This window comes from Delphinapterus leucas, unplaced genomic scaffold, assembly GCF_059928025.1.
Source record: "Delphinapterus leucas isolate spDelLeu-1000000601 "Yukka" unplaced genomic scaffold, BTC_Dleu_Yukka2 spDelLeu_asBTCV2_sq25, whole genome shotgun sequence".
Lineage (NCBI taxonomy): Eukaryota > Metazoa > Chordata > Mammalia > Artiodactyla > Monodontidae > Delphinapterus > Delphinapterus leucas.
This window is the reverse complement of record NW_028322234.1, coordinates 8,813,157-8,957,335: the sequence shown is the minus strand read 5'-3', so window position 1 is coordinate 8,957,335 and position 144,179 is coordinate 8,813,157. Positions and strand designations below refer to the sequence as shown.

At 44.2% G+C, this 144,179-nt stretch overlaps 4 protein-coding genes and 1 pseudogene across 4 annotated transcripts; 3 read left to right on the top strand and 2 right to left on the bottom strand.

Annotated features, from left to right (window-relative positions):
- Positions 1-19,227: 19,227 nt before the first annotated feature.
- LOC111166734 (uncharacterized) lies at positions 19,228-23,107 on the top strand. The gene is given in 5 exon segments (XM_022558755.2): positions 19,228-20,418; positions 20,420-20,612; positions 20,817-20,877; positions 21,275-22,933; positions 22,935-23,107. Coding segments are annotated over 5 exon segments (2,028 nt in total). The 5' UTR covers positions 19,228-20,376; the 3' UTR covers positions 23,008-23,107.
- A 17,155-nt stretch (positions 23,108-40,262) lies between these two features.
- LOC149744070 (ral guanine nucleotide dissociation stimulator-like 1) lies at positions 40,263-44,279 on the bottom strand. The gene is made up of 5 exons (XM_089905885.1): positions 43,887-44,279; positions 43,758-43,764; positions 43,580-43,682; positions 43,021-43,087; positions 40,263-41,109 (listed from the first exon to the last, which is right to left on the bottom strand). The coding sequence occupies exons 1-5, from the start codon at positions 44,277-44,279 to the stop codon at positions 40,849-40,851; spliced, it is 831 nt and encodes a 276-aa protein (XP_089762011.1). The 3' UTR covers positions 40,263-40,848.
- An 11,984-nt stretch (positions 44,280-56,263) lies between these two features.
- LOC149744069 (protein LRATD2-like) lies at positions 56,264-57,344 on the top strand (annotated as a pseudogene).
- A 1,017-nt stretch (positions 57,345-58,361) lies between these two features.
- Positions 58,362-60,593, top strand: MBD3L1 (methyl-CpG binding domain protein 3 like 1). Its single transcript, XM_089905029.1, is given in 6 exon segments — positions 58,362-59,720; positions 59,722-59,754; positions 59,756-60,067; positions 60,069-60,122; positions 60,124-60,229; positions 60,231-60,593. Coding segments are annotated over 6 exon segments (615 nt in total). The 5' UTR covers positions 58,362-59,664; the 3' UTR covers positions 60,285-60,593.
- A 1,207-nt stretch (positions 60,594-61,800) lies between these two features.
- MUC16 (mucin 16, cell surface associated) lies at positions 61,801-119,012 on the bottom strand. Its single transcript, XM_089905884.1, is given in 19 exon segments — positions 61,801-62,371; positions 63,734-63,813; positions 64,016-64,057; positions 65,802-65,968; positions 70,258-70,325; positions 71,242-71,402; positions 72,934-73,017; positions 73,020-73,078; positions 73,903-74,103; positions 75,263-75,302; positions 77,423-77,729; positions 79,316-79,367; positions 81,020-81,087; positions 81,181-81,461; positions 82,409-83,153; positions 83,156-84,156; positions 93,499-93,536; positions 93,856-115,732; positions 116,810-119,012. Coding segments are annotated over 19 exon segments (25,755 nt in total). The 5' UTR covers positions 117,192-119,012; the 3' UTR covers positions 61,801-62,269.
- Between the last annotated feature and the right edge of the window lie 25,167 nt (positions 119,013-144,179).

The following is a 144,179-nucleotide window of genomic DNA, read 5'->3' as shown; positions in this document are numbered from 1 at the left end:
AGAGGGAAACTATACCCTGTGCAAGAGATGAGCACATTGGATAATTGCTCTGAAAGAACAATTATTTAAAAAAAGAAAGAAAGAAAGAAAACATGGGGGAAAGGCAGCCATTTAGATGGTGGGCTGAATCCACACTCCTAATACCAGAGGACTTCCCAGGACGCTTTAGTACCTCTGCTGCTGCTGCCTCTGTGGTAACAAAGATCCCCACCATCAGGTTTATGGGGGACAACAACCATGGTCTCACTGTGGCACAGCAAAGCTTAAGCAATCCTTAAGCTTTATACTAAACAAAATTCAACTGATAAATTTAAAATATCTTATTGGCTTTATTCAGTGATTCATGCATCAGTCAGCATCTCATCTAGCAGAAAGGAACTTCGAAGAGCTGCACAAAATGGAAGGCTCAGGTAGGCAGAAGGGAGTGGGGACAAAGAACTTTAATACTATGGAAAAGTGGATTGGTCTGGCAAGGTATCAGTACTATTCCTTTAGGGGATAGTAGCGGTCTGTGTGGCAGATTACTTAACTAGTGCTGAACGAATAATTCCTGATTGATGGTTTAAGATTCCATTTTGGGGACAGCTGAAACTATAATTAACTTGGTTTGGTGACATGCTGCTTAGTATAAGTGATCTCATTTTGAGTGTGTTATCTTGTTTTTAACATTTACAAGGTAACAGTTGTCATGGGGGATGGCACTTTTTTGTGGCTCTCTAGATGAAAAAATTTACAAATATCAGGGTAGAGAGCATACCACCTCCCCGGTAGTATATCCAGTGACCAAAAAATCCCTGGAAAGATAGGAGGAAGAGAACAAAGGAAAAAGAATACGGAAACAAATGTCTACACTTTGACCCAATTGGAAATTCAAAATATCCTAAAAGAATTTACACAACAAAAAGGTTGAAAGGAAAGACAAATAAAAAAAATTTTTTTTAAGAAAAAAGATATGAAAGGACACTATTCTGCTTTTGGGCCTCTACATCACAGGTTCTGAATTAATTTTACCTTTTGCTGTAATGCACTCATTCACAAACCTTCATGCAAATAATCAATACTAGGGCTCAAGTGTGGGATACCTGGGAATCCCTCAAAATTTAAGCAGGGTATCCTGGATAATTTTAGGGGAGTTAACTAAATATCATAGAGAGGACAAATGGATATGTTTCACCTTGACCATGAGGACTAAATTCCTCTTGGTCGTAGCACCCATTGTCTTAAGATATCCCACACTGAGCAGAGGAAGGTCTGAACCATTGAGTTATAAATGAAATTTTAATTTAGTCTTTGACACTTTCAAATTATATAGGGAAAATGGAACACCACAGGCCTTACCTCCCAGTTAAATTATTTAGTCTGTCCCACAATAAATTAAACCTTATATTGGGCCTTGAAGGATTGAAAACCATTGTGTAACACCTTTTAATGAAGAAGTGATTATTCCTTCTGCTTCTCCTTTTAACAGCCTCATTTAACCTGTTCTTTTTTATTTTTAGCTTGTGGGATCTTAGTTCCCTGACCAGGGATCAAACCTGGGCCCTGGCAGGGGAAAGCGCTGAGTTCTAACCACTGGACTTCCAGGGAATTCCCTTAACCTGTTCTTAAATCTGGAAAGAATGAATGACACTTCACACTGGATTACTGTAACTGTGAGGCTGTGGTTACACAAAAAACCCCTACTCCCTGTCCCCAGGATTATGGAAAGTACTGGCTCTACCCATTCAGCAATGTAAATATCCTGCTCTCCCAGATTTGGCTAAGTCTGTTCTGTTCTCTATTTCAACAGCCTCTCAGCTGCAGTTGCCTTCACTTCTGAAAGGATATGATACACCTTCACCTGGTGCAGTTGCCTTCACCTCTGAAAGGATATGATACACCTTTACCTATCTACCCTCAGGGAACCTCAACACCACTGTGAACACACACAGTCTCTGCAGGCAGGATCTGAACTGTAGCCACCTTGCTCCAGAAGCACAGGTGTGACATTACACCAATGACATCCTTTTCTGAGGACATCAGAACATAAAAATACTGACAAAGGGCTTCCCTGGTGGCGCAGTGGTTGGGAGTCCGCCTGCCGATGCAGGGGACGCGGGTTCGTGCCCCGGTACGGGAGGATCCCACGTGCCACAGAGCGGCTGCGCCCGTGGGCCATGGCCGCTGGGCCTGCGCGTCCGGAGCCTGGGCTCCGCGGCGGGGGAGGCCGCGGCAGTGAGAGGCCCGCGTACCGCCAAAAAAAAAAAAATTATTTGGTAACCTGGGGCCCGCTCTCCCTGACACAGTGAAGAAATAACTGTTGTCCCTCTCTGTATCCACAACCTTGTCTAGATTCTTCTGGTGTTCTGGAGGCATGTTATTCCTTGTTTATTAATTTTACTTGAGCCCATTTATACTATTACTTGTACATCGGCCCACCTTGAATATTCCCCCTACAAAAAAAAAACAAAAAGGCTCTGGACTCAGGTCGAACTGCCAGATGACAGGCACTTCCCTTAGTGCCATCAGACACTGATTCACAGTAGAGGCTTCAGTGACCTCGTCTCCTGCCCCTGGAATTGCCATCAGTAACTGCCCTAGGCTCCACGCTATATGCCATTCGAGCTGCAGTTATCCCTTCTGACAGAGCTGTGCTAAACACAGATAGCCCTGAGCATGTGACCCTTCACCCAGATTCCCATTATGATTTGGGACCTGTGAACAGCACCCCAGGAGCTCAGCTCAGCTCAGCTATGGAGACCCCCTTCAGGCAAGATACAGCTAAACCTGGGCCCCCTGTCGTAACCTACCTGCAGGAGCGGTGGCCTCCCCTCTCCTTGGTCCCTTGCCAGGTGCTGAAGAAGGTCACCCCCTCCCCAGACCCCTAGGCTCCCCGTGAGCTCCTTAGGATTCCCTGAGTGAAAAGCGATGGGAGTTTCAGACATTAGAGACAACATCTCCACATTCATACATGATCCAGCTCAGGCAGAGTTGCTGCTTTTCATCCCTTATTTGGGACATCCTGATGAAGGATGGGACTCAAGGGTCCACAACTGACCAAAAATCAGGCTGTCGTCTGAGCCCTGATCAGCAACTGGCTTGGACAGCGTGCGTTTACAGACCCCTGGATGATTGTCTAAGAGTTTGTGGTAAAAGAATTCTGGGAATCTCTTGCCTAAGAGGCACAGTATAAATCAAGGTAACACTTGTCTGTATATATACTAAGGCCTCGCCAGGACACTCTTATCCACGTCAGAGTCCCAGGCAATACTGATATTAACCAAGGCATTCATTTCACTTCTCAGAATATCCAGGGCTGGGCTGTGGAACACAGCATTCAATGTAGTTTTAACCTCTCTTCCAAGTCTCAGGGTCCAGGCCTCCTAAGAGCATCATAATGACTCATTGAAATAAATTCAAATCAGTTGAATGAAAGATGGCCCTTTTCAGTTATCAGTCATCTGAGATGAATGTTAATGTATCTGTCTTTATCTTTTTTTTTCCTAACAGACTTTTATTTACAGCAGTTTTTGGTTTACAGAAAACTTGATCAGAAAGTAAAGAGTTCCCACATAACCCCTGTGCCTCCACGTAGTTTGTCCTATTTTTAATATTTTGTATTACTGTGGTGTATTCGTTACATTCGATGAACCAATATTGATGCATTAAAATCTACATGTAAGATTGCTTTGATTCTGTGTTATACAATCTCTGGGCTTTGACATTGTGAAATGACATGTGTCTATCATTTCTGTATCATGTACTTTCACTGCTCTAAAAATCTCTTGTGCTCCACCTCTTTATTCCTCCCTCCCACCCCAAAATCACTGGCAACCAAAGATCTTTCACTTTCTCATTGTTTTGGCCTTTCCAGAACTATACAATCACTTAGCAGTCTTATTTTAAGGTTTCTCCATATCTTTTTGGCCTGATACCTCATATCCTTTTTTAAAAATAATCTTTATTTTATTTTTAATACTAAGTTTATATCTTATCACTTTCATGAGGTTGTTTTTTGTTGTTGTTGTTGCTGCACCGCGTGGCATGTGGGATCCCGGACCAGGGATCAAACCCGCACCCCTTTCAGTGGAAGCACAGAGTCTTAACCACTGGAGCACCAGCGAAGTTCCACCTCATATCCTTTAATAATATTAAATATTAATATCTTAATATTAAAAATATTTAATAATATTTCATCGAATGGATGTTCCCATGGTTATTTTTTCTGTTATTTATTGGAGGATATCTTGGTTACCTGTACGTCTTGGCAATCATGAATAAAGCTCTTATAAAAATTTGTATGTAGGTTTTTTTATGAACGAAAGTTTCAACTCATTTGGGGAAATAGGAAGGAACCTGCTTGCTAGGAGGAACCTGGTAAGAATAGGTTTAGTTTCAAGAAACTGCCAAAGTAGGCATATCATTTCACATTACCACCAGCAGTGAGTGAGGGTTCATGTTGCTGCACATCTTCTCCATCATTTGGTGTTTGTTCTTGATGTTTTGATTTGAGCCATAATAGTGTCTAGTAGTATCTCATTCTTCTTTTATTTACAACTCCTGTTGACATATGATGTTGAGCATCTTTTCTTATGCTTATTTACCATTCATATATCTTCTTTGGTGAGGTATGTGTTCAGATATTTTGTCCATTTTTAATTGTTTGATATATTGATTTATAAGAGTTCTTATAAATGGACATGTTGAATACCAGTCCTTTACAAGAGAAGTGTTTTACAAAGATTTTCTCCCAGACTTCAGCTTGTGTTTTTAATCTCTTAACACTGCATTTCACAGAACAAGTTTTCATTTTAGTGAAGTCAAACTTAACTATTTTTTTCTTTCATTGATCTTGCTTTTGGTGTTGTTTCTAAAAATGTATCACCAAAGCCAAGATCACCTAGGTTTTCTCCTGTGTTATCTTCTAGGAGTTTTGTAGTTTTGCATTTTACATAAGATCTATAATCCATTTTCAGTTAATTCCTATGGAAGGTTTATGATTTGTGTCTAGGTACATTGATTGATTGATTACGTGGTAGGGATTTTTTGATGTTGTTTTTGTTTTTGGCAGGTGGCTATCTAGTTTCCCTGGCACTATGTGTTGAAAAGACTGTTTTTTTCCATTATATTGCTTTTGACTCTTCGTCAAAGATCAATTGACTATATTTGTTTGGAATGATAGGAAAGCACTGACTTTTGTATATTAACCATTTATGATCTATAGGAAGGCGTTGACTTTTGTATAACCATTTATCCTTCAACCTTAATCTACTCTCTTATTTTAGTTCAAGAGGTTTTCTTTGTTATTGTTGATTCTTTGAGTTTTTCTCCATAATCATGCCATATGTGACAAAAGGCAGTTTTATTTCCTACTTCCCATTCTGTATACCTTTTATTTCCTTTCCTTGTATTTTCTTTCATTGGATTAGCTTAGACTTCTGGTACAGTGTTGACTAGGACTGGTGAGAGAGGGGCCGTCCATTGCCTTCTTGATCTTACCAGGAAAGCATCTGGTTTCTCACCATAAGTATCATGTTAACCACAGATTTCTTGTAGATGGTCTTTCTCAGGAAGAGGAACTTCCCTTCTATTTGTTGTTCGCCGTCATGTATTTTGTCAAATGCTTTTACAGTTTTATTTTCTCCCTTTTTGTTCCTGATACTAATAATTTTTTTCCCTCTTTTTTTCCTCAGCTTGTGTACACGTATCTTAATTTTATTAATATTCTCAAAGAGCCAGCTTTTGGTTTTGTTGGGTTTTCTCCATTGGCTTCCCATAATTTCATTGATTTCTTCTCCAACTTTTATTATTTATCTTCTCGTGCTTAATTTTCATTTAATTTGCTCATCTTTTTCTAGTTGTGTAAGATTGAGGTTTAGATCACTTATTATACAGATCTCTTTTTTCAAGTGTATGCCTTCAATGCTATAAATTTCCTTTAAGCACTTTTTGCTAGATCCCACAATTTTAATCAATTGTACTTTCATTTTTGTTTAATTCAAAATAATTTTTAATTGCTCTTGAGTCTCCTTTGATCCATGAGTTATTTAGAAGTGTGTTGTTTAATCTCCAAGTATTTGAGGAGTTCCCAATATCTTTCTGTTATTGATTTCTAGACTAATGCCTTTGTGGTCTGAAAGCATATTTTATATGATTTCTCTTCTTTCAGATTTGTTAAGGTGTGTTTTATGTTATACAGTGTGTTTTATCTTCATGAATTTTCCATATGCACTTGAGAAGAATATATATTCTGCTGTTGCTTGATGGAGTTATTTCACAGTTTTCAATTAAATCCAATTGCTGCTGGTTCTCATAATTATTAATGGAGGAGTGTTGAAGTCTCCAGTAATAATAGTGGAGTCATCTATTTCTCCTTGCAGTTCTATCCATTTTTCCCTGGTGTATTTTGCCACTTTATTGTGTGCATAAGCACAAGGATTGCTGTGTCTCCTTAGAGACTTGACCCCTTTATCATTATGTAATGCCCCATTTTATCCCTGTGCTTTATCTGAAATTAGATATTTCAACTATTTAAAAAATTTTTTTTCATGTTTTGTCCATACCGCGCAGCATGTGGGATCTTAATTCCCCAACCGGGGATTGAACCTGCTCCCCCTACATTGGAATCATGGAGTCTTAACCACTGGATCAGAGTCTTAACCACTGGACTGCCAAGGAAGTCCCCTCAACTATTTCTTTTGTTAACATGATACATCTTTACATATCTTAGTCTTACTCCATCTGTCTTTAATGTTAATGTCAGTTTGTTACAGACAATACATAATTGGGTGTTGTTTTTTTATCCATTCTGACAGTATCTGTCTTTCGATTGTTGTATTTAGACCATTGACTTTTAAAGTGATTATTGATACAGTTGCATTAATATCTACAATAATTTTTGTGGTTTCCAGTTGTTGCCCTTGTTCTTTTTTTTTCCCTTTTGTCTTCTGCCTTTTTTCTGTCTTCTCTGGCTTTGAGCATTTTACTTGATTCTATTTTTTCTTCTCCTAGCATATCAATTATACTTTACTTACTTTATTACTGGTGGCTCTTGAATTGTAGTGTACATTTAGAGTTAACCCAAGTCGACCTTCAAGTATCACTAAACCACTTCACTGGTTGTATAAATTCCTCATATTCCCAATTCCTCTCTTCCTGTCCCTTTCAACATTGCTGTCATTCATTTTGCTTATCCATAAGCTATAATTACCAAATAAATTGTTTCTGGTATTATTTTCAATAATTGTTATCTATCAGATTAATTAAGAACTTTTTAAAGTGATATTTTCCCTTCATTTATTTTTTTCTCAAAAGCTCTCCCTTTATCACTTTCCTTCCTTTTGAAGAATTTCCTTTAACATCTCTTGCAAAGCAGGTGTACTGGTGACAAATTCCCTAATATGTTTGTCTCAAAGTCTTTATAAATTCTTTTTTTAAATAAATTTATTTATTTTAGGCTGCGTTGGGTCTTCGTTGCTGCGCGCAGGCTTTCTCTAGTTGCAGTGAGCGGGCGCCACTCCTCGTTGCGGCGCATGGGCTTCTCATTGTGGTGGCTTCTCTTGTTGCAGAGCACGGGCTCCAGGCGCACGGGCCTCAGTAGTTGTGGCTCGCGGCCTCCATAGCACAGGCTCAGCAGTTGTGGCTCACGGGCTCAGTTGCTCCACGGCATGTGGGATCCTCTCGGACCAGGTCTCGAACCTTCATCCCTTGTTTTGGTAGGTGGACCCCTGCTTTGGCAGGCGGATTACCAACCACTGCGCCACTAGGGAAGCCTTGTCTCAAAGTCTTTATTTCCCCTTTACCTTTGAAGGATAATTTTGCTCAACAATGAATTCTAGTTAGATCCTTTTTTTCTATCAACACTTGAAATATTTTATTCACAAATGGTGCAGCCACTTGATCAACAGTCAGGCAGTTTCTCAAAAATCAAATCTATAATTATCATATGACCCCCCAGTTCCTTTCCCAGCTATATGCCTATGGAAAATGAAAACATGTGGTCAAACAAAATTTGTACATGAAATTTATAGCAATGTTACTCATAGTAGCCAAAAAGTGGAAATAATCTGAATGTCTATTAACAGATGAAAGGGTAAACAAAATATTTTATCCATCTAGTGGAATATTATTTGGCCATAAAAATTAATGAAATGTTGATCAATGCTACAGCATGGGTGTACCTTGAAAAAGCTATGTCGAATGAATGAAGTCAATCACAGAAACCATATATTACATAATTCCATTCATTTGAGAGCCCTGAATAAGGAAATCTGTAGAGACAGATAGTAGATTAAGGTTTCCTAAGGCTGGATATTGGAGGAGGAAGATGGGATATTGGGAGTGAAAAAGTGAAGAGGAATTTCTTTTTGAGATGATGAATATCTTCAAAGATCAACTGTGGGAATGATTGTATATATCTGGGAATATACTGAAAACCTTTTGAATTGTTCTCTTTAATGTGATGCATTGTATGGTATCTACATTGTCTCAATAAAGGTGTTCATATAAATTAAATACATTAAGAGTTATGCAATTCAATCTTGTAGGCATATAAGAGTTTCCAGATTGATTAACACATCCATCACCCCACATGGTTACTTTTTGTGTGGGTGGTGAGATTACTTAATCCACTGTCTTGGCTGATTTCAAGTATACAATGTAGGATACCGTATATTTTTCTTGTTTTGTTTGTTTGTTTGTTTTGCGGTACGCAGGCCTCTCACTGTAGTGGCCTCTCCCGTCGCGGAGCACAGGCTCCGGACGCGCAGGCCCAGCGGCCATGGCTCACGGGCCCAGCCACTCCGCGGCATGTGGGATCCTCCCAGACCAGGGCACGAACCCGTGTCCCCCGCATTGGCAGGCGGACTCCCAACCACTGCGCCACCAGGGAAGCCCCGGGATACCGTATATTAAATCATCACATTGTAATCTTTAAATACAGGCAGTTTTATTAGTCATACCTCAGTAAAGCTGGTGGGAGCGGGGCGCGGATTTCCAGATACTTCCCTGTTTAGATAAAGACTTACTATTTTTCTTCTATCAGTGAAAATCGGAATCAGTTGCCTTAGGGACATTGTAGTCAGTTACATTTTGACGTTCTCGAGAAACACTGGCAAAATCTGATCTAAAATAAATTTCCTTCCAATGTAAAATGTGAATTTAATGAAACCTGTGTTGACAAAAAAATTAATTAGTCGATCTAAGAAAGAAATGGAAAATTTTATTCGAGCCAAATTGAGGATTATAACCTGGAAATATACCCTCAGAAAGCTCCAAGAACTATTCTGCCCACTAGATGTTGAAGCACAGTTATATAAGATTTTGAGGCAGAGGGCTGCACATTAAATGATGTATTACTGACAGTTTACACAATCCAGGGCTACAAGTACAAAGCAAGTATGAATAGTGGGTCATGGGTATGCGTGGCCCCTTACAAGATTAAGCAAGAAGGCTATCTCCTAAGGAGTTATCTTCTTTATACTGGGAGAATGTTGCTCTTTATGGTTGAGCAGGTATTTCTGCCGGTGGGGAGGTTTGGTTGATGCATAATGCAGATACACAATGCACAGAAGAGGGGAAGGAGGAGGCCAAAGGGCAGAGAAAATTTTTTATGTTTAAATTTTCCTTGACTTGCTTTAGAATATGAATTTTTATTTCATGACGTAATAGTTTAATGAGTACATCTCACACCCTGTGGTTAGACTGAGTCCTTGTGCCCAGGCTGGGGCTGTTGGGTTCAAACTTCCCACAGATCCAAGTGTCCTGGGTTTCTTTCACTTAAGTGCCAAATAAGTGGGTGTGGGAAAGGGATGGGTGGAAGGCTCAATGCTTGAAAGGATCAAAGATCAAATGCAGCCGGGTTCTTTATTATCAGTGGTGAGATCAAATGCAGCCGGGTTCTTTATTATCAGTGGTGAGGTCACATTTAGTGTCTTGTGTTTCTGAACAAGGGTTGCAGTTCCCTGAGTGGCCTGACAGCCCTATGCCAAGCCCTTGATCCCTAGAGACAGAAGACCCTCTTGTTCCAGTGTGGCCTGGCCCACCCTCATGCTGTGTGCTTGTTTCACGAAAACTCAAGAATTCCCTGTAAATTGTGACCACATGTTCACGAAGAGCTGGGAGAAAAAAACTGTAGAGGCAGCCCCAGGCCAGGAGAAAGTTTTTCCTCCATACAAACGATCGTGGCTGGGTCAGGTTCCCACCCACTGGCAGAAGGTGGTTCGGGTGAGCAGCGCATCCTCCCTCCTGTTGTAGCTCAAGCTGAGGGGCGTGGCCCTCCGAGCTATCCAATCAGGGGCGCCGCTGGAGCAGGTGGGTGGGGGCGACGTACCGCACCGGAGTGGACGTCCCTACCGGCGCCGGCCTCGCCGGAGATCGGGTATAGCCTGTGGTTCACGGTTCCTGGTGAGCGGGCCGCGGTCTGTGTTGCGCTGTGACCTGCACTGGTCGTGGGAGCCGTAGGAAGGACTCAGGGAGACCCAGGAAACCTAGAAATGGTGAGTGTGCTGCCCCTGAGTGTGGAATCGGGGCGGAGCGTCTTGTGGGAACCGGCTGTGGCGGGGCTCGGACCTCAGTCCCCTCCCGCCCGCAGCGTGGACGCTGGGACGGCAGCCGGACGCCGGGCGTCCTGTCCCGTTATTTAGCTCAGCGCCCGACCCCAGAGCTTCGCTGGGCAGCGCTGTGCCTACGTCCCCGCGTCTCCCCAGACTGTGCGGTAACCATGGGGAGGGTCATTAGTGACAATCAGGCCTCGGTCCCTGGGGTTCGTGCGTGGGAGGAGCTGTAGTCTGCGGTGTTCCAGGTCCCTTTCTCCCAGAGGTCACCTGTTTTCTCCTGAGTTTCCCACATATTTGGGAAGCGGAGTCTCAAACCCATGCTCCCGTCCCCCCGCCGTAGCTCTTCCTAGGACTGATAATAAATCCCTAAATGTTCAGATCCCTCACCTCCTTCCCAGAGCCAACTTCCCCTCTCTAATTCACATTATAATCAGCTAACTGTTTGTCTTTCGGCTGCATGTCACACAGATCCAATATTTTATCTTTTTTCTCTAGAGCCATGGAATGCTGTTTTTAAAAGATTTACATTTGCCTGTGGCTGTTTTCGTGAGAGGAGAGCCGAGAATAACAACTTAGAACTAGGTTGCATCAAATCCTCTTGCCTCTCCCCCTAATCTGTCCTGCACACACACATCCTATGGGAAGTGCTTTGGGTGGAGGTTCTTCTTTGGAAATTTTCCTGGGTGTTTTGTCAGAACAGCCCCTCTCTGGGTTTGTCACCTCAGAAAGATTTTTTTCACTTATTTAAGTCTGAGTTTTTCAATAGAGGTAAAATGTATTTAATCAATAGAGCTTCAAAGAGAGTATAAAATAGTTCTAAACAGGCAAGAAAGAGGTGAATTTTAGAAGAAAATAATATGTTCCAGTATTACACGTTCCATTTGTATAGGATTCTTTCACTCTTTATTCCCCTGAGCATGTATAGGAAGTTCCTGAGGTCTATTCTTTACTTTTGGGTGTCTTCAAGTAAATTTCCAGGGCTTAGAATTGCAGAGTAGAAGTGTTCCAGTATGATCAGTTGTTTACAAACCAGTTTCTTTCCCTGGAAATAATAATTACCTGACACCTGAATAGATATTTGGGGTTTTCTATTTGAACTCGTCAAAGTGCCTTACAGTTTTCTTCCCTCCTTTCTATGTAGATGCTGGGTTTGAGTGACTTTTGGGATTGTTCACACACTGGCTTTGTGTCATTTAAAGTATCAACGTTGTTCCAGAGCAACTGCAGAGTGGAGCAGCGTCCTGGCCCAAGCTATGGCTCCCATTTTGTCTGCAGAGGGAAATACTTAAAGACCTGTTGGATTCTTCCTGGAGAACCTCCTTCTGCTGGTGTTCTTCCTGGTCACACCCACCACAGAGGGAGTCCTTTATACTGAGAAAAGCTACCAACCCCCTGGAACACTGGGGATGCATGTGCACACGGGGGTGGGAGGTGTGTCGTGATGGTATTTCTGAGTTTGTAGTTGTGGTTCCTTAGGTCTAGACATTTTTAGGCCTTATGCTGATGTTTTGCATTCAGAATGTAATTGGTGCACATTGAGAAAGTCTGAAGGTCAGGTGTTCTGTCTCATGGACAAAGGGTTGATGAATTTGGGAGTTCATTTGGGTCAGACCCTTAAACAGAATCAGGCTGAGAGTTTCCTCACTTGTGAGAGTAGAAGCCTGGAGGAGGGAGAGCGTCCATGCTTACAGGGGGGAGGACGTATGGAGCTCCCAGTGTTCTTTCTTGTGGCTGTTCAGGTGTCCCTACCCTCCTTCACCAGAGGCTGACACACTGTAGGGGGTTACATCTCAACCAGGAGTGTTTAGAACCCAAGTTGCGATTATGTTCAACTTTGTGAACGTGGTGGTGTTTTTGTTTTCTGAATTGCAGCGAAGCATGCTGCATATCTGTGTTGATTCTGGTTCTCATTGGCATTCGGGGTTATACTATGTAAGTTGGTTGACACATACAGTGTAAGATAAGAAAATTGTGGAACCAGGTAGAATTTTGGTTCCATTTAGGCAGGAGACCCTCAAGATGTGAGATATGGGTGTTTTTAAGTTCTCAGGTGCTCCTTTCATTTTTTTTTTTTTTTTTGCGGTATGCGGGCCTCTCACTGTTGTGGCCTCTCCCATTGCGGGGCACAGGCTCCGGATGCGCAGGCTCAGCGGCCGTGGCTCACGGGCCCAGCCGCTCCGCGGCATGTGGGATCTTCCCGGACCGGGGCACGAACCTGTGTCCCCTGCATCGGCAGGCGGACTCTCAACCACTGTGCCACCAGGGAAGCCCTGCTTCTTTCATTTTTTAGGTCAGTGTCTGTCCATGTCTCTAGAGAACTTTGACTTTTAAGAGGCTATACTATTCCTAAGGCAAATGAATTCCTATTTTAATACATGTGAGGAAAAAGCAGTTGAATTTCTTTTTCATTGATATGAGGAAAACACCTCAAAGCCTATGGAAATCTTTGAAATTTCTAGTACATTTCAGGGCTTAATTGAAACCCCTAATGTATTATAATATGCTACTCATACTATAAAATATTTTATGTTAAATATAGTGGAGGGAGGAACTATTACAGATCTTACTCAATTTATGATGGGCTTACATCCCAATAATCCCATCGTAAATTTAAAATATTGATAGTTGAAAATGCATTTAATACACCTTACTTACTGAACATCATAGCTTAGCCTAGTCTGCCTTAAACATGCTCAGAACACTTACATTAGCCTACATTTGGGTAGAATCATCTAACACGAAGCCTATTTTATAATAAAGTGTTGACTGTCTGATGTACTTTATTGAGTACTGTACTGAATGTGAAAAATAGAATGGTTGTATGGGCACAGGATGGTTGTAAGTGTATCTGTTGAAAGTCGAAAAATTGTAAGTTGAAGCATTGTACGTTAGGGCTGTTGATAGAAATCCCGTTTTTTTCGTTGGAAAGGGATTTGTAAATTTTTCATGGTCTGCAGTTTTATATCTGCTAGTGTTTAAAGGATTAAATTTTGAAGTAGTTTCTTATGTAGAAAAGTTTAAATTTTAAAAATCAAAAGCTAATTTAAAATAATGATTAATCATAGGAAAAGGCAGTGTATGTAAATTTCTCTTCTTATTTTCAGTAACTAATGCATGGAAAGGTTGATTTTTTAAAAAATTCCTAAGATAGGAAACTAACTTACATATCCTGTTCTACTTCTCTGCTCTTATTCCAGCCACCTTGAAATAACCAGTTTTGATTACTTCTTGATCATTTTGTTAGTGTTTCTTTGTATAAGAACAAACCAGTGCTAATGCTTTCTGGATTTGTTCTTATAATGAGCTGTCGGGGGTCCACATATTTGATGTTTGACTACTGAAAGTTAAGCCTCACCCCTCCCTCTTCCCCTAGTTCTTACCTGGACAGGCTGATAAGAAAGCCTGGAGGCTCCTGCCCTATGAGCTGCTCTTTGCTGAGGAGCTCCTCCTCTGCGCTGAGCTGCCCTGTGTGGCACTGCTGACCCCACCAACCCTGGGTTCTATAGACAGAGGACACCGAGTTGGAAGTTTTGGTAATTCGTTGTCCTCTCTGAGCAGGAGTATGAGAAAGGCTCCTTTGTTAAAGTGGTCCTCAGTCGATGTGTTGGCTGAAACCTATCAGTGTCTTTAAGTAAAAGTGTAACTGAGGCTGGGATTGCCTTGTCTTTGGGGAGTAAAAGGCTGATTATATACCCTGTGAATGAGGTGAGCCCATGAGATGGCCACTCCTTAAAGATCAGGTATTTCAGAGAGAGAAGGAGACTGGGAAAGGCAGCCAGTAGGTGGTGAGCTGAGTCCACTCTCCTAATATGAGGGCTCACCTCTGCTGCTGCTGTCCCTGCCTCTACTGCAACGAAGATCCTGACCCTCTGAGTTACGGGGGACAACACCCATAGCCTCACTGTGGTACGGCAAAGGGATTAGTTCAAACTTAAACTAAAAACTCTAAAATACCCGGTAGTTGTGGAGGAGACCTCTGATCCGGATGGCACTAGTGTGCACCCCTGGGGGAAAAATATTATGAGTCCCAGGGTAGAGAGGACACCCTCTTTTCCAAAGTATATATAATATAGGGAAGGATGGGAAAGAAGGAACAAAAAGAAAAATGTATAGAAAAAAGGCTCACAACTTTCCAGTTGTAAATCCAAAATATACTAAAAAATTTACATAACCAAAAAGATAAAAAGGGCAGTCCTTGCTTTTTTTTTTGAATTATGAGAAAGTGTAGTTTATTTTATTTTATTTTATTTTACATCCTTATTTGAGTATAATTGCTTTACAATGGTGTGTTAGTTTCTGCTTTATAACAAAGTGAATCAGTTATACATATACATATGTTCCCATATCTCTTCCCTCTTGCGTCTCCCTCCCTCCCACCCTCCCTATTCCACCCCTCTAGGTGGTCACAAAGCACCGAGCTGATCTCCCTGTGCTATGCAGCTGCTTCCCACTAGCTATCTACCTTACGTTTGGTAGTGTATATATGTCCATGCCACTCTCTCGCTTTGTCACAGCTTACCCTTCCCCCTCCCCATATCCTCAAGTCCATTCTCTAGTAGGTCTGTGTCTTTATTCTTGTTTTACCCCTAGGTTCTTCATGACATTTTTTTTTCTTAAATTCCATATATATGTGTTAGCATATGGTATTTGTCTTTCTCTTTCTGATTTACTTCACTCTGTATGACAGACTCTAGGTCCATCCACCTCATTACAAATAGCTCAATTTCGTTTCTTTTTATGGCTGAGTAATATTCCATTGTATATATGTGCCACATCTTCTTTATCCATTCATCCGATGATGGACATTTAGGTTGTTTCCATCTCGGGCTATTGTAAATAGAGCTGCAATGAACATTTTGGTACATGACTCTTTTTGAATTATGGTTTTCTCAGGGTATATGCCCAGTAGTGGGATTGCTGGGTCATATGGTAGTTCTATTTGTAGTTTTTTAAGGAACCTCCATACTGTTCTCCATAGTGGCTGTACCAATTCACATTCCCACCAGCAGTGCAAGAGTGTTCCCTTTTCTCCACACCCTCTCCAGCATTTATTGTTTCTAGATTTTTTGATGATTGCCATTCTGACTGGTGTGAGATGATATCTCATTGTAGTTTTGATTTGCATTTCTCTAATGATTAATGATGTTGAGCATTCTTTCATGTGTTTGTTGGCAGTCTGTATATCTTCTTTGGAGAAATGTCTATTTAGGTCTTCTGCCCATTTTTGGATTGCGTTGTTTTTTTTTTTGTTGTTATTGAGCTGCTTATAAATTTTGGAGATTAATCCTTTGTCAGTTGCTTCATTTGCAAACATTTTCTCCCATTCTGAGGGTTGTCTTTTGGTCTTGTTTATGGTTTCTGTTGCTGTGCAAAAGCTTTTAAGTTTCATTAGGTCCCATTTGTTTATTTTTGTTTTTATTTCCATTTCTCTAGGAGCTGGGTCAAAAAGGATCTTGCTGTGATTTATGTCATAGAGTGCTCTGCCTATGTTTTCCTCTAAGAGTTTGATAGTTTCTAGCCTTACATTTAGGTCTTTAATCCATTTTGAGCTTATTTTTGTGTATGGTGTTAGGGAGTGATCTAATCTCATACTTTTACATGTACCTGTCCAGTTTTCCCAGCACAACTTATTGAAGAGGCTGTCCTTTCTCCACTGTACATTCCTGCCTCCTTTATCAAAGATAAGGTGACCATATGTGCATGGGTTTATCTCTGGGCTTTCTATCCTGTTCCATTGATCTATCTTTCTGTTTTTGTGCCAGTACCATACTGTCTTGATTACTGTAGCTATAGGAGCACCTCAATACATAAGGCAAATACTAACAGCCATAAAAGGGGAAATCGACAGTAACACATTCATAGTAGGGGACTTTAACACCCCACTTTCACCAATGGACAGATCATCCAAAATGAAAATAAATAAGGAAACACAAGCTTTAAATGATACATTAAACAAGATGGATTTAATTGATATTTATAGGACATTCCATCCAAAAACAACAGAATACACATTTTTCTCAAGTGCTCATGGAACATTCTCCAGGATAGATCATATCTTGGGTCACAAATCAAGCCTTGGTAAATTTAAGAAAATTGAATTTGTATCAAGTATCTTTTCCGACCACAATGCTATGAGACTAGATATCAATTACAGGAAAAGATCTGTAAAAAATACAAACACATGGAGGCTAAACAATACACTACGTAATAACGAAGTGATTACTGAAGAAATCAAAGAGGAAATTTAAAAATACCTAGAAACAAATGACAATGGAGAGACGACGACCCAAAACCTATGGGATACAGCAAAAGCAGTTCTAAGAGGGAAGTTTATAGCAATACAATCCTACCTTAAGAAACAGGAAACATCTCGAATAAACAACCTAACCTTGCACCTAAAGCAATTAGAGAAAGAAGAACAAAAAAACCCCAAAGTTAGCAGAAGGAAAGAAATCGTAAAAATCAGATCAGAAATAAATGGAAAAGAAATGAAGGAAACGATAGCAAAGATCAATAAAACTAAAAGCTGGTTCTTTGAGAAGATAAACAAAATTGATAAACCATTAGCCAGACTCATCAAGAAAAAAAGGGAGAAGACTCAAATCAATAGAATTAGAAATGAAAAAGGAGAAGTAACAACTGACACTGCAGAAATACAAAAGATCATGAGATTACTACAAGCAACTCTATGCCAATAAAATGGACAACCTGGAAGAAATGGACAAATTCTTAGAAATGCACAACCTGCCAAGACTGAATCAGGAAGAAATAGAAAGTATGAACAGGCCAATCACAAGCACTGAAATTGAAACTGATTAAAAATCTTCCAACAAACAAAAGCCCAGGACCAGATGGCTTCACAGGCGAATTCTATCAAACATTTAGAGAAGAGCTAACACCTATCCTTCTCAAACTCTTCCAAAATATAGCAGAGGGAAGAACACTCCCAAATTCATTCTACGAGGCCACCATCACCTTGATACCAAAATCAGACAAAGATGTCACAAAGAAAGAAAACTACAGGCCAATATCACTGACGAACATAGATGCAAAAGTCCTCAACAAAATACTAGCAAACAGAATCCAACAGCACATTAAAAGGATCATACACCATGGTCAATTGGGGTTTATTCCAGAAATGCAAGGATCCTTCAATATACGCAAATCAATCAACGTGATACACCATATTAACAGATTGAAGGAGAAAAACCATATGATCGTCTCAATAGATGCAGAGAAAGCTTTCGACAAAAAGTCCTTGCTTTTTGAACCTCTTCAGAACATAGGTTTTGAATTAATGTTACAGTCTCCTATAATGCCGTAATTCACAAACCTTCCTACAATTATTGAGTGAGAGATCTCAAGTTAGTTATACCTAGAATCTCAGTAGATTTAAGCAAGGTGTACTGCATGATCTTAGAGGAAGTACGGAATATAATATAGAGGGCAGATTGGTATAGTTCACCATAACCATCAGAACTCTTTGCCTCTCCTTACGATCATAGCACCCATTGTCACAAAATGTCCCATAGTGAGCAGGAAAGCTCTGAACCAATAAATCATAAATTAAAATTAAGTTAAATTAAGTTCTTGCCACTTCCAAATTGGCTTCACAAAATGAGACTCCATGGTCCTTACCCCTTAGTTAAATTAGTTATATGATCCAGTGTAACAGGGCCTATGAGGATTGAAAACTTTAAGAAACCTGTTATTTTGGGAAGAAGTGATTATCCCCAGGGCTTCTGCCTTGAACAGCCTAATTTGACCTCTTATTAAACCTGGAAAGAGTGAAAAACACCTCACAGTGGAATGCTACAACCTTGAGGCTGTTGTCCCATCACAGAAACCGCTTATTCCTAGTCCCCAGCATTATGGAAATTACTGACTCCATCTACTCAGCAACTGCTAAACATTCTGCTCAACATTCTACTCTCACAGATTTGACTATGTCTGTTCTGTTCAGTTCCTGTTTCAACAGCCTCTCAGCTGCACTTGGCCTTCACCTCTGAAAGGACATGATACACCTTTAACTGGTTACCGTCAGGGAACCTCAACACCACTGTGAACACACACAGTCTCTGCAGGCAGGATCTGAACTGCATCCACCTTGTGCCACGAGCAGAGATATGACATTAATGACATCTCTTCTGAGGAAGTTCATTTGATATTCAGGACATACAGTATTGAAAAAGGTGGGCTTGTAAAAAGTGGATGGGCATTGCTCCAAACATATGAGGCCTGGATACCTTTAATGAATACATTAAAAAAAAATTAATAAACAGAAGCCCACCCCTTCCTAGCACCATGAAGAAATACCAATAGTCCGTCTCAGCACTCACAACATTGTCTAGATTCTTGTGATGTTTGGGAGGCAACATATCCCTTGTTTATAAATTTACCGGAGCCCATTTATGCGGTTACTTGGAAATTGGGCCACCTTGAATGGACAGCCCTACCATAGAAGGCTCAAGACTGTTGCCATACAACAGGCACACCTGGTAGTGTCCTCAGAGACTCCTTCACTATAGTGAAGAGGCTTCATCACCCACCTCCCATACCTTCTGGTCACCCCTGATGGTCTTGTGTTGTAATTTCTCTCTTTTTCTTAGTTATGATCACAAGATGTTTATCAGTTTCATTGATCTTGTCAAAGAACCAGCTTTTTTTCTTTTAATATACTCCACTGATTTTTTCCCCCAATTTTTATTATTTCTTTTATTCTGCTTTCTTTGGGTTTAAATTGTTCTTTTCCTTCCGAAGGTAGATATTTACATTGTTGATTATAGATTTTTCTTTTTTATCTAGTGTATTTGTTCAGTGGCATAAATTTCCCTCTAAGCATTGTTTTTCTGCATCCCACAACCCTTGATTAGTTGTATTTTCATTTACTTCAAAATAATTTTTTATTTCTCTTGGGACTTCTTTTTTGATCCCACGTATTATTTAGAAGCGTATTGTTGAATCTCCACGTATTTTGGGGAGTCTCTGACTATCTTCATGTTACTGATTTCTAGACTAGTGCCTGTGTGGTGTGAGAGCATATTTTGAATGACTGTTGTCCTTTCAAATTTGTTAAAGTATGTTTTATGTCCCAGAATGTGTTCTGTCTTGGTGAATGTTCCTTATGAACTTGAGAAGAATGATTTCCATGGATTACAATTAAATCCACTTGTTCCATGGTGCTATTGATTTCAGTTCTGTCCTTCCTAATTTTCTGCCTGCTGCAATTGATAATTCATGGTAAGGAGGTGTTGAAGTCTACAACTAGTAGTGGATTCACTTACTTTCTTGCATTCTATCACTTTTGGCCTCATATATTTTGCCAATCTGTTGTGATGCATGTACACATGAATGATTGTTATGCCTTCATGGAGAATTGACACCTTTGTCATTAAGATAAAGTCCCTCTTTATCTTTTTAAATTTATTTTATTGAAGTATAGTTGATTTACAATGTTGTGTTAGTTTCTGCTATACAGCAGAGTGATTCAGTTATGCATATATATACATATTCTTTTTCATATTCTTTTCCATTATGGTTTATTACAGGATATTACACACTCTGCGTCATGGAGTGTGTAAATGGTGGATAATAAGAAACGGGAGGAAAGAGTTTTTCTCACCAATGGATGGTCTTAAATTGATAATATTTATTTCATTTTTATAGCATTTCTGACATTTCCCAACATGCTTTGGACCCTGCCATTAGACAGCAATAGGATTTGTAATGTGATCGCAATAAAACTATGTAAATAATGTTCATGTGTTCCTGATGCTGTTAAATTTATGAGGAAGTAAGTATGGACAGAGAATTAGTTTCTGATGATCAAGTCAGAGAATAAATGTTGGGAGATAGCAGAATCATATGTAACCTTCCTTATAAATGGAGTATAGATGTCCAGTGCTGTCAGTCTTACTCATCCTACCATACATATATATGGGATGTTGTAGGACGCAGTGGTCTTTGAGGATGTTGCTGTGAACTTCACCCTGGAAGAGTGGGCTTTACTGGATTTTTCACAGAAGAAACTCTACAGAGATGTGATGGGGGAAACCTTCAGGAACCTGGCCTCAGTAGGTAAGGATGACAACTTACCTTCACCTTGTCAGTCAAAGGTCAAGTTTTTCTGCCCTACAACATTATTCTAAGAGGTGGAATGTGTACAGGGAGGACATTGGTAAATAAACTAGGTATGGTCACAGCTCACTGTAGCACTAGAATCTAATAATTTTTCTATAACTTCTAATACTTTGGAATCATTTTTCTGTGCCTGCATTTTAGGAGAAACATGGAAAGATCATGACATTGAAGATAAGTGCAAAAACCAGGGGACAAAACTAAGGTGAGTGGCACTCCCAGCAGAAAGCAGTGTTTCACATGAGAATTATATTATTGTACCAGATCTTAAAAAGAAACAAGACAATCCATGCTTCAAATTTATTGCTTTTCAGAAAATTTTCACCAAATTACTTTCTTACATATGACATAATGTTCAGTGTTTGCAAAATAGTTCACTTGGGAATAGCATTAATAATCCCTATGTATAAATATCACCGTTTTGGTGAGCAAGGGTGAGTCCTCTCGCGGAGCATTCAGTATATTCAGTTTTGAACAATTCACCCGAAATAGAAAAATACCTATAGTTTTGCTACAAATAATAAAACTGTAGCTGAAATATTGTAATAAGTATGAAATCATTAAGAAAGAGATCATTAATAATTCCTCCTTGTTTTTTGCAGGAGTCGTAAGGTAGGGAGAATATGTGAAGGGAAAGAGGATAGTCCATGTAGAGAAAACCTCAGCCTTATTCCAAATCTCAATCTGAACAAGAAAACTCTTATCAGAGTAAAACCATGGGAACACAAAGTATGTGGAAAAGTCCTCATGCATCATTCATTCCATAATAGGTACACCAGAAGTCACGTTGGACACAAGCCATATGAGTATCAGAAAAATGGAGAGAAGCCATATAAATGTAATGTATGTGGGAAAGCCTTTAGTTATCTGCAGTGTTTTGAAAAACATAAAAGAAATCACACTGGAGGGAAAACCTATAAATGTAAGGAGTGTGGGAAAGCCTTCGTGCAGCTCGAAACTTTTCAGAGACACATGGTAACACATACTGGAGGTGCCTCTTATAAGTGTAAGGATTGTGGGAAAACTTTTAGTTCTTCAGCTTCACTTCAGATACATGAAAAAGCCCACACTGGAGAGAAACCTTATAAATGTAAACATTGTGGAAAAGCCTATAGATATCATCAAACTTTACAAATACATGAGAGGACTCACACAGGAGAGAAATCCTATGAATGTAAAAAATGTAGTAAAGCATTCAGTTGTCCCAGTTCCCTCAGAATACATGAAAGAACTCACAATGGAAAGAAACCTTATGAATGTAAACAATGTGGTAAAACCTTCAGGTATTACCCTTCCTTCCAAACACACGAAAGAGTTCATACTGGAGAGAAACCCTATGAATGTAAGCCATGTGGTAAAACTTTCAGTTCTAATATAGGTTTCCAAATACATGAAAGAAATCACACTGGAGAAAAACCCTATGAATGCCAAAAATGTAGTAAAGCCTTCAGTTGTCCCAGTTCTTTTCGAAAACATGAAAGAACTCATACTGGGGAAAAACCTTATGAATGTAAGGAATGTGGGAAAGCCCTTAGAGCTCTTGCAAGCCTTCGAGTGCACATGATCACTCACACTGGAGTGGGACCTTATAAATGTAAGCAGTGTGAGAAAGCATTTATTTCTCCCAGTTCATTTCGAATACATCAAAGGAGTCACACTGGAGAGAAACCCTATGAATGTAAACAGTGTGGTAAAACCTTCAGGTATTACCCTTCCTTTCAAAAACATGAAAGAACTCACACTGGAGAGAAACCCTATGAATGTAAGGAGTGTGGCAGAGCCTTTAGTTGTTCAACTTTGCTACGACTACATGAAAGAACACACACTGGAGAGAAACTCTATGAATGTAAGCAGTGTGGAAAAGCCTGCAGAGATTACACTTCCTTAGAAACACACATAAGAATTCATACTGGAGAGAAACCCTATGAATGTAAACAATGTGGAAAGGCCTTCAGGTGTTATCAAAGTTTTCGAAGACATGAAAGAAATCACACTGGAGAAAAACCCTATGAATGTAAAAAATGTAGTAAAGCATTCAGGTGTCCAAGTTATCTTAGAACACATGAAAGAACTCACACTAGAGAAAAACCCTATGAATGTAAACAATGTGGTAAAGCCTACAGAGGTTACAGTTCCTTGCAAACACATGAAAGGACTCACACAGGAGAGAAACCCTATGCATGTAAGGAATGTGGAAAAGCTTTCAGGTGGTATCAGAGTTTTCGAAGACATGAAAGAACTCACACTGGAGAGAAACCCTATGAATGTAAAGAATGTGGGAAGGCCTTCAGTCATCCCACTTCCTTCCGAAGGCATGAAAAGACTCACAGGGTAGAACCTTTTGAATGTAAACAGCGTGGGAAAGACTTCAGTTGGCCTTCATCGTTACATGTTAAAACTCCCACCAGAAATAAATTATAAATGTAAGTAACATGAGAAAGCTTGATGAAAATTAATCCATGTATAACGTTCCAAAAAACTTTCAACACAAAAGAATTGTTTTTTACAAGTTGTAAATATATTGTTTATGAAGCCTCTTTCTTAAAGTATATCATTGGAGTGTGGGTTTCTACTAGTTTCAAAAATGAATATTGGGGTGATATAATTCTGCAAGTCATCTTTCAACAGTAGTACATAACATTAAAAGGCAGTGCTTTTTCCTTGAATCAGTTAATATTTTCTCTTCCCATTTTGAAGTCTGTTGGATCCATGGGTGAATTGAACTGTATTTCTGATATGTGCATAGTCAGGTTTAATTTTTTATAGTTTTATTCTGTGTTAAGGGACAATTGGAAAATGTGGTATTTGTTGGGATTTTCCTACTGGATATCTGGATACTGGACAGTTCCTGGATATCTTTATAGTCTATTTTATGTATTCTACCTTTCTTAATGACAAAGCTCCTTTTTTGGAGTTTCATGTGAATAATTGTTTTTATATTTGGGCCTTTGCTTGTTGTTCTTCCAATGACTGTTATTTGGTGAGTAGATTTTAAGAAGAGAGACCTGTGATGGGACAAATATCTGAGCCTGTGGGTAATGTTAGAAACTAATTTTATTTTTTATTGGAGTATAATTGCTTTACAATGTTGTGTTAGTTTCTTCTGTATAGTGAAGTGAATCTGCTATATGTATACATATATCCCCACCCTCTTGGACCTCCCTCCCCACCCATCCCACCCATCTAGGTTAATACAGAGCACCAAGCTGAGCTCCCTGTGCTCTACAGCATGTTCCCACTAGCTATCTATTTTATACATGGTACTGTATTTATGTCAAACCTAATCTCCCAATTCATCCCACACTCCCCTTCCCCCTCTGTGTCCACACGTCTGTTCTCTACTTCTGCGTTTCTATTCCTGGCCTGCAAATATGTTCATCTGTACCACTTTTCTAGATTCCACATATATGTGTTAATATACAATATTTGTTTTTCTCCTTCTGACTTATTTCACTCTGTGTGACAGACTCTACATCCATCCACATCTCTACAAATGACCCAATTTCATTTCTTTTTTTTTTTTAAGGCTTATTTTCTTTATCCTTTTAATTTATTTATTTTTGGCTGCATTGGGTCTTAGTTGCTGCGCGTGGGCTTTCTCTAGTTGTGGCGAGCGGGGGCTACTCTTCATTGTGGTGTGCAAGCTTCTCATTGCAGTGGCTTCTCTTGTTGTGGAGCATGGGCTCTAGGTGTGCAGGCTTCAGTAGTTGTGGCACGCAGGCTCAGTAGTTGTGGTTCGCAGGCTCAGTAGTTGTGGCACGCGGGCTTCAGTAGTTGTGGTTCGCGGGGTCTAGAGCACAGGCTCAGTAGTTGTGGCACACAGGCTTAGCTGCTCCACAGCATGTGGAATCTTCCCAGACCAGGGCTCTAACCCGTGTCCCCAGCATTCACAGGCAGATTCTTAACCACTGTGCCACCAGGGAAGCCCCAATTTCATTTATTTTTATGGCTGAGTAATATTCCATTTTATATATATATATATATAGAGAGAGAGAGAGAGAGAGAGAGAGAGAGTGTGTGTGTGTGTGTGTGTGTGCATATATACACATGCGTGCGTGCACACACACACCACATCTTCTTTATCCATTCATCTATTGATGGATATTTAGGTTGTTTCCATGTCCTGGCTGGCTATTGAAATAGTGCTGCAATGAACATTGGGGTACATGTGTCGTTTTGAATTATGTTTTTCTCAAGGTATATGCCCAGTAGTGGGATTGCTGGGTCATATGATAGTTCTGTTTTTAGTTTTTTAAGGAACCTCCATACTGTTCTCCACAGTGGCTGTATCAATTTACATTCCCACCAACAGTGCAAGAGGGATCCCTTTTCTCCACACGCTCTCCAGCATTTATTGTAGATTTTTTGATGATGATTGTTTTGACTGGTGTGAGGTGATACCTCATTGTAGTTTTTTTTTTTTCTCATTGTAGTTTTGAGTTGCATTTCTCTAAAAATTAGTGATGTTGAGCATCTTTTCATGTGCCTCTTGGCCATCTGTGTGTCTTCTTTGGTGAAATGTCTGTTTAGGCCTTCCGCCCATTTTTTGATTGGGTTGTTTGTTTTTTTGATATTGAGCTGCCTGAGCTGTTTATATGTTTTGGAGATTAATCCCTTCTCTGCTGCTTCATTTGCAAATATGTTCTCCCATTCTATGAGTTGTCTTTTCATCTTGTTTATGGTTTCCTTTGCTGTGAAAAAGCTTTTAAGTTTAGGTCCCACTTGCTTATTTTTGTCTTTATTTCCATTTCTCTAGGAGGTGTGTCATAAAAGATCTTGCTGTGATTTATTTCAGAGTGTTTTTCCTATGTTTTCTCTTTAAGAGTTTTATAGTGTCCAGTCTTACATTTAGGTCTTTAATCCATTATGAGGTTATTTTTGTGTCTGGTTTTAGGTAGTGTTCTAATTTCATTCTTTTGCATGTAGTTGTCCAGTTTTCCCAGCACCATTTATTGAAGAGGCTGTCTTTTCTCCATTGTATACTCTTGCCTCCTTTGTCATAGATTAGGTAATCGTAGGTGAGTAGGTTTATCTCTGGGCTTTCTATCCTGTACCATTGATCTATATTTCTGTTTTTGTGCCAGTACCATACTGTCTTGATTACTGTACCTATGTAGTATAGTCTGAAGTTGGGGAGGCTGATTCCAACAGCTCCATTTTTCTTTCTCAAGGTTGCTTTGGCTATTAGGGGTCTTTTGTGTTTCCATACAAATTGTAAAATTTTTTGTTGTAGTTCTGTGAAAAATGCCATTGGTACTTTGATAGGGATTGCATTGAACCTGTAGATTGCTTTGGGAAGTATAGTCATTTTCACAATATTGATTCTTTGAATCCAGGAGCATGGTGTATCTCTCCATCTGTGTAATCTTTTATTTCTTTCATCAGTGTTTTATAGTTTTCTGAATACAGGTCTTTTGCCTCCTTAGGTAGGTTTATTCCAAGGTATTTTATTCTTTTTGTTGCGATGGTAAATGGGATTGTTTCCTTAATTTCTCTTTCTGATCTTTTGTTGTTAGTGTATAAGAATGCAAGAGATTTCTGTGTATTAATTTTGTATCCTGCAACCTTACCAAATTCATTGATGAGTTCTAGTGGTTTTCTGGTGGCATCTTTAGGATTTTCTATGTATAGTATCATGTCATCTGCAAACAGTGACAGTTTTACTTCTTTTCCAATTTGTATTCCTTTTATTTCTTTTTCTTCTCTGATTGCTGTGGCTAGGACTTCCAATACTGTGTTGAATAATAGTGGCAAGAGTGGACATCCTTGTCTTGTTCCTGATCTTAGAGGAAATGCTTTCAGTTTTTCACCTTTGAGAATGATGTTTGCTGTGGGTTTGTCGTATATGACCTTTATTATGTACGGTATGTTCATACATAGGTATGTTTCCTCTCTGCCCACTTTCTGGAGAGTTTTTATCATAAATGGGTGTTGAATCTTCTTCTGTGTCTATTGAGATGATCATATGGTTTTTATTCTTTAATTTGTCAATACAGTGTGACACATTGATTGATTTGTGTATATTGAAGAATCCTTGCATCCTTGGGGTAAATCCCACTTGATCATGGTGTATGATCTTTTTAATGTGTTGTTGGACTCTGTTTGCTAGTATTTTGTTGAGGATTTTTGCATCTATGTTCATCAGTGATATTGGTCTGTAATTTTCTTTTTTTGTGATATCTTTGCCTGGTTTTGTTATCAGGGTGATGGTGACCTTGTGGAACGAGTTTTGGAGTGTTCCTCCCTCTGCAATTTTTTGGAAGAGTTTGAGAAGGATAGGTGTTAACTCTTCTCTAAATATTTGATAAAGTTTGCCTGTGAAGCCATCTGGTCCTGGACTTTTGTTTGTTGGAAGATTTTTAATTACAGTTTGAATTTCATTATGTGTGATTGATATGTTTATATTTTCTAACTGTTCCTGGTTCAGTCTTGGAAAGTTGTACCTTTCCAAGAATTTGTCCATTTCTTCCAGGTTGTCCTATTTATTGGCATATAGTTGCTTGTAGTAGTCTCTTACGATCCTTTGTATTTCTGCGGTGTCAGTTGTAATTTCTCCTTTTCATTTCTAATTTTATTGATTTGAGTCCTCTCCCTTTTTTTCTTGATTATTCTGGCTAAAGGTTTATCAATTTTGTTTATCTTCTCAAAGAACCAACTTTTAGTTTTATTGATCTTTGCTATTGTTTTCTTCATTTCTATTTCATTTATTTCTGCTCTGATCTTTATGGTTTCTTTCCTTCTACTAAGTTTGGATTTTCTTTGTTCTACTTTTTATAGTTGCTTTAGGTGTAAGCTTACATTGTTTATTTGAGATTTTTCTTGTTTCTTGAGGTGAGCTTGAATTGCTATAAACTCCCCTCTTAGAAATGCTTTTGCTGCGTCCTGTAGGTTTTGGATTGTCATGTTTCCGTTATTTGTTTCTCGGTATTTTTTTCATTTCTTCTTTGATTTCTTCAGTGATCTCTTGGTTATTTAGCAGCACACTGTTTAGCCTCCATGTGTTTGTGTTTTTTACAGTTTTTTTCCTGTAATTGATTTCTAATCTCATAGCTTTGTTGTGAGAAAAGATACTTGATACGATTTCAATTTCCTTAAATTTTTCAAGGTTTGATTTGTGACCCAAGATGTGACCTATCCTGGAGAACGTTCTGTGTGCGCTTGAGAAGAAAGTGTATTCTTCTGCTGTCAGATGGAATGTCTTATAAATATTAATTAAGTCTATCTGGTCTATTGTGTCTTTTAAAGCTTGTGTTTCCTTATTTATTTTCTGTCTGGATGATCTGTCTATTGGTGTAAGTAAGGTGTTCAAGACTCCCACTATTATTGTGTTACTGTTGATTTACCCTTTTATGGCTGTTAGCATTTGCCTTATGTATTGAGGAGCTCCCTATGTTGGGTGCATAAATATTTATAATTGTTATGTTTTCTTCTTGGATTGATCCCTTGATTGTTATGTAGTGTCCTTCCCTATCTCTTGTAACAGTCTTTATTTTAAACTCTATTTTATCGGATATGAGTATTGCTACTCCAGCTTTCTTGTGATTTCCATTTTCATGGAATATCTTTTTCCATCCCCTCACTTTCAGTCTGTATGTGTCCCTAGGTCTGAACTGGGTCTCTTGTAGACAGCATATATTCGGGTCTTGGTTCTGTATCCATTCAGTCCATCTGTGTCTTTGGTTGGAGCACTTAATTCATTTACATTCAACATGATGATTGATATGTTATGTTCCTATTACCATTTTCTTATTGATTTGGGTTTGTTTTTGTGGTCTTTTCCTTCTCTTGTGTTTCCTGCCTAGAGAAGTTCCTTTAGCATTCGTTGTAAAGCTGGTTTGGTGGTGCTGTATTCTCTTAGTTTTACTTGTCTGTAAAGCTTTTGATTTCTCTGTCAAATCTGAATGAGATCCTTTCTGGGTAGAGTAATCTTGGTTGTAGGTTTTTCCCTTTCATCACTTTAAATATATCCTGCCACTCCATTCTGGCCTGCAGAGTTTCTGCTGAAAAATCAGCTGATAAACTTATGGGGATGCCCTTGTATGTTATTTGCTGCTTTTAATATTTTTTCTTTGAATTTAATTTTTGTTACTTTGATTAATATGTGTCTTGGTATGTTTCTCTTAGGGTTTATCCTGTATGGGACTCTGTGCTTTCTGGACTTGGGTGGCTATTTCCTTTCCCATACTAGGGAAGTTTTCGACTATAATATCTTCAAATATTTTCTCAGACCTTTTCTCTTTCTCTTCTTCCTCTGGGACCCCTATAATTCAAGTGTTGGTGCATTTAATGTTGTCCCAGAGGTCTCTGAGACGGTCCTCAATTCTTTTCATTCTTTTTTCTTTATTCTGCTCCTTGGAAGTTGTTTCCACCATTCTATGTTCCAGCTCACTTATTCGCTCTTCTGCCTCAGTTGTTCTGCTGAGTTGTTCTGCCTGAGATGTTCTCCTTCTAGTGTATTTTTCATTTTAGTTATTGTGTTGTTCGTCACTGTTTCGTTTGTTCTTTAGTTCTTCTAGGTCTTTGTTAAACATTTCTTGTATTTTCTTGACTCATGCCTCCATTCTCTTTCCGAGATTTTGGATCATCTTTACTATCATTACTCTGAATTCTTTTTTTAGGTAGGTTGCTTATTTCCTTTTCATTTATTTGGTCTTGTAGGTTTTTACCTTGCTCCTTTGTCTGTAACATATTTTTTTGTCATCTCATTTTTTTGTGATGGGAGGGGCTGTATTCCTTTCTTCCTGGTTGTTTGGCCTGAGGTTTCCAGCACTGGAGTTTGCAGGCAGTTGGGTAGAGCGGGTCTTGGTGCCGAGATGAGGACCTCTGAGAGACCTCACTCCGATTAATATTCCTTGAGGTCTGAGGTTCTCTGTTAGTCCAGTGGTTTGGAGTTGGAACTCCCACCACAAGAGCTCAGGCCCAACTCCCAGCCTGGGAACCAAGATCCTGGAAGCTGCATGGCGTGGCAAAAGAAAAGAGAGAAAAAAATGAGCAGTACAATAGCAAAGAATAAAAAATTAAATTAAATTTAAAAAATAAATAATATATTAGGAAAAATAAAAATATAAGTGGAACAACTACAGCAAGGTAAAACAGAACCACAACAGAAGGAAGAAAAAAAAAGGAACAAGCCAAAAGGAGCAGAACAATAACAAAGTATAAAGAATAAAATAAAATTAGAAAAATAAAAAATTTATTAGAAAAAATAAAAATACAAATGAATCAACAACAAAAAGGTAAAACAGAATCACAACCTTAAAAAAAAAAAAAAGCTGGAAAAGACCTTGGCTGTGGGGGGCGAAGCTTAGGCAGGGTGGGGCCTAGGCAGGCATGACATTTAAGCATGGGCTGTGGCTTAGGCTCAGGACCTTTGCAGCTGGAAAAGGCCTTGGGGGTGGGGCCTAGGCTTAGGGCCTGTGCAGTGGGGAAAGGAAGGAGGCCTCAAGGGGGCTTCCGAATGCCTTGAAGCTGGAGTTTGGAGGTAAGGCCCTGGGTGAGGGGGTGGGGGTGGGGCTTAGGCTCAGTGGCAGGAGGGAGCCTCTGAGTGTGGAGGGTTAGGCCCAGGATCTCAGCAGGCTCCCCAGGGCCCAAGTGGGCAGGGGAAACGGTGGCCGCCCTCCCTTCCTTTCCTCTGCTTCCCGAGGGTCTCCCCTGTCCCCGTTGATCCCCTAACCGTGGGTGGGCCCAACTGGGTGTGGGAACCCCTTCCCTCTCCTAGCCACCCCTCGGGGGCGCTGATCCCATCACTCTGGGCTTTACTTTTCCTCCCCCCCTCTCCCTCCCACTCCCTCAGGACCCAGGTGGTTGGAGGGGGGCTCAGTAGACAGAGAATCGGGCCTAGCACCTCAACAGGCTCCCCAGGGCCCAAGTGGGCAGGGGAAACACTGGCCATGTTCCCTTCTGATCCTCTGCACTCCCAGCATTCTCCCCGTTCCCCGTCTGGGTGTAGGAACCCCTCCCCTCCCCCAACTGCCCCTCAGTGGTGCTGGTACCATCCCGCCTCCACTGCTTCCCCTCCCTCACATCCTACCCGGTTGCTTGGGAGTTCCTCCCGTCCCCTTAGGTGTCCATGGTCCCCCTCCAGTGCTGGTAGGTGCCCTAGTTGTGTGGAAACGCTAACTCTGCGTCCTTCTAGTCCGCCATCTTGACTCTGTTAGAAACTAAATTTTATAGAATCCATACGTTTTATGGTTCCACATAAAAATTCACCAATAGCCTCACTTGCCTAGGATTTGGAAAGCAGAAGCAAACAAGGCATTAGTCAGAGTTTGGAGGCACCATACAGGAAGTGAGACCAATACATAGGAACTTCAAGGATATCATCTTCCAGCCCAGTTTTTGGATTCTTTGACCTTCCAATCAAGAGTACCTCAAAACCACCACAAATGTTTGATTTCTATTTTCCTGGAGTTGTAGGTTTCCACTTTTGTCTTCCCAAGATTCACCTCAAAGATCCATCAGGGTTTGGATTTTTCTGTAAGGCCTCTTGTATGCACCAGGAAGCTACTTTGGACTTCACTATTTGGGAGTATTGTCTGAGACCCCTCTTCTCTAGATTATATCCATTTAAAGTCTAAAATGTATAACAAACACCTTATGCTGCTAATGGTGCTAGTGAGTATGTTCCTGATTCACCATGACGCCTGCAATGGTGCAGTGAAAATACAACAGGGGAGTTTGTTTCTCTACTGCATTGTACATGGGCTGCCTTCACCTGATCCTTCCATGTGAAAATAAACTCTTTCCTTATGTTGGTGTGTCTTATTCTTACAGTTGAATGTAATCTCTCAATATGTTTTAAATTATGTTCATATGTAAGTAGAAGTATGTCAATATTTTTGTCACAGGAATGCTTCTGTAGCTGTTTCACAGAAACATTTTATTAACTGTCCTCTAAGCCATCGAGTGCTAACAAATGTTGGGTTTTTTATTTCCTGAGAGGATATATGAAAATATGCCATTATAATTATCAATTTTAAGGTAAACTTTATAATTTTCTTCATTTATTCATTATACATTATGAGTGAAGATTATGTGCATATGAGTTCAGGTATTTTTTCCTCCAGGAAATTTTCTTTTTTCTTTTTCTTTTTTTTTGTATTTTTGTTTTAGTTGCAATTTTTGTCATGTAGCTAATTTCTTAGTCATTCTTAATACCCAAAAGTTAGATCATGTTTTTTTCAGTATCCTCTTTCCAGTGCCTCACAGGATTGCACCAGTAGTCAAAGAGAAGGTTGTAATGAATTCAAATAAGAATGACCACAAACTGTAAAGGACTGTGGAGTATAATTGTAATACAATGTTCAAAAGGAATTCTTATAGCATTTTAGCTTGTGTTGGAAGATTTGACTACCACTCAAGGAAACAAGATTTTTTTCTGTATTGAATGTTGTGAGGAGGGAAACTGTCAGCGGTAATCATGATCGTTTTCTAGAAGGCAGAAAACAAAGGTGATAAAGCTAAACTTAATTCTTAAGAAGCCTCAGTAAGAAGATGGGAATACTGGCCTTTTTAATGCTTTTGAACTTTATCCTTTACCATTTTTAGAGCTATGGTTACATAGCTTATAATCCCCTTATAAATGTCTTGATCCATCATGGTCACCAATTATCTTATTTGCTGAAGTTGTGTGGCATTTTTCTCTTCAACAGTAAAAGACTTACCCTTGCAATGAATGCAGGCCAGGTCCCGGTCCTCTGGAACAGCTTTTGCCTTTTCTACTTGTTTTCTAAACACTGATGCATTTCTCTCAGTGTATTAGACGCTGTTTTTGTAAAGTTAAAATATGTAAAGTTACTTCTTATTATACTATGTAATATTTTTAATATCCGTTTTATGACTCAACTGGGGCCTGTAAGTTTAGATAAATCGTGAGAGAATGCAAACCTACCAAGGGAGAAAGACAGGACCATTATTTCTTTTTTTTTGGCTGTGCTGTGCAGCTTGTGAGATCTTGGTTGCCTGATCAGGGATTGAACCCAGGCCCACGGCAGTGAGAGCACTAAGTCCTAACCACTGGACTGCCAGGGAATTCCCATGGACCGCTATTTTAGTCAAGCATTTCTTTCTCAGATACTATAGTCTTGTTGCTGATTTTTCAGTATTCCTCATTGCCATGCACTTTACCAAACTCAGCACACATAATCAAGGCGCTGTAGGATTTGGATAAAGTAACATTAGAAAAACAGGTTCAAGCAGTGCAGGTGCTTACATTTTTGTGAGAAAAGAAAGACAGTTAACAAATGGTAAAACTTTTGGTGTATAAGATAGATGAATATTAAAAAATACCATGAGGGAATTCCCTGGAGGTCCAGTGGTTAGGGCTCTGTGCTTCTACTGCAGGGGCACGGGTTCGTTCCCTGGTTGGGGAAATCCCACATGCTGCGAGTCGAGGTCCCCCACCCCCCCAAAAAAACATTAGATCACAGAGATGCTGCGGTGTTAATAAATCTTTTCTCTGAGGGTAAGAGCCTCAGTGAATGATGATGTCAGTGATCACTTGAATTTGTGCCAGGTGGTACATCTTGAACACTGGTTGAGGAAAAACTTGGATGTGGAAGTAAATAGAGTGCAACAATAAATTCCTGCATTCTGGATTCACAGTCAAGATTACCCAAAAGTATAGACATGGTTCATCTTCATTTTTGCAATGGTTATACATTTTGTATGTGGAATATATAGTCATGATCTTGGATATTGTTTTCTAGGGCTTGGGACTGCCTATTGATTTGGGCCATAGATGTTTGTGGTACCTATTTGTGTTTAATGTCATTTGAGAGGATTTTCATTTCCCTTTAAAATTTTTAAATGTTACAGTATTTGGCTTTTTCATTTTGCTGCATTAAACCATGGAGTTTCTCCCATTTAGGGAAATGGTTACATTCATCTACACAGTTCCAGATCATTCTGAGTTTATTCTGTGAATAGAGTGTTACCTATGCAAACCTACTGTGATTTCTCAGTGGAAACACCAAAAAGAGTTGTTGATGCTTAGAGGCTATCATCTGAGGAATAATTGAAGTGAGCTGTAGAGAGAGGCTATTACAGCTGACCGTTGAACGACATGAGTTTGAATTGTGCGGGTCCACTTATACGAGGATTTTTTCATTAAATATGTACTTCAATACTATACAATTGGTTGAATCCAAAGATGCAGAACCGCAGATGTGCTTTTGTATGATAGGAGAATGTTAAGCTCCTGAACCTTGAATTTTATGTGTTCAGCTCTGTTTCACCACTGTGGGATCCTTAGGAAGAATTGCACGACTGGGGAAGAAGAACATGGGCCACAACGGGCCTTTCTTGGAGCCCAACCTGCACTGAGAAAACACCCTCTAGGGCTGCACCTGTCTACATCTCATCACATAAACTAAGAATGGAGTGAGAGTGCTTTCAGAATCTGAATTTAAACCAGGATCTTTGGACAGATCTTTGGAAATTCTGCAGTTCTGAAACATAAAGGTGTATCCCAAGTGGAATCTGCCTAGGGGTATCCTCATTCATGAGCATCAGCGTAATTTCTTTCCATTGCCATCTTTAGAGTATTTTTGGCAATTTGTTTTTAACTGAAGCCTACTTGTCTCTGCTCACTTTGAACATCTTTTAAAATCTATGTATACCCCATTCTGGAAAGTTTCTCTGAGACAACACCATGGGACTATGAGCCGAGAGGGAAACAGAAGCAGTCATAACGTATCCATGGACACAAGGCCATGTGCTCTAACAGGGCCCTGTTTTTACTATGTTCCCCACACCGTACATTTCATACTCATTTATTTTGACACTGAAAGTTTGTACCTCCTAATCTCCCACACCTATTTCTTTCCTCCCTTCCCTCTCCTCCCCTCTGGCAACCACCTGTTTGTTTTCTGTATCTATAACTCTGTTTCTATTTTGTTATGTTTCTTCATTTGTGTTTTTAGATTCCACCTATAAGTGAAATCATACAGTATTTCTCTTTTTTATGGCTTAATAATATCCCATTACACACACACACACACACACACAAACACACACCACAATTTCTTTATCCATCATCCATCAAGGGACACTTAGGTTGTTTTCATATCTTGGCTATTGTAAATAATGCAATGAGCGTGGGCGTGCATATATCTTTTGAAGTTAGTTTTTTCATTTTCTTTGGATAAATTCTCAGAAGTCAAATGGCTGGGTCATATGGTATTTCTACTTTTTAATTTTTGAGAAACCTCCATACAGATCTCCATAGTGCCTGCACCAATTTACAGTCCCGCCAACAGTGCACAGGGTTTCCCATTTTTCCTACATCCTTGCCAACATTTTTACTTTTGGTCTTTTTGATAATAGCCATTCTAACAGCTATGAAAAAGGTAATATCTCATCGTGGTATTGATTTGCTGTTCCCTGGTGATGAATGATGTAGAGCATCTTTTCATGTACCATTGGTCATATATATGTCTTCTTTGGGAAAATGTATCTTCTTCCGACTTTTTAGTCGCTTTTTTTTTGCTATTGAGTTGTATGGGTTTTTATATATTTTGGATATTAGCGCCTTATCAGATATGTGATTTTCAAATATTTTCTCTCACTCAGTACTTTGCTTTTCATGTTGTTTGATGGTTTCGTTTGCTGAGCAGGTTTTAATTTGATGTATCCCCACTTGTTTATTTTTCCTTTTGCTTTTGGTGTCAGATTAAAAAATTCAGTGCCAAGACCTGTGTCGAGAAGTTTGCCATCTGTGTTTTCTTCTGGGAGTGTTCATGTCTTATGTTCAAGTCTTTGAACCATTTTGTTGATTTTTGTGTATGGTGTTAGTGTGGTCCAGTTTCATTCTTTTGCATATGGCTGTCCAAGTTTCCCAACACCGTTAATTAAAGAGACTGTCCTTTCTCCATTGTATGTTTTTGGATCCTTTGTCATAAATTATTTGACCAGGTTTATGTGTGGGTTTATTTCTGGGCTCTCTGTTCTGTTCCATTGATCTATGTGTCTGTTTTTACCTGGATACCATATTGTAATTTTAATTAGTATAGCTTTAAAATTGGAATGAGATGCCACCTGCCGAGTTCTTCTTTCTCAGGATGGCTTTGGCTATTCTGGGTCTTTCATGGTTCCATGCAAGTTTCAGGATTGTTTGTTCTATTTCTGTGAAAAATGCCATTGGAATCTTGATAGGGATTGCACTGAATTTGTAGTTTGCTTGGGTAGTGTAGACGTTTTAACAATGTTGATTCTTCCAGTCCATGAACACAGAATATCTTTCCATTTATTTGTGTCTCCAGTTTCTTTAATTAATTTCTTGTATTTTTGTCTTGTCTTTCATTTCTTGGTTAAATTTATTCCGAAGTATTTTATTATCTTTGATGCAATTGTAAATGGGATTGTTTTCTTAATTTCTCTGATAGTTCATTATTAGCATATAGAAACACAACAGATTTTGTGTTATTGATTTTGTATCCTGTAACTTTACTGAATTCATTTATTAGTTCTAACAATTTTTTGATGGAGTTTTTAGGGTTTTCTTTATATAATATATCATCTGCAAATGGTGACACTTTTACTTCTTCCTTTCCAATTTGAATGCCTTTTATTTCTATTTGTTGCCTAATTGCTCTAGCTAGGACTTCCAATACTGTGTGGAATAAAAGTGGCAAGAGTGGAGATCCTTGTCTTGTTGCTGATCTTAAAGGAAAAGCTTTTTGGCTTTTCACCATTGAGGGTGGTGTTAGCTGTGGGCTTATTACAGATGGCCTTTATTATGTTGAGGTATGTTTCCTCTATTCTCTGTTGAGAGTTTGAATCATAAGTGGATGTTGAATTTTGTCAAATGCTTTTCCTGTATCTGTTGAGGTGACGTGATTTCTACCCTTCGTTTTGTTTATGTGGTGCATCGTTTACTAATTTGCAGATGTTGTACCATCCTTACATCCCTGGAATTGGGATCCTTTTAATGTATTGTTGACTTTGGTTTGCTAATATTTTATTGAAAATTTCTGCATCTATGTTCATCAGTATATTGTCCTGTACATTTTTTTTCTTTTTTCTTTTTACCACGCCACACGGCATACAGGATCTTAGTTCTCTGACCAGGGATGGAACCCACGCACCCTCTCCCCCTGCAGTGGAAGCATGGAGTCTTTTTTTTTTGAGATTTTACATGATTTTCTTTAATATTTACATTTTTATATGTAACTTTTTGTGCTAAAAAACTCCGTACTGCTAGCCCTACTGCCATTCCCCTGGTCTTGGAAACCACCCTCACCCCGCCTGTGCTGCTTGCTATAGCATCCCTACTGGCTTCCCACTGCTGCTCTTGCCCCCATGATCTGCTTGCTCTGCACACTACAGCTGGATGTGCTTTTTTTAAAAAAAACATTTTTATTGAAGTATAATTGCTTTACAATGGTGTGTTAGTTTCTGCTTTATAGCAGAGTGAATCAGTTATACATATACATATGTTCCCATATCTCTTCCCTCTTGCGTCTCCCTCCCTCCCACTCTCCCTATCCCACCCCTCTAGGTGGTCACAGAGCACCGAGCTGATCCTCCCATGCGATGCAGCTGCTTCCCACTAGCTAGCTATTTTATGTTTGGTAGTGTATATATGTCCATGCCACTCTCTCACTTTGTCCCAGCTTACCCTTCCCCCTCCCCATATCCTCAAGTCAATTCTCTAGTAGGTCTGTGTCTTTATTCCCGTCTTACCCCAGGTTCTTCATGACCATTTTTTTTTTTTTTTTAGATTCCATATATAGGTGTTAGCATACGGTATTTGTTTTTCTGACTTACTTCACTCCGTATGACAGTGGCTAGGTCCATCCACCTCACTACAAATAACTCAATTTTGTTTCTTTTTATGACTGAGTAATATTCCATTTTATATATGTGCCACATCTTCTTTATTCATTCATCTGTTGGTGGACACTTAGGTTGCTTCCATGTCCTGGCTATTGTAAATAGAGCTGCAATGAACATTTTGGTGCATGACTCTTTTTGAATTATGGTTTTCTCAGGGTATATGCCCAGTAGTGGGATTGCTGGGTCATATGGTAGTTCTATTTTTAGTTTTCTAAGGAACCTCCAAACTGTTCTCCACAGTGGCTGTATCAATTTACATTCCCATCAACAGTGCAAGAGTGTTCCCTTTTCTCCACACTCTCTCCAGCATTTATTGTTTGTAGATTTTTTGATGATGGCCATTCTGACCAGTGTGAGATGGTATCTCGTAGTTTTGAGTTGCATTTCTCTAATGATTAATGATGTTGAGCATTCTTTCATGTGTTTGTTGGCAATCTATATATCTTCTTTGGAGAAATGTCTATTTAGGCCTTCTGCCCATTTTGGGATTGGGTTGTTCGTTTTTTTGATATTGAGCTGCATGAGCTGCTTGTAAATTTTGGAGAGTAATCCTTTGTCAGTTGCTTCATTTGCAAACGTTTTCTCCCATTCTGAGGGTTGTCTTTTGGTCTTGTTTATGGTTTCCTTTGCTTTGCAAAAGCTTTGAAGTTTCATTAGGTCCCATTTGTTTATTTTTGTTTTTATTTCCATTTCTCTAGGAGGCGGGTCAAAAAGGATCTTGCTGTGATTTATGTCATAGAGTGTCCTGCCTATGTTTTCCTCTAAGAGTTTGATAGTGTCTGACCTCACATTTAGGTCTTTAATCCGTTTTGAGTTTATTTTTGTGTATGGTGTTAGGGAGTGTTCTAATTTCATTCTTTTACGTGTAGCTGGGAGATCAGCTCTTTTGTGACCACCTAGAGGTGTGGGATAGGGAGGGTGGGAGGGAGATGCAAGAGGGAAGAGATATGGGGATATATGTATACATATAGCTAATTCACTTTGTTATACAGCAGAAACTAACACACCATTGTAAAGCAATTATACTCCAATAAAGATGTTAAAAAAAAAAAAAAACAGCCTCCTGTTTGCTCTCCAAATGGAAGTAACAAGAGAAACAGGGTAAATAGGCAGGCTTTGTCTCCTGTGGACGCCTTAAGATAACAGTCATGGCAGGAACAGAGAGGGGCTAAACCTTGTTTGAGGAAAAGGTCAAGAGGTCATACATTTCCCATCCTTGGGGCAAGGGAAACATTGCACATGTGCAGAAACGCTCCTTGGGGGTCAAAAAGGAGGGGGCATCACCCATAATACGTGATGCTAAGGCTGTCCCATAGGCTTCTGGGCTGAAATCCATCGTGGAAAAAAGGTGCGCACACATGTTAGGGAGGGTCCTAGGGCTGGTCAGGTGTGGAAAAAGAAACCAGATAATCGGCCAAAGGTAAAGACCCGGAAGAACTGCCCTATATGAATGACTTAACCACCTCTTTACTGCACCCCTCCTCCTCCTTAGAGAGAACCCCACACCCTTTCTCTCCGGGTGTGCATCTCTGCCTTGCTTCTATCTTAACTAAACAAACTGTTTCTCTGTGTGCTCTCCCACTTGTTGTTGTGCTGTGTCTCTAATAATAAACTTTGCACCTGTTTTTACAGTTTTTGCCTCTGTGAGAAATGCATTTTTCACTGGGTGCAAGAGCCAGGGGGTATGGTGGCTAGGATTCCTGGTTTTCATCCAGGCTACCCAGGTTCCATTCCTGGACAGGGAATTAAGATCTTGCTTCACGCCACCACTCACTGCTGCCTCTCCGAGATCAGACCGAGAAGATGGCAGACTAGTGTCTCAAAATAACCATCTTACTGGGGTCTGGATGTCAGTTTATTTTATAGAATCAGAGAGGGAAGTAAAGTGAAAAGGCAGAATAGAGAGGGAGAGGCAGAGAGGAAGTAAAGTAAAAAGGGCAAACATCTGGGATGGCCAGCCTTGGGGAGGGGGATGTGTTAATTTCTTCTTTCTTGAAGCCATTCACAGGTGGGTAGGGTTCCCTGAGGCAGGCCATCATGTGTGATTATAATAACAAAAGCAACGAAAAGCAAAGGCTAAAGTCAAAGAAACAGATCCAACACGTAGTCAAAATTGGCTGTTACGGTTTCAGTATCAGGGTAACACTGGCCTTGTAAAATGAGTTTTACAATGTTCCCTCCTCTTCTATTTTTTGGAAGAGTTGGAGAAGAATTGGCATTCATTCTTCTTTAAATGTTTGGTAGAATTCACCAGTGAAGCCGTCTGGTCCTGGACTTTCGTTCGTTGGGAGGTTTTGGTTACAGATTCAATCTTTTTACTAGAGATCAGTCTATTCAGATTTTCTGTTTCTTCATGATTCAGTCATATTAGGTTGTCTGTTTCTAGGAATGTATCCATTTCTTCTGGATTGTCCAATTAGTTTGTGTATAACTGTTTATAGTATGTTCTTTTTTTTTTTTTTGAGGTAGGCGGGCCTCTCACTGTTGTGGCCTTTCCCGTTGCGGAACACAGGCTCCGGACGCGCAGGCTCAGCCGCCATGGCTCACGGGCCCAGCCGCTCCCCGGCATGTGGGATCCTCCCGGACCGGGCCACGAACCCGTGTCCCCTGCATCGGCAGGGGGACTCTCAACCAGGGCGCCACCAGGGAAGCCCAGGATGTGTTTTTTGACTTGGAAGGATAGACTTCACTCCCTGTCACGGGCAGGGTCTGAGGGAGTGGATGAGTCCAGCTCAGACTCAACCTCCTGTAGCGTTGCAGTCAGGCAGCTCTGAGCTTCATCTGCCCAGGGAACTGGGAGGGCGGCTTATTCGGAGGCTCCTTTCACTCATAACTAGGACGGGCCTAAGTCCCTGCTCCCAAGGGCGGTTGTTAGGCTCCCATGAGAAGAGGTTTGCCACGTGCTGAGAGCTAAGGGCTCAGGGTAGGGCTGTCTCCTTCCCAGCCTCGGGATCCTGCCCAGGCCCCCACTCCAGGCTCACTTTCTCATGACCGTCCATTATGTAGTCCAGCAGCAGCAGGTGACTGAGGAAGGTGTTGAGGAAAGGGACGACACTCTGCCATCGGGATAGGAATGGTGATGAGCCCCCCCTCTCGGGGGCCATCTGAAGGTCCCCTGAAACCCCTCACTCTCAGCTTCCTATCCCACCCCCAGACCCCACACGGAGTAACCCAGGACTCTTAGCAGCCTCCTCCGAACCCCCTCCCTTCCCCTTCAGGAGCACCAAACTTCCTCCAGTCACCTCCCGGGGCCGGCATTTGGCAAATCCCAGGTTATGCGGTCCCTGGCCCATCCCTCCCCAAATCCCTCCTCCTCCTGGTCACTTCCACTGCAGTCAATTCAGGTCCTGTGGTACCGGGGGCAGGTCTGCAGATGGAAAGCGCCCCTCTCCTGGTGGATGCCTCCAGCTGGGAGGGAGGAGCACCCTCTGCTCTGACCCCTGGGCCCCTCCCCCGCAGGCAGTCTCACCTGCTGCTGCTGTGTCTCCTGAGCTCCCTGGAGGTCCGCCTCCACAGTGGCCAACAAGGAGGTTGCCTCCTGCAGGGTCGAGGACAGTGTCATTGTGGCCATACTACCCTCCCACATTTCCCCCCAGGGCTCCTGATCTCAACCCCTGGACATGTGGCCTGAGTGACCCGGTACCTCTGCTGCCCCACCCTCCAGTGAGCTCTGATTCTAGAACAATCCCAGCTCCAACACTCACTTGTATGTGACCTTGGCTGTGTGACCTGGCCACCCTGAGCCTCTATCCTCATCTGGACCGTGTGAGAACTCTGCTGGCGTCCCTGGGTCTCCTGAGCGCTCAGTGTCCTGTGACTGTCATCACTGCCCTCACCCGTCCAGGTGGAGCCATCACAAAGCTCCACACATTCTTTTCCTCCCTTGATCCTACTCATTGAACCTCCTTGTGCAGCCTAAGTACAGAATCATCTCTCTCCAGATCTCCCCGGTTTAGGGGACTGAGGCCCTCAGAGGTGAGTGACTTACAGAGGGGTCCACAGAGGACAGGCCACTACCCCTCCCAGCCATAGGCCCTGTCCTGAATGCCTTCACCCCACCCCCGGCTCCACCACTGACCACAGTCCTAACCTCTGGACTAATGAGTGTCCAGGCTCCCAGCAAGGAGCTGAGCCATGGAGGGAAATTAACAGGGTATACTGGGGGGCCCGGTTGAGAAGCTCCTGACTGCCCTAGCCTCCGGTCCTCTGACCCTAGGCTGACCTGAGGCCATGCTAAAACGCCTCACTTCCCTAAGAACCCCTCATGACATTCCCTTGCACAGAAATCCTTTTTCATGTACTCAGAAAGGGGACCCTTGAGGTACTCTGCCTGACAGGGCAGTGGGCGATCAGAGCACTAACTTCCACCTTTTTTTTTTTTTTTTTAAACACTACACTTTCAAGATTAAGGATTCCATTTACTTACAAATAGGAACCCTGAAACACCTATGACTCCAGACCTCCCGGCCAGAAGCGGGTAAATGCTTTTTTATTTATTTATTTTTGGCTGCGTTGGGTCTTCATTGCTGCCCGCGGGCTTTCTCTAGTTGCAGCGAGCGGGGGCTGCTCTTCCTTGCGGTGCGCGGGCTTTTCATTGCGGTGGCCTCTCTTGTTGTGGAGCACAGGCTCTAGGTGCGCGGGCTTCAGTTGTTGTGGCGCGTGGGCTCAGTAGTTTTGGCTTGTGGGCTCTAGAGCGCAGTCTCAGTAGTTGTGGCACATGGGCTTAGTTGCTCCGCGGCATGTGGGATCTTCCCAGACCAGGGCTCGAACCCGTGTCCCCTGTATTAGCAGGTGGATTCTTAACCACTGCACCACCAGGGAAGCCCATAACTTCCACCTTTTTTGTGGCAACCTTTGAAGTCCAGTCAGGAAGGATCCATTAGGAATCTATCAGTTCCTCAGATACTTCTCATCACCATCTGGGGCAACTATCATTGCTAAAAAGGCATCAGGCAAGAATCCCTCTGGGATCAATTAGCAGTGACTCTGTAGGACAGAGTGGGGAGTTTCAGAAAGCACACATAATCTGTCTCAGGCTGGGCAGCGCCCCCCGCCCCCGTCCCCCTGGTCCCTGGGATTCTCGCTGTGTCCACCCCTGTTGCAGCCAGGGTCCCCTTCTTCTGCGAGGTACAGTGAAGACAGAAGGAGCAGCAGCAGCCTGGCTTAGTGAGGACAGTCTGGGCTAGTTTAGGAAGAAAGGACCCCCACCTGCACCGTCCACCCAACAGCCTGTAGGAAGATGAGTGGCAGCTGATGGACCAGCAAGGAATCCAGAGAACTACTAATTCTACCAGCTTCTCACCCTGCTGAAACAGTCCAGCCAGCACTGCTACATCCCATGACCAAGGCCTCCTGCCCCAGACTGCCCCCACCTGCCTGTAGAGCTCACACATCCCTCTTCCTGTCAACCTGGACAAGACACTGAATTTCTCGGAGAACTTTTTGTGATAAGCTACCCACACCACATCCTGCCTGGTCCCCGCTCCTTCCAGATCTACAGCCTCCATGTCACCTCAATGATCGTCCTGTTCAGCAGTTTGTTTTTCCCGCATAACTTTTCAAATTGTTGGGAGCTCTTCCTGAGGGGATGGGAAAGAAGGAAGAAAACAGGGGAATAATGTGCAGGGATTTGAGAGCAAATCCTTTTTGAGTACCTGGAAAATTAACAGGCCTCATGAGGGTATCCCTTGCGTCGTCTGGGCCCAGAGGTCTCTGTGGGACTGGGGAGGAGGCTGTCTCCTGGGGCCTTTGTTCCCTTCACTCCTGAGCAGATCTTTTTTGACCGGTGTTGGTTTCAGTTGGATAGGGAGTTCTGTCGCTGGTAAGTAAACACTTGAAAATCTCCCATTTGGTTCAATGCAGGATCTGACATTTAAAGATCCTAATTTTTTAAGCAGAACCACAGGCCTCAGGTCCTAGAGAGACTCAAGAGTCCCACCAACCAGGTGGCTTCCTGTCCCCAGGGTCCACTGTCTCCCAGGAGCTCCCAGCTGACGGAGGGGACACAGCCAGCAACATGGTGGGTAGTGTCTTGTCTACTCTGGTGCTCAGAAGGAAAGCAGCCTACTCACCTGGAAACCTGTCCCCATGTCTTTCTGAGGCGCTTTAATGGAGGCCTCTGCAGAGCCAAAATGATGGCTTGTAGAGAGGAGTAATTCCTCAGGCCTCTGCACACTTGGGAAAGGAAGGGAATGGTCAGTGAGGAGAGAGCTGGAACCCCGCTCCTCTGGCTTCTGTCCCCTCATTAACTTCTCTCCTGGATGAGAAAGATGCCCAGTGGCCCTGGGGAGGGTGCACCTGGGACCCGAGGGCTTTAGCTCAACCCAAGGAGGAAGTGAGCAGCCCATCACTGGGATCTGAATGTCAAGGTCAGTGTGCCCCTGGCAGGAGGGGCCTAGGGACTGTGTAGGAACTCAGACCCCAGACTTCAATCCTGAGAGCAGAGAAAGGAGAAGGGGCAGTGCCCATGGCTCCGGAGAGTGCTCCCTGGGCCCTCCTACAGCATACCTTGGCCACCTGGATCCAGAATTCCACCACCTCGGCCCTGTTCTGGGCTGTCATAATTGGGTTCCCGAGGTAGGTAGTGGTGATAAAGTTGACCACCTTTTGGAAGTGGGTGACGGTGTTGTGGACAGTGGGCACCAGGTGCTCATGGCACCTTTTGGTCCCCTGGGACCAGATGGAGCCCAGGCAGTGATGGGGCACCACCTTCTTGAACAGCTCCCGGGGAGGATGAAGAGTGTCACTCAGCCTCCACACCACAGCTAGCATCTGCAGTTCCTCACGGTTCTACACCGGGGTCTCTGGTCGGAGCTGGAGCTCAGGAAGCTGAGGATGTGACCTGAAGCTTCTTGGAGTCCCTGGGTTTGTTTATGTCCAATGAAGATGCCCAGCACAGGATGACACAGGACACAGTACTGGGGAGGGGGGAGTGGCATTTGCATCCAGCCCAGCTTCACTTCTTCCAAGCACCAGAAACATGACTCACACCTGCCCATCTCAAGGGGCATCTTCCACTCATTCTGATCACCCCTCGGGTCTGACTCCCCATTCAGATGCACATTCTCCCATGGCTGCTACAACCAGGGTCTTTGTCTCCCATAAGACAAGTACACACCAGGTGCCTAATGAATGCTGAGGCTGTTGAGGCCTCCTGGGCAAATGGATGATTGATCCCAGGACCTGGAAGCACTTCAGTGAGCTCACCTGCCACCCTCAAAGGACCAGCCCCACCCAACGTCCTATCTGTTCTTCCTCATTAATCTGCAAAGCCACCCTGTGCAGCAGGCTCTCTCAGTGTCCACCTCCACTGCCCACATTGGACAATGAAGATTTGGGGATTAAGAAAGTTGCTCAGGGGCTTCCCTGGTGGCGCAGTGGTTGAGAGTCCGCCTGCCAATGCAGGGGACACGGGTTCATGCCCCGGTCCAGGAGGATCTCACGTGCCGTGGAGCGGCTGGGCCTGTGAGCCATGGCCGCTGGGCCTGCGCGTGCGGAGGCTGTGCGCCGCAACGGGAGAGGCCACAGCAGTGAGAGGCCCGCGTATCACAAAAAAAAAAAAAAAAAGTTGCTCAGGTCACGCAGTGGGAAGTGGGGGGAATAGGGCTTTGGACCAAGATCATCAGGTTCTTGATCAGGGAGTGGCAGGTGTGGGGCAGCTGATGAGAAAGCTGGGTCCACCCAGGCTTCCCTGAGAGCCAGCTGCTCACCGCACCCATCAAAGTCAACTGTTCAGCCACCAGCCGGGGAGGGAATATTCTAGAATATTAGGCCTCTAACATTGGGTACATTGTGCTGTCTTATTAAGCCCTGAAAAGGGGATGCGAAAAGGAAGGAAATCAGAAAACATAAAAATTCTCATCTCCCACTTTGAAGGAAACGGTGAAGTGGGTGGAAAGAGACAAAATAATTATGGACAGTTGTGGGGAAGTCGGGGTGCAGGGGAAAGGACAGGACAGGTGATGCAGAGAGCCTTGGTTCATCCATCCACAGATCCCCTAGGCATCATTCATCATAATAATCAAGCAGAAAATGAATAAATAGAAAGGCACTTCCTGCTGGAAAATAACATCCCACTCTATGGGAGAAATATAAAAAAGGGGAAGAAAACACCAATAACCAGTCTCCTTCTTTGTATACACTGGGTTTATTCTCAGAAAGCTGCTGGGATCAGCCAAAGTGCAGACAAAGGAAAATGCAGGAACAGGAAGATGAAAATCAAAGGGAATATCTTAGAAGTATCTGCAAAGCCCTAAGTCTGTGAGGTGTGGATGGAGCAGAGGTGGAACCTGCAGCCTCAAGCAGGCATATATATACATATATCTGTACATATACATACATACACATTCATGTACATGTAATTGTATGGGTATATATAAACACGCACACACACATTTATATGTTTTTATATATATATAGGTGTGTGTGTGTTATTCTATGGATGGGACAAGCAACTGTAATGTCTCCAGACTCCTTTCAGCAAAGTCTCTTCCTCTCCCCCCGAGTATCCGTACCTCTTTCTGCCCCCGCTACATAACCTTAGCACAAGCATCCAAATCAGAACATAGATATGTAAAACTTTGAGTTCACACCAATTTCTCCAGTCCAACCTCACAGAGTTCTTTTTAAGCTTCTCACTTTCCATATTTGTAACTCCGTCCTATGACAGAGAGAAACCTGCTCTCACCATCCTCCGTGTATTTCCTTATTTTTCCCAATACCCCTGTGGATAACAGATCTCCCTGCCATGCTGGTTGTCCCCTCTGCCCCACCCCTGTGGCTGCCTGCTGCTTGGTCCAGCTGTGCCCATCCCAGTCCCCGTTAGCCTCCACGGTGCTGGCTGCTGCCTCTTCAGGCCTTGGCCCTGACCATGCCAGTTGCCGGGAAGGGAAAGTTAATTAATTTATTTTTGAACGGTGTGATGTAGAGATATAGCTGTTTTTTTTTTTTTAATGGATAACCAATTGTCCCAACACCTATTCTCAATTATTTGAAATGCTATCCACAATTTTGTGTCAGTAGCTCATGATCTTTTCTCTTCTGTTAATCTTTTTTTTCTGTTTGTGACCCAATATCATCCTTTAATGACTGTGATTGTATATTTTGATACCTGGTAGTTAGAGGCCCCTCAGTATGCTTAAAAAATGTCTAGCTCTTCTTAAGTATGTATTCTTCCAGATGAGTTTTAGCATTAGCATATCAATTTTGTTAAAAATCCTATTGTAATTTTGATTGGAATTACATTGAATTTGTAAACTCTTTGGGTAAAATGGCACCTTTACCAGATCAAGTCTTCCCATTAGGGAATGTGGTATGCCTTTTTGTTTACGCAGTTTTTAAAATTTCCTTCAGTGAATATTTATAGTTTTTTGTGTGTGTGTATTGCACATAGAGTTTGTTCTGAGGTTTAAAAAATTTTTTCTGTGGCTGTTATTAATGAGATCAAAAGATCTTTCTACGTATTTTACACATTATTAAGATTATGCTGCGTATACAATTCTGTATCCTGTTTTTTTAACTTCATGTGTCATACACATTTCTTCACTAATAGTTTTTATGGTTTCATAATTGCCCATCAAATTTTCATGTCATAATTTATTTAACCATTAACATACACTTGACTTCTTTGTATTTCTCAGTGTCATATAAAATCATCTTCAAAATTTCAAAAATTTATTGTGTGCCTTATAGAGCTATTTACATAAAGTTGAGTGCTGCGTAATTCAGAGAATGTCTGTATAGTGAATATAATTTAATTTTCTTGATTACTCAAGGTTAATATAGAATCAGATTTTAATATTTCTTCCACATGGCCTATAGAGGTGTAAGACTCTTTCCCCCTAGTCTAAAGACACTAAATTGCGGTGCTTTTTGATCATTAAGTCAATTTTTATGCCTTTTTTAATCTCTGTCCTGCTTATAGACTTCCAGTCTTCTTACTGCTATCTGCATGCCCACATGGGATAGTTTCTCCTCCCACTTCTAGTTTACCGATTTTAATTTTTTATGAGTTTGGAAACCGGACTGCCAGGTCCTTTAAAATTGAATCCAAGTAAACATTAATAACCTATGAGAAAGGGCTTTGATGAATCTCTAGGAGTAATGGGCTTGATCTTTAGGGCATGGACTTTGGTGATCTCTGTTTTATTTCTGAAGAGGGCTTTTTCCATCTCTTTTATTTCCTTGGTTCTTTGCTGTACTTTAGATAGATGAGACTCTCAGATAGCCAAATTACACCTGAATGAAGTTTCATTACAATTATTAGGTTGGCAACATAACATGAAAATGCCCCGCTCCCTTTCTTCTGCTGAATTCTGAATCTCGACTTCCTTTTTTGTTCCTTTCACACTGCGCATCAGGCTTGGTTCACTCAACCTAGAGAAACTGTGACATGGGCTTCAGATGTGTGGGATAAAGTCCAATTGAAACCTTTATTTCCCCTCACTTTTCTTCCTCTCACCTCTTTTTTTTTTTATAATTGAAAACTCTTTATATTTCACATCAACAAAGCTATAATTCAATTATATTAAAAAAAATTCATCTCGTCTGAAGCCATTTTGGATTCAAAGAAATTAGGGGTATTCCATTATATGAAAGAAAATAAAGACAGTTTACACAACTCTACTGTATTCTTCCCTTTACTCATTGCTACTTGATAAGGGCTATGGTACCAAACCATATGACTGTGTGGTCATTCTCTGTAAAGGCCAATCATGCTCCCTTTGCTGCCAATGGCTCCTCCTAATATTTAACTCCCTTGTAAGTACTTAGGTGCTTTGAGTAAGGGGATCTGCAGGTTCAATAAAACCCATACAACACTGGAGAATCGACTCAAACGTCTTATTAGTGGTGGGTCAGTGGTGTCATGTTTGTATTTGGGTACAGTAAATACCCTTGATGATGACAGAATTGTAATTTCTTTAGTATACTGTCTTTGAAAAAAATGTGTCAACAATGAGTGCAAAATAGGTGGTCATCAATGTTTGTGGTTTCAACTTTAGATCAACTTAGAGTTTCTCTTACAATGCCATTCCTTAGTCATCTTTTAATACATGGAATTGTGACATACTTGCATTTGCTGGTGAATGAACGTTTTAAGCTCTTACACAGTGGCACAGCCTACCAGTCAAGAGTTTATTTTTGGCAGCATCTTCATTTACGGGTATTTGTTTATATGACTGTTTGAACATTTCATTACATTTTTATCACCATTTATAAATATGAATAGAAAATGGAAATGCTGATACTAGTAATAAGAAACATAGTTTTCTTAAACTTAATACAACTGAGCAAAGATGGAGTCCTTAACTATATACAAAGCAATGACTCTAATTAGGACAAAATCAGAAAATATAATACAAGCTGGAAGTACTTTTTCAAAGATCAGATCTTAAAGGTGAGTTGCAATTAGGAATTGAATAGTGATTTTCAGCTCTCTCGGGGAAAGATGCTCTTGTAATATACTGTGCATTTAAATTTTTTCATAATCAACTTTTGTATATGTGTTCAGGAGTATATGAATAAACTAGAAGGGAATGGGTTGGAAATAAACTAGGGTTCCACCTATAGAAAGTTCCAAATGGAACTTAATTTTCCCCCGTTTCCCAGTCGAAATGTCTTTTACAGAAGTTACATTGTCAATACCAAGTACCTTCAAACTCTGTAGAGAACTGAGGAAGAGGTCTGTGCCTAAAAGTGTCTGTGCCAGACAAACAGATGTGCTTTTTGCCTGTTGCTTTTGCCCACTAAAGAGCTCTGCTGCTAAAACTGAACAATTACAGTGGTTTCTTAATTTTCAGGAAGAATGGATTTAAAGGTTTGCATTTTGTGAATTGTTCTTAAATGTTTGATACTTTCTATCTTGTGAAGAGTTGCCAACAAATTTTAAAGGAGAAAAGCAAAATCAACTATACTTCAATAAAATTTTAAAAAAAGGGAAAAGGCAGACATATTATTTCTTAAAATACATGTTTTAATATGTGGGAGATCTGCATAAACAAAATATAGCCAAATTTAGTGTTAGTAAATTTGTGTGAAGTCCATGTGGAAGAATTAAATCCATCAACATTTCATAGGGTTCCACTAATTTCTAAGTCCTGCCACCTGAGCTAGTTTGAAAACCAACACTTGACACTTCTGACTGCCTTTTGTTATTTTGGGGGAAAGGAATGTTATTAGTTCAGTGGTACAAAGTAATATTTAAAATAAATTAAAAAGACCAGAGGAGTAGAGTAAATGTGAGTGTAAGAAAGATAATGTAACAATGGCTACTGTTTCCCAAGCACTTATTATTTAGCAGGGTTAGTGCTAAGTATTTTGCAAACATAATTTGATTTGATCCTTACAACCATCCTGTGAGGTAACATCACCCATATTAGCTAGATGAAAAAAAGAAGGCTCAGAGACTTGCTCAAGTTCACATAGCTGGTAATTGGCGAGTGACACTGAGATTCAAACCCAAGTTTCCAGATTCCAATCATGATCATGTTGTAATGCCTCTTTGTGTGTATAAAATTAAAAAAAAACGTTTTAGAATTGATATGCAGTAAAGCACACAAATCTTTTTGCACATATGTTAACCTTTGTAATCATTAACCAAATCAAGATACTGACCATTTCCAGTAACCCAGAAGGCTCCCTCCTGCCCCCTCTCAAGTCAATTCCCCCAAAGTAATCACTACTCTGCCTCCATCACCATAGACAGATCCGTTTTAGAGTAATCTAAGTTTTCGGAGTTATCACCAGAAAGTTCCATCTACCAATCCTTCACCCTGCCATTTTAGCCATAGTATTCAAAGCTGCTCTAGTTCTAACTTTTCAAGCACTCACCGTAGAGACTAGCTTTTGGAAATGGTTTCATATTCAATCTCCTGTATTATTCTGAAATTCATACTAACTTTGGGGGGGGGGAAATGAAAGAAAGTCCTGAAGTAGATTCAAAGGACTTACCAAACCAACCTCTCCTAGAAACACCAGGGAACAGGTTGCTTGACTGAAGTAATTTGGGTTATCTATTTCCAGTCACTTCTCATTAGGCTTCTCATTAGGGACCGGATGAACACAAAAGGTCGTCTCAGTTGATGGAAGGAAAGACTAACCAGGAAGAGTATGTGACAGTGATTGCTTTGCGTCATCTTACAGCCCATGAGGAAAACGTATGTCCAGATATCTTTCACAGTTGGCTTCCTCTTCTGTGATGCGAGGGAAAGAAGAGTCAAAGGGAAGAGGATCTATGTGGAGGCAAATGGGGGAAATAGGACCTTCAAGGAGGCTTTAATATGGGGGCTTTCTGTGCCTTGCTGACTAGCTCTCAAAACCGCAATCCTGGGCTTCCCTGGTGGCGCAGTGGTTGAGAGTCCGCCTGCCGATGCAGGGGACACGGGTTCGTGCCCCGGTCCGGGAAGATCCCACATGCCGCAGAGCGGCTGGGCCCGTGAGCCACGGCCGCTGAGCCTGCGCGTCCGGAGCGAGAGGCCCGCGTACCGGAAAACAAAACAAAACAAAAACCCGCATTACTTCTTGTCCAACCTGGCAGTGACAGAAGGAGTGTCACAGCTTCACCACAGGCTCTCAGGCTGGCGTTGGTGAATTTCAGCGGTGATTCTAGACAACACAGTCGACCTTCTCTCTCTTCCCTCCCCACCCCCACCCCCCAGGGCTGCTTTTTGCACCTCATCCCCGATTCCCACCTCAGCCAATTGTGGCGTTTCAAACAGTCTACAGATTACAGCTCAGCATCAAGGAAAGAATAACTGACATTTATAAGGACCAATGACTCACCTGTGCGTGTGAGGTGCTGAGGTGGGGGAGGGGGGCATCTAAAGGAACGTTCCGGCCCTCAAAGCAGGAGGACTGGCTCAGAAATGGGCGCACGTGACAACAGCATCACCCAGCGCGACCTCACCCCTGGGGGAAGAGCTGAACTATCTAGGGCCTGGAGATCTATTGAATTCCCCTTCCTCTTCCTCACAAAATACCAAGGACCCCACCAGTCAGAGGCCCCTGAGGAAAAGAGGAATGCCCAAACCTCACAGGGCGGCAGAGCCAGGGTTCACCTTCTCCGCGCAGAGAACGGTTTGGTCTCCGCTCTCTCTCGAAGCTGCTCATCACCCATAAACTGTGGAGAGGGCAGGGTTGCCCGTTCTTTGGAGGGTGCAACAGCCCCGTCGCAAAGGCGGCGCCACCGGGAGGCCGGGAACTGCGGGTTCCCGGGTGCCGCTCAATTGGGCTCTGGCAACGCGGGCCAGTGATACCCAACGCCCCCCCGCAGGGGAAGCTGGGAGCTCTCTGAGCGCAGGGCAGGGGTCGCCCTTACGGCCTCCGGCATCGCCCTCCGCGCATGCTCCGCGAGGCCCCGCCCCCGGCCGCGTTCGCATCCCAGCTGAGCGCTCACTTCAGAGCTGAGAGCTGACGCCGAGCTGAGGCGGAGAACCGACGCCGAGCTGAGGCGGAGAGCCGGCGTCTGTGAGGCGGCCGCTGACAGGAGAGGGCCGCTGACAGGAGAGGGCCGCAGCGCTTTGCCGGGCGCAGTTTCACCTCAGGCAGCGAAGCGCGGCGAGGTGCTCGGGGAATCGCGGGCGGCGCCAGCCTCACGGGAGACCCCGGGGCCTGGGGCTTGACCCCCACGTGCCAAGAGCAACTCGGAGCTGCAGGTAAGAGACTGGCGAGCCGGGCGGGAAAGGTGGCTTCGGGAAGGGCGGGCGTTCGTCTCCAGCGCCTGAGCTCTAGGGAGAGGGACGGGGCGAGCGGGAGACGGCGAAGTGGGCAGCCAACGGAGCCCATGGCGATTCGGCTACTGATTTGTGTCCTGAAATTTTCTTTTATGAAGGATTTGATAAGAGCTGAGAGAAAGAGTACTTGAATAACCGTAAACTTAGTCAAAAACTTTTAGGACAAAAATTCTGTTGGGCAGACTCCTAGTACGCATTTCTTTCTGTACTATTCTCCTTTAACCACCACAGAGCTGACAAAAATTAAATTTTTATCTCCTCGGTGAAATAGCAAACCACAGCTTTTCTAGAGAGAATGAGACCTTTGACAATTTTTAAAAATTCGATTATGTAAATATTTTCAAGTTTTACAAACATTTCTTACTTTTGTGAGTAACTGCAACTTTCTGAGTGTGAGAACTTTATCGCTCCCCCCCCACCCGGCCCCATGCTCCATGTTGATAGCTTTTTGTAAGTTTTCATTTTAAATTGTTTCATATGTGGCGATCGGTCAAGGTGGTTGGTTTTCCTTTGTGATTTAGTAAAAAGGACTTGTCTGTTTACGGTGTAAAATATAAAATAACACACTAGGAAAAAATTTGCCCCTCTTTCTTTAGTGAAGATGACAAGCTGACTATTCAGAATGTTATTTTTTTCCCCAAGCTTCAATGATTTCTGTAATATTTTGCCTTTTTCAGCTAATCTGTGTATGTATGATGGGTACAATTATTCCTTAAATATTTTCCTTTAAATGGACTTGACTCATTTTGTCTTTGTTTTATCCTTGGTTGTCCTCATATCCATGAACTGATAATTTTGTGCTAGTTGTAAATGAAAAACTAGTTCTTCCTGAAGATGTCTTGCTTAATGCACTTGGGAAAAACCATGTTTATGTAACTTTGGTTCCAGATTGATTGCTTTGTATTTTCAGGTAAATGAACTTCATAATGATTCTTCTTCTTGCTTTTGGTAATTTTATTCTATTTCCGTTTTTGGATGTATTAATTGTAGCTATTTATTGGTTCTCAACAGATGTTAGTTGACATCACTTTTAATAGATAACTGGTGTTTCCAACCCCCCCCAACATCCTACCTTTGTTAAAAGAAAAAATTACAAAAGGAATACTCTGCAATCGCTAAACAAACCAGAAGTGAATAAAGAAAAAGTTAATATATTCCTCCCCTCTCAGGTCTCTCCCTTCTCCACTGTACTCCTTGGGGTAGCCAACATTAACCAACACTTTGAGTATTTTTCGACATCTTTCTCTTTGCTCAAAAATATATAAGCATATATACACACATATATAGACTTTTTGTAACTTGCTGTATTCATTTAAGAGTATATCATGGCTATCTCTTTGGGTTAGTCAATGGACCTCTCAAAATTAAGAAAAAGCTGAGTAACATTCCATAGTATACTACACCATAATTTATTCTGTTGTTCTCCATCTGATGGATGTTGTTTGTTTTCCTTTTTTTTTGCTATTGTAAACATTAGCCCACTCTAACACATGATTAGAGGAGTAAACATTCAGAACAAAATATTAGCAAAATAAATCCAGCTGTGTATTTAAAAGACATACATCATGATCCAGTAGAGTTTATTCCATAACGGCAAGGACAGTTAAATATTAACATGATTTATTGTATTAACATATTTCAGGGTAAAAACTATATGATTATCTCTCTTTTATGGTAAGTGGGGAGTGGGGGATGGAATTTATATTGTGTTTCTATAAATTACATAGGGAGATACCTGCCCAGGCGGGCAGTAGTCCAAGTTTTGTACCATTTTTGATCCTCAAAGTTAATAGACAAAAGCTTTTTTCCTGGAGTCTTTGGGGGAACTTTTTGGGACCTTGGCCTTTGCTTTGTCCTTGGCCTCACTCATGGTCTGTGATTGCCAAAGTGTAGTACTCTTGACTATATGGGAAAAGAAAAACAACATACTTCCAGAGACGGGGTGGATGATATGGGTGAGACTGTCTAATTTAGGGCTGGCACTTTTTAACATCTTGTATTTGACTACTTTGGGCTTAATGAGCACCTTGTTGGCCTCTGTACAGATTAATTTTCATTGTCTTGGAAACATTGGCCTGAATCTTTTGAGGCCTTTCTTGTGCTTGTTGACCAAATATGCATTCCCACCTCAGTCCTCCATGCATCTGGGAGTCAGGACTGAGGATTGAGGCAGACCCGTGAGCACATTTCTCCCACGTCTCCTGTCCTGGGCCTGATGGTGGGTGTCAGGAGTGGTGGATGTGGAGGGGGCCAGGTAGATCAAGATGGGACTGTGGTGGGGATGGTTATTTCAGGGGATGCTCAACCCATCCTCCCCTTTGATTCTCCAGGGACCTGGGACCCCATATACAGTTCTCTTTCCTCCTGTTCTGAGGCAGAAGCTTCCAGACCTCAGCCTTCCCAGGGAAATCAAAAGATTGTGTGAGATCCAAGGTTCTGCCAGTCACTCCTTACACACAGCCCCTATACTCTCCCCATCTGTTTTGTGGGGACAGGAGGCCCTTCTTCTGGGCCCAGACACCACTCAGGTTTTTAGTTGGTCCTGTGGTTCATCATCCCAGTTAGAATATGGGAGGGTGCTTGCAGATCTAGATGAGGGCATCACATGTGATGTACAGTGGGCAGGACCTGCAAATGATGTCTAGTATGACTGTGACTCTTCTGCTATATTGAGGCCTAGGTATTGTGTTTGTTTCATTCACTGAGTTTGTTAAGTGTCTCAGAAAGTGCCTGCATGTAGTAGATGCTTAATATATACTGTGGAATGAATGAACTTCAACCAGAACCATGCCAGGTATCTGAGTGGGCCTGGGGCCTCTCATCCTGCCCACAGAGATCCCTACTCTGGCCTCACCAAGGACAAGGACCAGGATCAGCAAGATGGAATCTCAAACCTTTGCATTGGAATAGCAGGTTGCTTTCCATGTGCTTTTCTAAACTCAGGAAGGCCACAGACCAGGGGTGTGTGGCAGATGGCCTTTCATGGGGGAGGGGAAAATAATAACGCGGAACAACCCTGGCAAGTCAAGCAGCCCTTTCTGCAGAGCCAGGCACCAGACAGGCACCTGCCATAGGTGATCCAGTAGTCCCTACAAGGAGGACTCTATGAGGTTTATCCTCTACCACCCCACTTTGAGGAGCAAACTGAGGCTCAGAGAGATTTGGTCACATCCTCAAACACACAGCTAGCAGTGGGCAAGTCACCACTGTGCTGAGGAGGGGGCCACACTCACCTAGTGAACCACTGGTCCAGTACCTGTTGGGCGGTGTTGGAAGTGGGGTAGGTGGACAGCAATGTGGTCACGTAGGAGACATTTCTCCCTGGTAGGTACCATGGATTTCACAGGCTTCTACACTGTATCTTCCTGGAGGGTACCCATCCTGCAGGCCTCATTTAGTTTAAGAGTTGATTCATCTTTGCCTGCAACAACAGGGGACAGTCAGTGGCATCACCATGAACTACCAGGAGGATGGAGGTCTGTAGCTCACCCAAGAACTCCCAGCCCCCTCAGGCACATATGCAAGAGGAGGGACAGGAGTGCCCGCAGTGAAAAACGCTTTGGCCTTTGAAAGTACATTTTGAGTCTGGTTGAGGGGGAAAGTTATACAATTGTTACCTTCTAGGCAGTTTGTTAGCTGAGGAACAACAGACCTCCCTGTATTAATAGTCTGTATTCCTTCCCCTGGGGAAGCCGGGAGCAGGGGAGCAGGATCTACGTACAACCCCAGCTCTCCTGATCTGGTGCTTGTTGCTCACAGGGCTGAGCAGGAGCTGCCAATGGCAGGCAGCAAGGCTGCTTCCTTCTCCTTCTGGAGCCCCACCTCCCCGAGAGCAGGTTGAGGGGGAGCAGCAACCCCAGCAGGAGGGATGGGATGGTGTGAACAGGCAGTGCCCTCCTACCTTCAAGTCTTGAGGCGCGATGTAGCTGTAAGGGCAAGACGTGTGTCCCTTCCCCCTGCCCAGCCTCGCTGCCACTGCGCCAGGAGAGGAACTGCGGATCCCACACTTGCAAACTGCCCTAGAAGTCTCAGGGTGCAGCGCCCCCCTCCCCAAAATTCCCCACGGCCTCCACCTCTCGCGGGTGGTCTCAGTCCCTGTCCGGAGACCTGTGCCAATGACCCTAGTGGCGGTTCCGCTTTCTCCTCCCTCAGCGGTGTGATCTTGCGTCCGCAGTGTGATGGGAAACCATGCGGAGTAAATGACCCGCCTAAGTTATTAGGAAGTTCCCACAGCCGACCCGACGGGCCCCACATCGGAATCTCCTACATCTTCTCCAATGATGATGAGGCCGTGGAGTCGCAGCCGCTGCCCGCGCCGTGGACCTCTGACCCGCGGCTGCGCGAGGTGGGACGCTCCGAGTTCTACCGCTACGACTACATCTACCAGAAAAGCTTTGCGCGGGCTCCGTGGCGCTGAACACCTACACGCCCGAGAACCTGCTCAACAATGCCGACCTGGCGACCTGGGGGAGTTCGTGTGGCAGGCGCAGTACCCGCAACTGGACTGTATACGTGGGCAATTTCCAGGTGGTGCATTTGCATCGGCTGGAGGTGAGCAACAGCCTCCCACCCGACGCGAGCCGCGTGGTGAACCATCTACAGCTACGAGCCGCGGAGCCCCAGCGCCACGGTGCGCAGCGCGAGTTGAGCAGACGCCACTCGGAGAGCTTCACCCGATTGATGACCCTTAGGCCAGCACGGGTTCAAGATCGGCGACGAGCCGTGCTTCGGCCAGCAGCCCTATGGGGTGCAGAACCAGCTCTTTGCCCAGCGCAACCACGAGCTCGAGTTCCAGAGCCTGGAGGACCTGATTATGGAGAAGCGGCACAACGACCACTTCGGACGTGCAGCGGCGCTGCGGGAGCTCGCCAAGCATCTGCACCCCGCGGAGCTGGAGGAGGGCGAACGCAACGCCACGCAGACTGCGCCAGGCCGGGAGGAGGAGGACCGAAAGGCGGTGGTGCGCTGATGCGCGAGCTGAGTGCGGAGCTGTGAGGCGAAGCTGTTTGCAGCACCTGCTGCCCCCTCCCTTCCTTCACTCCCTCCTCCACCACCTTGTGGTCCCTGTCTGGGCTCCTGGGCCATTTAGAAAACGGAGAGTTGGCAAAATGCGCAGGCTTTGGCTTGAGCTTGTTATCTTGGACGGAGGAGGAAGAGGGAGCAGGTAGGAGCCCTTTGGCAGGGGGAGATTCCTGTCCGCCCGCTCAATCTTTCGTCCTTTCTGAAGTGGGGTAAACTGTTGACTTGCCTGACAATTAATCCCTGCTAGACCTGGATCCAAAAATCGACGCTTCTAATGCGCGCGGGGGTGGAGAAAAGTCGGAGTACCGTGGCCTGCCATTGCCTCCTACCCGCTTCGCCTCCCGCCCTGGGCTTGGAGGATGCCCTGTACTAAGGCCAGAGCCGGTTTGTGGTGGTGTTAACCCCGCTGAGCTGTCTGTGGGATCCGGGAGTAGGGGGTGATTTATTTTATGGGATTCCTAGCGTGCAAAGCTGGTGAAATCAGGACCAGGTCTGGGAGCAGCAGGCTAAAACCTAGCAGCCTTCTATGATGTGTAACAAATAGTTGAGTAAATTTGGGCTACAAAACAGAGATTTTGCTACCTCCCTCCTCCCCATCCCCAAGCAATTCATCTTCTGGAGCTGGCTTCTAGCTGAGTCTCCTGCTACCTCCTGCTCCAGCTGTCACTTCCCAGGTTACAGGTAAATCACAGGCCAGCTAGGAGAAGGACCAATTATGGTTCTGTTTTGCTGCCTTTGTTTCTCGACTGCTATTGTAGGCGCTTACAGCTGCTTTATTTGTTATCGAAGGAGGGAATAGCCCTTTGTGTCTCTGATCTAATTAAACCTGTTTGGCTGCATTCATCCACCAGGTCACACGTTGGCTGGTGTCACCCCATAAAGTATCCACTACAGAAGCAGCCAAACAGGGTCAAATATATATATTTCACTGTCATCATTGACTGTTAATGATGTACCACACTCAGCCCTGGTCTGGGACTTTGAAGAAATATCAGTCTCCTTTTGGAAATGTAGATCTAGTTCCTGTGTTTAATAATCTTGAAAGTTTAGTAATAAGCTCTGTGTTTATATTCTCCTGGTTGTGGAAAAACGGAGCAAGATAAATGTGGGTAAAGACATGTAACAGAGAGCCTGCAATACGTAACAGATTTGGATTTTCTTTTATGCTTAACACAGTAGCGAAAGTTGAAAGAAACGACCAATGTGCAGGCAGCAGTAGGGAAGAACAGAACAGCACTGTCTAGCAGCTCTGGGGGCTGGGGAAGCCAGCTCTCTTTTTCACTCCCTCATCTCTGTCTCCCTCCTTTGCCCTCAAATGGAAAGTGAACGTCAGATCACACTGAGGCATAGCAGTGACCAGCTGTTGTTACAAACGTCTTTGTGAGAAATCTGAAGTTGAGGGAAGAACGCCTGTAAAATCCATACCAAGAGTAGCATTCTCCATCTAGAGAAGAGATTTTTGATAATAGGGCTTGAAAATGAACTAGAAGAGGAAATAGGTCTACTCCAGATGCTGCTTTCCAGTGCAATGCAAACGTTTTTACAGGGTACCAGCTGTGTGAAATATGTTATGCTTCAGAATGGTGATTCCGTTGGAAGTTTTCTTAGGGTTATCATGCTTAAAGTAAAGCAACTACCCACCCGTGAAGGTTTCAAAAAAGGGAATCACATCAACTGTTGGATCTTTCCTGAAAATGGCAGTGTTGTGGATAAGAGTTTTTAATGCCCGGGCAATGGCTACATTGGCACTTAAAAAAAATATATATATATATAAGGACACGGGGAGGGAGAAGGGTAAGCTGGGACGAAGTGAGAGACTAGCATTGACTTATATATACTACCAAATGTAAAATAGATAGCCAGTGGGAAGCAGCCGCATAGCACAGGGAGATCAGCTCAGTGCTTTGTGACCAACTAGAGGGGTGGGATAGGGAGGGTGGAAGGGAGACCCAAGAGGGAGGAGATGTGGGGATATATGTATATGTATAGCTGATTCACTTTGTTATAAAGCAGAAACTAACACACCATTGTAAAGCAATTATACTCCAATAAAGATGTTAAAATATATATATATATTTAATAATATTTGTTTCTCCTTAGGAATAAGATGTTAGAACTATTTTGTCCTGTACAATTTAATGATTAATTTTTTATTTATTTTGTTTTTTAATTTTTTTGCGGTACGCGGGCCTCTCACTGTTGTGGCCTCTCCCTTTGCGGAGCACAGGCTCCGGACGTGCAGGCTCAGCGGCCATGGCTCACCGGCCCAGCCGCTCCGTGGCATGTGGGATCTTCCCGGACCGGGGCACGAACCCGTGTCCCCTGCATCAGCAGGCGGACTCTCAACCACTGTGCCACCAGGGAAGCCCCCATGATTAATTTTATAGGATAAGAAGAAAAGAAGCATGATGGTCAAGACTTCACAGAGGAAGCAACGTGATTGTAGAAACCAGTGCAAAGCGTGGCTTAAGCACCTCCATCCTTTTGAGAATGTCTGTACATATTGAAGAGGCTAGTTACTAGAATCACATCCTATCCTGGCAATGAGATCAGATGCCATCAATGGGAGGAAACTTTGGATAAGCCCCAGCAAGTGCTCTGGCAGAAGAGACTGCATGGATTCCAGGTCTTCAGTGGAACCAGAGAACCCTTAAGTACTTTGGATCTTGCCAAAGCCTTGCAAAAACTTGCAACTAGTCGCACAGGTGAATCTCTGCCAGGAGTTCTCACAGGTGGTCTGAACTCCAGCCCCAGGCCCACCCCTACCCAGTCTTCAGATTTGGCAGAGATGATTCCAGCTGGGTATCTCACAGCTCCTCTGCAAACAATTTCCGGTGACTGAGGAAGATATCAGGAAACAGGAAAGTGAAGATGGCAAGAGAGAGACTGAGGATAGCATTGATTGCAGACAGGCTAGCTATCAAGGCAGAAAAAGTGAGGGGCTAAGAAGGATGTCCTGACAAACACTGTTGAAAAAAAAGAGAAAATGGTGCAGATGAAATGGTACACCACAGCACTTTATTAATGACTCTCTTCAGTGTCTGTAAGTTTTTCTTGCTTTGAGCTTTTGAAACTTTAAAATAAACCAGTACTTTTCTTTCATTAGATTCTTTTGTGTGGCATAGAAAATATAGACAGTCATCTATTTATATTTGTTTGTTTTTGCGATACGCAGGCCTCTCACGTTGCAGAGCACAGGCTCTGGACGCACAGGCTCAGCGGCCATGGCTCACGGGCCCAGCCGCTCCGCGGCATGTGGGACCTTCCTGGACCGGGGCACGAACCCGTGTCCCCTGCATTGGCAGGCGGACTCTCAACCACTGCGCCACCAGGGAAGCCCTGTTTGTTTGTTTTTTGCTGGCCTCCCCGACGAGGGACCAAACCCGGGCCCACGGCAGTGAAAGCGCTGAGTCCTAACCATTGGACTGCCAAGGAATTCCCTAGACAGTGATCTTTTTGAGGGGAGTGATTTGGTTTCTGGTGAGAAGAGGAGACCTTTCCTCTTCATGTTGTTATCTCATTTTCCTCTCTATGTATGTTATTTATTTGTATTTTAAAGTCAATAGAGAGTTATCAAAGTTATGGGATTATTTAGTATTTTTGCCCTTACAATCACAGAATAAAACCTACCTTTTCACAATAGATTATACTTTTTTTGTATAATACCCAGTAGATTCCACAATAATATTTCATTAAAGAGCTGTTATAATTATGTTCTCAAATAAGATATCTACTACTAGGTCTCTATTTTTGTGTTGTTGCATGCTAATTCAGAGTTGCATATAATGAGATACCAAACTTTTCCTTAGTTTTACGGTACGCGGGCCTCTCACTGTTGTGGCCTCTCCCGTTGCGGAGAGCGGACCGGGGCACGAACCCGTGTCCCCTGCATCGGCAGGCGGACTCTCAACCACTGCGCCACCAGGGAAGCCCCTTTTTTCCTTATTTTTAAAGATGTTTATGTGTTGAAAATTTGATTCATGAAAATTGACATGCCATTTGGGGTATCATGATATCAAAAGAGACTCTTTTCAGCATCATTAATCTAACAAGTCACTGCTTTTTGTGATTTATTTGCCTATTTGCCTCATCAAGCATGTTGTATTATTCAAATCCTCTTTATCATGACTTACTTTTGTCTGAGGGATTTATAGTTTCTGAGAGCGAGGTGTTAAACAGTAATAGAGCATCTGTAGTAAAACAATAATAGAGCATCTGTAGTATTTGTTTCATGCCTGGGATGCTTCACACTGCCTGTTAGAGAGTTTCTGCTTTAACTGTTTGGTTAGATTCAGTGCAAAAAATAATGAAAAAAAGACTATCTTTTTTTCTGTCAGACCTTTCCCCTGAGTTTTATTAATCTTTAAATACAGAGCAGACCCTATCTCTCTAGAGTTTGGTATTACTCAGGGATTCAGCCTTCCCAGATACCTAGTCATTTCAGCTCCCAAGTCCCAAGGCTGACTGCAGAGTCATGTCAGACCCACTCATTCCTTCTTGGTCTGTTTCCCACCTTGGAGGACCTGTGATGAGGGAAAGGAGTCACCAAGGCAGATTTTCTGGACGTCCTGGTGAATCTGAACATCAGAGAATGAAGTAGTTCAAGGGGAACTTGAGACTGTCAGGGCTTCAGGGAAGGGGGTGCAGAATATGGAGGAATAAAGATGGGGTGATGGCTGCGCAGGAGTCAAGGAGAGACGTGTGTAGTGCGTGACTAGGTAGGCAAACCTCACACTTAAGTGGGATGTTGATTTTGTTCATTGACAACGTCTGTGCCTGTTTCACCAATCCTTGTGTCCCTGAGGGATGATATGGCGTGAAACCATAAGACAGAAGTTGCAGTTGTCTTTAGGACATAATGAAGGGGAAAAATTTTATCTCAGTACAGGGTGAACCAGGTAGGGGCCAAGTCAAGAAAGACCCAGAGGTTGTGTCTGACCAATGTGGTTTTTTTCTGTTCCGGCCAAGCTCCTTTGGAACCTGACTGGGAAAAGGGGACTCAAGCAGATGTCACTGCAGCTTCCTCAGGTCCAGGTGTGGCAGGTAATAATAGTCCAGGTGTTGTTGCTGAGCCTCACAGTCTTCCTCCTCCTTCTGCCTGGAGACAGTGACCTGTGAGGGTGAGCAGAGGGCATCAGAATGGACCAGTCATTGCCAAGTATTGGGGGTTACAGGGGAGGGACATGGCCACAGCCACAGAGACCTGATGTTCCTGTGTGTCTCTCTTCCTTTTTTCTCTTTTTCTCTTAATTTTCTCTCCCAGCCCTTTTCCTCTCTTTTCTCCCTCTTTCACATCTTTCTCTTCTTCTCTTTTCCTTTTAACTCTCTTTTTTTTTCTACCATTTTCTCTCTGATATCCCCTTCATATCTTCTGTTTTCCTCCCCCCACCCCAGCTTAACTGATGTATAACTGACATACAGTAAACTGCATACATTTAAAGTGAATGATTTGATAAGTTTGGATTATAAACTTATTGAACCATCCCCACAATTGAAATAAGGAATGCTCATTATCCCCCCAATCGTCCTCATGTTCTTTTGCAATTCCTCCTCCCCTGCTATTTACAAACACATTCTTATTCCCAGACAACCACTGGTCTGATTTCTGGCCTCAGAGATTAGCTAGTATTTTCAAGAGTTTGTTTATAAATGGAATCATACAGTAAGTACTCTTTTTCATCAGACTTCTTTCATTCAGCATAATTATTTTGAGATTAATCATTGTATGTGTTAATCCAGTACTATTGCTAAATAGTATTGAATTGTGTGGATATACCACAGTTTGTTTATCCCTTCACCTGTTGATGGACTTCTGGGTTGTTTTTAGTCTTTGGCTAGTACAGATATTATCATGAACATCTGTGTACGAGTCTTTGTGTAGACATATGTTTTCATTTCTCTTAGATAAATTCCTAGGACTGGATGGTTGCATAGATGTATGTAACTTCTTTTAAAATTTATTTTTAATTGAACTATAGTTGGTTTACAATGTTGTGTTAATTTCTGCTGTACCGCAAGGTGACTCAGTTATACACATATATACATTCTTTTATATTCTTTTCTATTATGGTTTAATCTCAGGATATTGGATATAGTTCCCTGTGCTATACAGTAGGACCTTGTTTAGCCATTCTATATGTAATAGTTTGCATCTACTAACCCCAATGTAACTTTGAAAGATGTGTCCATGTTATTTTTTACCAGCACTATATGTGAGTTCCAGTTGCTTCATATCTTCACCAACACTTGTTATCTTTTTAATTTTATCCATTCTCATGTGTAGTGGTATCTCATTATGACTTTCATTTACATTTCCCTAATGACTAATGCTGTTAAGAAAAGGAAAAGGCAAACTACACTCAGACTAGGAGAAAATATTTGCAAAACATATCCCCAGCAGAAGACAGGTATTTGTAATATATAAAGGGTTCTTACAACGTGATAGTAAGAAGACAACAGCATTTTCTTTCTAACCAGGAAACAGCAGATCAGGCACGTGATGAGCACCAGGAGTCCTGCCAGGCAGATGAGGATGATGGTCCAGAAGGGGAGGTCTGGGGAGACAAGTGCTTGTGTGAGCCACCTCCTGTCATTCCCCTAGGGCTCCTGATCCCCCCTACTGTGCCTCAAAGTCCTTAGCATGGGTTGGCCAACATTCATCATCATCCAATACCCTGGGTACATGGTTCCCTTTAGTGAAGCAGAGAAGCAAAATATTCCCTCCCCATCCTGGGCCGGAGCGTCTTTGAGGCTTACCCGAATTCTCAGTCAAGACATCGTTTCTATTGGGAGAATACCCTGAAAGTGAATGAAATGGAGAATGCATGTGAGTGTGTTTTACTTTTTTAAATAAAACTTTTCAAATACACAGAAAAATAGAACCACATTATAAACGTCCATCACCTAGAAATAACAATATATAATTTATCCAGTTAAAACAGTATCATACCCAATGTATAAATTAGTAACACTTGCTACCCTTGCATCATCCCATAATTCCATTGAAATATTAAAGTCATGTAGCCATAATGATGATTCACTCCATTTTAGTTTGCATCACTGGAAAATGAGGATATTTTGCTACATAATAACAAAGCCATTATCACACTACAAGAGTGATATTTCAAATCATACCTCTGGGAATGGATGACTGATGATGGGCTGGACCCTCTTATGCTAGTGGAGGGGAGAATGGATCATCACAGTTGACAAGACCATGGGATCTCTTTAAATTTATAAATTCCCACTCAAAACTCTCTTCTCTGGCTATGAATACATTCTCTCCCTTCTCCTTTACTGAGTTTTTAATGCTTATTTTCCAGGATTCACCTATACTGTAACTTCCTCCAGGAAGCCTTCTGATTACCACTCCCAAGTATGGATTGGTTCACATCAAATAATTTATAATTTTAAATTGCCTATTCTTGTTATTTCCAACTGCAACACAAACTCTATGAGGGTAGGGACACATAGCACCCATTGGGCAATGGGAGAGGGTTTCAGGTCCCCCTGCTCGTACAACCCCAGGCAAATTCTTAAGATGTGCTGCCTGATACGAGCAGGAACAAGTGCTTTTTAATTATTTTATTTTATTTATTTATTTATTTTTCTACATCTACTTGGAGGTTTATTCTTACTTCCATTCAAACCAGGTTTACAAAATATATGCTGTGATTAATTAATTAATTTTTTACTTTTTAAAAATTTTTTAAAAATTAAAAAAATTTTTTTAACATCTTTATTGGAGTACAATTGCTTTACAGTGTTGTGTTAGTTTCTGCTGTATAACAAAGTGAATTAGCTATATATCCCCATATCCCCTCCCTCTTGGGTCTCCCTCCCACCCTCCCTATCCCACCCCTCTAGGTGGTCACAAAGCATCGAGCTGATCTCCCTGTGCTATGCAGCTGCTTCCCACCAGCTATCTGTTTCACATTTGGTAGTGTATATGTCAATGCTACTTTCTCACTTTGTCCCAGCTTCCCCTTCCCCTTCCCCGTGTCCTTAAGTCCATTCTCTACGTCTGCGTCTTTATTCCTGTCCTACCCCTGGGTTCATTAGAACCATTATTCTTTTAGATTCCATATATATGTGTTAGCATACGGTATTTTTCTCTTTCTGACTTACTTCAACACGTGCCTTTTTAAATTAAAATTAATTTTAATTAAGTGAAATTTTAAAAATCTGGTAGTCAGTACTATTAAAAATCATTAACCATAAAAGCCAGTCACAATAGCCGTGCTTAATATGCTCAAGAGCCTCATGTGGCTTATGCACTGGATAGCACAGATATAGAACATTTCCTTCACTAAGAGAGTTCTATTGCATGGTGCAGTCTAGGAGAAGGCGAGCGTCTCCTATATCCCACTGAATGTCCTTTCCTCTCCCTCAGTAGTGGGTAAAATCTGTGGGAGTATGCACCTCCTGCCAACCTGGGAAAGTTCAGTGCTGACTCATCCCAAAGTCTCCAGATTCCCAGGAAGGTCCCCAGATGAGGAAATTGGAAGCCCCCATTTCTGCCCCAATGATCAGGGAGCCTTACCATCCACAAGGACACTATTCCTGTCCAGGATAAAATTCTGCAGCTGGGTACCATTCTTGGTCAGCCACAGGAATTCCTCATAGATGGCAACTCTGTCCAGTCTCTGAGCCAATGGTGAGAAGTTACACTGAGCATCTACCCCAGTGTGGTTGCTGTGGGGCTCAGACCTGGAAGGACACAAGGGATGAACAAGGATATCTGGAATTCTACCCCGATTCCTGGTTCCCTGCTTCTGGTCCTGTCTAGGAGAACTTTCTGCAATGATGTAAACATTTGTGTCTGTACTATCCAATACAGTCATTATTTGCCCCATGTTGTTATCGAACACTTAAAATATGGCTAGTGTGAGTGAGATGCTGAATGTCTCATTTTATTTAATTGAATTAATTTATAAATAACTAGCTGCAGGGAGAACATTTTGAAATGTTGGAGTAAGAACTTCTGAAAATCTGTGAAAACAATGAGAACACTGGCAAACATGGTCAAAATCAACTTTTTCAGAAGTCTAGAAATTAACCGAAGGCTTGTAACAATTCAAACAGCATTTAGTTAAGAAAAAATGTTTGAATCTTGGTAAATGGAGTAAACGTTATGGTGTTATAACTTGCACAGTTCTCATCCTGCTCTCACAAGGGGCTCAGTAACTTTGAAAACCATAATGGGTTTAGAGCTCCCCAAAAGACCCATCACCATTGAATTGTCATTATTTGACCTATCTGGCAGCTCCTTGAAAAAGCCTTATTTTCGGAGCTTGTCTTTATTTGACTCAGAGTTTTATTGGAGTATAATTGCTTTACAGTGTTGTGTTAGTTTCTGCTGTATAACAGAGTGAATCAGCTATATGTATACATATATCCCCATATCCCCTCCCTCTTGCATCTCCTTCCCACCCTCCCTATCCCACCCCTCTAGGTGGTCACAGAGCACCGAGCTGATCCTCCCATGCGATGCAGCTGCTTCCCACTAGCTATTTTACATTTGGTAGTGTATATATGTCAATGCAACTCTCTCACTTCGTCCCAGCTTCCCCTTCCCCCTCCCTGTGTCCTCAAGTCCATTCTCTACGTCTGCGTCTTTATTCCTGTTCTGCCCCTAGGTTCTTTAGAACCTTTTTTTTTTTTTTTTAGATTCCATATATATATGTTAGCATACAGTATTTGGTTTTCTCTTTCTGACTTACTTCACTCTGTATGACAGACTCTAGGTCCATCCACCTCACTACAAATAACTCAGTTTCATTTCTTTTTATGGCTGAATAATATTCCATTGTATATATGTGCCACATCTTCTTTATCCATTCATCTGTCAGTGGGCACTCAGGTTGCTTCCATGTTCTGGCTATTGTAAATAGTGCTGCAATGAACATTGTGGTACATGTCTCTTTTTGAATTATGGTTTTCTCAGGGTATATGCCCAGTAGTGGAATTGCTGGGTCATATGGTAGTTCAGAGCTTGTTTAGAGAGGAAAGCCTAACCCCATGGCACTTGCCACAGTCAGTGGTAATTGTTTTACACTATATCTGCCCAAGGGAGCAATACCAGTTGAGGCAAGCAAGAGGTGAGCTAATAATTTAAAAGAAAAAATTGGGGAATGAGATGTCTACAGGGGGCTTTGAAAAGCTCCAATGTATTCCTGGGTATCCAGAAGACCACAAGAGTGCTGTGCAAGACTTGAGAAGGTCTTAAACTCTTACCTCTAGCTGAAAGGTTGGCTTAATATCTAAAAAAATTGATCAATGTAACATACCATATTAATAGAATAAAGGACAAATACCACGTTTTCTTTTTTTTTCCACATGTTTTCAATAGACACAAAAAACCTGACAAAATATAATTTCATGATTAAAAAAAACTCAACAAACTAGGAATAGAAAGAAACTTTACAAACCTGATAAAGAGCATTCATGCAAAGACTACCCCTAACATCATACTTAATGGTGGAAGAGTGAAAACTTTTCCCTTAAGACCAAGGACAAGACAAGTATGTCTGCCCTCCTCTTATATGTTATTCACATCATACTGAAGGTTCTTATGGGGCCAATTAGGAAAGAAAAAGAAATAAAAGGCATTTAGGTTGGAAAAGAAGATGTTAAACTCTCTATTTGCAGATGACATGATACTGTATATAGAAAAATCCCAAGAAACACACACACACACACACACACACACACACACTACTAAATCCTATTAGTTCAGCATGATTGTAGGATATAAGAGCAATATGCAAAAATCTATATTGTATTTCTATACACTAGTTATTAACATTCTGAAAATAAAGTTAAGAAAGCAGTTCCATTTACAATAGCATCAAACAATGTACAAAACACTTTGGAATAAATTTAACAAAAGAAATGTAAGATTTGTATATTCAAAACTATAAAACTTTGTTCAAAGACTTTTAAAAAGACCTAAATAAATGAAAAGGCATCCTATGTTCATGAATTGGGGATTTAGTGTTATTAAGATGATAACACTCCCCAAATTGACCTAAAGATTAAATTCAATCCCTATCAAAATCCCAGCTGGCTCTTTTGCAGAAATCGATAGCTGATACTAAAATTAATATGGAATTTCAAGGGACTCGAATAACCAAACCAATATGGAAAAAGAACAACGCTGGACAGCGCCACTTCCCAATTGCAAAACTTACTACTAAACTACAGTACTCAAAACACTGCCACTGGCAAAAAGACATACAGATCAATGGAATAAAATTTACTGTCTGTAAGCAAAGTCATGCAATTATGGACAACTGATTTTCAGCAAAGTTTCCAAAACAACAGGGAAAGGATAGGCTACTTAACAAATAGAGCTGGGACAACTAGATATTCACATGCAAAAGAAGGAAGTTGGACCCCTATCTCAGCATATACAAAAATTAACTGAAAATAAAGATCTAAATGTAAGAGATAAAATTATATAACCTTTGGAAGAAAACATAAGAGTAAATCTTCATAACCTTGGATTAGTCATTGCTTACTTAGATATGGTACTAAAAGCACAAGAATCCAAGGGAAAAAGTAGATAAATTGGATTTCACCAAAATGAAAAACTGTTGTGCTTTAAAAGATACTATCATGAACATGAAAATCCAACCTTTCAAATGGGAGAAAATATTTGCAAATCATGTATCTTGTAAGAGTCTAGTATCCAGACTATATTAAGAATTTTATACCCCAACATTAAAAAGACAAAATTTTAAAAATGGGTAAAGAGCTTGAATAAACAATTCTCCAAAGAAGATATAAAAATGGCCAATAAATGTATGAAAAAATGCTCAACATCACTAATCATTAGGGAAATGCAAATCAAAACTACAATGAGCTACCACTTCACACCCACTAGGATGGCTATAGTGGGGAAAAAAAGGGCAATAATAATCGTTGGTGAGGATGTGAAGAATTTGGAACCTTCATACATTGCTGAAGGGAATATAAAATGGTGGAACCTCTGTAGAAAATAATTCAGTAGTTCCTCAAAAATTAAACATAGTTACCCTATGACCCTACAATACCCATTCCTATTTATATGCCCAAAAGCATTGAAAACATAAGTTCATGTTAAAACTTGGATATTAATGATCTAACAGCATTATTCATAATAGCCAAAAAGTGGAGACAATCCAATGTCCATCAGTGGATGTACAGATAAACAAAAGTGGTACAGCCATCCAATAGAATATTATTCAGTCCTAAAAAGGAATGAAGGACTGATATATGTTACAGCATGGATGATCCTGAGAACATTATGCTAAGTGAAAGAAATCAGTCACAAAAGACCACATAGTGTATGATTCCATTTATATACATTTCATATAAATGGAATGCCTATTGTTCAGAATAGGCAAATCTACAGAGGGAGAAAGTAAATTGTTTGCTAGGGGGTGGGGGTGAGGGAAAAATGAGTGACTGCTAATGGGTGGGTACAAGATTTCTTTTTGGTGTGATGAAAATGTTCCTCCCTCCATTAGGTAGTGGGATAGTTGCAGCACTATATAAATATACCACTAAATTACATACTTCAAAAAGGTAAATTTTATGGTATGTGAAACATATCCCAAGAGGTGTATAAAAGTGTTTAATTGCCTCTTATGGCTAGTAGCTACAGTATTGGACAGCACGGTTAGACTGCTGGATTCCAAGTCATCTGGTTCTAACCCCTAGCTCCCATGGATTCTGCCTTCAGTGGCCGATTTCTTAAGACATGAATGCTACACTCTATATTCCATGGCCCCCAGCACCAGCCACCTTCATGCCTACCTAGGTTGACACAAGCTCTTCTGAGTTTCTAGCCAGTTGTACTCGCTGGTTCAGGAACAAGCTGATGTTTGGGTAACAGCTCTATATTCCTAGGGCTCTCCTCTATAACAGCTAGGAACTGAGAGACTATGGCAGTGGGACACTTTCAAAGGACAGAACAAACCTCCAAAATGATTGGGTCTTGAGTTGGAACTCACCTGAATGCTGAAACTTGACAGTCAGAAAAATAACTCTTGATGCTACTGTTTCGGAAGAGCTGGTTGAGCTGAAAGACAGGGCAACATTTCCTTGGTCAGAATCCATGGCACAGTGGCATCGGAGAATGCCAATTAACCAAAGAACACACTTCCCCATCTTTTTTTTTTTTTTTTTTTTTTGTCGGTCCAGTGGTTAAGAATCTGTGCTTCCACTGTAGGGGGCATGGGTTTGATCCCTGGTCAGGGAACTAAGATCCCACATGCTGAGTGGTACGGCCAAAAAAAACCCAAATAAACACGAAAACGAAAAAGAAAACACTGGCCCAGGGCCTGTTCCAGGGTATGACTTGGGCTAGCAAGTGAACCCCTCTATGGCTGTCTCTTAGTTTGTAAAATGGGAATAAGAACCTGTCTTCATGAAATGTTAAAAAAAAGTCACCCTCCAGGTAACCAACAAGGACCTACTGTATAGCACAGGGAACTATACTCAATATTTTGTATTAACTTTAAGGGAGAGAATCTGAAGAAGGATATATATATCTGAATTGCTGTGCTGTACACCCAAAATTAACATGATATTGTAAATCAACTATACTTCAGTTTTTAAAAATGTCCAGCATATATACACTACCAAATGTAAAATAGATAGCTAGTGGGAAGCAGCCGCATAGCACAGGGAGATCAGCTCGATGCTTTGTGACCACCTAGAGGGGTGGGATAGGGAGGGTGGGAGGGAGACGCAAGGGGGAGGAGATATGGGGATATATGTATGTGTATAGCTGATTCACTTTGTTATAAAGCAGAAACTAACACACCATTGTAAAGCAATTATACTCCAATAAATATGTTAAAAAAAAAAAGGCCAGATTGCCAAACTGAAAAAAAATAAATGTGCACACCAAAAAAAAGTCACCCTCTGACTACCCAGTGTCCATAGGTCAGTCTCTACATGGGAACAGGGTGGACAAACAACCCCATTCTCACCGCATCCTCAATATTTCTCTTGTTCCGCTGGTGTTTGGGGGTGCCTGGGGCTATGTCCTGGGAATAGATTAAGTTGGTGACAGTGAAATTCAGCTGGAAGTTCTGGAAGCTGGGACTGATTGTTGGTTGGTCTGTTGGTATATGAATTGATGGCTCCACTTCTAGAATAAAAAGAAAGTATGAAGTTTTTAACAAAGAAGTCATTACAGCCAGTCTACTTATTCCTGGCAATGTGGACTGAGGTGGGATTTTAGAAGTGGGCTACACTCAAAAAGAATGAAATAATGCCATTTGCAGCAACATGGATGGACCTAGAGATCATCACACTAAGTGAAGCAAGTCAGAAAGAGAAAGACAAATACTGTATGATATCACTTATATGTGGAATCTAAACTTCGATACAAATCAGCATATCTATGAAGCAAAACCAGACTCACAGACAGAGAACAGATTTGTGGTTGCCAGGGGGGAGGGGGATGGGGGAGGGAGGGAATGGGAGTTTGGGATTAGCAAAGGCAAGCTATTATATATAGGATGGATAAACAAGGTCCTTCTCTACAGCACAGGGAACTATATTCAATGTCCTGTGACAAACCATAATGGAAAAGAATATGAAAAAGAATATATATATGTATAACTGAGTCATTTTTCTGTACAGAAGAGGTTAACACAACATTGTAAATCAACTGTACTTCAATAAAATTTAAAAAAAAAAAAGTGGCCTACAGAAGACTGTTCATCTACCTGTCCACCTTGAATCCATTCATCTGTCTGCCTGTCCAACTCTCCACCAAGCATTATGAGAGTTCACTAGGATGTGGTGAAGAGGAGCTTGGGCTTCTCTGGGGCAGAGTTGGCAGGTGCAGGTGCTGACCATCTCAGTGGGCATCTATCACACACCTTTGTTGACCTAGGTTCCTAATGTGTCTTCTTGCCTCTGTTCTTCCTCCCCGTCCCCAATCATTGTCCTTGTAACACGGAGAGGATGCGCTTTCTAAAGTAGAATTCTGGGTGTGTTCTGCTCCTCCACAAACCATTCCAGTGCCCAGGAAAGTCCCTGCCCACATCTTCAGCTACAGCTTTCCCATGTCTCATGTCAAGGTGTATGCTCCAGCCACACCAAACTTCTTAAAGCCTCCTCCAATGACATGTTCTTTCTATATTCTAGGTTATAGACACATGTAGCACAGCTGCCCATCTCTTTCCCCCAACTAGGTCCTGTTCTCCTTCAGATCTCAGTTTCTTCATCACTTCCTCTAGAAAACTTTCCAAGAGAGAATTGTGTATCCCTTTTGGGGGTTCCCACAGACTTTTGAAATTCCCGTTATAGTGGTTATCACAGTGTATCATCAGTGCCTATTTATTTTCATGGTGTATACATTGAATGAATGAATGAATCAACCAATGCATGACTCATAACTGCAGCCTAAGAAGGAAACACAGGATCCTTTACATTCTGGGTTAGAAAAACTGACATGTAAAATAACCATTTCCTTGGTTGCAATCGCTGCATTTTCTCTTCCTGCATCCTGTTGGATGACACATTGCCATGAATCATCAACATGGGCTTCCAGAAAGCCCCCCTTTTTCCTCTGCAGCCTCTATCCATTTCACTGCTACCCAGAAGCCCTATCCTTCTTCATAAAACCATCTTTTCCAGCCATGAACCTATTCCCCCACCTTATCTCATACCTGTCACATGCACATCTGTCAACTGGTAGGTGGCACCCAGCCAGTGGGATGAGGCATTAAGGGTCTTGTCTAGAAACACTTCATCACGCTGGAGTCCAGTTTGGAGGAGAACAGTACCTTGATGCTGACTGACATGGGATCCAGCCTAGGAACAGAGGCCATGGAACTCAGCCAGCACCCAACACCAGCAGTGTCTCCTGAGTTACTGTTTTATAGAGCCAAAGACCTAGGGACAAGCACTGTGGGTATCTGACTGCCTCTTCCCCCAGGCAAGAGAAGAGACCCTGACCAAAAAGGGAAAGACTTCTAGGGGTTGGGAATAGAAGCAATAACAGTAACAATAATGAATGTCTACTGTGCACCTCTAAGAAGTGAATTCCACATTCCCTCCCCATCGCTCTGGTGGAAGCTATTATTATAATTATCCCCATTTTAAAGACAAAGGAACTGAAGTTTGGTAACATTCAAAGTCAGCATTGTGTCCCATGATCCTCCCTCTCTCTAGTATAGATGTCCTAGTTCCTCTACCCATCCCTCAGAGACCTGGGTTCAAACCCAACTTTGACAGCTCTTGGGCTGTTCACTTCTCTGAGCCTCAGTTTTCCCATGTGAACACTGCGGATGAACATTGCATTCACTTCTTGGGGGATGTTATGAGAATTAAATGAGATGATCTTGCATGAAAGTACTCAGCAGGGAGCCTGGCCACGGTGAATGTTATTATTGGACTATTATTAGCTGAAAGTTGTATTTCCCAAGAAGGAGGTGGGTGCAAGGGGTTGGTGGCTCCATGAGGTTAATCCTTTTCCTGCACCCCGAAGATGTACGGAAGGAGATGGTAAGATTAGCTGTCAGGGACATGGAGAAGAATGGGCACCATGTCAATGAACCTTCCAGTTCAAGGGTGTGCCAACAGGGGGTCAGAGCCTCAAGCCGCCAGCTCAGCCAATGCTTCCAATCTCAGCTTACATCAGGTTGGTGACCAGGCAGGAGTGGAATATGTCTTGTAGCTGGCTGCCTCTGTACAGTTTTGTGACCTGGAATAAAGGGTAGGGAGAGTGAGTGCGATGGAGTTCTCTTGGGGCTGGAGGGGGCCACTGGAGCCAGTGGAAGAACAAACATAGGTCTTGAAGCAAGGGAGACCTGAGTTCCACAACCCCTGTGTTGCCCCTCCCCCCACCCCCACTGGTAACCACTACTTTGTTCTTTACATCTGTGAGTCTACTTCTTTTTTGTTATATTCACTAGTTTGTTGTATATTTTAGATGCCACATATAAGTGAGATCATACAGTATTTGTCTTTCTCTGTCTGACTTATTTCACTTAACATCATACCCTCCAAGTCCATCTATGTCTCTGCAAATGGCAAAATTTTGTCCTTTTTTATGACTGAGTAGTATTCCATTGTGTACACACACACACACACACACACACACACGCATCTTTTTTTATCCATTCATCTGTTGATGGACACTTAGGTTGCTTCCATATCTTGGCAATTGTAAACAATGCTGCTATGAACGCTGGGGCACAGGAATATTTTCAAATTAGTTTTTGTTTTTTTCAAGAGTGGAATTGCTGGGTCATATAGTGTTCTATTTCTAGTTTTCTGAGAAACCTCCATACTGTTTTCTGCAATGAATATACCAATTTACGTTCCTACCAACAGTGTACAAGGGTTCCTTTTATCCACATCCTTGCCCACAGAATAGCAGTAATTTCCAGGAAGGAAATGTTCATATCAATAGGAATAGAATAGAGATTAGCTATGGGGAAAAGCTGTTTTCTAGGAGATGGTCTGAGCAAGAACGTGCTGAGATGAGATTTGGAGGACAAGGAGGAACCAAGCACAGCTGAGTTCCAAAAACAGTAAGTGCATGAGAATGGAAGGATGTCTGGGCCCTGCAGGAACAGAAGTGAGGCTGGATTAGGGAGCAAGCTATACAGTGGGACAGGCTGAGGCTGTGTGGGCATCAGGGTCCAGACCATGCAAGAATCCATCAGCCACTAGATGGGATTTGAAATTTCATGACCCAGAGATTAGACCTGTGGAGCTGGGGGTGGAGGTCAGAGATGTTGGAGGTCCTGGAGAGAATGCAGAGGTCACCGGAGCTAAAAGAATAAAATTGTTGGATCCTATCATGAAGCAACGAGAGGCTAGAGTTATTAATGGAAGCTTGCATCTCTACCTTAGCTTAACCTGAGACTTTTGCTGGTCTGAGGCTATTGTGGGGCTGAGTATCTGGGGGATGGGGCATACTTTCCTCCCAGGGAGCAGGCTGAGGAAGGAAGGGTCCCAGGGTCATGGGAATATCTGAGCCCTCATTACTCACTGCTTGTGGTGGGGATCCAGTACTGATGGTTATAACCTGCAGAGAGAGGCAGAAAGAAAGAGTAAGATGATGGGAGAAGGTTAAGAAAGGAGTGAAGGGGGACTTCCCTGGCAGTCCAGTGGTTAAGACTTCACCTTCCAATGCAGGGGGTGCGGGTTCATTCCCTATTCGGGGAGCTAAGACCCCACATGCCTCACGGCCAAAAAAACCAAAACTTAAAGCAGAAGCAATACTGTAACTAATTCAGTAAAGACTTAAAAAAAAAAAAGGAATGAAGTGTAGAACTGGAAACACAAGCTCACAGATCTTACTGAGTGCTTTCTTTGAGATTCATCAGTAAATAAAGATGGTTATTCTTTATGAGTTAACTGCCTCATACTCTGATGCTCCTGATAATTTCATCCTCATAACCATTAACCTTAAAGAAAATAATGATCAAATCACCCTCAATATTGTGGAGATTTACTAGGTGCCTGGAATAATATCAACCTCATCAAATAAATAATGACAGCAATTTTATGTGTGTTTCCAGCCTTATTTGTGTTCTCTTCATCCATGACATATAATTTTGTCCTTGCTCGTTGAGTTTCTCCCAATACCCAGCTCTCCAAAGACAAAGTTTGACCTTTGACAGCATAGTTCTTGGACTTCTGTAATGTTGGACTGAGAATAGTGAGGGAGATGGAGAGAGAGACAGACTTGGGGGGTCAGCCAGAGAGTATAAAGTTGGAGAAGATGAGAAAATGGAGGAAAGAGGATTTGAATAAGTATGGTTCTGGATAATGGATTGGATCCTCTTTGATGCTCTGTAAGAAATGCAAGTAAAACTTAGACTTATTTTATATTTAATAGTCTCATTGGGTTTCTTGAAATGAAACTCTTCTCTGAGACTTGACCAAGTGGAGCCTGTGGTTTACTTGGGTTATTCAGGTTTCATCTCATTTGACTCACACTTAGGTGACTTTTTTTTTTTAAATAATGAATTGGCTTATGTAATTATGGAGGCTGAAAAGTCCCAAGATCTGCCCTCTGTAAGCTGGCGACCCAGGAGAGTCAATGGTGTAGTTCCAGTCCAAGTTCGTAGGTGACTTTTTAAAAAATTCCATTCTAAAAATGGACAAAGTGTGGAGAGGTCATGACTTGCCCAGGGCCACAGAGTAAGCAATAGGCAGGACCAGGGCTAAATTAAAGCAAGACCTATAATTCACCAAAACCCATAGTGGTTAACTACTACTTTTAGGTAATTCCCAAGGACTGCTGAAATACAAAACAGATTTTAATCCAGGTAGAAAGAAATTGTCCAAGGTGATATAGTGGGGACATAATTACTTACTTTAAATTGTTGTATTAGGGGCCCCTTAATATACTTTTCCATCCTGAGATTTGAGATTTGTTATAGCTGGGTTAGTCTGAGCTGTAGCCTAGTAATTAGGTGGGTTTAGATTTTCGAGTCAATTTAGGTTTGAGTCTCGATTCTACCACATGTATTAGCTGTCTGATCTTGGGAAAATGGATTTCCGTCCCTGAGCTTTGTTTGATCCTCTGTAAAATATACATAATACCCCATAGAGTGCTGGGCAGGATTACTAAGACATAATACATATAATGCTTTAGAACATAGGAATTCCTCAATAAATATTAGCCTTTAGTACAGGTGGTATTGCGGGTGCTGTTGCTAAGAGCATTGTGGCAAAGGAATTTGTTGCCAAAAGCATTACTAACAGCTTTGTTGTGTGTTGCTTAGGTGGGGTGTAGTTCCAGCTGGCCCTTGGAGAGTGAGTAAAGGGCCACAAGCTGCCATAAGGAAGAGAAAGAAGTGCAGTCACTGCATTGGGAACCCATTGCCCCTTGGGGAAGAGTTAACCCCAATGGCCACCATGGGCTTGCTTTATTTACCCTTTTTCTTCTTTGATGTCTGCATGTTCTATTCGGGCTTCTGTGAAAGGTCATTGAAATGAAGTAAACTTTGGAGGAAACCTTTATTTCCAGACCTGGAAAGTTCCTTTTTAGGTGTTCTCAGGGGAGAGAACTGAGCCTCCATGGAAATTCTAGGTTGGTCCAGAACTATGAAGGTGGGTACAGAGAAATTACACTGCAAGGAGACCCCATCTAGGGAGCAAGAGGAGACCCCAGCTACAGCCAGCAGAACTGCTCACCATTGATGTAGAGACTGTTCCTGTCCAGGGTGTAGGGGCCCAACCGAGTGATACCATGGGTCTGTTGGCTTAGTTCCCAATACAGCCGTTCTCTGTCCAGCCTGAAGCCTGTGGGATCTGGGCGGTAGGTGCAGACCGCATCCATTCTGGTGCTTGTTCCATCCTTGTCAGCCCTGGGGAAGGAGGGACATGGGAGTAGGAACATGAAAGACACTTGAGGGTTAGATACTCTTGACAACACCTTCAATTGTACTCCTTGGGTTTTATTTTTTTTAATTAAAAAAATTTTTTTATTGGAGTATAGTTGATTTACAGTGTTGTGTTAGTTTCAGGTGTACAGCAAAATGAATCAGTTATACGTATGCATTATATCCACTCTTTTTTAGATTCTTTTCTCATGTAGGCCATTATGGAGTATTGAGCAGAGTTCCCTGTGCTATACAGTAGGTCCCTATTAGTTATCTATTTTATACATAATAGTGTGTATATGCCAATCCTAATCTCCCAATTTATCTCTCCCCCTCTCTTACTCCCTGGTTTGAGAGGTATTTGTTTTCTACATTTGCAACTCTATTTCTGTTTTGTAGATAAGTTCATTTGTACCCTTTTTTTTCTTTAGATCGGCACTCTTCCATAGGTTTCATCTGCTTTCTTGAACATGTCTTTTTCTGTCTCATGTGGGGATCCAGATCCCCTCACCTCCTTAAGTGCAGTACTCTCTAGGGCTACTCCTTAGCTCAGTTTCTTCTTTTTCTCCCTGTTCTTTTTACTAATTGCTTCAAGCTCATTGTTTCACTACCAGCCCCTAGTACCTTCCCTGTCCACTCACGAAGGTAAATAAAGATAGTGTCCACTCTAGTTAACAGTTGAGTCCTGCTTGGGCCCTGGGGTTGGGGATGTAAAGCTCCCAGGGAGGAAACTCCTGAGAATCCTGGGGCCAGGTAGCATGTGGAAGGGAAAAGCAAGAGGATCAGAGACCTTGGAGAATGTGAGTGAATCACCCCCATGGCTGGCTGTGATGTTGTGTGACAACTATTGTGGAGCCTGAAAGGAGGGACTTTATTTCAAGTTGGAAAGTCCAAAGGCTGAGGTCAACTCTTTGGGAACACATGTTGGGTAGGCAACCAGGTTTGGAGAGAAACAGAGAAAATTAGTTAAGAAGTAATAAAGGGAAAGATGGTTCAAAAATACCTTTGTCCTGAATTTAAGCTGACCCTACAGTGATTCACCCAGCTTTGCAGGTAGGAAGAAAGTTCCCATCCCTCCCCTGTCTGGGAATTCTACTTGCTATTATCCATGCTATCCAAAGCATTCCCATGATATGTCTATACAGCATAGTGCAGTGGTTCTCAAAGCGTGGCCCAAAGACCCCTGAAGTTCCCAAAACTCACAGGGCATCCACCAAGTGAAAAATATTTCTTAGTAGTACTAAGACATTATTTTCACTCTCACTCTTTCAGGAGTATACAGTGAGATTTTTTCCAGAGGCCACAGGTGAAATATTGTAAAATATGGAATGCAGAAGCAGATATCCTTCTGTGTCTTCTACTAAGCCAGACATTTAAAAAATTTGGAAAAATATAAGCAATAACCCTCTTCTCATTACACTTTTTTTGGGGGGGCGGTAGGAGAAATATGGCTATTATTCATAAAAATATGTTATTTATGCTAACCTGTAATGGGATTATCATTTTTAGTGAATTAATGAATAAATCTTTATAAAATTTATCCATTTTTTGGTAAGCACATAAAGTTCTTTAATATGGTTTCAGATTCCAGATTGCAACCAACTTTTAATAATTACCATTTACTGAGTTTGATGCAGTTTGGTGTAGTATCAAATAAGAATATATACAATTTTCAGAAAAGACAAAATCTTTGCTTACAACTTACTGAGTTTTCTCTCTCTCTCTTTTGGTTGAAGTAAATTTCTCCATTTAAATTTCTAATACAGTAAAGATGGACAGATATAACCCTTAAGGCTCTTTGGAGTTCTGGGTACTTTTTTTTTTTTTTTTTAGCTGCATTGGGTCTTTGTTGCTGCGCGCGGGCTTTCTCTAGTTGCGGTGAGCAGGGACTACTCTTCGTTGTGGTGCACTGGCTTCTCATTGCGGTGGCTTCTCTTGTTGAGCACGGGCTCTAGGCGCGCCGGCTTCAGTAGTTGTGGCTTGCAGGCTCTAGGCGCGCCGGCTTCAGTAGTTGTGGCGCACGGGCTTAGTTGCTCCGTGGCATGTGGGATCTTCCTGGACCAGGGCTCAAACCCGTGTCCCCTGCATTGGCAGGCGGATTCTTAACCACTCTGCCACCGGGGAAGTCCCTGGGTACTTTTTAAGAATGTAAAATGCTATTGAGCCCAGCAAGCTTGAGCGCTGCTGGTATTGTGGTTAAAAGGAGCGACTCAAGAACCAGAACACCTGGGTTCAAACCCTGACTCCTCTCAAGCAAGTGACTTGACTACTCTGAGCCTTAGTGTCCCGTCTGCAAGGTAGAATAATAATCGTGTTCTTGTGAGGATGAAATGAATGAAAACATGCAAACCACTTGGATTATTGTGTGGTATGTCGTATGGGCAATATTATTATTATTATTAATTCTCCCATCTTATGGAGAGATGGGGGCAGAGAACCCACCTCTTCAGCAGGATGACTGAATTGGCTGAATGAAGGACCTCATGGAAAGGCCATAGCATCATGAAGTGTAAGAAATGGGTCCTGAGCACACTGACCTCAGGGGACAGAGAGGAGAAGAGAGGCCATTTCTGCAGAGTTCAGGCCCATTAGAGAGTTTTTAAATTGCAATATATCCTACTGGTAATCTGTATTTGTTTTGTGTCCCCCTTTGGTTCAGTACCTCTTTTCAGGGAATAAACTGCAGAGCTGCAGTGTCTAGAGTTTGTCCCCAGCAGGATAGAGATGAGCTGGGGGCAGTGAGAGTGTCAGGGATTCTGGCAACACAGTTGGCAAAGATGTTACACTAGCTGGCACTGCGAGATCCCATTAATAGAATGCTCACAGTGGGTCAGGTATTGTGATGAACAATTAACAACCCCAAGAGTAAGGTACTGTTATTATCACCATTTTATAGATAATGTGATTGAAGAACAGAGAGGTTCTGTGACTTGCCCAAGATCACACAGCTAGCAGGTGGGAGAGGAGGGCTTTAAACCCAGGCACCTTTTTTTTTTTTTAACCTGCTTTTTCTTCCTAGTCAGAGAATGAAACTTTCCACTCTCTATTTTTTTTCCTTTCCACTGTGTTTTTATTTATTTTTATTATTATTTATTTTTTGCGGTACATGGGCCTCTCACTGCTGTGGCCTCTCCCATTGCGGAGCACAGGCTCTGGACGCGCAGGCTCAGCGGCCATGGCTCACGGGCCCAGCCGCTCCGCGGCATGTGGGATCCTCCCAGACTGGGGCACAAACCCGCATCCCCTGCACCGGCAGGCGGACTCCCAACCACTGTGCCACCAGGGAAGCCCCTAAACCCAGGCACTTTTGATCCTCTATGATACACAAGTAGCTGTGGTTGACCAGGGTGTGGGGGACCAAGAAAGGAGAGAATTGGCGTTTCTGGAGGTGATCTGGAGGAAGTCTCACCTGAGCAAGGTCAGTCTACAGCTGGTATACAGGGAACCAATGCTGCTCTTTTTGAACAGAGGACTGAGCTGGAAAGAATGAGAGGGGGATTAGCAGGAGGGACCAAGATAGCAGGGTGTGGTAGTGTTGGGGCAAGGTGGGCATTGGTGGGGGTCTCTTACCAGGTGCTGCAGGTCTCTCTCAGTGGCATTGAATATCTCAGAGTCCGAGTTTCCCACGTCCTCTGTGTAGTGCAGGTTGGTGATGGTGAAGTTGACAGTAAAAGGCATCAAGAAAGGAATTGCAGCTGCAGTGGTGGGGAGAGTAAAATGAGGCCAGTCCTGAGTCAAGCCTGGTCTGGGGGCAGGAGGTAAGGCTCTGAGGACATACCTTAACTCCGTTGCCCAGTTGGGGGTCTGGCCTACCTGAGACACCTCATGTAGCAATCCCTGTCCAGGGCCCTCTCACATAAGGTGACCAACCATCCCAGTTTGCTGGGACTATGTGGATTCCTGGGATGCAGAGTTGGTCACCCTACTCCCACTTCCCCTTGGCTCTTACCATTTCAGCACACACCAGCACCTGCATCTCTTTGTCTTAGGCGACTTAGGCCCAGGGATCATCCATCTAGCAATGACTGATGGGAGCTGGTGGATAAATACCCCAGCTCCCTCACCACCAAGATAGGATAACTCCAAAGTACATGTTCTGTGCATTCTCTCAGGGTCCCTCTCCAGCCTCCAGAACTGTGAGATGATAGATTTCTGTTGTTTAAGCCACCCAGTATGTTGTACTTTGTTAAGGCAGCCCTAACAAACTAATACACCAAATGACCTAACAATTTCTATTCTAGGTGTATACCCAAAAGGAATGGAAACAGGAACTCAGACAGGTGTACACCCATGTTCATAGCAGCATTATTCACCATAGCCAAAAGGTGGAGACAGCCTGAGTGTCCATCAAGAGATGAATGGACAGATAAAATGAGCTACATCCATACAATGGAATATTATTCCTCCTAAACAGGAGTGAAGTTCTGATATTCACTACAACATGGATGAACCTTGAAGACATTATGCTAAGCAAAATAACCCAGGCACAAAAGGAAAAATACTTTGGATGATTCTACTTATATGAATTATCTATAATAGGCAAACTCATAGAGACAGTAAGTAGATTAGAGGTCACCCGGGGCTAGGGGGAGTGGGGAAGGGGGAATTCTTGCTTAATGGGTTCACATACCCTGTTCAGGGTGATTGAGAACAGTAGAGATGGTTACACAATACTGTCAGTGTAATTAATGCTGCTGAATTGTACATTTTAAATGGTTACAATAGCAAATATTATTTCATATATATATATATATATATATATATAAATTATATTTAACCACAATAAAGTTATTCTTACTTGTTCCTGAAGTCACACTCACAGAGGCCAAGGTAGAGGTTCCAGGTGTGGTCACAGGGGCAAAAGGACTTCCAGACAGTGTATTGAAGGTGATTGTGGTCTCGGCCACAGTGGGACCTGAACCTGTGGCAGCTAAATGAATGGTCTCAGCAGTGGTGGTTTTCAGGACAGTGCTTGTACTTAATCCTTCCCCATGACTGGTTTCAGGTGGTGTTGGGGTCTCTGATGCTATCAAGGTCACGGTGTCCCCTGTCACGGTCTTGGGAAATTCTGGGAGTCCAACTGAGGTTGTAGGTGGTAAGGTTTCTGGAAGGTACAGGATAAAGCCCAACATTCTGGAAGGTACAGGATAAAGCCCAACATTTGTTGCAGGGGTCCTGGAAGGCCCAAGAACGCCAGGGGAAACAGTCAGAGCTGGGGTACTTGTATTGGCCTCTGTTGCAGGCCTGGTGGCCAGTAAGCCTGTGGTCTCTGGTAAACCACGGGAAAGAGCTAAAGTTGAGATAGTTGCGCTGATGTCTGTCCCAGGATGGGTGGAGAGTGAGGCTGTTTCTGCAGGAACACCAAATGAAGCTGTTGGAGTTAGATTAACTCTGGCTGTCTTGGTCACAGTTGTGGTGAAGAGAGAGGATGTTTCTGGTGGACTGAGAGAAACAGTCTGATTTGGAAGAGCTGTACTAGTCTCCAGCCCAGGTGGGATGGATGGTGCGGCTGTGATCTCTGGTAAATGAGGAAAAATAGTTTAGTTAAAGCAGGAAGCCTTGTGCTTGTCTCTGCACTGGAATGGGTGACCAATAAGACTGTGGTTGCTGGTTCACCAGGAGAAAGAGTCAGAGGTACAATAGCCATAGTGGTGTCTGTCTCAGAGCTAGTGACCTGTGAAGTCCTGATATCTGGTACACCGGCTGAGACAGTAGGAGTTGGAACAACTGAACTGACTTCTGCCCCAAGACTGGTGGCCACTGAGAATGTGGTGTCTGATTCACTATGGGAAACATTGGGGGCTGTCCTGGGAACAGTCAGTCTAGTCTCTACAGGATGGGTGACCAGTGAAACTGTTGTATTTGGCTTCCCAGGGTAAGCAGTCATAGTTGGAATAGCTGAACTTGTTTCTGTATGGGTGACCCATGAGGCTGTTGTCTCTGGTTTGTGCATGGAATCAGTCAGAGTTGGAAAAGTTGTACTGGTCTCTGCCCCAGAACTGGTAACCAGTGAGGTCACCATCCCTGGCATACCAGGTGAGACAGTTGTAGCTGGGACAGCTGAACGGGCTTTTGCCCTAGGACTGGTGGCCATTGAGAATGTGGTGTCTGATTCATGATGTGAAACATTGGGGGTTGTCCTGGGAATACTTTGGCTGGTCTCTTCAGGATGGGTGACCAGTAAGACTGTTGTACCTGTCTTCCCATGGGAAACAGCCATAGTTTGAATAGCTGAACTTGTTTCTGTTCCAGAGTGGGTGACGTGAGAGGCTGTTGTCTCTGGTTTGTGTGGGGAATCAGTTGGAACTGGAAAAGTTGTACTGGTCTCTGCCCCAGAACTTGTGACCAGTGAGGTTACCAGCCCTGGCACAGTAGAGGAGACAGTTGGAGTTGGAGCAGCTGGACTGGTCTCTGCCCCAGAACTAGGGACCAGTGAGGGTGTAGTCTGTGGTCCTCTATTGAAAATAGATGGGGTTGTCATGGGAACTACTGTGCTGGTCTTGTCTCCAGGTCTGGTGACAAATGAGGCTGTCATCTTTGGAACATCTGGGGTTGTGATGATCATTCCTGTTGTGCTTATGCTGGCTGTTTTATCTGATGTCCTAAGGAGAGACAGCATACCTGAAGTGGGAGTAGAGACTCTGGTAGTCAAAGTCACTGTGGAAGTGGTCTTCAGAACCATGGCAGTTGTCTCTGCCCTCTCTTTCCCTCCTGTTGATAGTCCTGTGAATTGTAGGAGGGACACATGATTACTACTTACTGGGTTGGCAATCGCTTATTTTTTCTCCACATCAGGAAAGGGAGAGAAATGTCTGCCTGGGGTGTGCCAGTGATGCTTCTGGAATGGGAAAAGGAATTGTGATTGGCATTCCCTCACCCTACCTGACTCATCTTGGGCTGCAACTCCTCCATGAATTCTTTTTTTGTTTGTTTGTTTAAAAGTATTTATTTAGAACAGGAACAGAATTTTAAAACATCAGTTTATAGGACTTCCCTGGTGGTCCTGTGGTTAAGACTCCATACTTCCAATGCAAGGGGCACTGGTTCGATCCCTGGTTGGGGAGCTAAGATCCCACATGCTGTGCGGCGGCCAAGAAAATATATTAAAAAATCAGTTTATGAGCTTATTATAAATATTAAGAGCATGAAAATAAAAAGAGAACAGTGAAAAAACTGAAAATGGAAACCGACATAAGGTTTATTATTTTTTTCTCAGGTGGAAATCAGAATAATAACAACAGAAACAAAACTCAAAAACATAATGGAGTAAAACTTTCCTTAAAAAAGATCCATGCATGGGACTACCCTGGTGCTCCAGTGGTAAAGAATCCACCTTCCAATGCAGGGGATGTGGGTTCGATCCCTGGTCAGGGAACTAAGATCCCACATGCCGTGAGGCAACTAAGCCTGCGTGCTGCAACTACTGAGCTCGCGGGCCTCAACAAGAGAGCCTGCATGCCGCAAACTACAGAGCCCATGCGTTCTGGACCCCACGCACCACAACTACAGAGCCCACACTCCCTGGAGCCTGCGCACCACAACTAGAGAGAGAAAATCTGCATGCCACAGCTAGAGAGAAGCCCGTGTGCTGCAAAGAAAGATCCTGCATGCCTCAGAGAAGATCCTGCATGCCACAACTAAGACTCAACACAGGCAAAAATAAATAAAATAAATAAATAAATCTTAAAAAAATAAGATCCATGCACATAAAATGAAAGAGCTCTCTGAAATCCGAATAAATCTAATTGCCCTTTTTATTAACTATAGACACAGGTGGCAGCTATATTGCCCAAGTTCAAGAGAGTATAAATACCTCAGGACCATATTGGAATAATCACTAATCTAAAATGAGTGAAAGTAGGAGAAGGAAGAGAGAAAAAGTATGATCCAGAAAATTAGACCACTGCTCATTTTTTAACCAGAGCTGAGATGATATTTATTTGTTTAGCTTTGAAAAAAATATCTATCTATTCTGAACACACCCTCACAGAGATCCTGAGTCTGTCAGTCAGGCTATCATCTGGGCAAGTGTTCTATCACCACAGGCAGTTTCTTCATACGCATCTCTGGTTGGGAACTGACAGTTGAGAATATGATACTGAAATGGAGCAGGACCCTATTGTCTCTGACCCCCATGTCCTCAGCGTGCCTTTTGTCTGTGGAAACACTTTAGCCAAAGAATAAGTTTAATCAGAGAAGTGAGAAAATGCAGAAGCAAAGAAAAGCAGTCAAACAAGACTAAATGATAGTTTAGTCATTAAGCAAAGTCAAGGACCTTTAGGTCCTTCTCAAGGGCTATAGATAATATTCTGAGCCGTATCCTGTGAGCTGTCTTGTAGAGACTGAAACCCCTACCAGGTGGAAGAAATTAACTACATGATGACCAGACCATAGCCATGACATAAGCTGACACAATTCCGAGAATTTGCCTCAAAGAAATGGAAACAAACTGGCCCTAAAACTGTACTTAAAACAATCAAGATGATGCTGGTCAGACCACTGATGACCAATTTCAAGATGACTGTGAGAGCAGACTGTGCTGTTTCTGCATGTAGCCCCATCCCTCTGTCTATAAAAGCTCTTGCCCACTGGTTGTGGGGGTGGGAGTTGGCCTTTGGACAGGAGGCTGCCCTCCCCTCTCCCTGCAATTGCTGGCATCCAAAATAAAGCAAACTTTCCACCAACCTTGCCTCTTTATTGGCTTTTGAGCGGTAAGCAGTTGGGCCCCACTTTCGGTTACAAATAATAATATCATAACTGGAGACCTCTCATTTGTTAAGTATCCTATATTAATTATCATTTTAAACCTTTAAAATTATGATTACATAGTAATCACTTTTATTCTGTGGATGAAAGAGCCGATCCTCAGGGAGGTTAAAATTTTTAGATAGTACATCCGAAGACTTGACTTTATTTAATGCACCCAATACCTATTTTGATGTAGATATTTCTCCCCACACTTTACAGATAGGAGCTTAAGCAATATATCCAAGATCATCAAGTAAGTAGCTACTGGAACCAGTACGCAGAGATTTTTTTTTTTTTTTTTTTTTGCGGTATGCGGGCCTGTCACTGCTGTGGCCTCTCCCATTGCGGAGCACAGGCCCCGGACGCGCAGGCTCAGCAGGCCCAGCCGCTCCGCGGCATGTGGGATCTTCCCGGACCGGGGCACGAACCCGTGTCCCCTGCATCGGCAGGCGGACTCTCAACCACTGTGCCACCAGGGAAGCCCCGCAGAGATTTTTTTTTTAATTAATTTATTTATTTTTGGCTGTGTTGGGTCTTCATTTCTGTGCGAGGGCTTTCTCCAGTTGCGGCGAGCGGGGGCCACTCTTCTTCGCGGTGCGCGGGCCTCTCACTGTCACGGCCTCTCCCGTCGCGCAGGCTCAGTAGTTGTGACTCACGGGCTTAGTTGCTCCGCGGCATGTGGGATCTTCCCAGACCAGGGCTCGAACCCGTGTCCCCTGCATTGGCAGGCAGATTCTTAACCACTGCGCCACCAGGGAAGCCCCCGCAGAGATTTTTGATATTTAATTACATCTAGAGTGTCAATACCAGGATTTAAACTGTTGTTCATGTAAGCCTAAGAACTTTACCTTTTTCGATAAACTATTTAGGAAGTGAGAAGGAGATCCTGGGAAGTTTGGCCAAGCACGGATAACCCACAAGACTGTGGTTAACGTTGCCATTCGCTAGGGAATGAGGTTACAAATGGATTAAAAAAATTTTTTTTGGCTGCGTTGGGTCTTCGTTGCTGCGCTCAGACTTTCTCTAGTTGCGGCGAGTGGGGGCTACTCTTCGTTGCGGTGCGCGGGCTTCTCATTGTGGTGGCATGTCGTTGCAGAGCATGGGCCCTAGGGTGCGCAGGCTTCAGTAGTTGCGGCATGTGGGCTCAGTAGTTGTGGTGCGTGAGCTTAGTTGCCCCGCAGCATGTGGGATCTTCCTGAACCAGGGCTTGAACCCGTGTCCCCTGCATTAGCAGGTGGATTCTTAACCACTGTGCCACCAGGGAAGTCCCACACAAATGGATTTTTTTTTTTTTTTTTTTTGCAGTACGCGGGCCTCTCACTGTTGCGGCCTCTCCCGTTGCGGAGCACAGGCTCCAGACGCGCAGGCTCAACGGCCATGGCTCACGGGCCCAGCCGCTCCACGGCATGTGGGATCCTCTCAGACCGGGGCACAAACCCGTGTCCCCTGCATCGGCAGGCGGACTCTCAACCACTGCGCCAGCAGGGAAGCCCACAAATGGATTTTTGAAAATGGGTTTCAGGTTGTTTTTTTTTTGTATTTATAAAACAAAATCCTCAAAGTTCTAGTCACTTTCTATAAATTTCTCTGATATATTTATTGTCTCCTCAATGCATATCAGTCAGAGAAGTAGATGTGGGAACTCCTCCATGAATTCTTGACCACCCCCTGTTTCCAGATGTTCTCTGAGCCTTTGTTCAAGCTGTTTTCTCTACCTGCCATGCCCATCTCTCATAGGTTTTATGTTCTGCCTTCTTCAAACCCTAGCTCAAATCTACCTTTACAAATCCATGTAGGAATCCATCTCTCCCTTCTCAATGTTTCCTCATCATACTGTCTGAACCTGCACTGTACCACCCCTCCCAGTCTGCCTGGTAATATCTACTAATGTCTGACTGCTTGGCATATTGTAGGTGCTCAACAAATATTTGTTGAATGAATGAACAAATACATTGTTGAATATGCACATTAGCAGGTCTCCTCTGACTTGAGAGAGATCATGTATCTTTGTGCTTAAGAGCTTGGGCTCTTACGCCACATTAGTGTTCTGACTCCTCCACTAAACAGATGTGTGGCTCTTTAAGTTGTCAGATCTTGCTAGACCTCCATTTTCTTATCTATAAAGTAGGAATAAGTACAGTGGTCATCTCAGAGTCTTGATAAAAATGCACCAAGCACAATGCCTCCTGTTTTGTAATAAGATGTTACCACTACTACCACTACTATTTATCTACTATTACCACTGTTATTACTACTCTTGCTACTACCTACTACTACTACTCTTACTACTCTCACTGCCTCTACCTACTATTTCTGCTGTTATTACTACTGTTACTACTACCACTGCCACTACCTAACATTAGTGCTGTTACTACTACTGTTACCACCTATTACTCCTGTTATTGCTGTTACTACTACTATTACCACCTATTACTACTGTTATTGCTACTACTGCTGCTGCTGCCTGCTCTTACCTACTATTGCTAGAGTTATTGCTACTGTTAGTAGGTACAACCACACATTATTACTACTCCTGCTCTTTGGACTTCTAATATACAATAAATGTTTACTAAATTGAATTTGCCAGGAGCCATGCTAGCTGGCCAAGGTGACTGGAATTCAGTCTCTGAGGAAGAGTAGAGTGATATTGGCTGAGATAGCAGCTACTCACCAGGCCTTCAGAAAAGGTCCCCAGGAAGGAGGAACAACTACAGGGAGGCTTCTCTATAAAGACCACAAAGCCTACTGGGGTTTGCTGCAGGGAGAGGGACAAAAGGAGGAGGATTTGGACTCTGATGGTGGAACCATGTCCTTGTGTTGCTGGGTATACCCTAAAAAACATCTCCAAGAGTACACATCCTAATGTGTTTAATATGTATTTGATGATAAAGATGATGAGGAGCAAATTACCTAACATGCCTTGTATTTTTGAGCCTCACAAGAACACTGAGTGTATATCCTATTATTCTTGTCATTTTACAGACCAGGGAAAAGACAGAAACTCAGAGATCATCATTTGCCAAGATCACACAGCTACTGACTGATAGTGTGGAAATTTGAACATAGTTCTCTCTGCATCCTAGACCTATGCTCGCAACCACTGCAGGTTATTAATTCCCTAACCGAGTTTCAGGATCTTGTGGGGGCCAGGATGGAAAGGAAGGATGTAAGGAGAAAATGACCATGGGGGTGGGGTCCTCAAGGATTCTCTAATTTAGGGGTCTCAGCCTGGGGCAGTTTTGCTCCCAGGAGACACTTGGCAATGTCAGGAGGCATTTTTGGTTGTCACAGCTGTGTGTATATGGAGGGTGCTACTGGCATCCTGTGAGCAGAGGCCAGGGATGCTGTTGAACATCCTACAGCCCCCTACAACAAGTAGTTATCTGCCCAAAATATCGATAGTACTGAGGTTGAGAAATCCCGCTCTATATTGAAAGAAGCCAATGAATATGGTTAGCTATACCTCATAAACTTTGCCATCTAAATATTGGTTATCACCTGAAGCTCAGTGATCCATTTCCAAGTGATCTGGTGTAGCCAACTGGCAATGCCTCACTCACATCCCACAAGCACTCACTGCTGCAGTACGTAATCACAACGGGATCCTAATGCAGCCCCTGTAGCTCTGCACCTAAGGGCTTTCACTTAGCCTGTGTGTCCGGCAGGCTGGAAGTGCTGAGGGTTACCTCCAGGACCAAGCAGCCCATGGCCAGCAGGAAGGAAGTTGGATGATAAACACTCCGGCCACTTGGCTAGGTGAGGTGTTCTATGCTGTCTCCTAGAGGTCCCGAGTGGAACTGACACTCTTTTGCCCACAGCTGTGACCTGCTCAGGAAAGCACCTTGCATTGACTTCCTTTCCTTCTCTTCTCCAGCGCTTCCTGGGACCAACCCCCACCTAAAATAAACTACTTGCCCACATCCTTAACTCATGTCTGCTTCTGCGGGGAGCCAACCAAAGATACCTGGGTCACAGCATAAGACTAATAACCTGACTGGTAGTGACTCTGTCCAAAGCCTGGATCTGGCAAAAAGCTTCCAAAATGTACTGGTAAAATAGTCTGGTCTCTAAAAATGTTGGAAAATGGGACGTCCCTGGTGGCGCAGTGGTTAAGGATCTGCCTGCCAATGCAGGGGACACGGGTTCGACCCCTGGTCCGTGAAGATCCCACATGCCGTGGAGAAAGTAAGCCTGTGCACCATAACTACTGAGCCTGCACTCTAGAGCCCCCGAGCCACAACTACTGAGACCACGTGCCACAACTACTGAAACCTGCATGCCTAGAGCCCATGCTCTGCAACAAGAGAAGCCACTGTAATGAGAAGCCCACACACCGCAATGAAGAGTAGCCCCTGCTGGACGCAACTAGAGAAAGCCTGCGTGCAGCAACAAAGACCCAACGCAGCCAAAAATAAATAAATAAATAGATAAATAAATAAAATTTTAAAAAATGTTGGAAGAAACTTAATAGGTATGGGGAACTTTACCTTTTAGCCATGTGGTGAGGAGAACCCCTCTCCTCACCGTGCACCTCTTAAACACTCATGCAGACCAATAATACTGTAACATGTTAGTAGGTGCTTTTCAGCAAAAAAAATTATACAGTCAAATAATTATGTAAAACCCTGTGTTGAATAAGGCTAAACAAGTTTCTTTACAGCAGGATATCTCAGAGCCTTTAACATGCTTATGCATGTTATTACCCTCTAGGAAGGAGCAACGTTTTTGTTTTGTTTTGTTTTGTTTTTTTGCCACACCATGCAGCTTGTGGAATCTTAGTTCCTTGACCAGGGATTGAACCCGTGCCCCCTGCAATGGAAGCACAGAGTCCTAACCATTGGACCGCCAGGGAATTTCCAGGAGCAACATGTTTGTCAGACTTTTTTGGCCACAAACTTTTTGTCCTCTTGTTAAAGGGCATCCAAGCATTACGAGGGCTTAAAAGGTTTTCTGAATGTTGTTTTCTGCCCGTCTACAGTCTCATCTCCCACCATCTCATCTGCATATTTCATAGTTTAGCAAAGGTGAATTATTTGTACCTCCCAAATATGTCCAGATTTTACCCTTCCCTGTGCCTTTGCATGCAGCTCTCCCTTCTGTCCAGAATGTCTTCATCAGTTCTCCTTGTCTTCCTGCTAAATTCCTCTTCATCGTTTCAAACCCAGCTCAAATGTTACCTCCTCCATGAAGCCTTCCTTCTACCATTCAAGTACTTTAAAGTTGCATCATATAACTAATAAGGACCTACTGTATAGCACAGGGAGCTCTACTCAATACTCTGTAAAGGCCTGTATGGGAAAAGAATCTAAAAAAGAGTGGATATATGTATATGTGTGTAACTGATGCACTTTTCTGTACACCTGAAACTAACACAACATTGTAAATCAACTATATTCCAATAAAATTTTTTTTAAAACTTGCATCATAATTATTTTTTTCCTTTGCTGTCTCCTGTACTGGACTGAGAGCTCCATGGATGCAATGCTGATCTATTTTCATCTGTGCATCCTTAGTTTATGTCATAGTTTCTAACACACAGTAAATTATTAATAAGCACTTTCAGAGTTAAGTTAAACTGGGTCGGATTTGTGAAGCTGACATATCCAACCTTGAACTAAACTCACTCAGCATGTTATGAGGGAATGAAAAGTAACATCTACCTGGTAACAACTTGACAAAGATTCAGTTGAGACAGGGAAGCCCATGGCAACTCCACATAGTTCTTTCTCTAAAGAAACAAACATTTCATCCCTCTGGAACAGGAAATAAAGGCACAAGTCGGATTACTGGGAAGTAAGCAAAGTTGAACCTACCTCTAAGACTAGCAGACGTGGATGCCAGGGGGACATGGACGGTGGTGTCTCCATGTGCTGCTTCATTGCGTATCTTTGTGATACGCTCCACAATGCCATCAGTCCCTGCAGGAGAGGGTAGGGAAGAGACCTAGAGTAACTCATCTCATCCAGAAGGATAACATGGTCTAAATAGATCCACTTAATTTGACTACACAACGCATTTCTTCTCAACCATCTGTATGGATTGGAACCAGGGCTGTGTTCATCCATTCACACAGAGATTCATCCATCTTTCTGTCCATCTATCCTTATATCTACCCATTTATTCTTCCATCCATCCTTCCTTTTATCCTTTCTTCCTACCATGCATCTTTCCTTTCATATTTCCTCTTTCCTTTCTTTGCAACTTTTCATCCCTACAGTATTTCCTTCAATCTTTATTTCCTTCAGTCCTTTCTTCCATCCATCTTCCTGATTTTCACCCTTCCCTCTATACATTCATCCTTTCTTCTATACATCCATCTTTTCTTCTTTCATTTATCTATCACTCCATTCTTCCTTTCTTCCTTCCTCCCATCCAACCACAGTCCTACCTTCTTTCCATTCCACTCATCACTTGCTTACTGAACACCCATCACTCAACTATCAAGCCACGTTTTAAGACATGGGTCAATAGCCATCAGTGTGTCTAACCTGCTTGTGAATTGTTAAAACTAGTTTGGGAAATAATCAAATCACCCTTCTGTACATATTGTCTAGTGAACAGGTGCTGGAGTAGTTGGGGGGCCTTGTTGGATTTGTGTCCAGAACAAAATCTGGCGTCAAATTCAACTTATACAAGGAATGGAATCCTCCCACGAACTTCCCTACCTCATCTACTGTTCTTTTGGAGGTGGTGTTTCTCCTCCTAGGTCCTAAGTACCTCCCACATCCACAGGTACTTTGTTCTCTCGATTTTCATTCACTCACCTTTTTCTTTCCCTTCTCCCTTGCTGACTCTCTTCTCAATATAGAAACATGCTCAGTTTAAAGGAGGAATCTCTCCTTTTATCTATGTATTATTTTATCTGTTGTTTCAGTCCTCTAAAACTCATTGATGCTCCCTTCATTAGAATCCCTGAGGACCCACATGTTGTCAGAGAACTTGTCACCTCATTTCAATTTGGCTATTCTGTAACATTTGATGGAACTGACCATCCCTCCTTCCTAAAACTCTCTCTTCCTCTGGCTTCTGTGAGGCCAGAATCTCTTGCTTTTCCTCCTATCTCTTGGACCACTCCTGCCTAGCCTAATGGCTAAGAACATGGGTTCCTAGTGCCATATAATCTGAGTTCTTATCACTTACCAGCTTTAATGATCTTGATCAAATTACTCAACCTCTCTCTGTATCAGTTGACTCATTTGTAGAATGGACTTATAATAGTCCCTTCTCAAACTGTGTTCCAATGAGGAATTTAATAGAACAGCATTTGACACAGAATAAGTGTTCTATAAACATTTGTTGTTATCATTATTGTCATCATCAACATTAGCTGTAATGTTACAACACCCATCATGGTACTATAATTATTCAACTACTTGCTTATTTAGCTTTGTTCCCCCAGTGCTTATTTCAATGCCTGAACATGAAAATAGATCAACATATATGTTTGCTAAAGGAATTTCTGGTGCAGTAATAAACTCCTAATTAACTCCTTTTTACCTGTTGGAAAAGAAGCCATTTTCTATGAGCCCCAAGTAATGAGAGTGTAGGAGCAGTGGGTCCTTACTTGTCAACCGGGTTGAGTGTGGAAGAACTTGAGAAGAACTTGTCACTGTTCCCAAACCAACACTCTCTGTCATTCTGGTATCCGTAATGGGTGGTAAAGTTGTCCTGACTGGCTGCGTCCAAGTCTGCAAAGTACTGGCTGTAACCAAGGGTAATGCAGCAGTGCTTTGGCTCTCTGCCTCAAGGTTGGTGTCTACTATTCTTGGGGTAGCTGGTGAGGAAGTAATCCAATGGGGGAGTGGGCTGGTTGAAGAATCAGTGGTACGGAAGGTCAAAGAGGGGAATGGTATTGAAGCTGAAGAAGGTAGACTCTCTGCAGTGGTGGGCATAGTAGCATCCCCAGGCCCTGATTCTGTCCTAGAAAATGGACTGACTGAAATGGCACCTGGAACTCCAGATGTAGCAAAGGAAGCCATGGCCTCTGACAAAGAAGGTGTTAGTGTGTTATTAGCAAAAATGGTCTCAGCTGAAGACAGTATATCTGTGCTTAGGTAACGTGTATTTTCTGATACAGGCACAGAAAGATTGGATTCTGGGACAGTTATGCCAGCAGACCTTGTAATGGAGGGAGAAGTGTAAAAGCGTGTGACTGTTTCCACTGGAATGTCTGTATACTGTGTAGACAGAGGCTGACCTGGTGCTGATACTTTCACAGAAGACGTAGCATCAGTCCTGGGACCCTTCAAACCATGAGTGGACAGAGGCGATGAAGGTGTGTTTGTGAGTGTGCTTGAGCTGGAATCCAAGACTATTCTTGTCTCCTTCAGTCTAGGAGTCAGATGGGAAACTGTCTTCGTCTCAAAGGAGGAACGCATTGATGTGGAAAGAGTGGTCTCATACACGGAGGAAGCAGTACCCATAGGATATGTGGTGCTGGAGGACTCAGGAAAAATTGGGACAGAGGAACTTAGTTCATGTCCAGAACTGCTGGAACCCACAGTACTCATTATTGTGTATACGGGAGGAAGAATTTTCGCTGTATATATGGAGAATTCAGAGGTGGACAGTATCTCAACTGTGGGACTACTCAAAGTTGGAGGTAACGTGGTCACTGCTCCCAAGGTTATACCCAATCTGTCTTCGGTCTTCCCCAGACCACGGGTGAGAACTGAGGTCACAGGTGTAGGAGAGGAGGGGCTCCTCCCTGGTAATGTGGATGTCTCAGGGGAGGGTGTTGTCCTGGCAGGTACAATTACTGGGGAGGTTGGAGAGCCAGTTTCTTTCACAGAGGCAGGGCTTGGCCAAAACGCATCCTCGGCACCTCTGCTGCTGAGAGTGGTCATCTCTGGGTGCATAAAACTCTGAGTCACAGTCGAGTGAATCTCCACCCCTGTGGTATTAGTTGTAGCGCCCAAGGTAAGTGGGTCCTGTGAAGTAGCCTCAATGGGACCTGTTTGGGTGGTCATGGCCACTTCTGCAGATTCTGTCGTCACAGGAGAGGCAGAGGACCTGGTGATCAGGCCTTCAGGGATGTCTGGCGACATCGTGGACTGAACAGGGCCAGCGATGGGCGTGCTGCTAGAGGAGATGGGTTCGGTCCTAGAGATCTCCGTAGTCATATCAGGGGGTACTTTGGAAGGTACGGCGATTTTCTCTATGGCTGAGCTGTTCTGCTGGACAGTGCTGGTGTTCCTCAGTTCAGGAGTCAGAGAGGATGTGGAGTCTAGCTCAAACATTGTAGTTTCTAAAGAGTGAGGCATTGATGTGGAAACACTGGTCTCCGTACGGGTGGAAGGAGTAAGCATTGGGGACGTGACACTGGATGGCTGTGAGTCAGCTGGGGCAGAGGAATGTGCTTCATGCCCAGAATTTGTATTGGCCCCGTGGGTCCCAGCTGTGTTCTTGGAGGGCTGAATTCCATCTGTACCTGTGGAGGCTTCAGATGTGGACAGTATCTCCTTGGTCGTGCTGATCTCACTTGAAGGTGAACTGGACACAGGTTCCACACTTGTACCCAATGTGTCTTTGGTCTTCCCCAGACCACGAGTGAGAAGTGAGGTCTCAGGGGTAGGAGAGGAGGGGCTCCTCCCTGGTGATGTGGATGGCTCAGGAGAGGGTGTTGTCATGGCAGGTACAGTCAGTGGGGAGGATGGAGAGCCAGTTTCTTTCACAGAGGCAGGGCTTGGCCAAAACACATCCTCGGCACCTCTGCTGCTGAGAGTGGTCATCTCTGGGTGCGTAAAACTCTGAGTCACAGTGGAGTGAATCTCCGCCCCTGAGGTGTTGGTTGTAGTGCCCAAGGTAAGTGGGTCCTGTGATGTAGCCTCAGTGGGACCAGTTTGGGTTGTCATGGTCACTTCTGCAGATTCTGTCATCACCGAAGAGGCAGAGGGCCAGGTGATGGTTCCTGCAGGGAAGTCTGGCGACATCGTGGACTGAACAAGGCCAGGGATGGACGTGCTGCTAGAGGAGATCAGTTCTGTCCTAGAGATCTCAGTAGTCGTATCAGTGGGTACTTTGGAAAGGACGCCGATTTCCTCTGTGGCTGAGCGGTTCTGCTGGACGGTGCTTGTGTTCCTCAGTTCAGGAGTCACAGAGGATATGGAGTCTAGCTCAAACATTGTAGCTTCTAAAGAGTGAGGCACTGATGTGGTAACACGGGTGTCCCTAGAGTCGGAAGGAATAAGCATTGGAAACGTGACATTGGATGGCTCCGAGTCAGCTGGGGCAGACGAATGTGTTTCACGTCCAGAGCTTTTGTTGGCCCCATTGATCCCAGCTGTGTTCTTGGAGGGCTGAATTGCATCTGTACCTGTGGAGGCTTCAGAGGTGGACAGTATCTCAATGGTGGTGCTCATCTCACCTGAAGGTGAACTGGGCATAGGTTCCACACTTGTACCCAATGTGTCTCTGGTTTTCCACAGACCACGGTTGAGAAGTGAGGTCACAGGAGTAGGAGAGGAGGGGCTCCTCCCTGGTAATTTGGATGGCTCAGGGGAGGGTGTTGTCATGGCAGGTACAATCACTGGGGAAGATGGAGAGCCAGCCTCTATCACAGAGGCAGGGCTTGGCCAAGACACATCCTCGGGACCTCTGCTGCTGAGAGTGGTCATCTCTGGGTGCGTAAAACTGTGAGTCACAGTCGAGTGGATCTCTGCCCCTGAGGTGTTGGTTGTAGTGCCCAAGGTAAGTGGGTCCTGTGATGTAGGCTCAATGGGACCTGTTTGGGTGGTCATGGTGACTTCTGCAGATTCTGTTGGCACAGGAGAGGCAGAGGGCCCGGTGATGATGCCTGCAGGAATGTCTGGCGACAACGTGTACTGAACAGGGCCAGGGATGGACGTGCTGCTAGGGGAGATCGGTTCGGTCCTAGAGTTCCCAATAGTCGTATCAGTGGGTACTTTGGAAGGGACGGCGATTTTCTCTGTGGCTGTGCTGTTCTGCTGGACGGGGCTGGGCTTCCTCAGTGGAGGAGTCAGAGAGGATGTGGAGTGTATCTCAAACACTGTAGTTTCTAAAGAGCGAGGCATTGATGTAGAAACACTGGTGTCCCTAGAGGGGAAAGGAGTAACCGTTGGGGACGTGACACTCGATGGCTCTGATTCAGCTGGGGCAGAGGAATGTGCTTCATGTCCAGAAATTGTGTTGGCCCGGTGGGTCCCAGCTGTGTTTTTGGAGGGCTGAATTGCATCTGTACCTGTGGAGGCTTCAGAGGTGGACAGTATCTCAATCCTGGTGCTCATCTCACCTGAAGGTGAACTGGACACAGGTTCCACACTTGTACCCAATGTGTCTTTGGTCTTCCCCAGACCACGAGTGAGAAGTGAGGTCACAGGTGTAGGAGAGGAGGGGCTCCTCCCTGGTAATGTGGATGTCTCAGGGGAGGGTGTTGTCCTGGCAGGTACAATTACTGGGGAGGTTGGAGAGCCAGTTTCTTTCACAGAGGCAGGGCTTGGCCAAAACGCATCCTCGGCACCTCTGCTGCTGAGAGTGGTCATCTCTGGGTGCATAAAACTCTGAGTCACAGTCGAGTGAATCTCCACCCCTGTGGTATTAGTTGTAGCGCCCAAGGTAAGTGGGTCCTGTGAAGTAGCCTCAATGGGACCTGTTTGGGTGGTCATGGCCACTTCTGCAGATTCTGTCGTCACAGGAGAGGCAGAGGACCTGGTGATCAGGCCTTCAGGGATGTCTGGCGACATCGTGGACTGAACAGGGCCAGCGATGGGCGTGCTGCTAGAGGAGATGGGTTCGGTCCTAGAGATCTCCGTAGTCATATCAGGGGGTACTTTGGAAGGTACGGCGATTTTCTCTATGGCTGAGCTGTTCTGCTGGACAGTGCTGGTGTTCCTCAGTTCAGGAGTCAGAGAGGATGTGGAGTCTAGCTCAAACATTGTAGTTTCTAAAGAGTGAGGCATTGATGTGGAAACACTGGTCTCCGTACGGGTGGAAGGAGTAAGCATTGGGGACGTGACACTGGATGGCTGTGAGTCAGCTGGGGCAGAGGAATGTGCTTCATGCCCAGAATTTGTATTGGCCCCGTGGGTCCCAGCTGTGTTCTTGGAGGGCTGAATTCCATCTGTACCTGTGGAGGCTTCAGATGTGGACAGTATCTCCTTGGTCGTGCTGATCTCACTTGAAGGTGAACTGGACACAGGTTCCACACTTGTACCCAATGTGTCTTTGGTCTTCCCCAGACCACGAGTGAGAAGTGAGGTCTCAGGGGTAGGAGAGGAGGGGCTCCTCCCTGGTGATGTGGATGGCTCAGGAGAGGGTGTTGTCATGGCAGGTACAGTCAGTGGGGAGGATGGAGAGCCAGTTTCTTTCACAGAGGCAGGGCTTGGCCAAGACACATCCTCGGCACCTCTGCTGCTGAGAGTGGTCATCTCTGGGTGCGTAAAACTCTGAGTCACAGTGGAGTGAATCTCCGCCCCTGAGGTGTTGGTTGTAGTGCCCAAGGTAAGTGGGTCCTGTGATGTAGCCTCAGTGGGACCAGTTTGGGTTGTCATGGTCACTTCTGCAGATTCTGTCATCACCGAAGAGGCAGAGGGCCAGGTGATGGTTCCTGCAGGGAAGTCTGGCGACATCGTGGACTGAACAAGGCCAGGGATGGACGTGCTGCTAGAGGAGATCAGTTCTGTCCTAGAGATCTCAGTAGTCGTATCAGTGGGTACTTTGGAAAGGACGCCGATTTCCTCTGTGGCTGAGCGGTTCTGCTGGACGGTGCTTGTGTTCCTCAGTTCAGGAGTCACAGAGGATATGGAGTCTAGCTCAAACATTGTAGCTTCTAAAGAGTGAGGCACTGATGTGGTAACACGGGTGTCCCTAGAGTCGGAAGGAATAAGCATTGGAAACGTGACATTGGATGGCTCCGAGTCAGCTGGGGCAGACGAATGTGTTTCACGTCCAGAGCTTTTGTTGGCCCCATTGATCCCAGCTGTGTTCTTGGAGGGCTGAATTGCATCTGTACCTGTGGAGGCTTCAGAGGTGGACAGTATCTCAGTGGTGGTGCTCATCTCACTTGAAGGTGAACTGGGCATAGGTTCCACACTTGTACCCAATGTGTCTCTGGTTTTCCACAGACCACGGTTGAGAAGTGAGGTCACAGGAGTAGGAGAGGAGGGGCTCCTCCCTGGTAATTTGGATGGCTCAGGGGAGGGTGTTGTCATGGCAGGTACAATCACTGGGGAAGATGGAGAGCCAGCCTCTATCACAGAGGCAGGGCTTGGCCAAGACACATCCTCGGGACCTCTGCTGCTGAGAGTGGTCATCTCTGGGTGCGTAAAACTGTGAGTCACAGTCGAGTGGATCTCTGCCCCTGAGGTGTTGGTTGTAGTGCCCAAGGTAAGTGGGTCCTGTGATGTAGGCTCAATGGGACCTGTTTGGGTGGTCATGGTGACTTCTGCAGATTCTGTTGGCACAGGAGAGGCAGAGGGCCCGGTGATGATGCCTGCAGGAATGTCTGGCGACAACGTGTACTGAACAGGGCCAGGGATGGACGTGCTGCTAGGGGAGATCGGTTCGGTCCTAGAGTTCCCAATAGTCGTATCAGTGGGTACTTTGGAAGGGACGGCGATTTTCTCTGTGGCTGTGCTGTTCTGCTGGACGGGGCTGGGCTTCCTCAGTGGAGGAGTCAGAGAGGATGTGGAGTGTATCTCAAACACTGTAGTTTCTAAAGAGCGAGGCATTGATGTAGAAACACTGGTGTCCCTAGAGGGGAAAGGAGTAACCGTTGGGGACGTGACACTCGATGGCTCTGATTCAGCTGGGGCAGAGGAATGTGCTTCATGTCCAGAAATTGTGTTGGCCCGGTGGGTCCCAGCTGTGTTTTTGGAGGGCTGAATTGCATCTGTACCTGTGGAGGCTTCAGAGGTGGACAGTATCTCAATCCTGGTGCTCATCTCACCTGAAGGTGAACTGGACACAGGTTCCACACTTGTACCCAATGTGTCTTTGGTCTTCCCCAGACCACGAGTGAGAAGTGAGGTCACAGGTGTAGGAGAGGAGGGGCTCCTCCCTGGTAATGTGGATGTCTCAGGGGAGGGTGTTGTCCTGGCAGGTACAATTACTGGGGAGGTTGGAGAGCCAGTTTCTTTCACAGAGGCAGGGCTTGGCCAAAACGCATCCTCGGCACCTCTGCTGCTGAGAGTGGTCATCTCTGGGTGCATAAAACTCTGAGTCACAGTCGAGTGAATCTCCACCCCTGTGGTATTAGTTGTAGCGCCCAAGGTAAGTGGGTCCTGTGAAGTAGCCTCAATGGGACCTGTTTGGGTGGTCATGGCCACTTCTGCAGATTCTGTCGTCACAGGAGAGGCAGAGGACCTGGTGATCAGGCCTTCAGGGATGTCTGGCGACATCGTGGACTGAACAGGGCCAGCGATGGGCGTGCTGCTAGAGGAGATGGGTTCGGTCCTAGAGATCTCCGTAGTCATATCAGGGGGTACTTTGGAAGGTACGGCGATTTTCTCTATGGCTGAGCTGTTCTGCTGGACAGTGCTGGTGTTCCTCAGTTCAGGAGTCAGAGAGGATGTGGAGTCTAGCTCAAACATTGTAGTTTCTAAAGAGTGAGGCATTGATGTGGAAACACTGGTCTCCGTACGGGTGGAAGGAGTAAGCATTGGGGACGTGACACTGGATGGCTGTGAGTCAGCTGGGGCAGAGGAATGTGCTTCATGCCCAGAATTTGTATTGGCCCCGTGGGTCCCAGCTGTGTTCTTGGAGGGCTGAATTCCATCTGTACCTGTGGAGGCTTCAGATGTGGACAGTATCTCCTTGGTCGTGCTGATCTCACTTGAAGGTGAACTGGACACAGGTTCCACACTTGTACCCAATGTGTCTTTGGTCTTCCCCAGACCACGAGTGAGAAGTGAGGTCTCAGGGGTAGGAGAGGAGGGGCTCCTCCCTGGTGATGTGGATGGCTCAGGAGAGGGTGTTGTCATGGCAGGTACAGTCAGTGGGGAGGATGGAGAGCCAGTTTCTTTCACAGAGGCAGGGCTTGGCCAAGACACATCCTCGGCACCTCTGCTGCTGAGAGTGGTCATCTCTGGGTGCGTAAAACTCTGAGTCACAGTGGAGTGAATCTCCGCCCCTGAGGTGTTGGTTGTAGTGCCCAAGGTAAGTGGGTCCTGTGATGTAGCCTCAGTGGGACCAGTTTGGGTTGTCATGGTCACTTCTGCAGATTCTGTCATCACCGAAGAGGCAGAGGGCCAGGTGATGGTTCCTGCAGGGAAGTCTGGCGACATCGTGGACTGAACAAGGCCAGGGATGGACGTGCTGCTAGAGGAGATCAGTTCTGTCCTAGAGATCTCAGTAGTCGTATCAGTGGGTACTTTGGAAAGGACGCCGATTTCCTCTGTGGCTGAGCGGTTCTGCTGGACGGTGCTTGTGTTCCTCAGTTCAGGAGTCACAGAGGATATGGAGTCTAGCTCAAACATTGTAGCTTCTAAAGAGTGAGGCACTGATGTGGTAACACGGGTGTCCCTAGAGTCGGAAGGAATAAGCATTGGAAACGTGACATTGGATGGCTCCGAGTCAGCTGGGGCAGACGAATGTGTTTCACGTCCAGAGCTTTTGTTGGCCCCATTGATCCCAGCTGTGTTCTTGGAGGGCTGAATTGCATCTGTACCTGTGGAGGCTTCAGAGGTGGACAGTATCTCAGTGGTGGTGCTCATCTCACTTGAAGGTGAACTGGGCATAGGTTCCACACTTGTACCCAATGTGTCTCTGGTTTTCCACAGACCACGGTTGAGAAGTGAGGTCACAGGAGTAGGAGAGGAGGGGCTCCTCCCTGGTAATTTGGATGGCTCAGGGGAGGGTGTTGTCATGGCAGGTACAATCACTGGGGAAGATGGAGAGCCAGCCTCTATCACAGAGGCAGGGCTTGGCCAAGACACATCCTCGGGACCTCTGCTGCTGAGAGTGGTCATCTCTGGGTGCGTAAAACTGTGAGTCACAGTCGAGTGGATCTCTGCCCCTGAGGTGTTGGTTGTAGTGCCCAAGGTAAGTGGGTCCTGTGATGTAGGCTCAATGGGACCTGTTTGGGTGGTCATGGTGACTTCTGCAGATTCTGTTGGCACAGGAGAGGCAGAGGGCCCGGTGATGATGCCTGCAGGAATGTCTGGCGACAACGTGTACTGAACAGGGCCAGGGATGGACGTGCTGCTAGGGGAGATCGGTTCGGTCCTAGAGTTCCCAATAGTCGTATCAGTGGGTACTTTGGAAGGGACGGCGATTTTCTCTGTGGCTGTGCTGTTCTGCTGGACGGGGCTGGGCTTCCTCAGTGGAGGAGTCAGAGAGGATGTGGAGTGTATCTCAAACACTGTAGTTTCTAAAGAGCGAGGCATTGATGTAGAAACACTGGTGTCCCTAGAGGGGAAAGGAGTAACCGTTGGGGACGTGACACTCGATGGCTCTGATTCAGCTGGGGCAGAGGAATGTGCTTCATGTCCAGAAATTGTGTTGGCCCGGTGGGTCCCAGCTGTGTTTTTGGAGGGCTGAATTGCATCTGTACCTGTGGAGGCTTCAGAGGTGGACAGTATCTCAATCCTGGTGCTCATCTCACCTGAAGGTGAACTGGACACAGGTTCCACACTTGTACCCAATGTGTCTTTGGTCTTCCCCAGACCACGAGTGAGAAGTGAGGTCACAGGTGTAGGAGAGGAGGGGCTCCTCCCTGGTAATGTGGATGTCTCAGGGGAGGGTGTTGTCCTGGCAGGTACAATTACTGGGGAGGTTGGAGAGCCAGTTTCTTTCACAGAGGCAGGGCTTGGCCAAAACGCATCCTCGGCACCTCTGCTGCTGAGAGTGGTCATCTCTGGGTGCATAAAACTCTGAGTCACAGTCGAGTGAATCTCCACCCCTGTGGTATTAGTTGTAGCGCCCAAGGTAAGTGGGTCCTGTGAAGTAGCCTCAATGGGACCTGTTTGGGTGGTCATGGCCACTTCTGCAGATTCTGTCGTCACAGGAGAGGCAGAGGACCTGGTGATCAGGCCTTCAGGGATGTCTGGCGACATCGTGGACTGAACAGGGCCAGCGATGGGCGTGCTGCTAGAGGAGATGGGTTCGGTCCTAGAGATCTCCGTAGTCATATCAGGGGGTACTTTGGAAGGTACGGCGATTTTCTCTATGGCTGAGCTGTTCTGCTGGACAGTGCTGGTGTTCCTCAGTTCAGGAGTCAGAGAGGATGTGGAGTCTAGCTCAAACATTGTAGTTTCTAAAGAGTGAGGCATTGATGTGGAAACACTGGTCTCCGTACGGGTGGAAGGAGTAAGCATTGGGGACGTGACACTGGATGGCTGTGAGTCAGCTGGGGCAGAGGAATGTGCTTCATGCCCAGAATTTGTATTGGCCCCGTGGGTCCCAGCTGTGTTCTTGGAGGGCTGAATTCCATCTGTACCTGTGGAGGCTTCAGATGTGGACAGTATCTCCTTGGTCGTGCTGATCTCACTTGAAGGTGAACTGGACACAGGTTCCACACTTGTACCCAATGTGTCTTTGGTCTTCCCCAGACCACGAGTGAGAAGTGAGGTCTCAGGGGTAGGAGAGGAGGGGCTCCTCCCTGGTGATGTGGATGGCTCAGGAGAGGGTGTTGTCATGGCAGGTACAGTCAGTGGGGAGGATGGAGAGCCAGTTTCTTTCACAGAGGCAGGGCTTGGCCAAGACACATCCTCGGCACCTCTGCTGCTGAGAGTGGTCATCTCTGGGTGCGTAAAACTCTGAGTCACAGTGGAGTGAATCTCCGCCCCTGAGGTGTTGGTTGTAGTGCCCAAGGTAAGTGGGTCCTGTGATGTAGCCTCAGTGGGACCAGTTTGGGTTGTCATGGTCACTTCTGCAGATTCTGTCATCACCGAAGAGGCAGAGGGCCAGGTGATGGTTCCTGCAGGGAAGTCTGGCGACATCGTGGACTGAACAAGGCCAGGGATGGACGTGCTGCTAGAGGAGATCAGTTCTGTCCTAGAGATCTCAGTAGTCGTATCAGTGGGTACTTTGGAAAGGACGCCGATTTCCTCTGTGGCTGAGCGGTTCTGCTGGACGGTGCTTGTGTTCCTCAGTTCAGGAGTCACAGAGGATATGGAGTCTAGCTCAAACATTGTAGCTTCTAAAGAGTGAGGCACTGATGTGGTAACACGGGTGTCCCTAGAGTCGGAAGGAATAAGCATTGGAAACGTGACATTGGATGGCTCCGAGTCAGCTGGGGCAGACGAATGTGTTTCACGTCCAGAGCTTTTGTTGGCCCCATTGATCCCAGCTGTGTTCTTGGAGGGCTGAATTGCATCTGTACCTGTGGAGGCTTCAGAGGTGGACAGTATCTCAGTGGTGGTGCTCATCTCACTTGAAGGTGAACTGGGCATAGGTTCCACACTTGTACCCAATGTGTCTCTGGTTTTCCACAGACCACGGTTGAGAAGTGAGGTCACAGGAGTAGGAGAGGAGGGGCTCCTCCCTGGTAATTTGGATGGCTCAGGGGAGGGTGTTGTCATGGCAGGTACAATCACTGGGGAAGATGGAGAGCCAGCCTCTATCACAGAGGCAGGGCTTGGCCAAGACACATCCTCGGGACCTCTGCTGCTGAGAGTGGTCATCTCTGGGTGCGTAAAACTGTGAGTCACAGTCGAGTGGATCTCTGCCCCTGAGGTGTTGGTTGTAGTGCCCAAGGTAAGTGGGTCCTGTGATGTAGGCTCAATGGGACCTGTTTGGGTGGTCATGGTGACTTCTGCAGATTCTGTTGGCACAGGAGAGGCAGAGGGCCCGGTGATGATGCCTGCAGGAATGTCTGGCGACAACGTGTACTGAACAGGGCCAGGGATGGACGTGCTGCTAGGGGAGATCGGTTCGGTCCTAGAGTTCCCAATAGTCGTATCAGTGGGTACTTTGGAAGGGACGGCGATTTTCTCTGTGGCTGTGCTGTTCTGCTGGACGGGGCTGGGCTTCCTCAGTGGAGGAGTCAGAGAGGATGTGGAGTGTATCTCAAACACTGTAGTTTCTAAAGAGCGAGGCATTGATGTAGAAACACTGGTGTCCCTAGAGGGGAAAGGAGTAACCGTTGGGGACGTGACACTCGATGGCTCTGATTCAGCTGGGGCAGAGGAATGTGCTTCATGTCCAGAAATTGTGTTGGCCCGGTGGGTCCCAGCTGTGTTTTTGGAGGGCTGAATTGCATCTGTACCTGTGGAGGCTTCAGAGGTGGACAGTATCTCAATCCTGGTGCTCATCTCACCTGAAGGTGAACTGGACACAGGTTCCACACTTGTACCCAATGTGTCTTTGGTCTTCCCCAGACCACGAGTGAGAAGTGAGGTCACAGGTGTAGGAGAGGAGGGGCTCCTCCCTGGTAATGTGGATGTCTCAGGGGAGGGTGTTGTCCTGGCAGGTACAATTACTGGGGAGGTTGGAGAGCCAGTTTCTTTCACAGAGGCAGGGCTTGGCCAAAACGCATCCTCGGCACCTCTGCTGCTGAGAGTGGTCATCTCTGGGTGCATAAAACTCTGAGTCACAGTCGAGTGAATCTCCACCCCTGTGGTATTAGTTGTAGCGCCCAAGGTAAGTGGGTCCTGTGAAGTAGCCTCAATGGGACCTGTTTGGGTGGTCATGGCCACTTCTGCAGATTCTGTCGTCACAGGAGAGGCAGAGGACCTGGTGATCAGGCCTTCAGGGATGTCTGGCGACATCGTGGACTGAACAGGGCCAGCGATGGGCGTGCTGCTAGAGGAGATGGGTTCGGTCCTAGAGATCTCCGTAGTCATATCAGGGGGTACTTTGGAAGGTACGGCGATTTTCTCTATGGCTGAGCTGTTCTGCTGGACAGTGCTGGTGTTCCTCAGTTCAGGAGTCAGAGAGGATGTGGAGTCTAGCTCAAACATTGTAGTTTCTAAAGAGTGAGGCATTGATGTGGAAACACTGGTCTCCGTACGGGTGGAAGGAGTAAGCATTGGGGACGTGACACTGGATGGCTGTGAGTCAGCTGGGGCAGAGGAATGTGCTTCATGCCCAGAATTTGTATTGGCCCCGTGGGTCCCAGCTGTGTTCTTGGAGGGCTGAATTCCATCTGTACCTGTGGAGGCTTCAGATGTGGACAGTATCTCCTTGGTCGTGCTGATCTCACTTGAAGGTGAACTGGACACAGGTTCCACACTTGTACCCAATGTGTCTTTGGTCTTCCCCAGACCACGAGTGAGAAGTGAGGTCTCAGGGGTAGGAGAGGAGGGGCTCCTCCCTGGTGATGTGGATGGCTCAGGAGAGGGTGTTGTCATGGCAGGTACAGTCAGTGGGGAGGATGGAGAGCCAGTTTCTTTCACAGAGGCAGGGCTTGGCCAAGACACATCCTCGGCACCTCTGCTGCTGAGAGTGGTCATCTCTGGGTGCGTAAAACTCTGAGTCACAGTGGAGTGAATCTCCGCCCCTGAGGTGTTGGTTGTAGTGCCCAAGGTAAGTGGGTCCTGTGATGTAGCCTCAGTGGGACCAGTTTGGGTTGTCATGGTCACTTCTGCAGATTCTGTCATCACCGAAGAGGCAGAGGGCCAGGTGATGGTTCCTGCAGGGAAGTCTGGCGACATCGTGGACTGAACAAGGCCAGGGATGGACGTGCTGCTAGAGGAGATCAGTTCTGTCCTAGAGATCTCAGTAGTCGTATCAGTGGGTACTTTGGAAAGGACGCCGATTTCCTCTGTGGCTGAGCGGTTCTGCTGGACGGTGCTTGTGTTCCTCAGTTCAGGAGTCACAGAGGATATGGAGTCTAGCTCAAACATTGTAGCTTCTAAAGAGTGAGGCACTGATGTGGTAACACGGGTGTCCCTAGAGTCGGAAGGAATAAGCATTGGAAACGTGACATTGGATGGCTCCGAGTCAGCTGGGGCAGACGAATGTGTTTCACGTCCAGAGCTTTTGTTGGCCCCATTGATCCCAGCTGTGTTCTTGGAGGGCTGAATTGCATCTGTACCTGTGGAGGCTTCAGAGGTGGACAGTATCTCAGTGGTGGTGCTCATCTCACTTGAAGGTGAACTGGGCATAGGTTCCACACTTGTACCCAATGTGTCTCTGGTTTTCCACAGACCACGGTTGAGAAGTGAGGTCACAGGAGTAGGAGAGGAGGGGCTCCTCCCTGGTAATTTGGATGGCTCAGGGGAGGGTGTTGTCATGGCAGGTACAATCACTGGGGAAGATGGAGAGCCAGCCTCTATCACAGAGGCAGGGCTTGGCCAAGACACATCCTCGGGACCTCTGCTGCTGAGAGTGGTCATCTCTGGGTGCGTAAAACTGTGAGTCACAGTCGAGTGGATCTCTGCCCCTGAGGTGTTGGTTGTAGTGCCCAAGGTAAGTGGGTCCTGTGATGTAGGCTCAATGGGACCTGTTTGGGTGGTCATGGTGACTTCTGCAGATTCTGTTGGCACAGGAGAGGCAGAGGGCCCGGTGATGATGCCTGCAGGAATGTCTGGCGACAACGTGTACTGAACAGGGCCAGGGATGGACGTGCTGCTAGGGGAGATCGGTTCGGTCCTAGAGTTCCCAATAGTCGTATCAGTGGGTACTTTGGAAGGGACGGCGATTTTCTCTGTGGCTGTGCTGTTCTGCTGGACGGGGCTGGGCTTCCTCAGTGGAGGAGTCAGAGAGGATGTGGAGTGTATCTCAAACACTGTAGTTTCTAAAGAGCGAGGCATTGATGTAGAAACACTGGTGTCCCTAGAGGGGAAAGGAGTAACCGTTGGGGACGTGACACTCGATGGCTCTGATTCAGCTGGGGCAGAGGAATGTGCTTCATGTCCAGAAATTGTGTTGGCCCGGTGGGTCCCAGCTGTGTTTTTGGAGGGCTGAATTGCATCTGTACCTGTGGAGGCTTCAGAGGTGGACAGTATCTCAATCCTGGTGCTCATCTCACCTGAAGGTGAACTGGACACAGGTTCCACACTTGTACCCAATGTGTCTTTGGTCTTCCCCAGACCACGAGTGAGAAGTGAGGTCACAGGTGTAGGAGAGGAGGGGCTCCTCCCTGGTAATGTGGATGTCTCAGGGGAGGGTGTTGTCCTGGCAGGTACAATTACTGGGGAGGTTGGAGAGCCAGTTTCTTTCACAGAGGCAGGGCTTGGCCAAAACGCATCCTCGGCACCTCTGCTGCTGAGAGTGGTCATCTCTGGGTGCATAAAACTCTGAGTCACAGTCGAGTGAATCTCCACCCCTGTGGTATTAGTTGTAGCGCCCAAGGTAAGTGGGTCCTGTGAAGTAGCCTCAATGGGACCTGTTTGGGTGGTCATGGCCACTTCTGCAGATTCTGTCGTCACAGGAGAGGCAGAGGACCTGGTGATCAGGCCTTCAGGGATGTCTGGCGACATCGTGGACTGAACAGGGCCAGCGATGGGCGTGCTGCTAGAGGAGATGGGTTCGGTCCTAGAGATCTCCGTAGTCATATCAGGGGGTACTTTGGAAGGTACGGCGATTTTCTCTATGGCTGAGCTGTTCTGCTGGACAGTGCTGGTGTTCCTCAGTTCAGGAGTCAGAGAGGATGTGGAGTCTAGCTCAAACATTGTAGTTTCTAAAGAGTGAGGCATTGATGTGGAAACACTGGTCTCCGTACGGGTGGAAGGAGTAAGCATTGGGGACGTGACACTGGATGGCTGTGAGTCAGCTGGGGCAGAGGAATGTGCTTCATGCCCAGAATTTGTATTGGCCCCGTGGGTCCCAGCTGTGTTCTTGGAGGGCTGAATTCCATCTGTACCTGTGGAGGCTTCAGATGTGGACAGTATCTCCTTGGTCGTGCTGATCTCACTTGAAGGTGAACTGGACACAGGTTCCACACTTGTACCCAATGTGTCTTTGGTCTTCCCCAGACCACGAGTGAGAAGTGAGGTCTCAGGGGTAGGAGAGGAGGGGCTCCTCCCTGGTGATGTGGATGGCTCAGGAGAGGGTGTTGTCATGGCAGGTACAGTCAGTGGGGAGGATGGAGAGCCAGTTTCTTTCACAGAGGCAGGGCTTGGCCAAAACACATCCTCGGCACCTCTGCTGCTGAGAGTGGTCATCTCTGGGTGCGTAAAACTCTGAGTCACAGTGGAGTGAATCTCCGCCCCTGAGGTGTTGGTTGTAGTGCCCAAGGTAAGTGGGTCCTGTGATGTAGCCTCAGTGGGACCAGTTTGGGTTGTCATGGTCACTTCTGCAGATTCTGTCATCACCGAAGAGGCAGAGGGCCAGGTGATGGTTCCTGCAGGGAAGTCTGGCGACATCGTGGACTGAACAAGGCCAGGGATGGACGTGCTGCTAGAGGAGATCAGTTCTGTCCTAGAGATCTCAGTAGTCGTATCAGTGGGTACTTTGGAAAGGACGCCGATTTCCTCTGTGGCTGAGCGGTTCTGCTGGACGGTGCTTGTGTTCCTCAGTTCAGGAGTCACAGAGGATATGGAGTCTAGCTCAAACATTGTAGCTTCTAAAGAGTGAGGCACTGATGTGGTAACACGGGTGTCCCTAGAGTCGGAAGGAATAAGCATTGGAAACGTGACATTGGATGGCTCCGAGTCAGCTGGGGCAGACGAATGTGTTTCACGTCCAGAGCTTTTGTTGGCCCCATTGATCCCAGCTGTGTTCTTGGAGGGCTGAATTGCATCTGTACCTGTGGAGGCTTCAGAGGTGGACAGTATCTCAGTGGTGGTGCTCATCTCACTTGAAGGTGAACTGGGCATAGGTTCCACACTTGTACCCAATGTGTCTCTGGTTTTCCACAGACCACGGTTGAGAAGTGAGGTCACAGGAGTAGGAGAGGAGGGGCTCCTCCCTGGTAATTTGGATGGCTCAGGGGAGGGTGTTGTCATGGCAGGTACAATCACTGGGGAAGATGGAGAGCCAGCCTCTATCACAGAGGCAGGGCTTGGCCAAGACACATCCTCGGGACCTCTGCTGCTGAGAGTGGTCATCTCTGGGTGCGTAAAACTGTGAGTCACAGTCGAGTGGATCTCTGCCCCTGAGGTGTTGGTTGTAGTGCCCAAGGTAAGTGGGTCCTGTGATGTAGGCTCAATGGGACCTGTTTGGGTGGTCATGGTGACTTCTGCAGATTCTGTTGGCACAGGAGAGGCAGAGGGCCCGGTGATGATGCCTGCAGGAATGTCTGGCGACAACGTGTACTGAACAGGGCCAGGGATGGACGTGCTGCTAGGGGAGATCGGTTCGGTCCTAGAGTTCCCAATAGTCGTATCAGTGGGTACTTTGGAAGGGACGGCGATTTTCTCTGTGGCTGTGCTGTTCTGCTGGACGGGGCTGGGCTTCCTCAGTGGAGGAGTCAGAGAGGATGTGGAGTGTATCTCAAACACTGTAGTTTCTAAAGAGCGAGGCATTGATGTAGAAACACTGGTGTCCCTAGAGGGGAAAGGAGTAACCGTTGGGGACGTGACACTCGATGGCTCTGATTCAGCTGGGGCAGAGGAATGTGCTTCATGTCCAGAAATTGTGTTGGCCCGGTGGGTCCCAGCTGTGTTTTTGGAGGGCTGAATTGCATCTGTACCTGTGGAGGCTTCAGAGGTGGACAGTATCTCAATCCTGGTGCTCATCTCACCTGAAGGTGAACTGGACACAGGTTCCACACTTGTACCCAATGTGTCTTTGGTCTTCCCCAGACCACGAGTGAGAAGTGAGGTCACAGGTGTAGGAGAGGAGGGGCTCCTCCCTGGTAATGTGGATGTCTCAGGGGAGGGTGTTGTCCTGGCAGGTACAATTACTGGGGAGGTTGGAGAGCCAGTTTCTTTCACAGAGGCAGGGCTTGGCCAAAACGCATCCTCGGCACCTCTGCTGCTGAGAGTGGTCATCTCTGGGTGCATAAAACTCTGAGTCACAGTCGAGTGAATCTCCACCCCTGTGGTATTAGTTGTAGCGCCCAAGGTAAGTGGGTCCTGTGAAGTAGCCTCAATGGGACCTGTTTGGGTGGTCATGGCCACTTCTGCAGATTCTGTCGTCACAGGAGAGGCAGAGGACCTGGTGATCAGGCCTTCAGGGATGTCTGGCGACATCGTGGACTGAACAGGGCCAGCGATGGGCGTGCTGCTAGAGGAGATGGGTTCGGTCCTAGAGATCTCCGTAGTCATATCAGGGGGTACTTTGGAAGGTACGGCGATTTTCTCTATGGCTGAGCTGTTCTGCTGGACAGTGCTGGTGTTCCTCAGTTCAGGAGTCAGAGAGGATGTGGAGTCTAGCTCAAACATTGTAGTTTCTAAAGAGTGAGGCATTGATGTGGAAACACTGGTCTCCGTACGGGTGGAAGGAGTAAGCATTGGGGACGTGACACTGGATGGCTGTGAGTCAGCTGGGGCAGAGGAATGTGCTTCATGCCCAGAATTTGTATTGGCCCCGTGGGTCCCAGCTGTGTTCTTGGAGGGCTGAATTCCATCTGTACCTGTGGAGGCTTCAGATGTGGACAGTATCTCCTTGGTCGTGCTGATCTCACTTGAAGGTGAACTGGACACAGGTTCCACACTTGTACCCAATGTGTCTTTGGTCTTCCCCAGACCACGAGTGAGAAGTGAGGTCTCAGGGGTAGGAGAGGAGGGGCTCCTCCCTGGTGATGTGGATGGCTCAGGAGAGGGTGTTGTCATGGCAGGTACAGTCAGTGGGGAGGATGGAGAGCCAGTTTCTTTCACAGAGGCAGGGCTTGGCCAAGACACATTCTCGGGACCTCTGCAGCTGAGAGTGGTCATCTCTGAGTTTGTAAAACTCTGAGTCACTTTCGAATGAGTCCCTGCCCCAGAGACCTTGGTCGATATGTCCAAGGTAAGTGTGTCCTGTGATGTAACCCCTGGGGGACCTTTTTGGGTGGTGATGGTCATTCCCGAAGATTCTGTCATGAACCTGTATGTAGAGGGGCTGGTTCTGCTTTCTGTAGTTGTGCTTGGAGAAGTTTTGAAGTGAGCAGGGCTTGGGATAGGTATCCTGCTAGAGGAGGTAACTTGTGTCCTGGTGACCTCAGTAGTAGCATCATTTGTGGACACATTGGAAATGACAGTGCTTGTCTCTGTAGCAGAGCTGGTCTCCTGGTAGGTACTTGTCTCCCTAAGTCCAGTATTCAGAGAGGATACTGACTCTCTCTCAATCTTTATAGTCTCAGATGAGCCAGACATTGATGTGGGAGCAGTAGTGTCCCACATGGCAGAGGAGGTAACCACTGAAGATTTAGCTTTGGGTGGCTGTGTGGGGGCCAGGACAGGAGAATGTGATTCATGTTCACAACTGGTAGTCTCTACATGTGTCATTGCTGTGTTTGTGGAAGGATGAATTGCTTCTATATCTGTGGTGACAAACATCTCATCTGAGCTACTCCTCAAATTTGGGGGTAAACTGGTATCAGTTTCCAAACTCGTCCTCAACATGTCTCTGGTCTTCCCCAAGCCGAAGTTCTCAGGCAAGAGACCTGAGGTCACAGGTAGAGTAGAGGAGGTACTTTGCCCTTGTGATGTCAACAAAACATGAGAAGATGAGGTTGTGTCAGAGATAGGTGCTAGGGAAGAGGAAGAGGTGGTTTCTCCCACAGAGGGAGGGTTTGTCCATGACACACCTTCAGGACCTTTGCTCGTTTGAGTGGTTATCTTTGACTGTGGAAATCCCTGAGTCACAGCCAAGTAAGTCCCTGACAAGGAGTCTGTGGCTAATGTGTCCATGGTAGGTGCACCCAGCAATGTAGTCCCTGAAGGACCTGTTTGCATGGTGATGGTCATTCTTTCAGAGTCTGTTATGTCAGGGAAGGTAGAGGGCCTGGTGATGTCTGATGACCTTGTGGACTGAGCTAGATCTGGGCTAGAAATTCTGTCAGAGGTAGTGACTTCTGTCCCGGACACCCTAGTAATAGCAGAAGAACTTAGGGAATGGACACTACTTATCTCTGTGGTTGAGTTGGTATCCATGTAAATACTGGACTCCCTCAGTTCAGTGGTCAGGGGGTAATCAAGCTCTCTTCCAGCCCTTGTGGATTCTGGCCAGGTAGTTGCTGATGTGGAAACAATGGTATTCAGCATGATGGAGGTAGTATTCATTGGATATGTGCCCATGGATGACTCTGAGTGTGCTGGGACAGTGGAATGAAGATCATGTTCAGAATTTGAGGGCCATACTGTTGTATCTACTGTGTTTGTAGATGGGTGAATTGTCTCTTTGTCTGTGGTAGGTTCAGAAGTGGCTATTCTCTCATATGTGCCATTTTTCCAATTTGGAGATGAAGTTGTCCCAGATTCCAAGCTTATGCCCAGTATATCTGTGGTCTTTAATAAGCCTGGGGAGTCAGTAACCTCCTTGATGGTCCCTCCTGAGACAGAAGAGACATTTATCACCTCAGTGTTCAGAGATGTGCTTGAGCTTGATTCTTCTTCCCTCATCCAGGAATGAGATGTAGCTCTTGCCTCTGTTGTAGGAGTCCTTATCCCATTCACCCGGGGAATTGGATATGGAGTTCTTACTGTATATGGGATTAAGTCCAGAGTTGTTGCTTCTGGTCTAGACATATACCCTGGATCTGCAGAAGCTGTGATGTGAAGCTGGGTAGAACTCTGCTCTACTTCTTTGCTGGCAAGATCTGGCCTCCCTGATAAAGTGACTTTAGAGCTATTTACCATTGTAACAGGTGTGGCCTCACTTGTAATGTTCTCTGTGGAGGAGGGCAGCTGTGAGGTAGTTGGGCTGATCATGTTCTCCAAAGGGAGTTCTGAAGGAGTTGTAACCTCCTGAAGAACTGAGGTAGAGGTTATGGCTGATGACACAGAACTCCCAGTGGCCCAGTCAAGAGTGGACAGAGAATCAGGCAGAGGAGTGGATGGGAGGATCTTTGGGATAGTCTTTGTATTTGGATGGTCCATGGAAGCCACTGAAACATGCAAGGCTTCTGTTTCTCTTCTACTGGGAGTCCAACTTGTGCTTAAAATGTCAGGAACTGAGGTGCTCATCCTCTCAACACCAGAAGTTGAGATGGGCATAGATGCAGTTGTGTCTAAAGGACTCAATGTCCTTACACTTGTGCTGGCCTCTGTCTTTTCAGCTGAAGCAAAGGAGGATGGGATGGTTAGGCTGGTTCCATTGACAGTCACAAGGCCATGGGGGGTAGACACAGAGCCTGATTCAGTGCTTGACGCTATGGATGAAGTTGTGCTCATTGCAGAAATTGCTTTAGGAGAACCTGTGACTTCCAAGATTGAAGCCATGTCTGTGATAGTCCTGGGGCCTGATGTTGGGGCAGGAGCAGCTGTGGATGACCAGGTGGGTGGGTGCTGTAGGGCAGATGTGCTGGTCTCTGTAGCCAGGGTGCTGTCCATGGTGCTCACACTTCCTTTTGGGCCGGGCATAGTAGTCAGGACTGAATTGGTTTCCATAGTGGTGATCGTGGTGGTGACAAGAGGAGTGGGAGCTATGGTTACCTCCATGTTGCTCACTCCTGCAGGATATGAGGTCTGTGATAGTTGCCCAAGAGTAGAGGCAACATCACTATTTACTACACTTGTGATGGTTGCCAGTGTCGTAGACCCCACGGAGGGGAATGTGACAGATGGTGAAGAGCTCATTTTTCCCCCTGAGGCATTGGTGATGCTGGTAATGTCTTGGCTTTCAGAGGTCAGAGATGCTAATGTGGTTTGTTCTACGGAGCTTTTATGCAATGTGTCTTTGGCCTCAGGGGATTTATCAAGAATCAGGTTACTCCCAGTTGTCTGCTCTGACCATGGGCTAGCAGATGAATAAGCCTCACTCACAGATATACTTGCCTGTTGTTCATCTGTCATTGTATCTTTACTCAGAACAGTGGAAGGAATGACTGTGATGTTGACCCTTGTCTTGGTTATAAATTCAGATTTATCTGTCACTGAGCTCATGGTTACCATCTGGGTTGTCACAGAGTCCGGGATGGCCACAGGGTCTTCAGGACCAGTGGAAGATGTGTTCAGAGAGACATGTGTGTCCACGGTGGTCCCTCCAGTGGAGCCAAGCCACGTGGATAAATTCATTCCAGTTGTCCTTGGAATCAGATTTGGGCTTGTTTGTGGACCAGTCCCTATGTTGCCTTTAGGATTTGACTCTCGGGAGACAGAGGACACTGTGCCCAATGACTTTTTGGTCCCTTCTGGAGTCCCAAGATGGGGGTTGGTCCCAACCTCAGATTGGGAGAGTGAGACCCACTCTGTAGTTGCTGTCCCTTCTGTTGGTGACTTGGCTGGTGTCATGAATCCTGTGGGCAGGTGAGAGAGGCTGATGCCGCTACTCTCTATGGCTGTGGACTGAAGTGTGACTGGTTCCACTGTGGTCTTCATAGGGACAGTTGCTGTTGAAGTATTCCAAGAATTTCCCAGAGTGTACTTCATTTCTGGGCTGGTGCTGGGCTCCTTGGAACTTATGATTTTGAAGGCTGTAGCCATTTCTGGGCTTCTTGTGGGCATACCTGTGATTGGAAAGTGAATTGGTAGGAGATATGCAAATGGTACAGGAGTCCTGATTGACAGTATCATTTGTTCCTTCCTGTGATTTCAACTCAAACTATTTCCTATTTCTCCAGAAAAGAAAATGTTAACCCTCTCATACCACATTTCAAGACTCTGGACACCAGGGAACATACTGACCATCCCCAAAGATGGATCAAAGTGTTAGGGTTAGTGGGGTGAGGGCTTTGACCCTCTTGTTTACTCAGAAGAAATTGTTACCTGGAACTCAGTGTACTACATACCCTACAAAGAAGGGCTCTTTGTACAAGTAAGGATGTGATGAACCTGGACTCTACCCGTGCACGAGGCTTCCCCTACCCTATTTTACTTTTCTCCTTGGAGCCTGCCCTTGCGGAACCAGTTTCAGCTTATAACTTCGAGCCTCCGCTAGATGCCCCAAATCTTAGTTCACTGAAAAGCCACTTAAGGATTTATATTTGAGAAGCAACAGAATAGAAGGGTGATAAAATTATTTTCCTTTACCTTCATCCTCTTTCAGATTCATCTCCCTCTCTGAACCCTTTTCCTATCGTTGAGGTAAAGGGCATGTAACTGCCACAGGGATAAGGAAAGCTCGACCTAAGAGCACTCTTTTCTACATTATCCTCACCAACTTGGCATAGCCAAGGACCATGATCCCTTCCTCTACTGTAACAAAAGAAAACTGTATCACCTCAAGTCTGTCTGTGCCCTCCCTGTCAACACAAAATTCCAGTGAGGATCTCCGATTTAGAAAGATCCTTCACCCTGGTGCAAGAGAAAGTGTGGAGGGAACTGACCTTGTGGCATTTTCTCCTGCTGAATTGATTGGCTACTAATCATATAAATTACTGAGTGAAGCAATAACAGTGTTCCGTTAATACAATCTCTAGGAAAAAAATAACCAACTTTAGAGTGACAAGAAGCCAAAGAAATCGATTTCAAACCTAGTCATTTTACTTCCTTAAACAATCCAATTTTTGACCCCAGGGATGAAGAGAGAGGACCCAAATGGGTCCTCTTAGACTTGAAGAAAATAGAGATATGCTCTTACTTACCCACATTGATCATAGTCGTAAGAGATGAGGGGTTACTGGTTGGCGAAGTGGTACCTCCATATTCTCCTTGACTCAGCTCCCTGGTGGTGCTTGCCACAGACTCATCAGGGCCTGAAGTAAAAGATAGAGGTGTTACCTTTGCATTCCCTAAGAATACGGACCTATAAGGAACATTCTCACTAGACACTGGCTTAGCAATGCCCTCATTTGTCTCTGAGAAGGCATTTAAAGAGTAACTGTCTTTTTTACATGAAATCAAACCCTCAAGATGGTCATAAGGGATGGAAAGCTTTTTGTTAATTGTGGGGACTTCTGATCTGATTGGTCTCAACATATAAATTTTTAAAACTATCTGTCTCCTTAGAACAAGTAGGGTCTTCATCACTCTATTATACCTTTATTCATTTTGAAATATTCATATATAACATGAGTTAAATCCAGCAAAATTGTTGTAGTTATTGAGGAGTCTGGCTCCTAGGTAAAAAGCTGTGTGTGATTTTTCAGGCCCAACCATAGGCAATTACCTCAAGGATATTAACTTCAAATAGGAAATCTGTCCTCCCCACACCAGACTTTGTGCACAGCCAATACACTGAAGTTGCTCTAGACAGTTGCAGTCGAGGACTTGGGTCCCTCTTGACCAGCCATACTCTTATGCATTCCTAGACCAGGAGCCTTCATTCCTAGGTCTCTTTATTTATTATTATTTTTAATAGATCTTTATTGGAATATAATTGCTTCACAATACTGTGTTAATTTCTGTTGTACAACGAAGCAAGTCAGCCATATGCATATGCATGTCCCCATATCCCCTCCCTCTTGAGCCTCCCTCCCATCCTCCCTATCCCACCCCTCTAGGCCATTGAAAAGCACCAAGCCAATCTCCCTGTGCTATGCTGCTGCTTCCCACCAGCCAACTATTTTACATTCGGTGGTGTATATATGTCAATGCTACTCTCACTTCGCCCTAGCTTTGCCTTCCCAGCTTCATGTCCGTTTTCTATGTCTACCTCTTTATTCCTGCACTGCAACTAGGTTCATCAGTACCTTTTTTTTTTTTTTAGATTCCATATATATGCGTTAGCATACGGTATTTGTTTTTCTCTTTCTGACTTACTTCACTCTGTATGACAGTCTCTAGGTCCATCCATCTCACTACAAATAATTCAATTTCCTTTCTTTTAATGGCTGAGTAATATTCCATTGTATATACGTGCCACATCTTTATCCATTCATCTGTCTATGGACACTTAGTTGCTTCTATGTCCTGGCTATTGTAAATAGAGCTGCAATGAACGTTGTGGTACATGACTCTTTCGAATTATGGTTTTCTCAGGGTACATGCCCAGTAGTGGGATTGCTGGTTGTATGGTAGTTCTATTTTTAGTTTTTTAAGGAACCTCCATACTGTTCTCCACAGTGGCTGTATCAATTTACATTCCCACCAACAGTGCAAGAGAGTTCCCTTTTCACCACACCCTCTCCAGCAGTTATTGTTTGTAGATTTTTTTTTTTTTTTTTTTTTTTTGTGATACGCAGGCCTTTCACTGTTGTGGCCTCTCCCGTCGCGGAGCACAGGCTCCAAACGTGCAGGCCTAGCAGCCATGGCTCACGGGCCCAGCCGCTCCGCGGCATGTGGGATCTTCCCAGACCGGAGCACGAACCCGTGTCCCCTGCATCAGCAGGTGGACTCTCAACCACTGCGCCACCAGGGAAGCCCTTGTAGATTTTTTTATGATGGCCATTCTGATGTGTGTGAGGTGATACCTCATTGTAGTTTTGATTTGCATTTCTCTAATGATTAGTGATATTGAGCATCCTTTCATCTGTTTGTTGGCAATCTGTTTATCTTCTTTGGAGAAATGTCTATTTAGGTCTTCTGCCCATTTTTGGATTGGGTTGTTTGGTTTTTTGTTTTTAATTTAATTTAATTTATATTTTATACAGCAGGTTCTTATTAGTTATCTCTTTTATACATATTAGTGTATATATGTCAATCCCAATCTCCCAATTAATCACACCACCACCACCCCACCCCCACCACTTTCCCCCCTTGGTGTCCATATGTTTGTTCTCTACATCTCTGTCTCTATTTCTGCCCTTCAAACCAGTTCATCTGTACCATTTTTCTAAGTTCCACATATATGCGTTAATATACGATATTTGTTCTTGTCTTTCTGACTTACTTCACTCTGTATGACAGTCTCTAATCCATCCACATCTCTACAAGTGACCCAATTTCATTCCTTTTTATAGCTGAGTAATATTCCATTGTATATATGTTACACATCTTCTTTATCCATTTGTCTGTCGATGGGCATTTAGGTTGCTTCCATGACCTGGCTGTTGTAAATAGTGCTGCAATGAACATTGGGGTGCATTGTCTTTTTGAATTATGGTTTTCTCAGGGTATATGGCCTGTAATGGGATTGCTGGGTCATATGGTAGTTCTATTTTTAATATTTTAAAGCAGCCTCCATACTGTACTCCATAGTGGCTGTATCAATTTACATTCCCACCAACAGCGCAAAAGGGTTCCCTTTTCTCCACACCCGCTCCAGCATTTGTTGTTTGTAGATTTTCTGATGATGCCTATCCTAACTGGTGTGAGGTGATACCTCATTGTAGTTTTGATTTGCATTTCTCTAATAATTAGTGATGTTGAGCGGCCTTTTTTTTCATGTGCTTCTTGGCCATCTGTGTGTCTTCTTTGGAGAAATGACTATTTAGGTCTTCTCATTTTTGGATTGGAGTGTTTTTGATATTGAGCTGCATGAGCTGTTTATATATTTTGGAGTTTAATCCTTCGTCCGTTGATTCATTTGCAAATATTTTCTGCCATTCTGAGGGTTGTCTTTTTGTCTTGTTTGTAGTTTCCTTTGCTTTGCAAAAGCTTTTAAGTTTCATTAGGTCCCATTTGTTTATTTTTGTTTTTATTTCCATTACTTTAGGAGGTTGATCAAAAAAGATCTTGTTGGGCTTCCCTGGTGGCACAGTGGTTGAGAGTCCGCCTGCCGATGCAGGGGACACATGTTCGTGCCCAGGTCCGGGAAGATCCCATATGCTGCGGAGAGGCTGCGCCCATGAGCCATGGCTGCTGAGCCTGCGCGTCCAGAGCCTGTGCTCCGCAACAGGAGAGGCCACTACAGTGAGAGGCCGGCATACCGCAAAAAAAAAAAAAAAAAAAGATCTTGTTGTGATTTATGTCAAAGAGTGTTCTTCCTATGTTGTCCTCTAAGAGTTTTATAGTGTTCAGTCTTACATTTAGTTCTCTAATCCATTTTGAGTTTACTTTTGTGTATGGTGTTAGGGAGTGTTCTAATTTCATTCTTTTACAGGTAGCTGTCCAGTTTTCCCAGCACCACTTATTGAAGAGGCTGTCTTTTCTCTATTGTATATCCTTGCCTCCTTTGTCATAGATTAGTTGACCATAGGTGTGTGGGTGTATGTCTGGGATTTTCATCCTGTTCCATTCATGTATATTTCTGGTTTTGTGCCAGTACCATATTGTCTTGATGACTGTAGCTTTGTAGTATAGTCTGAAGTCAGGGAGTCTAATTCCTCCAGCTCTATTTTTTTCCCCTCAACACTGCTTTGGCTAATCGGGGTCTTTTGTGTCTCCATACAAATTTTAAGATTTTTTGTTATAGTTCTGTAAAAAATGCCATTGGTAATTTGATAGGGATTGCATTGAATCTGTAGATTGCTATGGGTAGTATAGTCATTTTCACAATATTGATTCTTCCAATCCAAGAACATGGTATACCTCTCCATCTGTTTGTGTCATCTTTGATTTCTTTCATCAGTGTCTTATAGTTTTCTGCATACATTTCTTTTACCTTCTTAGGTAGGTTTATTTCTAGGTATTTTATTCTTTTTGTTGCAATGGTGAATGGGATTATTTCTTTAATTTCTATTTCTGATTTTTCGTTGTTAGTGTATAGGAATGTAAGAGATTTCTGTGCATTAATTTTGTATCCTGCAACTCTACCAAATTCATTGATTAGCTCTAGCAGTTTTCTGGTGGCATCTTTAGGGTTCTCTATGTATATAATCATGTCTTCTGCAAACAGAGACAGTTTTACTTCTTCTTTTCCAATTTGTATTCCTTTTATTTCTTTTTCATCTCTGATTGCTGTGGCTAGGACTTCCAAAACTATGTTGAATAATAGTGGCAAGAGTGAACATCCTTGTCTTGTTCCTGATCTTAGTGGAAATGCTTTCAGTTTTTCACCATTGAGAATGATGTTTACTGTGGGTTTGTCGTATATGGCCTTTTATTATGTTGAGGTATGTTCCCTCTCTGCCCACTTTCTGGAGAGTTTTTATCATAAATCGGTGTTGAATTTTGTCAAAAGCTTTTTCTGCATCTATTGAGATGATCATATGCCTTTTATTCTTCAGTTTGTTAATACGGTGTATCACATTGATTGATTTGCGTATATTGAGGAATACTTGCATCCCTGGGATAAATCCCACTTGATCATGGTGTATGATCCTTTTAATGTGTTGCTGGATTCTGTTTGCTAGTATTTTGTTGAGGATTTTTGCATCTATATTCATCAGTGATATTGGTCTATAATTTTCATTTTTTCTAGTATCTTTGTCTGGTTTTGGTATCAGGGTGATGATGGCCTCATAGAATGAGTTTGGGAGTTTTCCTTCCTCTGCAATGTGTTGGAAGAGTTTGAGAAGGATGGGTGTTAGCTCTTCTCTAAAGGTTTGATAGAGTTCACCTGTGAAGCCATCTGGTCCTACACTTTTGTTTGTTGGACAATTTTAAATCACAGTTTCAATTTCATTACTTGTGATTGGTGTGTTCATATTTTCTATTTCTTCCTGGTTCAGTCTTGGAAGGTTATACCTTGCTAATAATTTGTTCATTTCTTCCAGGTTGTCCATTTTTGGGGCATAGACTTGCTTGTAGTAGTCTCTTGTGATGCTTCGTATTTCTGTGGTGTCTGTTGAAACTTCTCCTTTTTCATTTCTAATTTTATTTTATTTTATTTATTTATTTATTTTTGCAGTACGCAGGCCTGTCACTGTTGTGGCCTCTCCCATTGCGGAGCACAGGCTCCGGACGCGCAGGCTCAGTGGCCATGGTTCACGGGCCCAGCCACTCCATGGCCTGTGGGATCTTCCCTGACCAGGGCATGAACCCGCGTTCCCTGCATTGGCAGGCAGACTCTCAACTGCTGCGCCACCAGGGAAGCCCTCTAATTTTATTGATTTGAGTCCTCTCCCTCTTTTTCTTGATGAGTCCAGCTAAAGGTTTATCAATTTTGTTTACCTTCTCAAAGAACCAGTTTTTAGTTTTACTGATCTTTGCTATTGTTTTCTTTGTTTCTATTTCATTTATTTCTGCTCTGATCTTTATGATTTCTTTCCTTCTACTAACTTTGGGTTTTGTTTGTTCTTCTTTCTCTAGTTCCTATAGGTGTAGGGTTAGATTGTTTATTTGAGATTTTTCTTGTTTCTTGAGGTAGGCTTGTATTGCTATAAATTTCCCTCTTAGAACTTCTTTTGCTGCATCCCATCGGTTTTGGATTGTCGTGTTTTCCTTGTAAATTGTCTCTAGGTATTTTTTGATTTCCTCTTTGATTTCTTCAGTGATCTCTTGGTTATTTAGTAATGTATTATTTAGCCTCCATATGTTTGTGTTTTTTACGTTGTTTTCCCTGTAATTGATTTCTAATCTCATAGCATTGTGGTCGGAGAAGATGCTTGATATGATTTCAATTTTCTTAAATTTACCGAGGCTTGATTTGTGACCCAAGATGTGGTCTATCCTGGAGAATGTTCCATGTGCAGTTGAGAAGAAAGTGTAATCTGCTGTTTTTGGATGGCATGTCCTATAAATATCAATTAAATCTATCTGTTCTATTGTGTCATTTAAACCTTGTGTTTCCTTATTAATTTTCTGTCTGGGTGATCTGTCCACTGGTGTAAGTGAGGTGTTAAAGTCCCCCACTGTTATTGTGTTACTGTCGATTTCCTCTTTTATAGCTTTTAGCAGTTGCCTTATGTATTGAGGTGCTCCTATGTTGGGTGCATATATATTTATAATTGTTATATCTTCTTCTTGGATTGATCCCTTGATCATTATGTAGTGTCCTTCCTTGTCTCTTGTAACATTCTTTATTTCAAAGTCCAGTTTATCTGATATAAGTATTGCTACTCCAGCTTTCTTTTGATTTCCATTTGCATGGAATATCTTTTTCCATCCCCTCAGTTTCAGTCTGTATGTGTCCGTAGGGCTGAAGTGGGTGTCTTGTAGACAGCATATATATGGGTCTTGCTTTTGTATCCATTCAGCAAGCCTGTGGCTTTTGGTTGGAGCATTTAATCCATTCACGTTTAAGGTAGTTATCGATATGTATGTTCCTATTACCATTTTCTTAATTCTTATGGGTTTGTTTTTGTAGGTGCTGTTCTTCTCTTGTGTTTCCCACCTAAAGAAGTTCCTTTAGCATTTGTTGTAGAGCTGGTTTGGTGGTGCTGTTAGCTTTTGCTTGTCTGTAAAGCTTTTGATTTCTCCATGAAATCTGAATAAGATCCTTGCCAGGTAGAGTAATCTTGGTTATAGGTTCTTCCCTTTCATTACTTTAAATATATCATGCCAATCTCTTCTGGCTTTTAGAGTTTCTGCTGAGAAATCAGCTGTTAACTTTATGGGAGTTCCCTTGTATGTTATTTGTCATTTTTCCCTTGTTGCTTTCAATAATTTTTCTTTCTCTTTAACTTTTGTCAGTTTGATTACTATGTGTCTCAGCATGTTTCTCCTTGGGTTTATCCTGCCTGGCACTCTCTGCACTTCCTGGACTTGGGTGGGTATTTCCTTTCCCATGTTAGGGAAATTTTCGACTATAATCTCTTCAAATATTTTCTCGGGTCCTTTCTCTCTCTTCTCCTTCTGGGACTGCCATAATGCGAATATTGGTGCTTTTAATGTTGTCCCAGAGACCTCTTAGGCTGTCTTCATTTCTTTTCATTCTTTTTCCTTTATTCTGTTCCATGGCAGTAAATTCCACCATTCTGTCTTCCAGGTCACTTATCCGTTCTTATGCCTCAGTTTTTCTGCTATTGAGTCTTTCTGGTGTATTTTTCATTTCAGTTATTGTATTGTTCAACTCTGTTTGTTTGCTCTTTAATTCTTCTAGTTGTTTGCTCTTTAATTCTTCTAGGTCTTTGTTAAACATTTCTTGCATCTTCTCGGTCTTTGCCTCCATTCTTTTTCCGAGGTCCTTGATCATCTTCACTATCATTATTCTGAATTCTTTTTCTGGAAGGTTGCCTATCTCTGTTTCATTTAGTTGTTTTTCTGGGGTTTTATCTTTTTCCTTCATCTGGTACAAAGTCCTCTGCCTTTTCATTGTGTCTGTCTTTCTGTGAATGTGTTTTTTCTTCCACAGGTTGCAGAATTGTAGTTCTTCTTGCTTCTACTCTATTTCCTCTGGTGGATGAGGCTATCTGATAGGCTTGTGCAAGCTTCCTGATGGGGGACTGCTGGTGGGTAGAGCTGGGTGTTGCTCTGGTGGGCAGAGATCAGTAAAACTTTAATTCACTTGTCGGCTGATGGGTGGGGCTGGGTTCCCTCCTTGTTGGTTGTTTGACCTGAGGCGACCCTGCACTGGAGCGTACCCAGCTCTTTGGTGGGGCTAATGGCAGACTCTGGGAGGGCTCACACCAAGAAGTACTTCCCAGAACCTCTGCTGCCAGTGTCCTTGTCCCCACAGTGAGCCACAGCCATCCCCTGCCTCTGCAGGAGACCCTCCAGCACTAGCAGGTAGGTCTGGTTCAGTCTCCCATGGGGTCACTGCTCCTGCCCCTGGGTCCCAATCTGCACACTAATTTGTGTGTGTCCTCCAAACATGGAGTCTGTGTTTCCCCCAGTCCTGTCAAAGTCCTGCAGTCAAATCCAGCTAGGCTTCAAGGTCTGATTCTCTAGGAATTCCTCCTCCTGTTGCTGGACCCCCAGGTTGGGAAGCCTGACATGGGGCTCAGAACCTTCACTCCAGTGGGTGGTCTTCTGTGGTATAAGTGTTCTCCAGTTTGTGAGTCACCCACCCAGCAGTTATGGGATTTGATTTTATTGTGATTGCACCCTTCCTACCATCTCATTGTGGCTTCTCCTTTGTCTTTGGATATGGAGTATCTTTTTTGGTGAGTTCCAGTGTCTTCCTGTCGATGATTGTTCAACAGTTAGTTGTGATTCTGGTGCTCTTGCAAGAGGGAGTGAGAGCACATCCTACTAGGCCATCTTGAACCAATCTCCAGGTTGTTTGTTTTTTTGATATTGAGCTGCATGAACTGCTTGTATATTTTGGAGATTAATCCTTTGTCAGTTGCTTCGTTTGCAAATATTTTCTCCCATTCTGAGGGTTATCTTTTTGTCTTGGTTATGGTTTCCTTTGCTGTGCAAAAGCTTTTAAGTTTCATTAGGTCCCATTTGTTTATTTTTGTTTTTATTTCCATTTCTCTAGGAGGTGGTTCAAAAAGGATCTTGCTGTGATTTATGTCATAGAGTGTTCAGCCTATGTTTTTTTCTAAGAGTTTTATAGTGTCTGGCCTTACATTTAGGTCTTTAATCCATTTTGAGTTCATTTTTGTGTAAGGTGTTAGGGAGTGTTCTAATTTCATTCTTTTACATGTAGCTGTCCAGTTTTCACAGCACCACTTATTGAAGAGGCTGTCTTTTCTCAATTGTATATTCTTGCCTCCTTTATCAAAGACAATGTGACCATGTGTGTGTGGGTTTATCTCTGGGATTTCTATCCTGTTCCATTGATCTATATTTCTGTTTTTGTGCCAGTACCATACTCTCTTGATGACTGTAGGTTTGTAGTATAGTCTGAAGTCTGGGAGCATGATTCCTCCAGCTCCATTTTTCTTTCTCAAGATTGCTTTGGCTATTCGGGGTCTTTTGTGTTTCCATACCAATTGTGAAATTCTTATTTCTAGTTCTGTGAAAAATGGCATTGGTAGCTTGATACAGATTGCATTGAATCTGTATGTTGCTTTGGGTAGTATAGTCATTTTCACAATGTTGATTCTTCCAATCCAAGAGCATGGTATATCTCTCCATCTGTTTGGATCATCTTTAATTTCTTTCATCAGTGTCTTATAGTTTCCTACCTACAGGTCTTTTGTCTCCTTAGGTAGGTTTATTCCTAGGTATTTTATTCTTTCTGTTGCAATCGTAAATGGTAGTGTTTCCTTAATTTCTCTTTCTGATTTTTCATCATTAGTGTCTAGGAATGCAAGAGATTTCTGTGCACTAATTTTGTATCCTGCTACTTTACCAAATTCATTGGTTAGCTCTGATAGTTTTCTGGTAGCATCTTTAGGATTCTCTATGTATAGTATCATGTCATCTGCAAACAGTGGCAATTTCACTTCTTCTTTTCCGATTTGGATTCCTTTTATTTCTTTTTCCTCTCTGACTGCTGTGGCTATTCAGGGTATTTTGTGGTTCCATATAAATTTTAGGATTTTAAAATTCTATTTCTGTGAAAAATGTCATTGGAATTTTGATAGGGATTGCACTGAACACTCGTAAACTGTTGGTGTTCATGTAAATTGGTGCAGTCACTATGAAAAACAGTCTAAAGATTCCTCAAAAAATTAATAATAGAACTACCATATGATTCAGCTATTTCACTTCTGAGCATTTATCCAGAGAATATCAAAACACTAATCTGAAAAAAATATATGCACCCCTCTGTTCATTGCAGCATTATTTACAATAGCCAAGATATTGAAACAACCTAAATGCCCATCAATGAATGAAAGGATAAAGAATGTGTGTGAGACACATTCACTGGACTACTACTCAGTCATAAAAAATATGAAATCTTGGTATTTGTGACAACATGGGTGGATCTAGAGGGTATTATGCTAAATGGAATAAGTCAGACAGAGAAAGTCAAATACCATATGATCTCACTTAGTTGTGGAATATAAAAAACAAACATATAAATAAAATACTGCATAAATAAAACCGAATTAAAAAAAATAAGTGAACAAACCAAACCAAGCAAAAACAAACACATAGGTACAGAGAACATAGTACAGGTTACCAGAAGGGAAATGGAATGAGTGGAGGATGAAATGGGTTAAGAAGATCAACTCTATGGTGATGGAGGAAACTAAGCTTTTGGTGGTGAGCATGCTGTAGTGTATATAGAAGTCGAAATATAATGTTGTACACATGAAACTTATATAATGTTATAAACCAATGTTACCTCAATAAATGAAAAAAAAAAACCCACACAGTTCAAGTACCTCCTCCTCTGGAAAGTGTTCTTTAAAGCTGTGATATTGTAATTTATAATAAGAAATATGTATTTGGTCTTTGTCCGCATTTCTGGCAAAGAGCTCTTAATACCCTTGGAATTTCCTGCACGATGAGAGCAATAAAGGTGCCTTTTGTCATGTTAATGAGGTGACTTTTAAAATTGATGTATAGTTGATTTACAATATTATATCAGTTTCAAATGTATAGCCTAGTGATTCAGCATTTCTACAGCTTATATATACTCCATTAAAAATATTACAAGAGGGCTTCCCTGGTGGCGACATGGTTGAGAGTCTGCCTGCTGATGCAGGGGACGCGGGTTCGTGCCCCGGTCTGGGAAGATCCGTGAGCCATGGCCGCTGAGCCTGCGCGTCCGGAGCCTGTGCTCCGCAATGGGAGAGGCCACAACAGTGAGAGGCCCGTGTACCGCAAAAAAAAAAAAAAAATTATTACAAGATAACAGCTATACTTCCCTGTGCTATACGATATATCCTTGTTGCTTATCTATTTTATATTGGGTTGGCCAAAAAGTTCGTTTGGTTTTAAGCAAAAATAAGACACATTTTTCAGTGTCACCAAGAACTTTATCGAACGTATTCATTAACCGAACGAACTTTTTGGCCAACCCAATACACAGTGGTTTGTATCTCTTAACCCCCTACTCCTAACCTGCCCCTCCCCCCTTCCCTCTCACCTTTGGTAACCACTCTTTTGTTTTCCATATCATTAAGTGTGTTTCTCTTTCGCATATACATTCATTTATATATTTGTTTAGATTTCACATATAAGTGATATGATTTCACATACAAGTGATATCATACAGTATTTGTCTTTCTCTGTCTTATTTCACTAAGCATAATATTCTCTAGGCCCACCCACGTTGCTGCAAATGGCAGAATTATACACCATGATCGAGTTGGATTGATTTCTGTGTAAATGCTCCCAGAAGCCCTGAGAGAGATAAGCAAATGGAAGGAGAACATTGGGGACATTACTCCCAAGGGCACACAGCCACCAATGCCAAGAACCCCAGCATACACACACACACTCCTGCTGAATGGAACTAAGTTATCCACATAATATAATAATTCATTATCATTATTTCCACCCTATAAGCTTCTGGGTTGGAAGGAGCCAGCTTCCTAGAACCCAAGGGAGGAGAAGAGTCTGTGATAAGATAGGGCCATCCCAGCCCCCCTCATACTGATTGGCTGAACCCCTAATAAGAAGGCACATATCCTAAAGAGAGGTGGCCTTATGCACAGTCTGAATCCTTTGGGGACTTCAACTAGAAGAAGCAAGAAGTTGCCTCCTCCTCTTGCCCCAAGGGTGAGCAGGGATTCAGCTCCGTAGCGGCAAGGGCTCTGAGTGAGGGTCCACATCCAGTTCTGTTGTGACCCTACTTCTCTGGGGCCTTCTGTCCTATCCTAAGCAGGCTGCTTCTTTCTCAGCGTCCAGGTTAGGGTTCTTTCTGCCCTTAAAGCTCAGCAGAGGGGAGGGGACCTCTAAGATGCAGGTAGCACTCATCTGCTATCAGGTCCCACTGAGCTAAGAACTCAAACATGCAAACTAGCACTCAAAAATTAATACAAGGAAAGTGCAATAGGGATGCAGCGACCTGCAGGTCCAGAATTTATTGTCTCCTGGGGCTTCCTTGTGTTATTATCTTTAGTCACTGGTTCTGAATGGCTCCAGAGGGTCATAGGCCTGCACTGGGTGCTTTCCATATGCCTTCTTTGTTAGTCAGTGAAATTATTTCCATTTTACAGATGGACAAACTGAGGCACAGAGTGGCAACACTTTCCAAGGTAATGTAGCTAATGAAGGGCAACACTGATGACTGGGTCTATGTTTTTTGGACTCCCCATCCCACTGCTGGTTGCTGCCAGGAGTACCTCTTCGTTTGGTTGCATCCACCCTGCCAGGTCCCAGATACCAGAGGTCTGGTCCTTCCTCCCCAGCAGGCAAATTGCAGGCTCTCTCACCCCTAGAGCTGAGGAGCCAGCCTTGCTTATAAGTAGCAGGGGTGCAATCAGACATAAATGGCTTCCTTTGAGGTGGTGGTTGAGGGCAAGACCACCAGACTCCGGGGGATCTTGCCGGAGTTTGCCCTTGATAACACAGGGGATGATGACTAGCCTACAAACTTAGGCACTCAAGGTTTAAAAAAAAAAAATGACCCTACAGCTACACTACTTCTTAACAATAATGATAGGTTTGATCTCTTTCTTCTAGAGTCTGTCAGTCTGGCTTTTTCTTGTTCTTCTTTCATTTGTTTCATTCAGCAAACCTAAAATATTAGGTAAATACATCTATTGTGATAACCCTATCACAATATTCATTAAATAAACACACGTATGGAAATATGTTCTTAGGATTCTGAATATTTAACCAGAAAAAAACATGGAGTTTTGTTACACATTTTAAGTGTCAATTCTTATTTTTGTAAGATTAATACATTTATATTTCTAATAAATTTCTAACATACTTTTATCAAAAAAAAAAGGATGAGGAGGATGGAATAAAAAAATAAAAAGCAAAAATGAAACTGACTGTGATGATGAGGGTAATAAATCTAGGAAGTAGGGAGCCTCAGACAACTCAGAACAGATCCTGAAACAGGAATGCAGCCAGAATTCAGAATTCCTGCTCATCCACCCAGGGTGGGAAAGCTGCCCACCCGCACGGCCCAGGACACCACAGAAGGCAGAGGCTCATTCCTTGTAAACTGAGTGATGCTGGAAGGAGGCAAAGCCCAGGGCTTTTCCTTCATCCAGCTGGGTTTCTCCCCAGCATGGGGGGCTGTGAACTGCCTGGGTCGTAAGCTCAGGCATGGTTGCTGCTGGCAATTGTGTTTCTAAGAGACAGTTCCTACACTGTTGGTGGGAATGTAAATGGGTACAGCCACTATGGAGAACAGTATGGAGGTTCCTTAAACAACTAAAAATAGAGATACCATGTGATCCAGCAATCCCACTCCTGGGCATATATCCAGAGAAAACCATACTTCAAAAAGATACATGCACCCCAATGTTCACTGCAGCACTATTTATTGATACAATAGCCAGGACATGGAAACAACCTAAATGTCCATCAACAGAGGAATGGATAAAGAAGATGTGGTACATATATACAATGGAATATTACTCAGCCATGAAAAGAATGAAATAATGCCATTTGCAGCAACATGAATGGACCTAGAGATTGTCATACTGAGTGAATAAGTCAGACAGAGAAAGACTAATATCATATGATATCGCTTGTATGTGGAATCTAAAAAAAATGGTACAAATAAACTTATTTACAAAACAGAAATAGGGTCATAGGTGTAGAAAACAAACTTATGGTTACCAAGGGGGAAAGGCGGGGAGGGATAAATTGGGAGATTGGGATTGACATATACACACTACTATATATAAAATAGATAACTAATAAAGACCTACTGCATAGCACAGGGAACTCTACTCAATACTCTGTAATGGCCTATATGGGAAAAGAATCTAAAATAGAGTGGATATATGTATACGTATAACTGACTCACTTTGCTGTACACCTGGAACTAACACAACGTTGTAAGTCAACTATACTCCAATAAAATTTTTTTAAAAGACAGTTCTTTGTCCCTGAAGCATCCTCCAAGGTTCATGCCCCAGATCAGCCATGTTCTCAGAGACAGGCTGTGAAGAAGATAGGGACTCAAAAATTAGGCTGGACATTGTCCCCAAGAATGTCCCCAAAAGGAGAAGCTGGACCCATGACAGGATTGGGGACAGAGCCCTGGCTGAAGTTGGGGGGCATGTGGGTACCACTTGACACAAACCCAAGGGCTCTTCAGAGGGCCCTGTGAGGATGGAGGGGGGTACAGAGGGAGAGGGGGCAAAGCTGGATGCTTCTCTAAGAGCCTCAGGAGAGTTGAGGACTGAGTTCATCCTGGGGCTCTCAGAGGAGGTTGCAGCTGTCGGAAAAGATGTTTTGCTCGTCTTCATGCCAGTGCTGGCAACCTGAGCTTGGGTTTTACTTTGGACAGTGCAGATGAACTAGCATCCCCTCAGATTATCAGGGCATCTTTCATGACTGGGGAATGAGGCTGCAGGCCAGTAGTCTCCTCCTCCTTTATTTATGCAATGAATATTTACTGCATACCTACTATGTTCCAGGTACTGGGACAGGCTGCCTTACACATAACTGGTCATAGGGTACAATGTATTTCTTATTATGGATCCCAGTCTAAAAAGGAAACTCGGTTTCGGTTTCCTTATCTGCAACGTGGAAATGATAATGGTATGTACTTCATCAGGTCACTAAGAGTATTAAATGAATTAATCTATGCAAAGGGCTTAAAACAGTGTCCGGCACACGACAGTGTTCTCGATTGTTGTATGAATATGATTTGTCAAAATTCACCAAAGACTGAACTTTATGTGAATTAAAATTTAAAAATAAAAAATAAAATAAAATAAAAAATAATAAAATAATAAAGATATTATTACAACTCATTTTAGCATAGCACTTATCACAATATTATTATTATTATTATTATTAGAGGGAGGAGGTAACTTGGATCAGAGTTACTCTTAGGGAGTGGGTCAGAATCAGAGAAAGTGGGGACCAGGATAAGAATCAACGATGGGAAGCAGGGGTCAGATTCACTGTATGTTGGGGAGTCACAAAGCTGGACGCCCAAAGGACAGCTGTCCCAGAACAGCCCTTGTAAGGGGCAACGTGGTCCAATGGAGGTAGATGAGACTGGTCAGTGTGGGATGAGAGGTCCAGAGAGGGTGGGGGACAGCCAGGCAGGATGCCCCACTGCAATGTCTGTTCCCTTGACCGTTGTGAGGCCCGACTCCACGCAGGTATGGGGTCAGACGAGCTGGGGAAGCTCCTTGGGCATCTCCTCCCAGGCATGGACCCAGCAGGGGGGTGCAGGGCGGGGGCACCCAGCCCAGGACAGCAGGGGAAATGCCAAGCCAATCCCCACCTGCAGGAGGGGCCTCTGATAATGGGCAGAGTCCACTGCTCCCCTGCCATTCTGGCCCATCCTGCACCCACAAGGGACTGCTGGTGGGGGTGGTCCTTTGGGGATTTCAGCACCAACTGTTCCCCAGGGCAGAAGTCCTATGTGCCCTGGAAGGAAAGACCTAAGGGCTCTTCTTCCCACCTGAGAAAAGTGAGGACATGCTGCCAGGAGAGAAAGAGGAGGACCCCCTGCAAGAAAGAGCTCTCACTCTCTCTCTCTCTCTCTCTCTCTGTCTCACACACACACACACACACACACACACACACACGCACTCTCCCACATACTTGTGCACACATACAAATTCAGTAACACACGCACACACACACAAATGCACGCACACACACAGAACTCAAGTCCTGGAGTCCTGGATTTCATCCTGGTTCTGCCCCGGCTCACTTCATGGAGCCTCAGTTTCCCCACCTTTAAAGCAGAAATAACATCAGAGAACATTTATCCCCATGTTGCACTGGGTTTCACTGGGATGTGTTAGTCATGGACCCACAGTAACAACGTCCTCCCCCTTCAAGTCTTTGCTTCTCAGGGAGCCTTCCCCCAACCCCGCCCCATTGAAAAGAGCAACCCGCCCCCCAACACACTCCAGCACCCCAGATTCTCTGTCCCAAATTTTTCTCCTTATCACCTTCTTAATACTTAAATACCTAATTTACTTACTATTGTTATGGGTTATGGTCTGTCTCCCCCTGCTAGAATATCAGCTCAGCAAGGATCTTTCTCTTGCTCACAGCTGGCCTGGCATTTGCCTCTCACAGCTCTGGGCTTATGATGCATTAAGGCCCCTGGGGACAGCTCTGAGCCCTGAGCAGGGGCAGGAAGATGAGGAAGCGGGCTGGTACCTGTGCCCAGAAGCCAGACCTGGATAGTGGTATGCAGAGTGTAGTGTTTGGAGTCAGACACACTGGGTTGAAGCCCAGATCTACCCTGGTCACATGAGAAACCTTCTTTGAGCTTCTGTCCCCTCACCTCTGAAATGGGGATGGCCATTCACATCACTCTGAAACTTTGGGTCTCCCTGAAGGCGGGAGGGGTTCATTTACCTGCTCGCCTGGGGCAACTTTGGGAGCATCAAGTGACCAGAAGGACAACCTAGGTATAAAGAAGCCTAAGGCTGCCCTGCCGGCCTGGATCCAGCACCTTCCTTTTGGGGGAGGCCACACAGTAACTGGAAAGAAAGGTGACTCTATTCCTTGTGATCGGGAGAAAACATGAGCAAACCTTTCCTCTTTTCCTGGAGCTGAGTCACAGGTGGTGAAAGATTCTGAAATTCTAGCCAGAGCAGGTTACACTCTGGAACCCACCTCTCAGCTCCAGATACCCTCCACGCACACACCTACTCCCTCCAATGCCGTATCCCTTGATAATCTCCCTCCCTGGACCTCGGATATCTCAGCCAAGCCTGGACTGGGGCGATGACTGTTGTCCAGAGACCCAGGAAGGGGCTCAACGGCACAGCAAGATCTTTATGCTGTCAGGGTACTGCTCGGAGGGGCAATGGAGAACAGCTGTCTCCCCTGGGGGAGGTACTCAAGGGCCAGGAAACAGCCAGGAGAGGAGAAATCCTCCTCAACCCTCAGTCTCTTCCCAGGCAGAGGGTAAAGGTCAGGACTTAGGAATCATCTAGAAATGGGTGTTCAGATCCCTGCTGTGTGACTTTAAACAAAAGTCTCAACCTCTCTGAGCCTCAGTTTCCTCTTCTGTAAAATGGGAGGCAATATGCCCCTATTCTCACCCACACAAGCTCAATCCAGATAACGCAGGTAAAAGCCCTGGCACATACATCTCCATATTTTCTCCCTCGTGCATCTCCCTCCCACCTTCCCTATCCCACCGCTCTAGGTGGTCACAAAGCACCCAGCTGATCTCCCTGTGCTATGCAGCTGCTTCCCACTAGCTATCTATTTTACATTTGGTAGTATATATATATATATATATATATATATATATATATATATATAGCTGATTCACTTTGTTACACAGCAGAAACTAACACAACATTGTAAAGCAATTATACTCTAATAATGTTAAAAAAAAAAAAAAAGCCCTGGCACATAGTAGGCACGCAATACAAAATGATGATTATTGCAGTCCTCTGGGATCTTGGGGTGTTTCAGCCGCAGGGGCAAAGAGGGAAAAAGCACAGGATGCAGATGTGGATGAAGATGCACCAGATGAGTCCAGGGTGGAGGGAGAGGTGAGTGGGGAATGGATCTCCGCCGGCTCTGGAATTTTTTAAATTACTCTTTGGGGAGATAGAAACTCAGAGAGGTCAGGTGTCAAGCCCAAGGACACACAGCCTGTCAGCATTGGATTTAGATTTCTTTTCATCTCTGCCCAGGGATTAAGGGAGTCTTTCCCAGCGTTAAAGTCAAGAGTCCTGAAGGGTGTCTGAATTGATATTCCAGGGGGATCCCTGCCCTGACAGGCGTCCTGTTTACTGTGGAATTGATGGGGAATTGGGGAGGGGTGTCAACCCTTAGTCCAGGCAACCAGCCCTCACTGGGCAGGAGCAAGAGTCTGCTCAGTTCAAACAGCCCTCAGCATCAGACTCTGAGGGGGCCTTGGGGTCAAAAGCAGTTAAACAGCCTCTGTTTGTGGTGATGTGCTTTGGGGACAGCTCAGGGTGACACGCCCCATCAGAGGTGGTGGAATTGTCTGATACAAACCCGCCCACAATTCAGGCCATTGTGTGGGTGCCTTACAATGGCATCCAACCGCAAAGCTCTTCCAGGGGCAAGGGCTGGCCTGGGTGACTCAGGGCTGGGGGGCTGGGGGGCCCTCTCCACCTGCTTCAGGAGCTGCAGTGAGGCCTGAGTGGGTGAGGAGGCAGCCCACCTACTCTGGGTGGCTCCTGGGCTGCCAGTGTCCAGGGCCTGAGGTCCTCAGGATGACCCCACCATCACTCTCCTTCAGGCCTTAGTGGCTTCCATTTCCCAGACAAGCATTAAGGACAGTCCTTTCTCCTGGGAGGAGTAAACGAACAGATATTTAAGCGCCTGGCACATAGTAGATGCCCGTTCTCAGGTTATCTTGGACACCAGAGCGGTTTGGCTGGAAAGCACTGACTTCCTGCCCAAGGAGGCAGCTGGAGTAAAACAGTCCGGGGGTCTAGGCAGCCCTGGAGCCACACGTGGAGGATCTTGGACCTTCTTTCTGTAGGGGAGAGAGCCCAACACCAAGCTGGACTCTCAGCTTTTCCTGAGGCCAGTGAGTTTCTCTGGTTAGCCAGATCCAAGCTGATCCCTCAGATGACCAACAGGCCTGCAAAGTGCCCCTTGAGAGCCAAGAACATACCTCCCCTAACCCTCACAGTCTGCCTTTCTGCTCCCACCCCTCCCCTCAGCATCCCCCCTTCAAGCAGCCCAAATGCGCTCACATCACATTGAATGACCCAAACACACCTTGCGCCTTCCTGCCTCCTGGCCTCTGCCCACCCATTCTCCCTGCCAGGAGTGCCCTTTTCCTTCTTCCACTAATTGCACCTGTAGAAATCCCTGCCAACCAAACACCACCCTGCAGTTTAGGCAAACCCTCACCTCCAGAACCCCTAAGGTGGCAAACCTCCTGCTCAGCCTTGTACCAAGAGAGCCTGGGCACCCCTCTGCCTCGCCCACCAGCCTGGAGCTCCTGCAAGCCTGGGGCTGTGGCTTTCTCATTTCCCACCTGAGAGCTGAGCACAGGTACTGGGATCCGAGGTGTCAATAAACAAACAAACAAACCCAGATAGCACAGGGAATTCTACTCAGTATTCTGTGATAACCTATATGAGAAAATAATCTAAAAAAGAATGAATGTATATGTATAACTGAATCACTTTGCTGTACACCTGAAACTAACACAACATTGTAAATCAACTATACTCCAATAAAAAACAAAAAAAACCACACCCAAACCCTAGGGAACGAACGTATAAGTGAGCCAGAGAAAGAAGAGGTGCCTGGGTATCTCTGATCCAGCAATATTTAATTCATGACGTAGCCACTGTGTGAAGTCTCCCCAGTCAGTTTGGAAAACGTAGCCTCACCTGGCTGGCTGTGATGGAAGCCTTTGCTGAAAAGCAAAAGCCCTTGTGGCTGCCCCTGGAGGGGTGCTTGGGAAGCTGAGGAGCCTTTCACATCTGCCCCTCTTTTCCAGGAATTTGTCCGACTCCTCTGCTGGCCCCAGCTCAGCCCGGCTTACCTGGCCCACAGGTGAGGAGGAGGGTCACAGTCAGAGCCAGCATCTGCCCTCGCCGATGGCGCCCCAGGTGTGCGGGGCTTTCCCTGCCCATGCTCCTGCCCACCCGCCCAGGGAAGTGCGCCTCACCCCGAACAAGTCCCAGTGACTGAACCCAGCCCAGTCGAGCCAGCCAGGCTCCTGGGAGGGCGTTGAGGACACGCCTTGCTGAGCTTCCCGAGAGGGGCAGGGCCTGCCCTAGGAGGAAGCACTGTCTCCGTGGCCGGCAAAGATCAGCTGGCATTATTCAGTGCCCTCGTGGCGACTAACGCCCGCCGACTGATACCCTCTGTGAAGAGGGGCCCAGGGGATCCCCCCACCACCACACTCAGGCTGGCTCCCGAAAAGCCTGTTGCCAGACCAAGAGACGCCCCCTACCCCACCCCTCCCCCTGCTCCCCGCCCAAGGGTCCAGCTGGCCTTAAGGGTGAACAGGAGGTTGACCATAGATCTGTCCTAATCTTTCAAGTCCCCTGGGTTCTACCTGACAACTTCCTGCTCAGGGGCTGGCAACACCAGACTGAGCTGGGGGGACCCTCCCTGGGGGAGGCACGGCTGGCTCCCAGGGTTTTGGAATGTGCGGAGTGGGAGACTGCATTCCCACGTGGGAACTCCCTGGCAGCCAGGGAAGCAGAGGGCTGGTGGTGTTGTCCGCTTGGGGAGTCCCTCAGAGCCACCCTGTGCCCCCCCTGTACCCCTCCAGGCCCCAAATGGCCAGCATGGGGGCTGCAGTGCTCACTCCCCAGCCAAGCCCTTCAGCGGCCCCAGGGGCAGAGAAGAGCAGGAGGGGCTGGCGTGGGATTCTGCTTCCTCCCTGACTAGGCTGCAGCCTCCAGGGATTCTTGTCACCCCAGGCCTGGGCTGTTACAACAGCTGCCCTTCTCCCCCACCGTCTGCCAAACAGATTTTGCCAGGGCAGCCCTCCTTAGGTACGTGATCCCCAGTGTCCCCCATGCTCCTCCCTCGTCCAGGCACTCAGGAGACCCTCACCCTCCCTCCTGGCCCACCCCTCAAGCCTCTAACAGCCAGACAGGTGGGTTTATCTTCTCATCCAGGGGACGGCACACGCAGGTGTGAAGGTGGCAGGCAGTGGCCACCCCACGAAACCTCACATCTCTCCTGCATCTGGTACCCAGAGCCAAACTCCATGGACCTGTAGCCAAGGCGAGCTTATCCGAACACCCACCCACCACCCCTGCCCCCCGGTCCTTCATGCTCAATGCGGCGTCCTGCTAACCTACTCTCCACCTTTCTTGCCCGGATGCCGTTCACTCGCTCTCAGCATAGACACACTCTGCTGAGCCCCTACTACACTTCAGGCATGCAGCCTGGCCAAGATGGACAAATGATCATGGTGGGGTGGCAGAAGCGTAGAAGTCGGTGGGAGACACCAGTCCCAGACTGGGAAGGGGCAGGGGATCAGGGAAGGCTTCCTGGAGGAGGTGCCACATACACCAAGTCCTGAAGGATAAGCTGAAGCCAGCTGGGCCAGGGGAGGTGGGGAGTGGAGAAAGGAGTGTTCCAGGGAAAAGACACAGTGTTAGCAAAAACTGGAGGCAGCAGGAAGCAGGAAGTGGAGTCTGGCTTTTGTCCAAACCCCCTCCCTTTGTTGTCTACCCGGGCACCTCTTCCCTTCCTTAAGGAAACAATCAGAAATAGAGGCCAAGCTAGAGGGTCCAGTGGGAGATCACGGTGGTCAGCTCCCCGCACCTCACAGAGGGGAAAGTTGGGCACCCAAAAAGTACCAGGACCAGCAAGATCAGTGACACAGCTGGGACCAGACCCCAGATCCTTGGACTCTCCGAACTCTGCCTATTTAAGCATGTGAGGCCTGGATTTAAATCCTCTGTCTCTCCAGGACATGTCAACGAGCACCCCCGAACACCATCAGAGAGGCCTTAGCGTCCAGGAGCTGCCCTGCTCTTACAACGGGTGCACAGGGGCTTATGGGTTTAGGTTCACAATGGGTAATCACAACTACTGTTTATTGAACACCTACTATGTGCTGGGCATGGCTTCCAGTCATCCCCACGACCCTGAAGCTAAGTTTTACCCTCACAGTGGTTCTATAAGGTGGTTGCTACTCATTGCCCCATTGCACAGATGAGAATGCCGAGGCTTAGGGATTTGCCCAAAGTCACTCATCTAGCACAGAGCAGAACTAGGATTTGAACTCTGTTTTGATCGAGAACAGTGTTTCTCACCTAAGGGTTATTCCCCCCACCCCCCAGAGGACATTTGGCAATGTCTAGAGTCATTTTTGGTTGTCATGAGGGGAAGGGGGGCTGCTACTGGCATCTAGTGGATAGAGAACAGGGATGTTGGTGAATATCCTACAGTGCAAAAGACAAACACACTTGACAATGAATTATTCAGCCCCAAATGTCAATACTGACACTGATAAAAAAACACAAACAAACAAACAACACCCCCCCCCAAAAAAAACAAAAAACCTGGTCTAAAGCCACACTGTTGTCCAGTGGAACTTTCTGGATAATGTTCATGTTCTATATCTGTGCCATCCAACAGGGCCACCCACCGTGAGCCACACGTGGCCACTGAGCACTTGAAATGTGGCTGGTGTGACTGAGGAACTGAATTTTTAATTTTGTTTAATCTGAATTTTAAAAAGAACAATCCTCAGTTGAGTTATTAGAAAATTTATGAGTAGGCTTGGAACAGCTTAAGCATGTGAATGTACTTTTTCTTTTTTTAAATTTATTTTATTGAAGTATAGTTGATATACAATGTTGTGTTAATATCTACTGTACAGCAAAGTGATTCAGCTATACATATATGTACATTCTTTTTCATGTTCTTTTCCATTACGGTTTATCCCAGGATGTTGAATATAGTCCCCTGTGCTATACAGTAGGATCTTGTTTATCCATTCTATAAATAATAGTTTGCATCTGCTAATCCCAAACTCCCAATCCTTCCCTCCCCCACTCCCCCTCCCACTTGGTAACCACAAGTCTGTTCTCTATATCTGTGAGTCTGTTGTTTTTTGGTAGACAAGTTCATTTGTGTCATACTTTAGATTCCACACATAAGTGATATCATATGATACTTGTCTTTGTCTGGCTTACTTCACTTAGTATGATAATCTATCTCTAGGTCTATCCATGTTGCTGCAAATAACATTATTTCATTCTTTTTTACAGCTGAGTAATATTCCATTATATATATGTACCACATCTTTATTCATCTGTCGATGGACATTTAGGTTGTTTCCATGTCTTGGCTATTGTGAATAGTGCTGCAATGAATATTGGGGTGCATATATCTTTTCAAAGTATGGTTTTCTACAGATACATGCCCAGGAGTGGGGTTGCTGGATCATATGTTAGCTTTATTTTTAGTTTTTTAAGGAACCTCAATACTGTTCTCCATAGGGGCTGCACCAATTTACATTCCCACCAACAGTGTAGAGGATTCCCTTTTATCCACACCCTCTCCAGCATTTGTTATTTGTAGACATTTTAATGATGGCCATTCTAACCAGCGTGAGGTGGTACCTCACTGTAGTTTTGATTAGCATTTGCCTAATAATCAGCGGATGTACTTTTTCTACTGGAGCTTTATGAAATCTAAATACAGATCAAGAGTTCAGATTACAAATCTAGTGTCCGAAATGAGATGCTCTATAAAGTTTAAAATGCATACCGGATTTAGAAGATGTAGTATGAGAAAATAATGTAAAATATCTCCTTAGTCATTTTATACTAGTTACTGATTGAAATGAAAACTATTTGGATATACTGGTTAAATAAAATAGGTGATGAAAATGAACAGCACCAGTGTCTTTTTACTCTTTTAATGTGGCTACTGGAAAATCTTCAATTACGTATGTGACTTGGGTTCTTGGGTTCTCTTTCTATTGGATAACACTGGTCTGGGATCTGAGTGCTCCCCACTATAAATAATGTTAATTATTTAAGATATTATTCTTATTATTTAATCTTAGTCATCTTAACTATAAATACCTTTGCCTCTCTTTGTTCTGTCTCCCCCGGCTTGGCAGTTCCTGCACCAATGACAAGGATGGGGTGGGATCCATATTCCCTTCTCTACCCTTGACGATGCTGAGCTACGTCAGCAAGACCACTTGGGAATGGGGGAAGATGAGGGCAGGTCTCTGGATGCTCTTCTCTCAGAGGTCTGCCTGCCCTTCTGTGGGGACATGGAGAGAACAGCAGGGTCAGAGAAGGGGCAAAGCAACCTCTGGCTTCTGCTGGACCCAGAATGACCGTGTGGCCTGAGCCAGCCTTGCTTTCCGATGGCATTGCTGGGGGAAGAAGGGAAACGTCAGGGCTGGGCTGGGCTGCCTGAGCAAGACAGAAGGCTGAGGATACTGCCTGGGCAGAAAGGGAGAGAGAAGCTAGTGGTAGAGGCACAATCAGAGAAGCAGGAGGAGTAACCCACACGGTCGGTCATCACTGGACCTGCAGGAGCAGTGGGCTTTGAGGGCAAGGGAGAGACTACCATATACATGTCATATAAAAGGCAGAGGTAGGGACTCCCCTGGCGGTTCAGTGGTTAAGACTGCACGCTTCCACTACAGGTGGCATGAGTTCGATCCCTGGTTGGGGAACTAAGATCCTGCTTGTGTGCAACAACAACAACAAAAAATAGCAGAGGTGGAAGAAGCTCAGGAGAAGCTATCAGTGATTCTTGAGACAGTTGTTTCCATGCAGGAAAATGGGCAAGGCCAGGTTGTCAGGCTTAGAAGTCAAGAGGGTATGAGACTGGTGCTAGAGGTAGCCTGGGTTCAAATCCTTGTCACTCTACAGCAGCGATAATGACTACAATAATAATAATGCTTACTGACCACCTACTGTATGCCAGCCATTAGGGAAACAAGAAGAAGTGTGCCAGGAGCTAAGGGTGCTGACATTAAATCGCAGTATTTATTCAATGTTTTCTCTGAGCTCCTTCCTTTACAGGCTTTAATGGCTCATTTGGTTCTATGAGGTGGTGCATTCGTCAACCCATTTCACAGAGAAAGAAACTGAGGTGCAAAGAAGCTCTATAATCACACAAGACTGCAGTGAGACAGCTTATGTTTCCATTCATAATATGTTCAAGAACAGGCAAGACTAACAGATGGGAATGAAAGCCAATGATGTGCTGGGGATGGGGACATTGGAAAAGGAGCATGAGGGAAACTTCTAGAGCAGCAGTTCTCAATCAGGGACAGTTATGCTCCCCGGGGACATTTGGCACTGTCTGGGGACATTCTGAGCTGTCCAAACTGAGAAGTGTTCTCAAAGAAGACATACAGATGGCCAACAGTTACATGAAAAGGTGCTGAATGTCACTAGTCATCAGGAAAATGCAAATCAAAACCATAATGAGATGTTGCTTCAACCTCTTAGGATGGCTATCACCGAAAAGATGAGATAGTTCATAGCAGCACTATTCACAATAGCCAAGACATGGAAGCAACCTAGATGTCCATCGACAGATGAATGCATAAAGAAGATGTGGTACATATATACAATGGGATATTACTCAGCCATAAAAAGAATGAAATAATGCCATTTGCAGCAACATGGATGGACCTAGAGATTATCAGACTAAGTGAAGTAAACCAGACAAAGACAAATATCATATGACATCGCTTATGTGTGGAATCTAATAAAAAAAAGATACAAATGAACTTATTTACAAAACAGAAAGAGACTCACAGACATAGAAAACAAACTTATAGTTACCAAGGGGAAAAGGAGGCGGGGGAGGGATAAATTAGGAGGTTGATTAACATATACACTACTATATGTAAAACAGATAACCAACAAGGACCTACTGTATAGCACAGGGAACTATATTCAATATTTGTAATAACCTATAAGGGAAAAGAATCTGAAAAAGAATATATATATATATATACACACAACTGAATCACTGTTCTGTATACCTGAAACTAATATGATATTGTAAATCAACTATACTTCAATAAAAAAAGTAAAGAAAAACAGTGTTTAGCACCTTAAAATAATCATATACACACACACATATATATGTATATATAAATTGCTATAAAAAAAGAAAAGACGAGACAACAAATGCTAGTGAAGATGTGGAGAAAAGGGAATCCTCATGCACTGTTGGTGAAATGTAAATTGGTGCAGCCCCTACAGTTAACAATTTTAAAATAGAACTACCATATGATCCAGCAATCCCACTTCTGGGTATTTATCCAAAGGAAATAAAATCTTGATCTCAAAGAGATATCTGCACCTCCACGTCATTGCAGCATTATTTACAATAGCCAAGACATGGAAACAACCTAAGTGTCTATCAATGGATGAATGGATAAAGAAAGTATCACACACACACACACACACACACACACACACACACACACACTGGAATATCATTTAGCCATAAATAGGAGAAAATCTTGTCATTTGCAACAACAAGGATGCACCTGAAGGGTATTATGCTAAGTGAAATAAGCCGGGCAGAGAAATACAAGTACTGTGTGATTTCACATGTGGAGTCTAAACAAACCATACTCAGTAATACAGAGAACAGATTGGTGGTTGCCAGAGGTGGGGGGGGGGAGGGGTGCAGGAAATGGGTGAAGGTAGTCAAAATGCACAAACTTCCAGGGAACAAAAAAACAAGTAAGAGGTGTGATGTGGGTGCTATTGGCATCTAGTGGGTGTTGGCTGGGGTCGAGGTCAACATCCTACAGTACACAAGACAGCCCCTCCCAACAAAGGATCATCCCACGCCAAACATCAGTACTGTGGTGGCTTGAGAAACCATGTTCTAGAGGAAAGGAATGTTCTATACCTTGGGCGGTGTGGAGGTTACACGTAAGTAAAACTTCATTGAGTCATCCACTTATGACCAGGGCATTGTACACTTCAGTGGGTAGATGTTATACCTCAACAAAAAGGTTTTTTTAATTAACTTTAAAATTTAATTTTTTTAATTTAATTTTTATTTTATATTAGAGTACAGTTGATTTACAATGCTGTGTTAGTTTCAAGTGTACAGCGAAATGATTCAGTTATACCTATACCTATTCTTTTTCAGATTCTTTTCCCTTATAGCTTATTACAGAATCTTGAGTAGAGTTCCCTGTGCTATACAGTAGGTCCTTGTTGATCATCTGTTTTATATATAATAGTGTGTATACGTTAATCCCAAATTCCTAATTTATCCCTCCCCAAGACCTTTCTCCCCTTTGGTAACCATAAGTGTGTTTTGAAGTCGGTGAGTCTGTTTCTGTTTTGTAAATAAGTTCATTTGTATCTTTTTTTTTTTAGATTTCCCATATAAGTGATATCATATAATATTTAGAAATTTTTAGATGTAGTTGGCAGAGGGCGGTGCTGAACTGAGGCCTGTCCGAATAATATTGGGCCAGCCAAAAAGTTCATTCGGGTTTTTCCATTACATCGCATGGAAAAACCCGCACGAACTTTTGGGCCAGCCCATAGTTTTTCACCTGAACAATGAGGACACGTTGCTCATTGGCTCCCTGCCTCCCTTCTTGCTCTGCTCCAAATCACTCTCCACAGTGCATCTGTTCAGACTCTCCAATGTCCTCCTCATACCACATGTGGAATAAAATCTAAATTCCTCACCAAGACCTCCACAGCCCTCGGGTCTGGCTCCAGCCACCTCTTAGTCTTTTTTTCCCTCTCTTCTCCCCTCTCTCTCTGATCTACCACACTGGTCTCTTTGCTGGAAGTTGCACATGTGAGGGCTTTGCAACCTCAGGGCCTTTGCACATGCTGTTCCCTCTGTGCCTGATTCGCCTCGGGACAATTTCTTTTCACGCTTCAGGCCCACCTCAGGGCCTTTGCA

Excerpts from the sequence above, each read along its gene's own strand:
- LOC149744070 (XM_089905885.1), bottom strand. The coding sequence starts at position 44,279 with ATGCTAGCTGTGGTGTGGAGGCTGAGTGACACTCTTCATCCTCCCCGG. Across the intron at positions 43,088-43,579 it reads ACATGGGGACAGGTTTCCAG|GAAGAGCTCCCAACAATTTG; the intron begins GTGAGTAGGCTG and ends CCATCCCCTCAG. Across the intron at positions 41,110-43,020 it reads TGAACAGGACGATCATTGAG|GAGCCCTGGGGGGAAATGTG; the intron begins GTGACATGGAGG and ends GGTTGAGATCAG.